Source organism: Loxodonta africana, chromosome Y (genome assembly GCF_030014295.1).
Source record: "Loxodonta africana isolate mLoxAfr1 chromosome Y, mLoxAfr1.hap2, whole genome shotgun sequence".
NCBI classification, from domain to species: Eukaryota; Metazoa; Chordata; class Mammalia; order Proboscidea; family Elephantidae; genus Loxodonta; species Loxodonta africana.
The window spans coordinates 22,920,790-23,064,968 of NC_087370.1; the positions used below are offsets into that span (position 1 = coordinate 22,920,790).

At 41.7% G+C, this 144,179-nt stretch overlaps 3 protein-coding genes across 7 annotated transcripts in view; all 3 read right to left on the minus strand.

Annotated features, from left to right (window-relative positions):
- Positions 1-533: 533 nt before the first annotated feature.
- Positions 534-69,426, minus strand: LOC135227241 (zinc finger protein 345-like). Of its 5 annotated transcripts, XR_010319860.1 has the most exons (9): positions 68,780-69,424; positions 65,911-66,157; positions 56,046-56,172; positions 54,943-55,090; positions 50,626-50,920; positions 31,197-31,442; positions 4,590-4,811; positions 1,668-1,773; positions 534-784 (listed from the first exon to the last, which is right to left on the minus strand). XR_010319860.1 is itself a non-coding variant. In XM_064278797.1 (7 exons), the coding sequence occupies exons 2-7, from the start codon at positions 65,911-65,913 to the stop codon at positions 4,800-4,802; spliced, it is 831 nt and encodes a 276-aa protein (XP_064134867.1). In that variant the 5' UTR covers positions 65,914-66,157; positions 68,780-69,424; the 3' UTR covers positions 3,576-4,799. The 5 variants fall into 5 exon arrangements, 4 of the variants coding, with proteins under 4 accessions (XP_064134867.1, XP_064134866.1, XP_064134865.1 ...); XM_064278797.1 differs by lacking the exons at positions 534-784; positions 1,668-1,773 and having other exon boundaries at positions 3,576-4,811; XM_064278796.1 differs by lacking the exons at positions 534-784; positions 1,668-1,773; positions 4,590-4,811 and adding an exon at positions 15,839-24,583 and having other exon boundaries at positions 68,780-69,426.
- An 8,519-nt stretch (positions 69,427-77,945) lies between these two features.
- On the minus strand, positions 77,946-103,892 carry LOC100668421 (zinc finger protein 345-like). The gene is given in 6 exon segments (XM_010602309.3): positions 77,946-83,093; positions 83,095-84,775; positions 85,449-85,602; positions 86,573-86,699; positions 101,570-101,816; positions 103,646-103,892. Coding segments are annotated over 5 exon segments (2,043 nt in total). The 5' UTR covers positions 101,573-101,816; positions 103,646-103,892; the 3' UTR covers positions 77,946-83,015.
- A 37,950-nt stretch (positions 103,893-141,842) lies between these two features.
- LOC135227244 (zinc finger protein 420-like) overlaps positions 141,843-144,179 on the minus strand; it is a 19,648-nt gene continuing 17,311 nt past the window's right edge. The window contains exon 7 of the mRNA XM_064278798.1: positions 141,843-144,071. Within this exon, the coding sequence (XP_064134868.1) occupies positions 141,950-144,071 (2,122 nt within the window). The 3' untranslated portion in view covers positions 141,843-141,949. The remainder of the gene's footprint in view (positions 144,072-144,179) is intronic.

The following is a 144,179-nucleotide window of genomic DNA, read 5'->3' on the forward strand; positions in this document are numbered from 1 at the left end:
CTCCAACCAGTTAAGACCAGTTGAGGCCCACGAAGCATGACCTGGAGCAAAAGCACCATTAAAAGGCTGGAAAAGCGCCATTAAAAGGCTGCACAACAAAACTGAGGCCAAACACTGAGAAGCCCGAGGTCGGGTACCGGCATCCGGCTCAGACATCTGCCCCCGTCCCGCTGTTCGTGTGCATATGATTCCCCACAAACTGCATGAATACGTGTAACTTCCTTATTTCGTCACCCCATAAACGTGCAGCGCACCCCTCAAGCAGGGAGCCTGACCTGAGGAAATGTTTCCCGGGTCCCCGCCTGCCGACTCGCAATAAACATTGCGTTAGATTTCCCAAACGCCGGAGTCTTGCTCACCGGCTCTCCCTGCCCCCGTCACGGCCCCCATTCTGCCCACTCACAGGACGTCACATCTGGCCGCAGCTGGACCGTAAAGACAAAGGAGAACCGGGGGGCGGCGGTGGGGGTGAAGCCCGGGACCCTGCATGTCTCCCCGCTGCCTGAGCAGCACAGGTGTGCGCGGCTCCCACCACCTCACCTGTCCACGCACCGACACACACAGGTCCCACCTCCGCGGCCTCCAGGAAGCAGCTGCTGCCACACCAACCTCACACCATAGCGCAAGGGTCACAACCTTGGCCGCCCACTTCCGCTTCCGGTTTTCGGGACTGGAGGTGCGTACGTGAGTGCTTCCGTGCAGGAACCCAGAGCGCTCCAAATCGGGACCGTGGGGTTCAGTGGCTACCCCTGGTAACTGGAATCTGTCCACCGCTGTCCTTCCTCTACAGAGAAAACCTGGGTTTTCTTAACTGTGTATATGAGCTGAAACGGGGATTTCCGTAATCAAAGTTACCCTTTGGCTCCTCACCTGCCAACACTCCAACATCCTAGACCTCACTTGCCAGGAAAACCACACCTGCAGGAGACATCACCTACCTGCAACCTCACCTGCCAGGGACCTCACCTGCCAAAGACAGCACCCACCAAGGCACTCGCCCTCTGGGCTCCCTGGGGCTTCCGCCCCGGCGGATGGTGCAATTGGTTTTCCTGTGATTGTCCCTGCTGTATTCACTGCCTGTGAGGTTTGGAGGTTGGCAACAGTGACTGTCCAGGTGGAGATGAACTTTAGAAATGATATTAAGTTGTTGGGTGGAGTATTTAATAAATGTCAATGAGGTCAAGACGGTTGAAGGTGTTTGTCTTAATTATCTAGTGATGTTATTACAGAAATATCACTAGTAGGCCACTAACAAATTTACTTTCTCAGTTTAGGAGGCTGGATGTCCAAATTCAAGGTGCTGGCTCTAGGCGAAGGCTTTCTCTCAGTCAGCTCTGTTGAGCTTCTGTTCCTAGGCTATCTTCATGTGCCTTGGTATCTCTCCTCTATTCACTCATCTCTGCTTTTCTGGCTCACTTGTTTAATCTCTTTTATATCGCAGAAGAGGTAGACTCAAGACACACCGTACACTAATCCTGCCCCATTAACATAAACACAGCCCATTTCCAAATGGGATTATAACTACAGGTATAGAGGTTAGGATTTACAACACGTATTTATCGGGAACATAATTCAACCCACAACATTCCACCCTTTGGCCCCCAAAATCCATGTCTTTGCCACATGCGAAACACATTCACCCCATCACATCACCCCAAAAGTCTTACATCAACTCTGAGCCCAAAATCTCATCTTTCGAATCATCTAAATCAAATATGGGTGAAACTGTAGGTGTATTCCATCCTGAGGCAAAATTCCTCTTCATCTGTGAACCTATAAAATCTAGACTACACATTGTTTCCAAAGTACAATGGTAGAACAGGCACAGGATTGACATTTCCATTACAAGGAGGAGAAATTAGAGAGAAATAAGGGATAAGAGGCACCAAGGAAGTCCAAAACCCATCACAACAAACTACCCTCAAGGCTCAAGGGCTTGAAAATAATCCTCTATTCTCTGAGACTATCTATGCAATGGCCGTGCCCCCCAGATTCTGGTTATTGGCTGCACTTGCTGGATTCTGTATGGAGGCCCCTGAGCCCTGGGCTTCAGGTGGACATTCTGGGCACACTGGGAGGGCAACACTGCTCCCTTGCCTTGCCGGTCCAGTTCCTACTCCATCTCAGTGGTAAACTCATCCCTTCCGCCCCGTTCTTCTGCACCTTAGGCATGTCAGCCTCACTCTCTCAGGTAAGGGCAGTGAACCTACCCTCTTGGCCAAGCTGAATAGCAGTCCCACACTCCAGAACTGAGTAGGTGAAGATCTGACTCTTTGAAAGCTAGGAGGCCATGGCTCCACCCTCTGACACCCTAAAGGCTATAGACCCCCCCTTGAAATCCCAAAAGCCATTGCCCCATCCTTTGAGACCAAGGCAACTCTGCTTTCTGTGTTCCCCCCAACAGTTCTGCCGATCTCTGGCTGCTGTGGGGATGGTTCTTCTCAATTCTTGGAGGACAGCAAATGTCACTCCTGTGGCCTGTTTCTTGCCTATGGAATTTAAAGAGGGAGACGGCATTCTTTCATTTCGCTATTTCTCTGTCCATCAGTCTAAGCTGCTGGGTTTTCTCCTGCGGTAGTTGGTTAGACCCACCAGGCACAGGCTTAATCTCTTTAACAAAAGATTGTTTAGCTATGTGTTGATGAACATTCTAGGACATGTATCCTTAGTTTGTAAAACAGAATTTTCCAAATCTGTAAGTTCTGTTTTCATGTTGCACAGTTCATTTTTAAGTCCATTTTGCATTTTACTATAAACAGCAAGGAGAAACCATTTGGCCCCTTTAAGATCTTGCTTAAAAATCTCATGAGCTAGATATCCAAGTTTATCACTCACGAGTTCCACCTTGCACCAAACATTTGAACATAATTCAGACAAGCTCTATCGCTGTATAAATAGCCTCACCCTTCCTCCATTCTCCAATCCCATGTTCATCATTTTCTTCGAAAGCCTCACCAGAAGCACAATGAACGTTCAAATTTCTAGCAACATTCTGTTGCTGGCACTATATGTATTCTGTAAGAGAACAGAGACTTTCTCTGTAGCTCTCCTCACATCCTTCTAAGCCCTCACCAGAACTGCCTTTGATGTCCATAATTCTACTATCAGTCTCTTCAAGGCAGTCTAGGTTTTTACTACTGCTGCTGTTGTTAGGTGCCGTCGAGTCTGTTCTCACGCATAGTGAATCTATGTACAACAGAAGGAAACCCTGCCCTGTCCTGTACCATCCTCACAGTCGTTGCTATGTTTGAGCCCCTTGCTGCAGCCACCGTGTCAATCCATCTTGTTGAGGGTCTTCCTCTTTTTCACTGAGCCTCTACTTTACCAAGCATGATGTAATTCTCCAGGGACTGGCCCCTCCTGATAACATTTCCAACGTATTTAAGATGCAGTCTCGCCATCCTTGCTTCTAAGAAGCATTCTGGGTATACGTCTTCCAAGATAGATTTGTTCGTGCTTCTGGCAGTCTATGGTATATTCAATATTCTTTGTCTTCTGTAGGATTTTCATAAGAATTCCTCAATCATTTTAATGTCGGGCCCGATACTGGCTGATGATGGAAGTTCTCTCTTTTATATATATATATATAAAATTCACTTTGTTGTTGTGTTGAGAATATACACAGGAAAACATACAATTCAACAGTTTCTACAAGTACCATTTACTGACATTGATTACATTCTTCGAGTTGTGCAACCATTCTCATTCTCCTTTTCTGAACTGTTCCTTCCCCCATTAACATAAATTCACTGCCCCCAAAGGTTCCGATCAAATCTTTTGAGTTGCTGTTGTCAATTTGATCCCAGATAGATAATGCTTATAAGAGCATAATGCTCAAGGCAGACCTTTTTTCACTAGTTAAACTAAACTATTGTTTAGTTTCAAGAAGACTTCAGGAATATTTTTGGTTTAAAGATTATCTCAGGTCAATGGTTTGAGGGCTCCAGGAAGTCTGGAGTCCAGGAGAATTTGACATGCTGTTCTAAATTTTCCCCCTTATCAAGATTCTTCTATGTAATCTTGGATCAAGGTGTTCAGTCATGGTAGCCGGGTATCATCTAGTTCTGGTCTTATGGCAAAGGAGGAAGTTGTTCATGGAGGCAATTACACACACATGTCCTCCTCCTATTTTTGACTCAACTTCTTCCCCTGCTACTCATGGCAAACAGAGACCATTAATGTGCCTTGGATGGTCGTTTGCAAGCTTTTAAGACCCCAGGAACTGTGCAACAAACTAGGAGTTAGAACACAAGAACTAAACATGTTATTAGATCAGTTAATGGGGATGTCCCATGAAACCATGATCCTAAACCTCCAAACCAAGAAACCAAATCCAATGAGTTTAAGCAGCTTCAGCTGCTATACTTTTTTCATTGTTGTAAATGTATCTATCACACAACTTTTGCTAATTCAACTTTTTAAAGGTGTACAACATATTGACAGTAATTGCAATAATCAGCTGTGCAACCATACCGTTAATCAATGTGATATTTCCATCACTGTTAACCTCCCTTTACCCTTTTCTCCCTCCCTCCTGCATCTAGTAACCACTAATAAACTTTGTTCTCTATACATTTCCCTTTTCTTACCTTTTATATTAGGTCATATAATATTTGTCCTTTTCTGAATGACTTATTGCACTCAGCATAATGTCTTCCATCTTCTTCCATATTCCAGCATGTATCAAGACTTCATTTCTCGTGGACCACATCTACCACGGCCTCCACCAGACTGAGTCCAGAAGGAGATGGTGCCCAGCTACCATCACCGACCACTCTGACAGGGATCACAATAGAGGGTCATGGACAGAGCTGGAGAAAAATGTAGAACAAAATTCTAACTCATAAAGAAAGACCAGACTTGCTGGCCTGACAGAGACTGGAGAAACCCTGAGAGTATGGCCCCCAACACCATTTCAGCTCAGTAATGAGGTCACTCCTGAGGTTCACCCTTCAGCCAGAGATTGAACAGGGCCATGGAACAAAACAAGACTAAAGGGGTGCACCAGCCCTGGGGTGGGTACTGGAAGGCAGGAGAGAACAGAAAAGCTGGTAATAGGGAAGCCAAGGTTAAGAAGAGAGTGTTTACATCATGTGGGGTTGTTAACCAATGCCATAAAACAATGTGTGTACTGTTTGATGAGAAACTAGTTTATTCGTAAACCTTCATCTAAAGTACAATTAAAAAAAAAAAAAAGATTTCAATCTCCTACTGGCTGTGTAATATTCCATTTTATGTATGTACCACATTTTGTTTATCCAGTCTTCTATTGGAGCTTTTAGACTGTTTCCACCTTTTGGCTATTGTGAATAACGTTGCAATGAACAGTGGTATTTTTTTTTTATACAAGTTTGTGTTTGAGTCTGCTTTCAAGTCTTTTGGGTATATACCTAAGAGTAGAATAGCTGGATCATATGGTAGTTCTATTTTCAGTTTTTTGAGGAACCACCACACTGTTTTCCACAATGGCTCTACCATTTTTCATTCCCACCAGCAGGGGGTAAGTATTCCAATTTCCCCACATTCTTGCCAGCACTTTTTTTTTTTTTAAATCTCAGGCATCCTAAAACAAACAAACAAAAAAATCCCTTACTGTTGAGTGGATTCCGACTCTTAGCGACCTACAGGACTGAGTAGAACTGCCCCATGGGGTTTCCAAGGAGTGGCTGGTGGATTTGAACTGCCAATCTTTTGGTTAGCAGTCAAACTCTTAACCACTACACCACCAGGGCTCCTCAGGCATCCAAGTGGGAATGGTTTCTCATTGTGGTTTCACTTACATATCTCTGATGGCCATGAGGGAGCTTTAACATATATAAGCATTTGCATATATGGTTTCATGAAACTTTTTTTTTTTTAACGAAATCTTTTGCATCTCTTAAGATGACTGGATTGTTTTGTATGCCTTTTGCTTTTTACTATTCATGTGCTCTACAAGACAAATTACAAACATGAAATTCTCAATGCTTCCTTGGGTTGAACACCACCCAGCCATGTTACCTGCTTTGCTTAATAAATTCCTGAATTCTTTTATTGTCATTTTCTTTTAGGTTTATGCATATACATACACACCTGATGAAGTTAATCAATGATTTTTGTCTTGCTCTTATATTTGTTAGTTTTCTTTTCAAAAATATTTTGTTTTAGGTGGAAGTTTACAGAGCAAGTTTCCCATTCAACACTTTGTACACAAAGGGTTACATGACATTGGTTCCAATTCTCACACTGTGTCACTACTCTACCCATTTTTGCCTGGTTGCCTTGTTTCCCTTCATCTGATTTTTCTACCCGTTCCTGCATTCTCATCTTCCCTTATGGGTCAGTGTTGCCCTTTTGGTACCATATTACTGATTGTTCTACAGAGCACATTCCTCCTGGGTGTTACTGTTTATTTTATAGGTTTTCTAGTGTTTGGCTGAAAGGTGGTCTCCAGGAGAGACTTCTTCCGTTCCATGTCAGAAGGGTGCTTAAGGCACACTCTTTGCTTTTATAGCCTTTAGATACCAGGATCAAAATGCTTTCAGAAAATCCACTGGAACATGTCTTTTTGTGTGCCTTCAAATCATCTTAAATAAAAGTAAGTCTCCTGACATCTCAAAATGACAATTTTGACAACACGTTCTCTGTGGGATGTAAGGCTGATGACTAATTTCTTCTCTTATACATTTTGTGTAGAAACTATTTTTGAAATCCTCACAGCTTACGTAAATTATACATAGTCCCACGCATTTTTTTATTAACTTTTATTAAGCTTCAAGTGAACGTTTACAAATCCAATCAGTCTCTCACATATAGGTTTACATACATCTTACTCCGTACTCCCACCTGCTCTCCCCCTATTGAGTCAGCCCTTTCAGTCTCTCCTTTCGTGACAATTTTGCCAGCTTCTCTCTCTCTCTATCCTCCCATCCCCACTCCAGACAAGAGCTGCCAACACACTCTGAAGTGTCCACCTGATATCATTAGCTCACTCTTCATCAGCATCTCTCTCCCACCCGCTGACCAGTCCCTTTCATGTCTGATGAGTTGTCTTCGGAGATGGTTCCTGTCCTGTGCCAACAGAACGTCTGGGGACCATGGCCGCCGGGATTCCTCTACTCTCAGTCAGACCATTAAGTATGGTCTTTTTATGAGAATTTGGGGTCTGCATCCCACTAATCTCCTGTTCCCTCAGGCATTCTCTGCTGTGCTCCCTGTCAGGGCAGTCATCGATTGTGGCCGGGCACCAACTAGTGCTTCTGGTCTCAGGGTGATGTAGGTCTCTGGTTCATGTGGCCCTTTCTGTCTCTTGGGCTCCTAGTTGTCGTGTGACCTTGGTGTTCTTCATTCTCCTTTGCTCCAGGTGGGTTGAGACCAATTGATGCATCTTAGATGGCCACTTGTTAGCCTTTAAGACCCCAGACACCACATTTCAAAGTGGGATGCAGAATGTTTTCATAATAGAATTATTTTGCCAATTGACATAGAAGTCCCCTCAAACCATTCTCCCCAGACCCCCGCCCCTGCTCCGCTGACCTTTGAAGCATTCATTTTATTCCAGAAACTTCTTTGCTTTTGGTCCAGTCCAATTGAGCTGACCTTCCATGTATTGAGTGTTGTCCTTCCCTTCACCCAGAGCAGTTCTTAAAAAAAAAAAATTCTTATCTACTGATTAATCAATAAAAAACCCTCTCCCACCCTCCCTCTCCCCTTTGTAACCACAAAAGTATGTGTTCTTCTCAGTTTTTACTATTTCTCCAGATCTTATAATAGTGGTCTTATACAATATTTGTCCTTTTGCCCCTGACTGATTTCGCTCAACATAATGCCTTCCAGGTTCCTCCATGTTATGAAATGTTTCACAGATTCGTCACTGTTCTTTATTGATGCGTAGTATTCCATTGTGTGAATATACCACAATGTATTTACCCATTCATCCGTTGATGGACACCTTGGTTGCTTCCAGCTTTTTGCTACTGTAAACAGAGCTGCAATAAACATAGGTGTGCATATATCTGTTTGTGTGAAGGCTCTTGTATCTCTAGGGTATATTCCGAGGAGTGGGATTTCTGGGTTGTATGGTAGTTCTATTTCTAACTGTTTAAGATAACGCCAGATAGATTTCCAAAGTGGTTGTACCATATTACATTCCCACCAGCAGTGAATAAGAGTTCCAATCTCTCCGCAGCCTCTCCAATACTTATTATTTTGTGTTTTTTGGATTAATGCCAGCCTTGTTGGTGTGAGATGGAATCTCATCGTAGTTTTAATTTGCATTTCTCTAATGGCTAATGATAGAGAGCATTTTCTCATGTATCTGTTGGCTGCCTGAATATCTTCTTTAGTGAAATGTGTTCATATCCTTTGCCCACTTCTTGATTGGGTTCTATGTCTTTTTGTGGTTGAGTTTTGACAGAATCATGTAGATTTTAGAGATCAGGTGCTGGTCGGAGATGTCATAGCTAAAAATTCTTTCCCAGTCTGTAGGTGGTCTTTTTACTCTTTTGGTGAAGTCTTTAGATGAGCATAGATGTTTGATTTTTAGGAGCTCCCAGTTATCGGGTTTCTCTTCATCATTTTTGGTAATGTTTTGTATTCTGTTCATGCCTTGTATTAGGGCTCCTAGGGTTGTCCCTATTTTTTCTTCCATGATCTTTATCGTTTTAGTCTTTATGTTTAGGTCTTTGATCCACTTGGAGTTAGTTTTTGTGCATGGTGTGAGGTACGGGTCCTGTTTCATTCTTTTGCAAATGGATATCCAGTTATGCCAGCACCATTTGTTAAAAAGACTATCTTTTCCCCAATTTACTGACACTGGTCCTTTGTCAAATATCAGGGGCTCATACGTGGATGGATTTATATCTGGGTTCTCAATTCTGTTCCATTGGTCTATGTGCCTGTTGTTGTACCAGTACCAGGCTCTTTTGACTACTGTGGCTGTATAATAGCTTCTGAAATCAGGTAGAGTGAGGCCTCCCACTTTCTTCTTCTTTTTCAGTAATGCTTTGCTTATCCGGGGCTTCTTTCCCTTCCATATGAAATTGGTGATTTGTTTCTCTATCCCCTTAAAATATGACACTGGAATTTGGATTGGAAGTGCGTTATATGTATAGATGGCTTTTGGTAGAATAGACATTTTTACTATGTTAAGTCTTCCTATCCACGAGCAAGGTATGTTTTTCCACTTAAGTATGTCCTTTTGAATTTCTTGTAGTAGAGCTTTGTAGTTTTCTTTGTACAGGTCTTTTACATCCTTGGTAAGATTTATTCCTAAGTATTTTATCTTCTCGGGGGCTACTGTGAATGGTATTGATTTGGTTATTTCCTCTTCGGTGTTCTTTTTCTTGATGTAGAGGAATCCAGGTGATTTTTGTATGTTTATTTTACAATTTGAGACTCTGCCAAACTCTGCTATTAGTTTCAGTAGTTTTCTGGAGGATTCCTTAGGGTTTTCCGTGTATACGATCATGTCATCTGCCAATAGTGATAGCTTTACTTCCTCCCTGCCAATCCGGATACCCTTTATTTCTTTGTCTAGCCTAACTGCCCTGGCTAGGACTTCAAGTACGATGTTGAATAAGAGCGGTGATAAAGGGCATCCTTGTCTGGTTCCCATTCTCAAGGGAAATGCTTTCAGGTTCTCTCCATTTAGAGTGATACTGGCTGTTGGCTTTGCATAGATGCCCTTTATTATGTTGAGGAATTTTCCTTCAATTCCTATTTTGGTAAGAGTTTTTATCATAAATGGGTGTTGGACTTTGTCAAATGCCTTTTCTGCATCGATTGATAAGATCATGTGGTTTTTATCTTTTGTTTCATTTATGTGATGGATTACATTAATGGTTTTTCTGATACTAAACCAGCCTTGAATACCTGGTATAAATGCACTTGATCATGGTGAATTATTTTTTTGATGTGTTCTTGGATTCTATTGGCTAGAATTTTGTTGAGGATTTTTGCATCTATGTTCATGAGGGATACAGGTTTATAATTTTCTTTTTTTGTAATGTCTTTACCTGGTTTTGGTATCAGGGAGAAGGTGGCTTCATAGAATGAGTTGGGTAGTATTCCGTCCTTTTCTATTCTTTGAAATGCCTTCAGTAGTAGTGGTGTTAACTCTTCTCTGAAAGTTTGGTAGAACTCTGCAGTGAAGCCGTCCAGGCCAGGGCTTTTTTTTTGTTGGAAGTTTTTTGATTACCGTTTCAATCTCTTTTTTTGTTATGGGTCTATTTAGTTGTTCTACTTCTGAATGTGTTAGTTTAGGTAGGTAGTGTTTTTCCAAGAATTCATCCATTTCTTCTAGGTGTGCAAATTTGTTAGAGTACAATTTTTCATAGTAATCTGAAATGATTCTTTTAATTTCAGTTGGATCTGTTGTGATGTGTCCCTTCTCGTTTCTTATTCGGGTTATTTGTTTCCTTTCCTGTATTTCTTCAGTCAGTCTAGCCAATGGTTTATCAATTTTGTTAATTTTTTCGAAGAACCAGCTTTTGGCTTTGTTAATTCTTTCAATTGTTTTTCTGATTCTTATTCGGGTTATTTGTTTCCTTTCCTGTATTTCTTCAGTCAGTCTAGCCAATGGTTTATCAATTTTGTTAATTTTTTCGAAGAACCAGCTTTTGGCTTTGTTAATTCTTTCAATTGTTTTTCTGTTCTCTAATTCATTTAGTTCAGCTCTCATTTTTATTATTTGTTTTCTTCTGGTGCCTGATGGATTCTTTGTTGCTCACTTTCTATTTGTTCAAGTTGTAGGGACAGGTCTCTGATTTTGGCTCTTTCTTCTTTTTGTATGTGTGCATTTATCGATATAAATTGGCCTCTGAGCACTGCTTTTGCTGTGTCCCAGAGGTTTTGATAGGTAGTATTTTCATCCTCGTTGCATTCTATGAATTTCCTTATTCCCTCCTTGATGTCTTTTATAACCCAGTCCTTTTTCAGGAGGGTATTGTTCATTTTCCAAGTATTTGATTTCTTTTCCCTAGTTTTTCTGTTAGTGATTTCTAGTTTTATTGCCTTGTGGTCTCAGAAGATGCTTTGTAATATTTCGATGTTTTGGATTCTGCAAAGGGTTGTTTTATGACCTAATATGTGGTCTATTCTAGAGAATGTTCCATGTGCGCTAGAAAAAAAAGTATACTTTGTAGCAGTTGGGTGGAGAGTTCTGTATAAGTCAATGAGGTCAAGTTGGTTGATTGTTGTAAGTGGTCTTCCGTGTCTCTATTGAGCTTCTTACTGGATGTCCTGTCCTTCTCCGATAGTGGTGTGTTGAAGTCTCCTACTATAATTGTGGAGGTGTCTATCTCACTTTTCAGTTCTGTTAAAATTTGATTTATGTATCTTGCAGCCCTGTCATTGGATGCATAAATATTTAATATGGTTATGTCTTCCTGATCAATTGTCCCTTTTATCATTATATAGTGTCCTTCTTTATCCTTTGTGGTGGATTTAAGTCTAAAGTCTATTTTGTCAGAAATTAATATTGCAACTCCTCTTTTTTTTTGCTTATTGTTTGCTTGATATATTTTTTTTCCATCCTTTGAGTTTTAGTTTGTTTGTGTCTCTAAGTCTAATGTGTGTCTCTTGCAGGCAGCATATAGATGGATCGTGTTTCTTTATCCAGTCTGTGACTCTTTGTCTCTTTATTGGTGCATTTAGTCCATTTACATTCAGTGTAATTATAGATAAATAAGTTTTTAGTGTTGTCATTTTGATGCCTTTTCATGTGTGTTGTTGGCAATTTCATTTTTCCACATACTTTTTTGTGCTGAGACGTTTTTCTTAGGAAATTGTGAGATCCTGATTTTCATAGTGTTTGACTTTATGTTAGTTGAGTCGTTACGTTTTTCTTGAGTTATGGAGTTGTTATACCTTTTTGTGGTTACCTTATTATTTACCCCTATTTTTCTAAGTAAAAACCTAACTTGTATCGTTTTATATCGCCTTGTATCACTCTCCATCTGGCAGTTCAATGCCTCCTGTATTTAGTCCCTCTTTTTGATTATTGTGATCTTTTACCTATTGACTTCCATGATTCCCTGTTATGTGTATTGTTATTTATTTTTTTTTAATTAATCTTAATTTGTTTGTTTTTGTGATTTCCCTATTTGAGTTGATATCAGGACATTCTGTTTTGTGACCTTGTATTGTGCTGGTATCTGATATTACTGGTTTTCTGACCAAACAATATCCTTTAGTATTTCTTGTAGCTTTGGTTTGGTTTTTGCAAATTCTCTAAGCTTGTGTTTATCTGTAAATATCTTAATTTCGCCTTCATATTTCAGAGAGAGTTTTGCTGGATATATGATCCTTGGCTGGTAGTTTTTCTCCTTCAGTGCTCTGTATATGTCATCCCATTCCCTTCTTGCCTGCATGGTTTCTGCTGAGTAGTCTGAACTTATTCTTATTGAGTCTCCCTTGAAGGAGACCTTTCTTTTCTCCCTGGCTGCTTTTAAAATTTTCTGTTTATCTTTGGTTTTGGCGAGTTTGATGATAATATGTCTTGGTGTTTTTCTTTTTGGATCAATCTTAAATGGGGTTCGATGAGCATCTTGGATAGATATCCTTTCGTCTTTCATGATGTCAGGGAAGTTTTGTGTCAGGAGTTCTTCAACTATTTTCTCTGTGTTTTCTGTCCCCTCTCCCTGTTCTGGGACTCGAATCACCCGCAAGTTATCCTTCTTGATAGAGTCCCACATGATTCTTAGGGTTTCTTCATTTTTTTTAATTCTTTTATCTGATTTTTTTTCAGCTATGTTGGTGTTGATTCCCTGGTCCTCCAGATGTCCCAGTCTGCATTCTAATTGCTCGAGTCTGCTCCTCTGACTTCCTATTGCGTTGTCTAATTCTGTAATTTTATTGTTAATCTTTTGGATTTCTACATGCTGTCTCTCTATGGATTCTTGCAACTTATTAATTTTTCCACTATGTTCTTGAATAATCTTTTTGAGTTCTTCAACAGTTTTATCAGTGTGTTCCTTGGCTTTTTCTGCAGTTTGCCTTATTTCGTTTGTGATGTCTTGAAGCATTCTGTAAATTAGTTTTTTATATTCTGTATCTGATAATTCCAGGATTGTATCTTCATTTGGGAAAGATTTTGATTCTTTTGTTTGGGGGGTTGGAGAAGCTGTCATGGTCTGCTTCTTTAAGTGGTTTGATATGGATTGTTTTCTCCGAGCCATCACTGGGAAACTAGTTTTTCCAGAAAATCCACTAAAAAAAAAATGCAGTCAGATCCCTATCAGAGTTCTCCCTCTGGCTCAGGCTATTCGGATGTTAATGAAGCCACCTGGGGAGGGTGGGGGAGGGATCAGAGAGATAGGAGAGTAGCACCGCAGAATATAGCCAGAGTTGCTTGTCTTGCTTGGAATGAGTATTATATCTGAGATTTCCGCGGGGGCGTCGCCTATGTGTGCTGCCTGTGTGGAGATTGCCCCCAGGGGGTCTGGCCCACTGGAGTCACGGTCAGATCCTCAGGTGCCAGCCTGGGGCGGTGCACTCCCAACTCCAAAATCAGTCGCTGCCTCCCGGGGACTCCCCGTCCCACGTACCGCGTCGGCGCACCGCCTCCGCGAACCGGCTGGGCTCCCCCCCAGGGTCAGCTCAGGCGAGCGGAGCAGCTCCCCGCGCCTACGCCGTGACCGCGTGTCCCAGCTGGGACGCAACTCTCCCCCCTCCAAGACCCGTCACTGTCTCCCAGGGCCTTCTCCCACCGGCTGCGTCTTCACGCCACACACGCGAACCAGCTGGGCCCCCCCGGGTCAGTTCAGGGGGCGGGGCTGCCCCCCGCGCTCACGCCCCGCCAAAATCCCGGCGGAACAGCTCCCCGGCTGGGACGCCACTCTCCCCGCTCCAAGACCAGTCACTGCCTCCCGGGGACGTCTCCCACCGGCTGCGCCGCCACGCCGCCGGTGCAAACTGGCTGGGCCCCCTCCCGGAATGAGTTCGGGGGCTAGGGCTAGGCCCCTTGTTTGTGCGGTCTGCTCCCCTGGGCTTTGCCCCAAATCGGGCGCCGAAGGTCACCTGACTGGTACGCTTGCTCCAGGCTCTGAAAACAATCGCTGCCTCTTCGTATTTGTTCGTTCTCCGTCTCTAAATCTGTGTTTGTTGTTCAGGGTTCGTAGATTGTTATGTATGTGATTGATTCCCTTGTTTTTCCGAGTCTTTGTTGCAAGAGGGATCCACGGTAGCGTCCACCTAGTCCGCCATCTTGGCCCCACCCCTCTGCATTTTTATTAGTATATAAAACCCGTTGCTGTTGAGTCGATTCCACCTCATAGTAACCCTGTAGGACAGAGCAGAGCTGCCACATAGGGTTTCCAAGAAATGGCTGGTGAATTTGAACTGCCAACATTTGGGTTAGCAGCCAAGTTCTTAACTACAGTGTCACCAGGGCTCCTTATTACTATACAGGCATTTTAAAATAATGCAAATATACCTAAGATGGAGAATGCTTGCCCAAGGTCAACGGGTATCGTGGGGCCTGGCCAGAACGGAGGGGTGGCCAGGTGGCCAAGATCACCCTCCTATTGTCTGGGCCCATGCCCAGAGCCTCCCAACTGTGACCTTCACAGAGCTGAGGGGACCACACACCGATGGGGACCTGGATGAGTGCTCTCCGGAGGCATCCACACTGGCAGCTCCCCAAGCAGCACATCGCATACCAGCCTCCAGGACCAGAGTTTCCAAGGAGCGCCTGGTGGATACGAACTGCTGACCTTTTGGTTAGCAGCTATATCACTTAATCAGAGTCTAGAAAAAAGGGTAGTTGGGGTGATAATAGAATGGTTCTTAAACGTGGTGGCCATACAGAAAGATATCTAATGATATCTTTCTCCTGCTTAGCATCTGTATTTCCATCTCACCCATCTAGAGTGCATTTCCCTCTCAGGGCATCAGCGACAGGGGAAAGCCTTCTCTGTCAGCTCTGGAGGATGGTCCTTGTCATCAGTTTTCCTCTGGTCTAGGAGATTCTCAGCACAGGATCCTTGGGTCCAAAGGACATGCTCTGTTCCTGGCACTGTTTTCTTGGTGGTATGACTTCCCTGTCTCTCTCTCACTTCTCTTTTTTACATCTCAAAAGAAATTGCCTCAAGACACAATATAGTCTTGTAGATCTCATCAATATAACTGCCCTAATCCATTTCATTAACATCATAGTGATAGTATTTACAACATAGAGGAAAATCACATCAGATGACAAAACGGTGGACAATCACACAATACTGGGAATCATGGCTGAGCCAAATTAATACACATATTTTTGGCGGACACAATTCAATCCATAACAATCAGGCCACCAGGCAGTCTGTCGGATCTTGCCTGTCCTCATTCATTAGCCTCAGCTTCAATCCAAGTCTAAGGAACCTTGTACGAAGGCTAAATTGCTTTCTGCATGGTGGTTCACCACCTCAGTCAGCAATTCTGAAACTACTTTATGTGTATTAAAAGATTCAGCAAATAACATATTGTGTATAATGACGGGCAACATTATTAACATTAGGGAAAGCAGTAACACATAAAGGAGGGGAAAAGGCTAAAATGAACCCTGTGGTGTTGGACGGGAATCAGAGATCTTGTGGTTTTTAAAATATACACGGATCCATATATAAATAGGTGTAAATACGTCTTTCTATATGCATACTCACACATATATTTTCCTAACTTTTTCCACATTCAGGGACCAGCAGCAACAAGCATGCCTCATGCTGATATTTCTAAATACAAGAATGTGTCGCTTAACATCCACGATTCGATTTGTGAAATAGGATGTTATGTGATTTGGACGTTGTGCAAACCCGTATTATATATGGGATATGTATTTATATATCTTTGCTACAAATATATCAATTTTTTTTTTTTTTTTTTACCCGCGGAAGCTGCTCTACCTCTGCGGTAGCACCCAAAGCCTCAAGGTTTGCAAACTTGCAGCTTACATTGGCTGCCTCTGGATGTACTGTGCTCTCCAAGTAGCCCTGGTGAGCCTGGTTGGAATTGGAAGCCTCGAGGGATGAAGCAAAGCAGAGTGGCTGCAGACCAGTGCCTACCCACAGACTCCAAGCTGTGGGATGGCTGGGCTATGCATGCACCAGCGGCAGCTGCAGGAGTTGCAGCTCAGGGGCTGCAACCCGTAGTGGTGGTAGCTGCAACTTGGGGACCACAAACTGCACGCCAGGTTGGGGGTTGTAGCTGAGCTGTGGGAGCCAATCCGTGGTTGCCACAGCACTGCAACCTCAAGGCTGGCCCCATCTCTTGACACCCTGCCAATCAAGCCCCTCATCCCTACCGCACAGATACAGATGTGGCTGGACACTGCCTGAACAGACATCATGCGGTGTATTATCTGGGTTTCTTTGAGAAGTCTGATTTCAGGGCTTGGGCAGGAAAAGGACAAGATATGCTTTGAACACTGACAGAAAGTAATGTCCAAATTATGAGGATATGACTCAAAAGTCCAGAAACCTTCCTAGGGGACCTCCTAATAACCCAACCCAAAGCAAGAAAAGACAAAAAAGGTAATATGGATTAGTCTATACTGTGCACTTTAAAATGGTTACTTTCATTCTGCATCCCACTTTGGTGAGAGGCATCTGGGGTCTTAAATGCTAGCAAGCAGCCATCTAAGATGCATCAATTGGTCTCAGCAGGAGAGCAGTGGGATGCAGACCTCAATTCTCATAAAAAGACCAGAGTTAATGGTCTGATACTAGAACAAAATACTAGAGGGACCCCGGATATCATGGTTCCAGGACCCTTTGTTAGACCAAGACTGCAACCATTCCCAAAGCCAACACTTCAGACAGGAATTGCACTAGACTGTAAGACAGAAAATTATACTGGTGAGGAGTGGGCTTCTTGGACCAAGTAGACACATGCGACTATGTGGGCAACTCCTGACTGGAGGGGAGATGAGAAGGCAGAGGGGGTCAGAAGCTGGCTGAATGGACACGAAAACAGACAGCAGAGGAAAGGAGTGTGCTGTCTCATTAGGGAGAGAGCAACTGGGAGTATGTAGCCAGGTGTATATAAGTTTTTGTATGAGAGGCTGACTTGATTTGTAAACTTTCACTTAAAAGCACAATAAAAATTTTATAAAATAAAGAGCCTCTCCTACGGGAGCTGCAGCCCCAAATCCATTGCCTGTTGGTGGCACAGTGTCCACCCCCTATTTGCTGTCATGGTTGAGATCCCGCATAATTCCTAGGGCTATGCAGGGGCGTGATCCACGCTCCACGTTTCCCTCTCCCCCGACTCGTCACACCCCACAATGGGAGCTCACATGTGCAATGCCTATGCAGGCAGCCTCTTGCCTCTCCAAATCACGGGTGTGGGGGACATACAAAGAGGGAATCCAGTGAAGTAAAAAGGGTTTGTAGTAACAAATGGGTGCTACTTCATGATGTGCAACCAAACATCATTATTACCGCATGATTAGGTTAAAGATGTTTTAGTGTGTCTGGAACAGCTTCTTTAAAGCTTTTTATGCACAGAAAGGTACAGTATATAGAATATAAATCAAACAGTGCTGCAACAATGAGCTCAAGCACAACAATGATTGTAAGGATGGCTCAGGACCGGGCAGTGTTTCATTCTGTTGTGCACAGGGTCATTATGAGTCAGAAGCGACTCGATGGCACCTAACGACAACAAGTCAAACATTTGACTGACTAACATTAGATGCGAACCATCCTAACTTTTCCAACTTACATACGAATTCTACTTAAAGACGGAATTAGGAACAGAATTTCATAATCCAGGCACTGCTTTACTGCTATGAACAATTTAGTAAATAAATAAAGAGGGGGAGAAGAGAAGGGAAAGCCATTTCTTAAAGAATTTCAATTAATAAGCAGAAAAGAAATGATTGGAACAGAAACTAGCATTTGGTAAACACAACAGTATTACTCATAGGTAATACTTATCAACAGATACTGAAATTAGTATTCCAAAGTTCAATGAAAAACAGAATATTTGCACAATCTCAAAGTATCGCCCTATGAGAAACTTATTAATTATGCAGGGTAAGATATTAACTTTACGATAGGAAAGTATGGGAGGAAATGTGTTATATATAAAAACAAAACAAAACACTCTTAAGCCAAATACAAGATGAGTGTATTTAACTGTATGTAAAATAGCATTAATAAAAACATTAAAAAACATAGAACCACATTTGTTCAAGGCTCTTTCACGCACCCTTATTTATTTGCAATAGACAAAGACTTCAAGAAGAGTAAAATTTAGTTTGAAATGAGAAAGTAACAAACACTGTTGAGGACAGCCCCTTGTTAAAATGAAACTGTCATTTCTCCCAAAAACCCAAAGTAGTTCTAATGACACCTTCTTCGAGGTGGTTTGCTTTCTTACTACTCACTGAGAAACTTTATTCTTTAATCACAGATGTTTGGAAGTTTGCTGTTTGAAATTATAGAACGATGAAACATGCAAATTTTGACAGAGTAGTCTCTCCACTGATTTCTTATTTAGAAGTATGAAAAAGAACTAAAGGCTTTCCCACATACCTTATATTCATAAGTTCTCTCCACTGTGAATTCTTACATGTGTAGTTAGGGCTGAAGCCTGACTAAAAGCTTTCTCACACTGCTTACATTCAAAAGGCCCCTCTCTGCTGTGAGTTCTTATATGCGCACTGAGGGCTGAGGCCTGACTAAAGGCTTTCCCACATTCCTTACATTCATAAGACTTCTCTCCACTGTGAGTTCTTTTATGTGCAGTGAGGGCTGAAGCCTGACTAAAGGCTTTCCCGCATTCCTTACACTCATAAGGCCTCTCTCCACTGTGAGTTCTTATATGTCGAGTGAGGTGTGAGAAAAACCTGAAGGCTTTTCCACATTCCTTACATTCATAAGGTCTCTCTCCACTGTGAATTTTTACATGTTGAGTGAGGTGTGAGGAACGAATAAAAGCCTTCTGACATTGCTTACATTCATAAGGCCTCTCTCCACTGTGAATTCTTACATGTGAAATGAGGTGTGAGAAACAACCAAAGGCCTTCCCACATTTCTTACATTCATAAGGCCTCTCTCCACTGTGAGTTCGCATATGGGTAGCGAGGGCAGAGGAATCAGTAAGGGCCGTCCCACATTGCTTACATTCATAAGGTCTCTCTCCACTGTGAATTCTTCTATGTTTAGTAAGGTGTGAACAATACCTAAAGGTCTTCCCACATTCCTTACATTCATAAGGCCTCTGCCCATTGTGAGTTTTTGTATGTGCACTGAGGTTTGAGGACTGACTAAAGGCTTTCCCACATTCCTTACAGTGATAAGGCTTCTCTCCACTGTGAGTTCTTAAGTGTATAGTGAGGGATAAGGGTTGAGTAAAGGCTTTCCCACATTCTTTACATTCATAAGGCATCTCTCCACTATGAGTTCTTATGTGATTAGTGAGATGTGAGGAAAATTGAAAGGCTTTCCCACACTGCTTACATTCATAGGGCCTCTCTCCACTGAATTCTTAGATGTTGAGTGAGGTGTGAGGAACGACTAAAGGCTTTCCCACATTCCTTACATTCATACGGCTTATCTGTGTTATGAAATTTTTTTGTAAAATGAGGGATGAAGGATAACTATAGGTTTTACGACATTCTTTACATTCGTGCATATGACCTCTAAGGTGTGTCAAAAAGGATGAGAAACTACAGAAATCTTTCCTAGACTGGTTACATTCACAGCGTTTCTCATCAGTGAGTGCTGTCATGGGATTCTTAAGGGTTGAAATACAATTGAAATCCTTCTCATATACCTTACATATATGGGGTTTCTTTCCATTAAGAGCTCTCATAGGAGTGGATAGGTGAGAGGGACAACTGCAGGCTTCTCCACATTTCCTACACAGACAGTTATTGCATCTAGCGTGAGATCTGGTATGATGCTTATGTCGTGGGTAATCCAGGAAGGTTTTCCCACACTTTATGCATTCAAAAGGATTTGCTTCTGAAGGGTTTCTATTCAGCACAGTAAGAGCTGGAATCCAGCAGAAGGTTTTCCCACACTGTTTGCCTTCATTACTTTCACAGAGGCTCTCTACTGTATGACTTCTGTTAAAAAAAGGCAACATGCTGTTGAAAGTACATTTGTTCCCATTTTACCATTACAAAACACAGTGAACATGCATGGTATTTCCACAACTTGTCTCATGTTTCAGAGGTTAAATCATCTAGTAGAAATACTACCATGACTGTCGTTGTTTTGAAGAAAAATAAGGCTTTCTGAAAACTGTGTCCAAATCAAATATTTCTCAAATAATATCTGAGTTACATTTCTGAAAATGTGTTGTTGCAATTCTCTGAAGACACAATTTCACAATATATACGTGAACAAGTATGTGTCACTTAATGTCTACAATAACAAAAGACGTTATGTGATCTGAATGTTGTGTGAACACCATATATACAGTATATATGTTTATAGATCTTCGATACACATTTATCAAAGTAACCTCCATGCAAGCTGCTCTGCTTCTTCATTAATAACCGGACACTCAGGGTTTGCAAACTTTCACCTGCAATTGGCTGCCTCTGGGTGTGTGGCACTGCATAGAGGCCCCAGAGAGCCTGGTCGGAATCAGAAGCCATGAGGAATGGAGAGAAGTGGCTGCAGCCCGGTATCTTCCGACAGGCACAGATACACAGGGTGGCTGGTCAGAAACCTAATGCAGGAGATTAGATTATTGGTAGGACTATGAAAGGTGATACATGCTGAAAGTGCCATGGTCGACCGCCATCTTTGAGTGGGGCATTGCTGTTTCCTACTCAGGTTAAAATCCCACAGGCAATAGATTTGATCATTATGCAACGGGCGCTCTGCCCTCGTTCATGTCAGCAACTGCTGAACTGTTATGAACCACGTCAGTCCTGTTATATATACATAAATATATACGTGTGTATACACATACATGGAAACTCTGGTGGCGTAGTGGTTAAGAGCTACAGCTGCTAACAAAAAAGTCGGCTGTGCAAATCCAGCAGGTGCTCCTTGGAAATCCTATGGAGCAGTTCTACTGTGTCCTATAGGTTCGCTAGGAATAGGAATTGACTCCATGGCTACGGATTTATACATATAAATATTCTCCTGAGGTATGGTTTTCTCTTGTTTGAATGACACTCAGCTCAAGTGTATCCCCTGATTTTCATGCTGATCCTTACTGCCATACGATTCGGAGGTTTCTCCTAACATGGAGGACCAGGTGTTATTCTTCATGAATTGCTCCATTATATGTTCACTGGATAAGTTTTCTCCATAGCTAAGGTTTTGAGAGACTGACCCAATAACTCACGTTGAGGTTCACAATATGAAACAAAGAGGAAAGGAATTATTAGGAGGAAAAAAAGGCTGCTGTGAACAAAGAAAGACTTAGCCCCATTTTCCTGCTTCAGCATTTTGGCAATAGTTAGAAACACATTTACTAGGAAATACTTCCATGAGCACTGAGAGCGACAGTAACATGAATAGGCGTAATTAGGAGATCTAAGTAGAAAGATATTGGGCACGATACACATATATCATTAAGAGGAAACGGGTTTCCCTGAACACAAGTCTGAGAGGATTGCTACAGTCAGAAAAGTAAGCTCAGGTATCTGAGAAATTGTGTCTTCAATCCAAAAGAGACTTTTCTAGCTGACTGATCCCAATGTAATTCCCTCAGTGCAGGGATGGTCTTTCAAAAACATCTGGCTTTCCTGGTACTTCCCAACACAGTGGCCCTGGATGAGTCCTCTCTCCACTGTCCTCAGATCTTTCCCTTGCTTCTCTAGGAAAACAAATGTGTATACCAAACACTGTGCTCATGGAGAAACATATATCATGAGAGAAGACAGTGAAAAGCAACGAACATTTCCTTGATACTGGGCCAACATTTTGCTCTTCAGGGTCTCTGGAGATGGACAGGTGTGAGTTTATGTGTATCAAAATAATCGTGTCCAACATGTAATCAACACAGTAAAACTCAGTGCAAGGTTCCAAACAACAAATCTCTCAGTGCCCCTAAGTGATCGCTGAAGCCAATGTTTACACAGTTCAAGAATCTCCGGGCTTTTAATCACAGGAGAACTGAAAGCTCACTTTAATACACAGACCTTTTATCTTCCTGGGGGAAGCTAGGAAATGTGAGCTCAATGGACCAAGAAGCCACTGCCTGTTTATTTACCGATTTATTCACATTCCTCAGCCCAAATACTGAAACAAAATCTGTAAGTAAAATACTTTTGTTCACTAAATAAATAATGATGCCCTTCTTACCTACTGAGGCCAGGTTTCTGAAGGTTCCTATCATCACATCTCTGTAGAGTTTCTGCTTAGCAACACCCAGGAAAGCCCACTCTTCCTGGGTAAAGACCACGGCCACATCCTCGATGACCACTGAGTCCTAAAACATCCCACACATTCTGGGTCAGCCAGGTACCATGTACTCCAATGTTTTTAAAAATAAAGGGTGAGGCTGACAGTCCTGGAAAACTGAGAATTTGTAGGGAGTAGATAAGGTTCTGTGTTCCACCAAGGTCTATTTTACGGTATAGGTTATCAGCCTCATCCCTTCACTAACTACATTCACTTCCTCACTGATTGCATCCTGTTCCACAGACTTCCAGTCACTGAAATAATTTCCCTACATGCTGACCGTGACCAATTGCGGTCTTATTCTGCTCTCTTTATTGCCTAGAACAGTAAGAAAACATAGCAAAAATTAAAGAAATGCTCTTATTAAGATCATCACTTCCTTGTGAACAATTACAGTGCCTTTCGTAAGACCCACCAGAACACTAAACAACACAAAGCATGGGGTGAAGGCAAGGTGAGGTATTAATAACTGGGAAACACTGCAGAAGGACAGTTTTTCCTTTTGCCCCTCATAGCCACGGAAGGACCGAGGGCCCACACAAACAAGTGGCAAACTAAGGCCCTGAGCTAGTCATATTTTCTTGAACTCTTGGAGATCAGGAGGTGATAGGTCTAATTGCTGAAAAAAGAATACCCATTTGGAGAGTTTTTACTGTCATTCACCTATTTTCAAAAACTCAGGTGTGCTGTCATCTTATCTATCCCTTTCACAGAGACACAGGCAAAGGTAACTAAAAAGAGCTCAGGTGAGACAGGAAAAATGAGAATCCAGATCTCCCCACAATTCCCAAATTTTGAGACCTGATGCAACTGTTCACCAATTATTAGTGACTGCCTCCTCAACAAACAAACCCATACACCCTCACAAAAACACACTTTAATGTTATAAGGTGACAGAGAGCACTACCTGTGCAGAAACAAGAACAGGACACCCTTGTGTTTGCTGACTAAGAGGTTACGGTTTCCACTTTGTAGTGACTGTAAAATATGAGGAAACCCTGGTGGCGTACTGGGTAAGTGCTACGGCTGCTAACCAAAAGGTTGACAGTTCAAATCCACCAGGCACTCCTTGGAAACCCTATGGGGCAGCTCCACTCTGACCTATAGGGTCGCTATGAATCGGAATCGACTCAACGGCAACAGGTTTGGTTTTTTCTTTTTTTGCACAACATGATAAACATAATCAATGTGACCAAGTTATATGTGTAAATGCCATTGAACTGGCAAATGTTGTTATATATAAATTCTACCACAAAAATAAATAATTTTGTAAGTAAGTTGAAGTGTAGAAGGTTTACCTATTAAATTGCCTGTGAAGCCTAGGAAACAGAGGCTGATACACCAGCCCTCTAGAGGCTCCACTCCAAAATTCTCTCACTTTCGCAGCCCCTGGAAGGCACACAACCATGACTACCCGATCTGTGAACACTGGAATCCCCTGGTCTCTTTAAGTCTAACCTCTATGACATAGCACCAACCTAAAGACTTCCCCATAGAGTGAGGAGAGAAATAGCTGCTAATCTATGCCTTGGGTGCTAAAATAGAGCAGCTTTAGAGTAAGAAAGACTTGTCTTGGAGGGGAAGTGATATATCAGCTGTGTATTTCATCTCTAATCAAGTCTGGTTAAGATGGGATCTTAACAAACTTTGAGCTACAGCCAAAATCCAAAAGCCTCTTCTACTGCAGTGGGCCAGATTATATATTTTAAAGTCAGCAAAAACCCTAACATTCATTATACAATAGACTGAGCACCTATGATTTGTAAAAGGTTTTGGAAAAAGTTTTCAACACCCTGGCTCAATTTTTTCTCATGACTTTTCTAAGCAGATACTATTTCAAACATGTCATAGCTGAGAAAAGTTAGAAACATTCATTTAATCACATGTTCAACGTTATCCACATGGAATATTGCTGAGCTAGGGACAGAATGCAGGTCAATTTGTCTTTGCAGCCTAAATTCCTGACAACTCCATTTCTGTTCACATGCATACGGTTTTTTTGTTATTCTGGCTATTATTCTCCAACAACACCATGGACGACCTAAAGCCCTGACGGATACTAAGGAGAGGAGACAAATGAAGCAACCCATTCAATTCACAAGACCTGGAGCTACTTCTCCTGGTAAAGTCCTGTGTCTCAGACGAAACTTCTTCCCTTCAGGCTCTTAATTTTGGCTACATTTACTTATTCAGTTAGATTTAGGTAATATTGACACAGAGCCTGCTTCATGTTGGCAAAGCAGATACAGCTGTGAATAAAACAGAAATTTCCAGATGAACATGGATCATAAGTTCTTTGAGCATGGACAATACTTACATATACATGTATTTGTACTATATATATATATATCAGGTAGCGGTAATATTGAACAGAAGATTAGCACAGTAAGGTGACAAGTGACAAGTAACGCAAGCATATTTATCTTTAGTAAGTTAGCACAGGTAGAAAATAATCATTTTAGAAAACATAAGCTAGTGAAACCTGGCTTGATAAGGGAAAAAAAAGACTGTACTTTCAATTCTAGAAACTCGGAAGCAGGCTAGGATGATTTTGCAAGCACTCATATATATTTCACATGCACATCAATTTCAACAAGTCCCAACTTAGAGAGAGAGGAGTCAAAGGGCTCCTTCACACCTATGAAAGGTAAGATACGTTGCTTATACCCAGAAAAGAAAAGATCACTAGCAATAGGCTAAGCATGTAAATTTGAGAAACTGGAAAAACAAAAGCAGCGCAAATTAATAGTATAAAGAAGCTAACATGAAAATAAAGACCATAGTAACGACATGAGACACAAATGAAGACCTCTGGTTTCTGGTTCAATATATAAGGAGCTTGGTAATCATCAGGAAACCCTGGTGGCATAGTGGTTAAGTGCTACGGCTGCTAACCAAAAGGTCGACAGTCGAATCCGCCAAGTGGTCCTTGGAAACTCTATAAGGCAGTTCTACTCTGTCCTATAGGGTCGCTATGAGACAGAATCGACTCAACGGCACTGGGTTTTTGCTTTTGGTGGTCGTCATCGCTCCCATCCTCAGAAGAAAAAGCCTGAACACACTGAACTCAGAATATTGAGATCTCAGGGCAAACTGCTGCCCCAAAACTGGAGGGACACATAAGCAGATGCAGAGTATCACACCAGGGCAAACACCTAGGAGCAGAAGCTACCTCTAGGATCAGTATCAGCGTAAGAGAACTTAAAATGCAATTGATGAATTGCTGGAAGCTCGATGTGGACAACTTCAGGGTTACAAATGCCAGGGAGGCCGAGTCTCAGGGGGACCCACAGAGTTTTTGTTTTACCTGCAGGTACCCCATCAGGTTCTTGGTGTGCCCGTCAGAGGAAAATCTCCTTGTGTTTCCTTCCAGTAGGGGAAATGTGAGAAACAGCCATTTCAGAACTTTCCCAGAGGACACTATTCTTCCTGACAAGGCCTCCCTCTAGAGAACCTATTTTACCAGAGTCTAACTGAACTGCAGTAGCGAAATACCCAACTCCACCCCCATCTAGGCTTCCTGTCTCTCTGAATTTGTGAGGAGCAAAGCAGAGAAGCACTTTTACGGTATTGCTCTGGGCAGGGGCTCACTAAAAGACTGAGCCTTAATCACTGCGCTATACTAGACTTCCCTGTTGGCCACCCCTTGCTACTATATCAATAATTGTTATAATTTAACATGCTATAATTAGCCTGCTGGGGTGCTAATAAATAAAGTCTACAATATGTAATAACACATGGGTAGTGTAACCAGAGAGAGGGAAACTGTAATCAAGAAACCAAAGGAAACACTACAAATGGAAAAAACACTGTAACAGAAATTAAGAGTGCCTTTAACAGGTTTAACAAATGACAGGACAAAGCCAAGGAAAGAATCAGTGAGCGTGATGATACAGCTACAGAAACAGTCAAAACGGAAACGCAGAGAGAAAAAAAGAATGAAAAAGATAGAACAGAATATCCAAGAACTGTGGGACAATTTCTCAAGGTGGGCCATCCACATACTGAAAATATCAGAAAGGAAAGACAGTAGAAATGAACAGAAGAAATAGTTGAGGTAATGAGGAATGACAAACTTATAAAGGTGATGATGCACACCAAACCAAAGATTCAGGAAGTCCAGGCAACACCAAGCAGGATAAATACCCAAAAAATTACATCTTGTGATATTAGATTCAAACTACACAAAATCAAAGAGAAAATACTGAAAGAAGCCAGAGTGGGGTAAGATCACCATCCTATTAAAGAGCAAGATTAAGAGTTACATCAGATTTGTCTTAAGAAAAAAAAACCATGTAAGCAAAGTGAAAGTATAACAAAATATTTAGTGTTGAGAGAAGAGAGAAAAAAAAATACAAACCTACGATTCTGCATCCAGCAAAATTATCCTTCAAAAAAGATACTGTATGAGACCACTATTTATAAAAACTCATGAAATAAGTTTACACACAGAGAGAAACAATTTTTGATGGTTGAGAGGGAGCAGAGGGTTAGAGAGGGAAAACACTAATAGATAGTAGGTAAGTATACGGAAACTCAGCGAAGAGTAAGACAGTGGGCAATACTGGTGGAGTCAGCACAATCTGACCAGGGCAAAGGCATAGAAGTGTCACAGAAATTTAAAAAGGGGGGCTGGGGAGGAGAAAAAATGGAAAATAACGAGTGCTGGCAAAGATTTAGAGAAACCGGGACCATCATCCATTGCTGGTGGGAATGCAAAATGGTACGGCCTCTGTGGTAAAGTTTGGCAGTTCCTCAAAAAGCTGACTATAGAACTATGATATGACCCAGCAATCCCACTCCTAGCCAGATACCCAAAAGAATGAAACGCAGAAAATCAAACACCAATCTGTACACTAATATTCACTGCAGCACTATTCACAAAAGCCAAAATACAGACACAAACTAAATGTCCATCAACAGATGACTAGATCAACAAAATACAGTATATCCATAAACGGAATACTGCTTAGTCATTAAGAGAAACAAAGCCCTGAGAGATGTTAGAATATGGACGAACTTTGCTGAGTGACATAAGTCAGTCACAAAAGGACAAATACGATGATCCCACTTCTATGAAGTAGGCAAATGTAAAATGACCAAACTCATTAGTGGTTACCAGGGATGGAAAAGGAGGAAGAGGGTTCATTGCGTAGGGGACATTTAGTTTCTGTGACTGTGGTGGAATAAGGTGGGAAAAGATCGTAATAGTTGCACACCAGATAAACGTAACCAACGTCACTGCAGCATTATTGCTCTCGTTGCCATCAAGTCGATGACAACTCTTGGTGACCCTGTGTGTCCACAGTAGAGCTGCTCCAGAGAGTTTTCAAGGCTACGATCTTTGGAAGCAGATTACCGAGCCTATCTTCCAAGGAGCCCGTAGTTGGGTTCAAACCGCCAACTTTTCAGCCAGCAGTCCAGTGCTTCACAGTTTTCACCACCCATTCAATTATACAAGATTGTTAAATTGCGAGATGTTTCCTTATATTTACATTACAATTAAAAAGTTTTTCAAAAAAGAGTGAAGGAGAAACAAGGTTTCGAAACAAAAATGGAGGGCACTGGCCGCCAGTAGAACTTCCTTACAAAAAATGGTAAAAGAAGTTCTTCAGAGAGAAGGACTATGATACGGAACAGAAACTGGGGTCTGCATAAGGACAAGAAAAGTATTAAACAATTAATAAATAAACGTAATATAAAACTTTTATCTTTCTTATTCTTAATTGATCTAAAAGTCAACAGTTCATTCAAAATCATAACAGTAAAAATATATTACACAATTACAGTTTTAGGGATCAGTGAAATGAATGACAGCAATGTTATCGGGACAGGAGGGAGGAAGTGAGAATACAGTTATAAGGTACTTGTATGACCCATGAAGTCCCATAGTGTTACCTGAAAGTGGATTGGGATAGTGGTAAATGTATATTGTAAATGCTAAAGGAAAAAGCAAAGAAGAAAAAAAGGAAGTATAATTGGTATATTAAGAAGGGAGAATACAGAATCATATCCAAAGCTCAATTAAAACCAAAGGAGGTAGAAAAAGACATGAAAGCAAGAAAGAAGACAAAGAGCAAGGGCAATGAACAGAAAACACTAACAAACATGACAAAGAGTCCTGGTGGCACTGTGGTTAAGTGCCAGGTTGCTAAAATGAAACAATGGCAGTTCAAACCCACCAGCCGCTCTCTGAAAGATGTGACAATCTGCTTCCAAAAAGACTGTTGTTGTTGTGTGCCGTCAAGTCATTTCAGACTCACAACGACCCTATACGGTTTCATAAACTTTAATATTTCAGGGAGCAGAGCGCCAGATCTTTTCTCCCATGGAGCCGCTGGTGGGTTTGAATCACTGACTTTCCATTGACCTTTCGGTTAGCAGTCAAGTGTTTAACCACTGCAATGCCAGGGCTCCTTTTCCATAAAGATGACTGGCTTGGAAGACCTAAGGGTTAGTTATACTCTATCCCATAGGGTCGCTATGAGTCGGAACTGACTCGACGACACACAACATTAAACACGAAGACATTAATCTAACTATACCAATAACCCCCTTAAACGTTGATGGTCTATGTATACCAATTAAAAGAGACTACACTGTCTAAAAGAAAGTCACTTAAAACTCAAGGTCACAGATTAAAAGTAAAAGAAACTCAAAAGAAAGATGATGCGGCTTTATTATGTAATTTCAAGACAGAGCAGATTCCAGAGTAACAAAAATGATCAAGAGGGCCTAACACAATAAAAGGGTCAATTTTCAACAGGACCTAAGAATGCTTAAAGTGTATATGCCTAATAACAGAGTGCCAAAACATGAGAGGCAAAAACCAATAGAACTGCAAGTAGAAATAAACGGATCTACTATTATAGTTGGAGGCTTCAACACCCCTCAATTAGTAACCGACAGGGCCAACAGACAAAAAACAAGAAAGGTCATCCTTGAACTAACAACACTATCAACTGTATCTAACTGACATTTACACAATACGGGTTAGGCAGCTTGGTTTAAGTTCTTTGCCAGCGAAAATGGGGAGAAAGCTATCCCTGCTAATTTCTGCTAAATAACTAGCCTGCAGAGCAGGCATTTTGACAAACTCGAAGATTGCCTTAGAGAATATGTATAGTATGTATGGTAGAGGGTCAGGAAAAAGAGGAAGACCGTCAACAAGATGGATTGCAGAGTGTCTGCAACAATGGAATCAGGCAAAGCGACAACTGTGAGGATGGCGCAGGACTGGGCAGCGTTTCCTTCTGTTGGACACAGGGTCGCTGTGAGTTGGAACTGACTCGACGGCACCAAACAACAACAACATATTGTTATGAAAAGATCACCAGGATAGTTTCTTCATCTTTTGTGTAACAAACTAGGGGAAATAAAAAATTTCTATTTCCATTCGCTTGCTTTTATGCAAACACTGGCAAGATGCTTCAGAAAGTAATAAAGCTGGTCATTTAAAGGAAGCTAAGGGAAGAGAGGAGTGGGCTGGATGAGGACAAGAGCAGAAATGAGTTTTTATAAAGAATACTTTTCAAGTCCACATTGAGTTTTGAACTTTGAAGATATTACTTATTGGAAAAACATTAATTCCAGTGAACTATATTATACTATTAAAAACATGATACAAGTCAAATGAGACATTAAGTGTTTTTACGGGAATTCACGTTCATAATAACAAAACCAAGTAAAATTTAATCATTTAGGACCCAACAGTTATTAAACGGTCTAATGCACTTGTTCAAACCACAAAAGTAGAAATTCGGGCCCTGTTTCTAAACACAGTAATCACGAAGATCGGGGTCTGCACATGCATTTTCTCTCAGTCTGGAGAGTGTTCCTAAAACAGCTAAAGCATTTAATACGTTAGGGGTTCTGGCACTTGTTAAAAGGAATAGAAGTCTTTAAGAACCTCCTCAAGATTTAAGTAAGCTTTAGAGTAATGCTACATCAGTTAAAGTATGCATTCTTCTGTGTTTGAGAAATTTGTATCCGTTAAATTGAAAAATTCTCAGTAGAAACACGAATGATATAGAAATTTCCTTCCAGTAGAAACTATAACCTAAGAATTTACTTTCAAGCTTCTCATCTACTGACCTTCTCTAGCAAAAGAGAACACTTTCAGATTCTAATTTAAGGCTATGGAGAACATCAATAATCATAAGGACTAAATACCAGCTCTAGTCACAGGTGGGAGGACAAGGACCTAGACTGGGGAGTCATGCTTTCCACACACCTGAAAGCCTCAAGACAAAAGCATTTCCCATTGGGGAAAAAATGGATTTGTAGTCCCCACACAAGATCCAGCTGGACACGCTGTCCCCAGTTCATGTCTCTGTGGTATCAGGAGAGCAGCACCACCACTACCCAGGACCCATAAACTGTCAGGGCCTTCCCCTAAGAACTTGCCCCCGCTTTTCTAACCCATAAAAGTGTGAGAGGGAGAGTCAAGAACACTGGTCAGAGAGATGAGACAAGGATGACTCTGGATGGCAAGGCTCAGCCTCCACAGCCAGAGCTGCTCTGTCTTCAGGCTCTGGTCAGGAGACTCTGTCATTCAACACAGAGCACCAAGGCCCAGGGTGGGGATGTTAATGCCCCACGGTGCCAGCTCTGAGAGTCACATAAGGAAGGTGACCCCAGACATCTAAATCCTGAAAAGCCACATGTATATAGAGGAAGAGCCCAGTGACAGAGGAGCAGGGCCTCAGGGTGCCTCCTAGGCCTCCGCCCCCTGGCCTCCTCTGCCACCTTTTCTCTTCACTGAGGAACCACAGTCCCGCAGCACACAGCTGCTCCCCCAACAATTCAGATCCAGCCTCACCCACTTATGCTAAGGATAACCCAGTTCTCCACAGAACTCACCATTTCCTTCTTCAGCTTCTGGAAGTCTAATGGAATGTCATCTCTGAGCCCAAGAAGTTCCTTCAGGAAGGGGAACGGGAGCTGAAGCAGAGCGCTGGGCAGTTTGGAGGCAGATGAATAATGTCTGGTCCACACACCAGTCGGAGCAGTTGAAATACCTTCTTGTGATTCATGGATGTGCAAGATGGTCACCCTAGGTCCTAACTGCCTGGGCTGGACTAGTTCTCTCTGCACCACACCTGAGACCTGAAATAGAAGAAGGAAACAGTGTTGAGGAAGCAAGGAGTGACAGGCAGGGAGTGACAGGCAATGCTCCACCCTGAGGGCCTTTACACTGAAGGCAGAACAGGCTCCAGCCCCCACAGGACACACCTGCATTCTTCAGGCAGCTCCATGGGCCTCTCCTTTCTGCAACAAGATCACAGATGGAGGAATTTACCTCTCCCAGAGCATGAGAAGTAAGTAGGTCTGGCCAGCCTGCAAAACTTGAACCTGATTTCCTCCAGGGAGTTAGGGGTCCAATGTTCAAGTTCTAAGTTTACCTGTGTAACTTTATCCCTTACAGATTAACACATGCACTGTTATTTGATACTGACATGAGTAACTTGTCAGGAAGAAGACATTTTTTATGTTTTGTCAAGGAACTCATCACGGCCCATTCTTTTTAAATTATATGCATTTAAAACCCCTCTATTGTGCTTAAAATTTTTTTTTCATTTAATTTACAGCATTGTAATATGTGATCGATATTTTTTGTGTTGCCCGTTGAGTCCGCCCTCCCCCACCCCATCGTTCTCAAACCATGAAGCACTAGTTCCTAAGCTTTTCAGAAATCTGGAAGGATTGCTTAACGTTTTGTCTTTCTACCTTATAATAAATCAACAAATATATCAGAAAATCATTTATTTCTCAGCTGCAATTTCCCGCTTCTGTTCCCATTTCTTTCCTCCTTGTTCCCACCCCAGCTGACTCCTATTCTTTCATTTCTTGGTCTCCCACTCAACGTTCTTTCTCTTGCATGATCTTTATACCAACGTCTCCCCTTTAAGCGTTATTCTTCCTTTTATCATTTTCTCTAATAAAACCAAAAACCAGACCCGTTGCCCTCGCGTTGATTCTGACTCACAGAGATATAATCTATAGGTCAGAGTAGAACTGCCCCATCGGGTTTCCAAGGAGCGTCTGATGGATTCCAACTGCTGAACTTTTGGTGAGCAGCCAAACGCTTAACCACTGCGCCACCACTGTTTCCTTTCTCTAATTTTAAGACACATCCTTGTTCTAGAAATTTACACACTCATTTCTCCAAACTGAAATGCTCCTTCCACCCCACCCATAGCACATGCTGTCAGCCCTTGACAACTATGCATGCTGACGGATAAAACGAATTTTCGGAATCTTCGGTAACTTTTTAAGCAGTCTACTATGACTCCCGGCTTAGGTGGTTTTATTCCAGGTCTCCGAGGTCCCTGCATGTCTCCCCGCTCCCTGAGCACCACAGGTCTGCGCGGCTCCCACCACCTCACCTGTCCACGCACCGACACACACAGGGCGATCCCGGCGCCCGGGAGGCCCGGGACCCTGCAAGTCTCCCCGCTCCCTGAGCACCACAGGTCTGCGCGGCTCCCACCACCTCACCTGTCCACGCACCGACGCACACAGGTCCCACCTCCGCGGCTTCCAGGAAGCAGGTGCTGCCACACCCACCTCTCACCGGAGCGAGACGGACACCCACCAAAGGGCATACTTCCACTTCCGGTTTCCGGGACGCCCGGTGCTCAGGAGAGGGATCCCGTGCGGGAACTCAGAACGCTCCAACTCGGGACCGCGGGGTTCAGTAGTTCCCTGTTGTGTTTGGGATGTCACCACAGTTGTCCTTAGATCCTCTATAGAGAAAAGCTTGGGTTTTCTTAAATGCGTACATGAGCTGTAACGCAGATTTCAGTAACCAGAGATACCCACGAAGAACAGAGAAAGATGTTGTTTGCATCTTTGGTCATTTGAAATTTTGCATATTTCTATAGAGAGATATTTCTTTGCTCATAAATATTTCCCCATCTTTAATATTGTTAAGTCTCTAAGTTTGGCTTCTCTTTCATGGTTTCATGCATATCAGGTATCCTTCCCTAGGAGCAGGATACAGACTGCACACCCAGTCTGATAATGTAGAAGTGCTGAGGACCCTGGAGACTGCAGTTTTCCAGGGTTAGAGGCAGGAAAGTCCATTCATTCAAAGGATCACAATTTTAAAGGTGAAGTACCTTTGAAAATAACAATCATAAACAGTTTTTAATTTTTTTCTCCTATATACACACATGTCATAGTACCTAATGTATACTAATCTTAAGTGTACAACCCAATGAATTTTTACATCTGGATATTCATTCATATAACCTCTGGGATGGAGGTACGGAAAATTTTCAGCATAAACGAAGACTTCCTCCCGCCCTTTTCCCATTTGATATGCACCCTAGGAGTCAGCACTGTTGTGACTTTCGTTGCCAGAGATAAGATTTATCCATTCTCCAACTTCATATAATAATATTCTATGAAGTATAATGTATCAAACGGCATCTACTCAACGTAGTAATGTCCATCAGATTTTTATCTATGTTGTTGCACATAGCAGTAATTAGTTATTTTTTGTCACTGTGCTTTATTCCAATAAATGAATATACCACAATTCTTCTTATTTTGTCATTCATTTTATTCTGCTGTTAAAGTTTGTATTATAACCCAGCATAAGGTCTATCTTGATGAATATTTCATAAGCACTTAGAAATAATGTGTCTTCACTATTGTTGGGTGGAGTGTTCCATAAATGTCAACTAGGTCAACACGGCTGACATTATTGTTCAGGTCTTCTCCATGCTTCTGACTTCATATCCTTGTGAAGGTGGAAGAAGGTTGGTAAGAACATAGTCTGGACAACTAAGAAATATGACGAGATGAAAATGTTTTGATATATTCACTGATTTAAAAAAAGAAGCCATAATTAAGGGACCCTCAAATGCTTGGAAAATGCTGCTTCCTATTCGTATTATAACCAGGGGCAAATCACATCCCCAGTACGTTGTTGAAGATGATGTTGGGCAAAACACACCATTAATATAATACGGAATTTCTCACTTTTAGGGCTTGGTTTCCATGGAGGGTTTTTTATCATTTTGATCAACATTACAGAAAAGGGGACATATTACATACTCATCATCCTTCTAACTTTTCCTATGATTAAGGGGAGGGAGGCAAGTTGGCCGTGAAGAGGGCACAAATACCATAATACACTATTACCTAGGGTTGTTATTGTCAAGAAAGCTGAATAATGCAGTGTCTCAAAGTTCAAACTAGAGAGTCTAAATTCCAGTTCTGCCATGTAGCGGCCATGATTTTTTTTTTTTTTTAATCAAATCACTTCACCTCCCTCAGCCTCAGTTTCCTCTTACATGAAATTTGAGCTATTACAGTACCTTCTCCGTAGGGTGTATGAGATTATCTACTCATGTTTGCCTTTCTTTCATCCCTTCCTCCTTCTTTTGGTAATGATATCCTGATATTCCTTTGGGGAGTTGCCTCTCCTTTAGTTTGGTCCAAATGGGTCAAATAAAGCTGACCTCACTTCCCATCTGTAAGGACAGGTAAGTGACTCATGCTTGGCAGTGAGTGAATACTGGCCACAGGGATTGATTCACCAGTTAGCATGTGACTGGCAGAGGCCAATCAGAGCCTATTCTGGGACTTCTGCTAAGGTAGTTGGGGGAAACACTCCAGGGTTGTTATCTTGATTGGATGTAAGCATGGAGTTGATGACATTCACCTCATAATAACATGAGGATAGTTTAAGGATGAAACAACTTAGAGGGAAATACAGCAGAGAGAAAATGTCTGAATGATATCATTGAGCTCTTGGATACAGCCACATCTTTAGCCAGCTGTCCCAAAGAATACCAAGCATACGAACCAAAAACAAAACAAAACTTTTTTACTTAACAATTTTTTATCTTTTTTTTTTTATTATTACTTGCAACAAAAATTTCTTCACTAATTTTGGGTTATTGGGATGATTAAATGAGATTAAAAACCCATTGTCATCGAGTGGATTCTGACTCATAGAGACCACATAGGACAGAGTAGAACTGCCCCATAGGATTCCCAAGGGGCAGCTGGTGGATTTGAACTGCCATCCTTTTGGTTAGCAGCCGTAGCTCTTAAATACTGCACCACCAGGGCTCCAAAATGAGATTAAACATTTAAAGTAGTTAACACCTGCAACAATGGACTCAAGTATAACAATGATTGTGAGGATGGTGCAGGACCTTGCAGTGTTTGATTCTGTTGTGCATGGGGTCACTATGAGTCGAAATCGACTTGATGGCACCTAACAACAACACAATGTCAAAGAGCATATAAAACAAAGAATTGGATTTCTCACTGTTAAGATAACAATTTTTTCTTTAACTACTAAGTTAAAAGGTTAATTTTAGTCTTTATGCAATCCACATTGAAGGCAAAAGTTTCACAAAACAAATTCCTGAATCAAAAACAAAGCCACATAATTATGAAAAAACTAAGGTTTTAACCGTTAAAATCTTTGCTTCAAATAACTTAAGTATTGATTCTTGGTAAACTCCTGACAACTTTGAAACTTTGTAGAAAGCCATAAAAGATTTGTTTCTGTTATCTGATATAAATTACATAAAATGTGTTGTCAAACCAAGAAAACTGCCCATTTTTTTGAACTGAAAATTTATATACCAATCATGTTTATCTAATATTAAACATGTATTGTGTCATAATTATATTATTTCCATTACTAACTTAGTCACTTTGTTTACTTTAAATCACGCATCATCAAAGCCAATGGTTTAAACTACAGAATCCACACCATTTATCTACAAAGTTTTTATTACCATTCAAATGTCTAGCTTAATCTAGTTTTGATATATCCTGACTATATAGTATCATGGAAACCCTGGTGGTATAGTGGGTAAGTGCTACGGCTGCTAACCAAAGGGTCGGCAGTTCGAATCCGCCAGGCGCTCCTTGGAAACTCTTTGGGGCAGTTCTACTCTGTCCTATAGGGTCGCTATGAGTCGGAATTGACTCGACGGCACTGGGTTTGGTTTTTGGTATAAAGTATCATGTCTCAAGATTATTATATCTGAAATACTTTGGAAATGAAAATAATCAGTATATTTAGAGATTGTTTTTTTCTTTAACTATATTTGGGTTTGTGTTACTGTTGTAATTTCAATCAGGTCGTTCACTTTTAAAAAATTATTATAAGTCATCCATGGTCATGTTTTAATTTGTCATCTGAAGAAATGCTCTACTTTACTAACTCACTGAAAATGCTTGACTAAAAATACTTCAACAAAAATGAACTATATCAGACTTACAAAAAGGATTATAATAATTCACTTACAAATACTATTGGACTAAATCAAGATTTCTGAAACTTTTTTAAAAACTGATGAAATTTCAAGGTATTACTGATCCAGAATCACAAGGAACTAAAATTAACTACGGAGTTCACACCTGGATACACCTGTTTCAATTGAAGAAAACTACTGTCCCTGCGTGAACAGTTAAACCAAATAAGGACTCAAACTGAAGTTCAAAAATCGCCAGGATAAAAACCAGACAAGATCTGGCATGGACAACTCATTCCAAGATCCAGGACCAGGCCTGTAAATCCTTTATTCCCAAACACCAGACTACACAAATAGAGATAGAATTCTTGGATTTGGCGTATTTCCTCTTTCTAGTATTTGCTATCCTTTCGTCTTACATGCCTTTGAGATTTGTGGACTAATAACTTTCCCTTGGGGAAAGAATGTTATGGACGTTATTGCTTTGTGCCTAGCCCTCATTGTTTTTGAAACAGCTGTGGGTAGCAGCCTAATCCACTTGGCATATCTGAATGGCAGCCCCACGTTCCAGAACCAAGGTGGTGGAGATTTAACTCTTTGAAACCTGGGAGGCTGTGGCTCTACCGTTTGCAGGGTATGGCTTCACCTTTTAAGACATAGGAGACTGTGGCTCTACCCTTTGAAACATAGAAGGCCCTAGCTTCACCCATTGAAACCGAGTCAGTCCTTCTCCCAGTGTTCCTTACAAGGGTTCTGATGCTCTCCAAGTGCTCCAGGTATGGTCCTTTTCTTTTCTTGGAGAACAACAAGTGTAGCTCCTTTGGCCTGTTTCCTGCCTGTAGAAGTTCAAGAAGCAGACAGCTTTCCTTCTTTTCGTCCTCTCTCTGCCCCCTGCAACCTAAGCTGATGGATTTTCTGCTGTGGTAGTTGGTTAGATCCATCAGTCACAGGTCTAAACTCTTTAACAAAAGATTGAGTCATCAAGACCTTTGTAAGAGTTTTAGGGAACATGTCCTTAGTATGTTCAACAGAATTTTCCAAATCTTCAAATTCTGTTTTCATAGTTCTTTTTTTTAAGTCCATCTCTGTTTTCTTGCATTTCACTTTAAGTGGCAAAAAGAAACAATGCGGCCCCTTTAAGACATTCCTTAGAAATCTCCTCTGTCATATACCCAAGTTCTTCACTTACAGATTCTCCCCTCCACCAAACATCTGAACATAATTCAGACAAGCTCTTTGCCACTGCATAAAAAGCACCACCCTTCCTCCATCGTCCAAACTCATGTTCATCATTGCCTGTTAAAGGATCACCAAAAGCACATTGAATGTCCACACGTTTAGGAACGTTCTGTTAATGGCACCATAGATAAGTCTCTAAGATGAAAGAGACTTTATGGCTCTGCTCACTTCTTTCTGAGCCCTCACCAGAACTGCCTTTGATGTCCACAATTCTACCAACCATCTCAAGGCAATCTAGGCTTTTACTGTTAGGCACCTTAAAACATTTCCAGCCTCCACTCACTACCCAGTTCCAAAGCCACTTTCACATCCTAGGTATTTTTTTTACAACAGCACCCCATGCTCCAATACCAATTTCTGTCTTAGTTAGCTAATGTCGCTGTAACGGAAACACCGCAAGCGGGTGGCTTTAACAAACAGAGATTTATCTTCTCACAGTTTAGGAGGCTAGATGTCCAAATTCAGAGTGCCGGATCTAGGGAAGGCTTTCTCTGTCAACCCTGGGGGAAAGTCCTTGTCTCTTCTCAGCTTCTGTTTCTCAGTTCTGCTATCATCTTCATAAGGTGTGGCATCTATCTTCCTCCATGTCTGGTTGCTTGCTTGGTTGCTTACTCAATCTGTTCTTTATCTATCTCAAAAGAAACTGACTTAAAACACACCCTACACTAATACTGCCCCATCAACATAACAAAGAAAACCCACTCCCAAATGGGATTATATCCACAGGTATAGGGGTTAGGATTTACAACCACTATTTGGGGAGTACAATTTAATCTATAACACGAAGTACGAAGCACTTTCAACCTCTGGGTCTCACCTCTCAGTTGTCTCCTTCTTCTATGGAGCTTCCTGGGTGTCTGTCAGTTCTACACCCACACGTCTCTTGGGTAGGGGTGTTTGCCTCCGTCCTGTACACCATAGTCGCTCCATGATGGACCCCTTCACCTTTAGCTCGTAGACAGTAAAAGTGGCGTGGAAGCAGCATCTGACGACTACTAACTCCGCAAGGGGGAAGGAGAGTCAAGATCAACAGCCCAAGGCTGATTCCTATGAGGCAGAGGTCAGACATGCCTCCTCTCTCCGCCATCTTTACCAATTCTGACACCAACTGTCTCTCTCAAAGCACTCTTTACTTCTCTTCTGGGTTTGATTATTCATTGCAATGGCCACACTGAACTCACAGAGAATATTCACAATTGTAACAGGTTACAATTCAGGTTCAAGAATGCTCAGGATACAGTTCTCCCATCTGGACAGCCTCTTCCCATCTGTGCCTGCAGGCATGCCTCTCTCTTGCTCTCTGCCTCTGCCCAAAGGCACCCAGTTTTCTCATTCCATGGGCTGGGAAGCCCACTGCGTGGTCTCTCCTGCCACCATCTCTCTGGCACCGCTTTTCTGCCACTGCTTCTTGCCATCTTCAGGATTACAGCTCGCTCTCTGTCTCCTGGGTCCAGGAGCTTCTCAGCACAGGGATCCTGGGTCCAAAGGACACTCTCTCCACTCTTGGCTGTTCTCCTTGGTAGTGGTGGTATCCTCTCTTCCCTGCCTCTGGGGTGGCTCATTTCATGCCTAGAGGGATGGGAAAACCGACCAATCCCTTCAGTGGGCTACGATTACCCTATCTACACAGTCCTGCCCAATCACCTGGGTGGGAGTTACACGACCATGCTGAGAAAGGCTACACAACGGCGATCCATCGTACCACAGGCCATCCCTGGCTTTTCTAGCCATGGTTCTTTCATACTTGGAGGAAAGCTTCTCCCTCCTAATCATTGTATCAGTCCAAAACAGTCATTAACAATAAGTCCTTTAATAGGGCAAAGAGTCCAAGAGGTGAGGTTACTCAGGCATCTACAATTCAGGTATCCACTTGCTCTGGTCAGGTTCCCCAATAGTTCATCTTGGCTTCACCCTTTCTGGTGCACGATAAAATTCAACTGAGAGATTATTCCCTTGCTCTGAGCCTCATGGGGTATCAGCATAACAAAACATTTAAGGGACTTTAGGTTCAGCCACTGTACTCAAGTCCAGCAGTACCTCCCCCTTAGTCCACATTTTCACACTTACAGCTTCTACAATTACAGTACAATCACAATTAACCCTGTGAACCATCAACACTCAGAAATGAATCATCCAAGTGTATCAACATCTTCTCCCATCCTCTCTTACCCAGACCCATCAGCGAAAGAGGAATCTATCCACTAGGGACCCTCCTACGTCCCCCTCATTTAATGTAACCACATCTATGAAAGTGTATAAACCACTTCATGCTTTTCTCTCCCCCCATTTTAGACGCCTAATGTTTAAATTACTCATCCCTATCAAATCAGTACTATGAGAAGACAAACATGTTCCTTGGTCTTAATCTTCTGTTCCAGTTGCAACTAAGAGCGTCTGCATCCATAAGCAAAGTCCAGCCCAGGGCAAGCCATCAAACTGCAGCAATCTACACCAGCTTGAGGTGTCAAACATCTTCCTCTTCATTCCATCGAGTTCCGGTCAGCTCATCCTTAGCCATCCAAGCTTGGTCACAATGGGTAGCAGCCTTAGGCTCAAGAGTTCACACACATCTCCCAACACTTCAGACAGCCCCTTCACAGTCTCATCCTTAGCCCTCTTGGTCTAGGTAAATAGGTTACACCTGAAAACTTCAAGAGTCCACCAACTCCCTTTACTTCTGACCAGCCAGCCCTTCCTCTCTCTCATCCCTAACCCCCATGGGCTAGGTCAACAGCTGCCAATGGAATATGTCCAAACTCATCGGTCTCTTTATTGCTGCACTTGCCCACCCCACTTCCACTCACTGAGTGGACCCAGGTGGTAACCACGAGCAAGCATAGTAAGCTGCCTTCTTGCTGGCTCTCTTTAACTTCCAGTCCTGGAAGGGGGCTCCTTCTGATGGACACTGCCTTTTCCAACCTGGATGCATCCAACAGCAAATTGCTTACTCGAAATTCAAAAAGCAAAATACTTTCTTTTTCCTTGCAAATCCATCCTTTAACAGGTTAAAATTCAGGTTCAGGAACACTAAAGATAGTTTTTCCATCAGGAACTCTTCTCAGCAGTGCTCGCGGGCACGCCTCTCCCTGGCCCTCTGACTCTGCCCAAAGGCACTCTGCTTTCTCACTCCATGGGCCAGGAAGCCCACTTCGTGCTCTCTCCTGCCACTGCTTCTCTGCCACCACTTCTTGCCGTTTTCAAGGTTACAGCTCTCTCTCTGTCTCCTGGATCCAGGAGCTTCTCAGTGGAAGGACCCCAGGTCCAAAGGACCTGTTCTCCGCTCCTGGCTGTTCTTCCTTGGTAGTAGTGGGATCCTCTCTTTCCTGCCTCTGGGGTGGCTTATTTCAAGCCCAGAGGGATGGCAAAACTGACCAATCTCTTTGGTGGGCTACAATTACCCTATATGCACAGTCCTGTTCTATCACTTGGGTGAGAGTTACAAGACCATTGCGAGAGAGGCCACACAAAAGCGACCCATCACACCGCAATGAACAAAGACATGAAGCGAGCCCTGCGGAAGCTTCTGTGCAATGAGTCTTCCCTCCAGTGATAGCACCAATGCCCTGGGCTGGGAAAGTCCGTCCAAGGGTGATGGAACAGAGCTCTTAATAGTGTGAACTCTTAGGTCACCCCTTCTGGGTTTAAATCTTGATGCAACCCTAATAGACAGTGACTTCGAGAAAAAAAAAATGCTCACCATCCCCGTGCCTCAGTTTCCTCAGCTGTGACAGAGTCTAGGACAACGTGTGCCTCATAAGGCTGATGTGAAGTTTTAAATGAACTAATATGAAAAAGCACCAGGGTAAGAAGTGCCACATGTCAAGGGCCAATTAAACGTTGGCTGTTGTTATGTTAGAGGGATGTGTATATAATATCCCTGAGTGTTTTCCCATATTATTAAGCTAGTTTTTCTCCACGTGCTCTGGCCTCCAATAGAGTTAATTAATGCCCTAGGATACACGTATGCATCGTAAGGTGTTTAGCAGCATTCTTGGCCTCTAAAACACCAGACGTTATTAGCCATGCCTCCCTCCTAGTTGTGATTATTAAAAATGTATCCAGATACTGACATATATTCTCTAAAGTGGCAAATGGCCCCCAACTGAGAATCACTGACATAAGAGGAGTGTCTTCAAAAGTAGAATAAGAATTTTTAAAAGACTAAAAGGAAGGAAATGGGGGCTATATCCATGTCCCATTTTGAAATCGTGGGAAATATGATCAGAGTTTGGCTCTGTGTTAAAATAGGGCTTCCGTAGCAGAGGTGGAAGGTTTGGGTGCACTGGAGATCCTGAGATGACACTCGACCCCCTTGGATTTCCAGAGGCCCCATGAGGGATAAAAGGCAGAGCCCAGAGTTCACAGATTGGAAACAGCCCCTGGGGTGGGAAATGGAGTGATGCTACCCAGTGTCCACTAAGGACAGCCTCCGCCAAGGAACAGATGAAGGGTTCACTGTGATGAAGAAGGTTCTGAGGGACTGCAAGGGGCTAAAAAAAAAAAGGCACAGCTAAACCAGCAGGAGAGGACCACGTGGTCTGGTCCAGGCCAAGAAGACATACATAGCGTGATCACACCTGATCGCAGCCTTTGATAGAGGCTGCCACTAGAAGGCCCAATGACAGTGCCCATAACCGACAGTTCAGGTAACTGTCCAGGGACCTCCATTTTCCAGTTGTTACCACTCTAATTAGCGTGAGGCAGTGAGCTGAGATCCGGAGGGCCCAGACTTGTAATATACAAAAATCTGCTCTCTTCCTCAGTGTGTGCAGCGGAATGTCCTTGCAAGGGACTGTCTGTTTTTGCACATTTTTAGTCAACTGTAATCACACAGTATGTAGCTTTTTTGGACTGGCCTCTTTCGCTTAGCAGTATGCATTTAAGATTTCTCCATGTCTTTTCCTAGCTTGATAGCTTATTTCTTTTTAATCCATGAATAGTATCCCACTGTATGGTTGTGGCACCATCTGTTTATCCATCGACCTACTAAGTGACATCTTGGTTGCTTTCAATTTTTGGTAAGTATGAATAAAGCTGCTATAAACATTTGTGTATAGGTTTTTATACAGATACACATCTTCACCCATGTGGGTAAACACCTAGGAGTGCTTACTGCTGGATCAGAATGGTACGCCTATGTTTAGAGTTGCAAGAAACTGCTAGACTGTCTTCCAAAGTGACACTCCCATGGAACACTACTTTCTACCTTTCAGTTTGGCAAAGATCACAGTTTAACACTATGCTGGCGATGGTATGGGGAAATGGGCATGTTTATAGATTATTGGTAGAGTTTAAATTGGTACATCTCCTACAGAATGCAATCTGGCTGTATCTATCAAAATTTGAAGCATACATTTAAAAATATATCTGTTGACCTAACAAAATTTCACTCCTAGGAATTTATTCGACAGATATTACTCAGATATGTGCAGGATGGCCAAGAATGTGGTTCGCAACACTGTCTACAGGAGCAAAAGGAAGGAAAAGTCTTTAGTAGAAAACTGAATAATAGTTTATGGTCCATGCATGCAATATAAAACATTAGCTGTGTGAGACAGAGAGTCCAACTGCTATGTGCTGTGTGACATGATTTCCAAGACATATTAAGTGAAAAAGACCAGAAAGATACAAACAATATGTGTGGTAATATACTATTTGTGTAAACATGTCATTTGTGTTTATATATACAAAAAATACCTCTGGAAAACACGTCATTTGTGTTTGTATATACAAAAAATATCACAAGGATTTCTCTGGGGAGGATGATTGAGATCAAGAGTGAGAAAGAGATATTTCGTTGTATACCCTGTACTATTTGAATATTTAATTTTTATCGGGGTATTTCCTTTTCCAAATATAAAAGACATTTAGAATCATAAAATACATGCAATATAAAAAAAACAAAAGTTTGCAATTCAGTTCTCTGTCCTAACCTGAAATTCTTTTTTTGTTTGTTTGTTTGTTTAACTTTACATATAACCCATTCGGCAATTTAATGTTTTTGAAGCGTACAATTTAGTAACCTCATCATGTTGTGCAACCATCACTATTACACGTTGTCAAGTTTTCCATCACCATAAAGAGAACAAGCTCGATGCCTGCCATAAGACTGAGTTGACTCAGCATTGCCTAGGGTCACAGGGAAGAGCCTGAGTGATGTAATCATCCTAGACCTTCCCCTAGGTGAGTCCCACTAACGGATAGAAGCTGCATGTGATTTTTTCTATTAATTTTACTGAATCCTTTATAATTAGCCTGCTCCTTGTATCTGAATCAACTAAGTCAGGAGTCAATACACTACACAGCTCCAGGCCAAATCTGCCCAAAAGCAGCTTCTTTAAGTACCATGTTCTTGGAACATGACCACAATAATTCAAGGACATACTGTGTACAGCTGCTTTCCAGCTACAACTGCAGAGTCAGGTGTTTGCAAAAGTGAACATACGGCCTGCAAAGCCTAAAACATTTACTATCTAGCCCTTTACAAAAATGTTTGCTGAACCCTGGTCTAAGTTACTCCCTGGAATGGATACTAGTTTCAAAATAGACTTTCTTATTAGAAAGGAATGAATACCCTACCCGTATCTGTAGCCGAAATACTGTCAAATCAGTTTAAATATGTGAAAGTGCTTACCCCAGATACATCCACCAAACGACTGGACATGAATGTGTACTGTGAAAACATTTTGTAAAAAATGAATTTTTCTTCCCCTTACCCTTCCATTTCTTCTTGAATCTGTCTGCAGGGTTTGAAACCGAAGTGAGGAGGAAGGGCAAGATGGCAACACAGATAATAGCACCCTCACAATCTACCACAACAATGACAAAGAAAACAAGTAAAAGCCTGTGAAACCAGTTATCTCGGAACTCTGGACACCAGCTGAAGGATTGGAGAACCTGGCTAAGCACCACATTAGGGGAGTTGAAGCAGGGACTGCAGGAAAGTGGGGATTTACGGTCCATTCATACCCTACTCACCACCCAGCTCAACGTGGCCATTTAAAGATGGCCACAGGAGGCAGCAGCTTTATTCACAACTACAACAAAGCCTTGGGCGGGAGCAAAATAGAGGACACATTCTGAGACAGGTGGAGGAGAGAGGAGGTGGGCAAAGCACGTACTGGAGCTAGGCAGACCTGAGAGAGGGGATCCGTGAACCCCAGGAAAATTCACCCAGAGTCAAGTGGTGCAGACTGGACTGGGGGACTTTATGGGCAGAGGGGCAGGAAAGATGGAGTGTGCACCCCTGGGGAAGGACACAAGGTAGATGTATCAGTGAAGGTGTAGGCAGTGGTGGGACAGCACCACAAATTTCTGTCAGGTGCCATCAAGTTGGTTCTGACTCATAGCGACCGCATATACGACAGAAGGAAACACTGCCCAGTCCTGTGCCATCCTCACAATCGTTGCTGTGTTTGAGTCCGTTATTACAGCTACTGTGTCCATCCATCTCACTGAGGGTCTTCCTCTTTTTCGCTGACCTCCCACTTTACCAAGCATGTCGTCCTTCTCCAGGAATTGATCCCTCCTGATAACTGCCCAAAGTATGCAGGATGAAGTCTTGCCATGCTTGGCTTTTTTTTTTTTTTGAACATTTTGTTGTTTAGGTAAATGAGCAAATTAGTTTGCCATTCTACAATTTATACACACCTTGTTTCGTGACACTGGCTGCAAACCCCTGAATGTCAGCACTCTCCCCACTTCCTCCCTGGGTTCTCTGTGTCCATTCAGCCAGCATTCCTGTTCTTACTTTCCTTCTGAACTTTACTTTTGGGCAAATGCTGCCCTTTAGGTCACTTATAGTTGATTGTTCTGAGGTGTACATTTCTCACTGGTTTTACTGTCCATTTTAGATGCCTACCTATTGTATGGCTATGATGTGGTCATAATACATATGATAAAGCAGTATTTGTGTACAAAAAGTCATTTGTGTTTGTACATGCATAGAATATTTCAAAGTAGAAAGAAAATAATGACAAGAATTACTCTGGAGGATGGTTGGGGTTACGAGTGAGAATGGGGAATTTTCTCAAGCTTGGAGTGATTTCAGTTCCAAATCTGAAGACTGTTTTAAGGGTCATAGTCTTGGGGGTTCTACCACTCTTTGTCAGACCAGTAAGTCTGGTCTTATGAGTTTGAGTTTTGTTCTTTATGTCTCTCCCACTCTGTCCATGACCTTATACTGGGAGCCTGCTCAGAGTAGTTGTAAATGGTAGCTGAGCAATATGTAGTTTTTCTAGTCTCAGGCTAGTGGAGACAGTGGTTCACATGAGTTTTTGGTTTTGTTCAATTTTCTTCGTTCTAGAAGGGAAGAGCCTTATTATATCTTACATGGCCGTTCACAAGCTTTTAAAATGTCAGTCTCTCCTCACCGAGGCAGAATGTACAATATCATCTATAAAATGATGACATGCCGAATGGCCTAGATGTCCCCCGAGACTACGGTCACTAGCCCTCAAGCCCAGTATCTCAGTCCCAGAAGGTGTATTGCTATGGCTAAATTTTCATGACTGTGTCCCCTATGTGCACTATTGCAGAACGCGTATATTTGCAGCAGGTACACATATATGTATGGAAACCCTGGTGGGGTAGTGGTTAAGTGCTACGGCTGCTAACCAAGAGGTCTGCGGTTCGAATCCACCATGCGCTCCTTGGAAACTCTATCAGGCAGTTCTACTCTGTCCTCTAGGGTCGCTATGAGTCAGAATCAACTTGACAGCAGTGGGTTTGGTTTTCTGTTTTACACTTGTATGTATTCGTGAGTGTACATCCATGTCACCTTCTACCTGTTCAGCTTACATATCTAGTATCTACTCAAGCATTAGTGTTTGTTATTGTACTTGTCACAAGGTTGTATATGTATTGGCATTTACCGTTGCTGCCTCTTACTCTTGCATACGTTTCAGTGTCTTTCTTTACCTTGAATATGTTGTGCTGACTTCCCCCATATCATACATTATTCTGCCTTCACCAAAGTTAGTACATGTCTACTGTCTAGTTAGTGGTCCCCCTGCCCCAAATCCTGGAAACCATCCTAAAACGTTTATTTCTGTGTGAAAACCTTTTCTTGACTTTTTATAACAGTGGTCTCATACATTATCTGTCCTTTTGTGATTGACTTATCTCACTCAGCAGAACGTCCTCCAGGTTCATCTATGTTATGAGGTGTTCTGCTGGTTCACCGTTACTCTTTAATGTTGCGTAGTATTTTTTTTTAGTATTCCATTGTGTGTATGCCACCGCCACAGTTTGTTGATCCATTCATCCACTGACAGTCACTTAAGCTTTTTCCAACTTTTCGCTATCGTAAATAAGGCTGCAATGAACATGGGTGTACACACGTCGATTTGTGTCATAGCTCTAATTTCCCTAGGATATATTCCTAGGGGTGAGATTGCTAGATGACATGATATTTCTAATCTCTAGCTTTTTGAGAAAGCACTATACTGTTTTCCACAGGGGTTGTACCATTTTAAGTTCCTACGCAAGTGTGTAGGAGTTTCAATCTCCCTACATCCTCTCCAACATTTACTACTGTGTTTTTTTTGAAGTGCTAGTTAAGCAATGCATACCTGTATACTCACACACATGTACTTCTAAGCTCTTTCCATTTTAAGAGCCCAGCAGCAGTAAGCTGATACCTAATGCCAGCTCTTTGTCTCTAAATATCATTCTCTAATAAAAGGAACTGGGGTTTCTTGGAGAAAAGTCTGCTGGCAGGACACAAGCAGGAAAAAGAAAACATGAGCTTCAAATACTGGCAGAAAATAATTTACAAGTTATAACAGGTACATGTCAAATAAATACACAAATCTACTTAAGGGAGCTCCTAATAACCAAATCTGGGATAATTTGGGCAAGAAAAGAAAAAAAAAGTAATATGGATTAGCCTATACAGGCAGTCCCCGGGTAACAAATGTCAGACTTATGAACCAATTCCCATAAATCTTATTATAAATTAGGACTCCTTCCTACAGAAACTCAACTTCTGCATCCCTTGCCTGTTTGGCAGCATGATGCCAGCTTGCTCTTGGTTGCTGGAGCTGTGCAAAGGCCAGGGCCTCTCACAATATCATGTATGATGCCTTTCAAGGACAGGGTCCATGCTCCGCGTGTCCCTCTCATCCCCCCGATCCACCCTGCAGTGGGTTTCACATGCACAGTGGCCACGCAGGTCTCTTTTGGCCTACCCAATTTGGGAGGAGGGTGTACCAAGAAGGAATCTGATGAAGTAGCAAAAGTTCCTAATGACAAATGGGTGCTACTTTGCGACACACATCGAAACATTACTATTATTAACGTATTATTATGTTTAAGATGTTTTCGCGCCTCTGGGTTTCTTTAATGATTTTTATGTATAGAAAGGTACACGATATACTACACGCCAAGACAAACTTTTGATTGACGTTATATATGAACCACGCCTAGCGGTTCCAATGTACGTAAGAATTCGACTTAAAGACATGCTTAGGAATGGAACTCATTCCTAATCTGGGGACTCCTGTACTGTTATGAACAGTATAACAAATAAGAAAAGGGGAGAAAAGGGAAAGCTATTACTTTCAGAATTCAAATTAAGCAACACGAAAAATGACTAGATCAGAAAATAACATTTGATGAACACCACAGTAATAGTAACCATAGATACTAATTATCAATGGATACCAAAATTAGTAGTCCAAAATGTAATCACAAACAGAATATCAACACAGTTTCAAAGTACTGCCCGAAGAGAAAGTTACTAATTACTAAGGGTAAAACAGTGAACTTCAACAATAGGAAAGACCGGAAGGAAACACGTTAAATACGAAAACACTCATAAACCAAATACAAGGTGAGTGCATTTAATCATATGCAAAATAACATTATTAAAAACATTACAAATATAAAATCATATTTCCTCAAGGCTATTCTCTGCAAACTTATTTGTGATAGCCAACAATTTACAGAAAGGTAAAATTTAGCTTTGACTGAGAAAGTAACAACGAAGAGGACAGTCCTGCATTACACTAAAACTGTCATTTCTCTCAAAGGCAAAAAGTAACTCTAATGGAACCTTCTATTGCTTTCCTACTCACAGAGAAGCTATGTTCTTTAATCGCAGACTTTCAGAAATTTGCTGTTTGAAATTACAGCAGTAAGGATGAAACACCTCACTTTTGACATACAGTAGTCTCTCCACTGTGAGTTCTTTTATGTGTAGTGAGAGCAGAGGCCTGACTAAATGCTTTCCCACACAGCTTACATTCATAAGGCCTCTCTCCGCTGTGAGTTCTTATATGTGTAGTGAGGGCTGAGGCCTGACTAAAAGCTTTGCCACACTGCTTACATTCATAAGGCCTCTCTCCACTGTGAATTCTTCTATGGGATACGAGGTGTGAGGAACGACTAAAGGCTTTCCCACATTCCTTACATTCATAAGGCCTCTCTCCACTGTGAGTTCGCATATGTGAAGTGAGGGACGAGGAATCACTAAAAGCTTTCCCACATTCCTTACATTTGTAAGGCCTCACTCCACTGTGAGTTCTTATATGTGAAGTGAGATTGGAGGCTTGACTAAAGGTTTTCCCACATTCCTTACATTCATAAGGTTTCTCTCCACTGTGAATTCGTATATGTTTAGTGAAGGCTGAGAAATCACTAAAGGCTTTCCCACATTCCTTACACTCATAAGGCCTCTCTCCACTATGAGTTCTTATGTGATTGCTGAGGTGTGAAGAACACCTAAAGGATTTCCCACATTCCTTACAACTGTAAGGCCTCACTCCACTGTGAGTCCTCATATGCGTAGTGAGGGATGAGGCCTGACTAAAGGCCTTCCCACATTCCTTACAGTTATAAGGCCTCACTCCACTGTGAGTTCTTTTATGCGTAGTGAGGGAGGAGGCCTGACTAAACGCTTTCCCACATTGCTTACATTCATAAGGCCTCACTCCACTGTGAGTTCTTATGTGTGTTGTGAGGTCTGAGGGCCAACTAAAGGCTTTCCCACATTGCTTACATTCATAAGGCCTCTGCCCATTGTGAGTCTTAATATGTGTAGTGAGGTGTGATGACTGACTAAATGCTTTCCCACATTCCTTACATTCATAAGGCCTCTCTCCACTGTGCGTTCTTTTATGCGTAGTGAGGTCTGAGGAACATCTAAAGGCTTTTCCACATTCCTTACATTTATAGGGTCTCTCTCCACTGTGAGTTCTTTTATGCGTAGTGAGGACTGAGGAACAACTAAAGGCTTTCCCACATTCCTGACATTGGTAAGGTTTCTCTCCACTGTGAGTTCTTACATGTTTTGTGAGGGATGAGGACTGACTAAAGGCTTTCCCACATTCCTTACATTCATATGGCCTTTCTCCACTGTGAGTTTTTATGTGTGAAATAAGATGTGAGGAACAACTAAATGCCTTCCCACATTCCCTACATTCATAAGGCTTCTCTCCACTGTGAGTTCTTATATGTGTAGTGAGAGATGAAGCATGTCTAAAGTCTTTCCCACATTCCTTACATTCATAAGGCCTTTCTCCACTGTGAGTTACTGTATGCTTAGTGAGATTGGAGGAACACCTAAAGGCTTTCCCACATTCCTTGCATACGTAAGGCTTATCTCCGTTAAGAAATTTTTCATGTAAAACGAGGCATGAAAGACTATAGGTTTTACAACATTCTTTACATTCACGTTTATGACCACTCACATGTGTCCAAAAGGATGAGAAACTACAGAGATCTTTCCCACATTTGTTACATTTGTACTGTTTCTTACCAGTGAGTGTTGTCACGGGATTCTTAAGGTTTGAGATACAAATGAAATCCTTCCCACATACCTTACATTTTTGAGGATTCTTTTCATTAAGAGTTCTCATAGGAGTGGTTAGGTGAGAAGGGCAGTTGCAGGCTTCTCCACATTCCTTACACTGACAGGTACAGCATCCACTGTGAGATCTACGATCATGGTTATATGACGAGAGATCCAAGAAGGCTTTTCCACACTCACAGCGTTCAGAAGCATTTACTGTTGGAAGATTTCTTTTTAGACCAGTAAGATTTGCAATCTGGGTGAAGGTCGTCAGACACTGATCGCCTTCATCCCTTTCGCAGAGGTTCTCCACTGTAACATTTCTGTAAAATACAGGCAATAAGCTGTTGGAAATAAATTTGTTCCAATTTCACCATTAATGAGTACAGTGAACCTTCATGGTTTTTGCCCTGAATGGTCTCAAGTTTCATAGGTTAAATCATCTAGCAGAAACACTACCATCACTGTAACTGCTTCTTTAAAATACGAGGTTTTCTGATAACTCTGTCAAAGTGAAATATGTCTAAATCACTCAATATCTGACTCACATTTACGAAAATGTTGTATGGTGAAAATTCTCTGAACGTACAATTTTACGATCAGGTTTATATGTATACAAAAACATATATACACATATGTACAGACACATATATGAGTATTAGTATAAATCAGGACTTTGAGCCAGGTGAAGACAGTTCTGCAATTGCCAAAGTAAATGAGGGCAGGATTCACATTCACAGCAACCAAATCTGATGCCCACTGGATTCCGACCCAGGTGGAAACAAACAGTGATGCCCCGTTCAAACATGGCGGCTGACCACACTGCTAATAATGTTTGTCACTCTCCACGGTCCTAATAATCCGATCTTCCCTATGGATCCCAAAGTTCCAAAGGCTGAAGGCTGGATTACTGGTGGGGCTGTGGACTGTGGAGGGCAACACACATACATAGAGGTGTGGTAGGCTCACATCTTGGAAGTGGGGAACTGCGGATTGTTTCCTACTTGGGTTGAAATTCAAGAGGTAACAGATCTGGTTGCCATGTAATGCGTAGGCTGCCATTCTTAATGTCGATGTCTTAGTCATCTAGTGCTTCTATAAGCGGGTAGCTTTAACAAAGGTAAATCTATTTTCTCAGGGTCTAGTAGGCCTCCAAAAAAAAAAAAAATTTTTTTTTTTTTTTAGTAGGCCAGAAGTCCAAATTCAGAGTGTCAGCTCCAAAGGAAGGCTTACCCTGTCGGCTCTGGAGGAAGGTCTTTCTCGTCAATCTTCCCCTGGACTAAGAGCTTCTCTGTGCAGGATCCCCAGGTCTAAATGACATGCTCTGTTCCCGGTGCTTCTTTCTTGGTGGTATGAGGTTCCTCAACTCTCTGCTTGCTTCCCTTTCCTTTTTATATTCCTTTCCCCAGGGAAATTCCCTTTACACTGGATCAGGGATGTGACCTGCTAAGGATGTTACAATCCCACCCTAATCCTCTTTAACATAAAATTACAATCACAAAATGGAGAACAACCACAGAACACTGGGAATCATGGCCTAACCAAGTTGATAAACATATTTTTGGGGGGACATAATTCAATCCACGACACTCGGCAACTACTGAACTCTGACGAACCAGTCTAAAGCCCTGGTTTATGTCATTGTTGTTGTTAGGTACTGTTGAGTAAGTTCTGACTCATAGCAATCCCATATATAACAGAACGAAACACTGCCTGGTCCTGCGCCATCCTCACAATCGTTATGCACGAACCCATCATTGCAACTAATGTCAATCCATCTTGTCAAGGTTCTTCCTCTATTTCGTTGACCCTCTACTTTACCAAACATGATGTCATTCTCCAGGATCTGGTCCCTCCTGGTAACATGTCCAAAGCATGTGAGATGAAGTCTCACCATCCTTGCTTCTAATGAGCATTCTGGCTGTACATCTTCCAAAACAGGTTTGTTCTTTTAGCAGTCCATGGTATATTCAATACTCTTTGCCAGCACCATAACTGAAAGACATCCGTTCTTATCTGGTCTTCATCATTCACCGTCCGGCTTTCACAGGAATATGAAGCAGTTGAAAACATCAAGACTTGGTTGGGGTACCTTAGTACTCAAGGTGACATCTTTGCTTTTTAACACTTTAAAGAGGTCCTTTGCAGCAGATTTCCCAATGTAATACATAATTTGATTTCTTGTCTGCTTCTTTCACGGGCATTGACTGTGGATCAATGTAAAATGAAATCCTTGACAACTTCAATCTTTTCTCTGTTTATCATAATGTTGCTTATCGGTCTGGTTGTGCAGATTTTTGTTTTTATGTTGAGGTGTAACCCAGACTGAAGGCTGTAGTCTTTGATCTTCATCAGTTGTTGCTTCAAGTCCTCCTTCCTTTCAGCTAGCAAGGTTGTGCCATCGGCATACTGCAGGTTGTTAATGACTCTTCCTCCCATGTTGATACCACATTCTTCTTCATACGGTCCAGATTCTTGGATTATTTGTTCAGCATGAGATTGAATAACTATGGTGAAAGGATACAAGCCTGATACACACCCTTCGTGATTTTAAACCACGTGGTATCCTGTTATTCCATTCCAAAGACTGCCTCCTAGTCTATGTACAGGTTTCTCATTAGCACAACTGTTACAGAATTTCCATTCTTTGCAATGGTGTCCATAATTTGTTGTGATCCACGCAGTCGAATTCCTTTGAATAGTCAGTAAAACACAGGTAAACATCCTTCAGGTATTCTCTGCTTTCAGCCAATATCCCTTGTTTCACATCCTCTTCTGAATCCAGCTTGAGTTTTGGAAAGTTCCCTGCTGATTTTATGCTGCAACCGTTTTTTAACGATCTTCAGCAAAATTTTACTTGCATGTGATACTAATGACATTGTTCGATAATTTCCACATTCAGTTGGATCACCTTTCTTGGGAATAGACCTAAATATGGACCTCTTTCAGTTGGTTTGCCATGTAGCCATCTTCTAAATTTCTTGGCATATATATATGCCTGAATACTTTCGGTGCTGTATCCAGTCATTGAAACACCTCATTTGGTATTCCATCAATTCCTGGAGCTTTGTTTTTCGCCAATGCCTTCAGTGTCCTAAATATTTTGCCAGTAGAATCCGTCAGTATTGTATCTCGAGGCTTGAATTTTTTCTTCAGTTCTTTCAGCTTGAGAAATACCAAGCACGCTCCTTCCTTTCGGTTCTAAATCTGGTCTTTGAACATTTCATTATAATACTCTGTCTTCTTGAACCACCCTTTGAAATCTTCTCTTCAGCATTTTTATCATTTCTTCCATTTGCTTAGCTACTCTACACTCAAGAGCAACTTGAGCAACTTTCAGAGTCTTTTCTGGCATCCATTTTGGTCTTTTCTTTCTTTTTAATGACCTCTTGCTTTCTTCACATATGATATCTTGATGTCATCCTACCACCTGTCTGGTCTTCAGTCATTAGTGTTGAAGGCATCAAATCTATTCTCAAGATGGTCACTAAATTCAGCTGCAATACATCTGAGGTCATATTTTGGTTCTCAAGGACTTGTTTCAATTTTCTTCAGCTTCAACTTGAACTTCCCATATGAGCAATTGATGATCTATTACACGGTTAGCCCCTGGCCTTGTTGTGAATATTGATATTGAGCTTCCCCATTGCCTCTTTCCAGAAACGTACCTGGTTTGATTATTCCATCTGCCAAGGTCCACTTGTACAGTCATCGTTTATGTTGTTCAAAAAAAGTATGTGGAATGCATATCACTGGTCTTGCAAAATCTTATCATGCCATCTCCAGTGTTGTGTCTACAACCAAGGCTGTATTTTCAAATGATCAATTCTTCTTTTTTTCCACTTTCGCATTCCAATCACCAATAATTAGCAATGCGTCCTGACTGCATGGAAACCCTGGTGGCATAGTGGTCAAGTGCTATGGCTGCTAACCAAGAGGTCGACAGTTCAATTCTGCCAGGCGCTCCTTGGAAACTCTATGGGGCAGTTCTACTCTATCCTATACGGTCGCTATGAGTAGGAATTGACTCGACAGCAGTGGGTGGGGTTCCTGACTATATATTTGATCGATTTCAGTCTGCAAAAGCTGGTAAAAATCTTCAATTTCTTCATCTTTTGCATTAGTGGTGGGTGTATAACTTTCAGTAATGATTATACTGACTAATCTCCTTTGAAGGAGTATGGATATTATCCTATCACTGACTGCACTGTACATACACAGATATATATACACATACGTGTGTGTGTGTGTGTGTGTGTGTGTGTGTGTGTGTGTGTGTTTTAACGTAAGGCACCTTAGGACTTTCTCCTGAGGCACTGCTTTCTATTCTTTAAATGACACTCACCTCAAATGTCTCCCCTGGTTTTTAGGCTCATTTTTATCGCCACGTGATTCGAAGACTTCTACCACAGAGGACCAGGTGTCATTCTTCATGAGTCGCATCATTATATGTTCACTGGATAACTCTTCTCCTTCAATAAAGTTTCGAGACACTGACCCAGTGATTCAATGTGAGGTTCACAATATGAAACAAAATGGAAAGCAATTAATAGAGACAAAAAGGCTGCTGTGAACGAAGACTTAGCCTCATTTCGCTGTTTCAACTCTTTGGAAATGGTTAAAAAGTAAATGACTAGGAAAGACTTCCATGAGGATAGGGTGATGGTGACATGAATGGATATAGTTAGGAAAGCTACGCAGAAACATGTTGGGCATAATACACATGTAACGTTAAAGAGGAAAAGGGTCTCCATGACTACAGGTGTGAGAGGACTGCTAACATCAGAAAAGCTCAGGTATCTGGGAAGTTGTATTCTCAACCCAAAAGAGACTTTTTCTAACTGACTGATTTAAATGTAATTCCCTCCACTCAGGGCTGGTCCTTCCAAAAATTCTGGATTTCCTGGTGCTTCCCGACACAGTGGCCCTCGTTGAGTCCTATCTCTACTGTCCTCTGGTCTCTCCCTTGAGTCTCTGGGAAAACAAACGTGTATAGCTGACGTGGCACTCATTGAGAAATGCACACCATGAGGGAGGACAGTGAAGAGCAATGAGCATTTCCTTGATGCTGAGCCAATACTTTGCTCTTCAGGGTCTCTGAAGATGGACAAGTATGAGTTTATTTGCATTTAAGTAATCATGTCATACTTATAGACTCAAATCACAAATCTCTCAGTGCCCCAAAGTGATCCCTGAAGCCAGTGCTTATACTATCAACAGTTAAGTAGCCTCAGGGATTTTAATCGCAAGAGACACGAAAGCTCACTTTAACACTTAGAGCTTTATGTTCATGGGGAAGACAAGATATGTGAGCTCCAAAGACCAAGGGACCAGGCCTATTTTAGTTAACAATTTATTCCCATTCCTCAGCCCAAATACTGGAGCAAAGTTGTTGAGTAAAAATACTTTTGATCACTGAAAGAAAAAAAAGAAAAACGCCATTCTTACCTACTGAGGCCAGATTCCTGAAGGTTTCCATCATTACATCTCTGTAGAGTTTCCTCTGAGTAAGATCTAGCAAAGCCCATTCTTCCTGGGTAAAGAGCACGGCCACGTCCTCAACGACCACTGAGTCCTAAAACATCCCACACATTCTGAATCGCCAAGGTACCATGTACTCCATTGTGTACAAGAACAAAAGGTAAGGCTGACAGTATAAGGGACTGAGAATTCATAGGGATTTAACACAAGGTTCTTTGTTCTACCAAGGTTTACTTTAGGATATAGCCATCAGCCTGTCTTTCACTAAATACATTCGCTTCCTCACTGATTGTATCCTGTCTTACGTACTTCCCACACTGAAATCATCTCTTTACTGCAATCAATTATAGTCTTGTTCCTTTCTCTTTATGGTCTAGGACAGTTAGAAAACAAAGCAGAAATTAGAGAAATGTTCCCATTCAGATCATCTCTTTCCTGTGAACAATTACACCTGCTTCCATAAGACCTACCAAAACACTCAAGGAAACAGAAAGCACAGGGCATATTATGCATGATGAAGTATTAACAGCTGGGAAACAGTGCAGAATAGCAGTTTTTCCTTTTGCCCCTCACAGCTAGGGAGAACCAAGGGTCTTAAACTGGCAACCAAAGGCCCGGAACTGGTTATATTTTCTTGAACTCTAGGACAGCAGGATGTGACAGGTGTACTGCTAATAAAAGAATATTCTTTTGGAGAAATGTAGAAGCACTTGCATGAATGGGCTCTGCTAATCTTCGTGCCCAGAAAAGGGAAGATACCTTGCCTACACCCAGAAAAGAAACAGTCATTAGGAGTATGAAAAACACGTAAATTTGGGAAACAGGCATAAGTAAATAGTATAAAGAAAGCAACAGGAAAAAACCAGCATAAGTGAATAGTATAAAGAAAGCAACAGGAAAATAAAGACCAAATTAATGACACAAAATTCTAATGAAGACCTCCAGTTTCTTGTTCGATACATAAGGAACTTGGAAGTCGTCATTCCCATCTTCAGAAGAAAAACTGTGAACCTCTAGGCTTCCTATCTCACAAAAGTGGGTGTAGGTAGAAGCTGAGGCGCACCTGTATGGTCAGGTCCCAAGGCACAGGCTCACTAAAACACTGAGACTTAATCACTACACTATCCTAGGCTTCCCTTTTGTTCTTACCTTACCGCTCCATCCATGGGGTTCTCATATAATAACGGGATTACCACAGAAAGAACTCCAAGTCTCAGACTTGATTTATGACAACTCCAGGAAACCCAAATACGACAGGGATGAAAAAAACAAGAATACCACAGCAAATGACAGCTACAGCAAAACTACAGCCTAATGCCTAGCCAAATAAAGATAAAACCACATACTAAGAGCCTTATTGATTCACCTCATTTCCTTCCACTTAGTACATAATCTCTGGCTTTCAACAAAAGACTGCCAGGCATCCTAAAGACAAGAACCCAGCTTGAAGAGACAGAGCAATCGTCAAAATCAGGCTAAGATGTGGCATAGATTTTGGGATTATCAGACCAAAAATTCTAAATCACTATAATTAACAGGCTAGTGGCCCTAATAAATAAAGTACAGAACATGTAACAACACATGGAAGATATAAGCAGAGAGATGAAAACTCTAAGAAAGAAACCAAAGGAAACGCTAACAATCAAAAGCATAGTAACAGAAATGAAGAATGTCTTTAACAAGTTCATCAAATGACAGGACAAAGCCAGGGAAAGAATCAGTGAGCCTGAAGATGTTAACAGAAATTCTCAAAACTGAAATGCAGAAAGAAAAAGGAAAAAAAAGATGGAACAGAATATCCAAGAATTGGGGGAAAATTACTAAAGGTAAGCCATGCACATATCGAGAATATCATAAATGAAAGACAGTAGGAATGAACAGAAAAAACAGTTGAGGTAATAATAAAAGAGAAATTGAGAAAACTAATGATGCACACCAAACCAAAGATTCCTGAAGTTCAGGGAACATCAAGCAGGATAAATACCAAAAAGCTACATCTAGTGATATCAGATTCGAACCAGACAAAATCAAAGAGAAAATACTGAACAAAGCCACAGAGGGAAAAAAAATCACATTCCTATGAAGAGCAGTTAAGAGTTAATATCAGACATGTCTTAAGAAACCACGCAGGCAAGGAGAGAGGGCAATGAAACATATAATGTTGAGAGAGAAAAAAGGCTACAGTTCTGAATTCATCAAAACGATCCTTCAAAAGGGAAGGAGAGAAAAATAGAAAATAACAAGTGTCGGCAAGGATGTGGGAAAGCTGGCACAATCATGCATCGCTGGTGGGAAGGCAAAATGATACAGCCACTGTGGAAAAGTATGGCAGTTCCTCAAAAATTTGACCATAGAACTACGACATGGCCCAGCAATCCCACACCAAGGCAAATACCCAAAAGAATTAAAAGTAGAAAATCAAACACAAATCTGTACACCAATATTCGCTGCAGCACTACTCACAATAACCAAAATATGGAAAAAACCTAAATGTATATCAACAGATGAATGGATCCAGAAAATATAGTACCTCCATGCAATGGAACGTTGCTTAGCTATAAAGAGAAATGAAGTCCTGATAGATGCTAGAACATGGATCATCTTTGAAAGCATTATGCTGAGTGAAATAAATCAGTCACAAAAGCACAAATAATGTGTGATCCCACTTCTAAGAAAGAGGCAAATATAAAGTGACCAAACTTATTAGTGGTTACCAGCGGTGGGAACGAGGAAGAAAAGGGGGTTCATTGCGTAGGGGGCACTGAGTTTCTGTTACTGGTGGTGGAATAAATTGGAAAAGACAGTGGTCATAGTTGCACAACAGATGAACATAATGTCATTACATTATCATTATTGTTCTTATGTCGCTGTCGAGTTGATTACGACTCATGGTGACCCCAACTGTACAAAGCATAAGCACTACCTAGTTTTCAAGGCTGTGATCCTTTGGAAGCAGGTCACTGGTCCGATTTTCCAAAGAACCTGCAGGTAGGTTCAAACCGCAAACCTGTTAGCAGTTGAATGCTGAACCTTTTCGCCACCCATTAAATTATACATGCACTAATTATTAAACTGGGAAGTATTTTCTTATATTATTACAATTAAAAAGATTTTTAAAAAAGAGTGACAGAATACATGAGACTAAATGGGCAGCTCCTGTTCAGAGGCAAGAAGAGAAGGCAAAAAGGGACAGGAATTGGCTGAATGGACACAGGACATCTGCGGTGGAAAGGAGGAGAGTGCTGTCACATTACAGGGAGAGCAAATAGGATCACATAACAATGTGTATATAAATTTCTGTATGAGAAACTAACTTGACCTATAAACTTTCACTTAAAGGACAGTAAAAAAGGAAAAAGTGACAGAGAAATACAGATGTTCCCAGACAAACAAATATGAAGGAAACTGGTCACCAACAGACCCTCCTTTAAAAAAAACAGTAAAAGAAGTTCTTCAGAGAGAAGGAAAAACATATGCATCAGAAACTTGGCTCTACGTAAGGCAACAGAGAGCATTAGAGAATGAATAAATATAGGTACCAAGACTTTTACCTTTCTTATTCTGAACTGATCTCAAAGTTAACAGTATGTTCAAAATAATAATAGCAAAAATATATTACATGATTATAATTCATGGATAACTGACACGAATGACACCAATGTTATAGAGACAGGAGGGAGGAATTGAGAACACAGTTACTAGGTGTTTGTACTACCCATGAAGTCACACAGTGTTACCTGAAAGTGGACTGGGATCGCGGCAAATGTATGTAACAAACTACAAAATAAGTAAGGACAAAAAAAGAACGACTGATATACCAGGAGGAGAGGATATGGAATCATATTTGAAGCTTAAGTAAAACCAGAAGAGGTAGAAAACGGCTGAAAGAAAACAAAGAACAAGGACAATGAAAAGAAAAAATGAACCAACATGATAAGAATCCCTGGCGGCATCGTGGTTAAGTGCTCCGCTGCCAAACTGAAAGCTTCGCAGTTCAAACCCAGCAGCCATTCTGAGGGAGAAAGATGTGGCAATCTGCCTCCAGAAGGATTACACCTTGGAAACCCTATGCAGCAGTTCTACTTTGTCCTGTAGGGTCGCTGTGAATCCAAATCGGCTTGATGGCACACAGCAACAACAAACATGAACACGTTAATCCAACTACATCAGTAATTCCTTTAAATGTCAATGGTCTAAATGCACAAATTAAGAGACTACACTGTCTACATGAGTGTCACTTAACATACAAAGACACAGATTAAAAGTAAAAGAAACTCAAAAGAAAAATGGAGTAACTACATGTAATTTCAGACAAAGCAGGTTCAACAGAAAAGAAAAGGATCAGGATAAAGAGGGGAGTTACACAATAAAAAGGTCAATTTTTCAAGAAGACATAATGATACCTAATGTGCATGCGCTTAGCAAAAAAACGTCACATATGTGAGGCGAAAAACAAGGAGAAAGAAACAAATCTACTAGTATAGTTGGAGACTTTCACACTCCTCAATTAGGAACTGACAGAGCCAACAGGCAAAAAATCAGAAGGCGCGTAGCTGAAGTGGAGCCCTAGGGCACAACGGCTCAGAGCTCAGCTGCTAATCAAAAGGCTGGCAGTATGAATCCATCGGCCGCTCCTTGGAAACCCTGTGGGGGCAGTTCTACTCTGTCCTACAGGATGGTTTTGAGTCAGAATCAACTCGAGGGCAATGGGTAAGTGTTGAACAAGCTACGCTATCAATCGACTGAATCTAATTGACATTGACAGAATATGTCATTCAAAACAACGTAACACACAGTGTTCTCCAGCTCACAGGGAGCATTCACCAAGGTAGACCACATTCGGCACCACAAAACATAGCTTAACAAATTTAAAGAACTAGAAATCATACAAAGTATGTGCTTAGACCACAATGGAATTAAATTAGACATCAATAAAAGAAAGATAGAAGGAAAATCCCAACGTACACAGAGATTAAACAACTCACTTCTAAATAACTCATGTGACAAAGAATCCCTAGACGCATTGCAAAATAGTTTTAAAAATTACGTGAAAATGAAAATACAGCTTACCAAAATCCACTGGATGCAGAGAAAGCCACACTGAGAGGGAAATTTATAGCACTAAATGCACATATCAGAAAAGAAAACAAGTCTAAGATCTGTAACCCAGGATTTCATCTTACGAAACAAGAAAAAGAAGACCCAATTAAGTCCAAAGTAAGCAGAAGAACAGAAATAATAAAAATGAGAGACGAAATCAATAACAATGAAAACAGGAAAACAATAGAGAGAGTCACCAAAAGCAATAACAGGTTCTCTGGGAAAAAATAAAGATAACTGGTAAGAGAGAAGACACAATGACTAATATCAGAAATGAAAGAGGGACCATCATCACAGACCCCGTAGACATTAAAAGGATAGGAATGGGATTATTACCAACAACTCCATGCCCACAAACTTGGTAAGCTAAATGAAATGGGCCAATTCCTCCTAAGAAACAATTTAACAAAACGTACACAAGAAGAGAGCATCTGAACAGAACTATAGCTATTAAATAATTAAATCTATAAGTAGAAACATCCCAAAACACAAAGTACCAGGCTCAGATAGGTTCTCAGATGAACTCTACCAAACATTTAATCAAGAAAGCATACCAAATTCTCTTTCAGGAAACAGAAACAGAGCAAATACTTCAAATTTTTACGAGGCCAGTATCACCCAGTAGCATCATCCTGTTGTATACAGGGTTGTTATGGCTCAGAACTGAATTGATGGCACCAAACAACAACAGTATAATTCAAACATCAAAACCAGAGAAAAATACTACACTATTAAAAGAAAAAAAAAAAAAACTGCACATCAGTATCTCTCATGAACACAGATGCAAAACTCCTCAACAAAAAATCAGGAAATTGAATCAACGTATAACAGGAATTACACACCATGGCCACATGGGATTTATTCTAGGTAGGCAATACTAGTTCAACATTAAAAAATCAGCTGATGTGACCCATCACGACAACAGGCTAAACAAGAACGTCAATATGTGCAGAGAAAGCACGTTACGAAATCCAACACCCGTTGAGAATAAAAGTGTTCAGCAAACCAGGAGAAGAAAGAAATGCCCTCAACTTGATAAAAAATACAAAAAACCGACAGTTAATATCCTAATTATTGGCCACAAACTAGATGCTTTCCTCCTAAGATGGGGAATAAGGCAAGGATGTTCCCCCTCACCACTCCTATTCGACATTGTCCTACAAGTCCTAGGAAATGGAATAAAACAAGAATAGTATACAGACTGTTAGAGACAAAATAACCTGTCTTTCTTTGCAGATGAAATGACTGTCAATATAGGAAATCCCAGAGAATCAAGAAAAACGCTCATGAAACTAATAATCGATCATACCAAAGCTGCAAGATGAAAGGCTAACACACAAAAGTCGACTGCTTTCCTATATGCCAGTAAGGACACTCTTAATTTGAAATTAAAAACAAAATAGCATTTACACTGATAACAACAACAAAAACTAAATACTATAAATACAACAAAAAATGCAAAAGAGCTCTATGAGGAAAGCTACAAAATTCTGATTAAAGAATTCAGAGGTGTAAATGAAAGCAGAGCTGTTCCACGGTCACGCGTGGGAAATCTCACTGTTGTTAAGATGCAAAGTCTTCCCAAAGTGATCTCTACGTTCAGTGCAGTCCCAATCAAAACTCCAGCGAGTCATTTTGTGAAAATCAACCAACTTTTTCTAACATTTCCATGAAAAGAGCAAAGGCTCAGAAATGCCGACACATTTCTGAAGAAGAACAAAGCTGGACGGCAGACACCACGCCACTTCAACACTAACCCTGAAGCTACAGTAATCAACACAGTGTGGTCTTGGTAAAAGAACCAAGAGATCAACGGAGCAGAAAAGAGAGCCCCAAAATACTCAGAAGTAGAATCATCTGATTGCTGAGTAAGAATTTACGGTAATTCAACAAAGAAAGGATAAGCTTTTCAATAAATGGTGCTGGAAAATATACACATCCATTAACCAAAAAATAAAAAAAAAAAAGGAAATCTAAAGAGAGGAGCTAAACTTTTTATTAGTATTAACTCAAAATGGATCAAAAACCTAAGTGTTAATGCAAAACTATAAAACTCCAAGAAGACAACATAGGAGAAAACCTAGGTGATGCTGAGTTTCGTGACGATTTTTTAGATATGACACTAAAAGCACAACCCGTGACAGAATAAAATGGATAAACTGGACTTCCTTACAATTAAAAACAAACCCCTGCACTCCAAGGAAAACACCAGGATGTGGAATAACAGAAAGTCTCCAGCCACCGCTGATGGGAATGCAACATGGTCCACCTAGTTTACCAGCCCCTTACAAATCTGAACATGCTCTTACCATAGGACCCTGCAACTCCACTCCTTGATGTTTTCCCATATGAGCTGATAACCTATGTCCACACAAAAACCCACACGTATGTATTCCTCACAGCTTTATTCATAATGGCCAAAAACTGGAGGCCACCAAGAGGTCCTTCAATAGGTGAACGGATAAGCAACGGTGGTGCGTCCATGTACTGAAACATTACTCAGCAATAAAAAGAAATGGGCTATCAAAAGTCATGTGAAGACATGGCGGAACCTTAAATGAATATTGCTAAGTAAAAGATACCACTCTAAAAAAGCTACATAATGTTTCAACTTTGTAACACTCTGGAAAAGGGAAAAGTATGTAAAGTAAAAGGACCCAGTAGTTGCCAGGATTCAAGGAGGAGGAAGGGATGAGGAAGTGGCCCATGAGAGGTTTCTAGGGAAGGGCAACTATTTTATATCGCAGTGGTGGAAACATGACACTACGCATCTGTCAAATACTATAAAGTGTGTAACACAAAGAATGTACCCTAATGTAAACTATAGGTTTTTGTTGATTAAAATGTAACAATATTGCTTGATAAATTAACGAATTTAGCACATTAATACCAGATCGAAGTTATCGAGAATTTCATTTTGTTTGAATCCACAATAAACACCCATGGAAGCATCAGTCAAGAAATAAACTTGTTTGCTTCCAACTATAGCCCTTTTGAATATATGCCAAATAAAACTTTATTTTTGCTTAAAAAAAAAGTCAAATGACACATTGCATGGAGCAAATCTGCTGCAAAAGACCTCTTTAAGGTGTTAAAAAGCAAAGGTGTCACCTTGAAGACTAAGGTGCGCCTGACCCCACGCCATGGTATTTTCAGTCACCTCACATGAATGCGAAAGCTGGACAATGATTAAGGAAGACCGAGGAAGAATTGATGCCTTTGAATTGTGGTGCTGGCAAAGAATATTGAATATACCACGGACTGCCAAACAAACGAACGAGCCTGTCTTGGAAGAAGTACAAACAGAATGCTCCTTAGAAGCAAGGATGGTGAGACTGCATCTCACATACTTTGGACATGTTGTCAGGAGGGATCAGTCCCTGGAGAAGGACCTCATGCTTGGTAAAGCAGAGGGTCAGCGAAAAAGAGGAAGACCCTCAACGAGACGGACTGACACAGTGGCTGCAACAATGGGCTCAAGCATAACAATGATTGTAAGAATGACGCAGGACTGGGCAGTGTTTCATTCTGTCGTACACAGGGTCACTATGAGTCAGAACCGACCTGACAGCACCTAACTACAACAATACAAGATGCTATAGTAGAGAAAACTGAAGTGGAGGACAAGAGGAAACAGGGGTCTACTATGGGAACTCTGTACTTTCCACTCAATTCTTCTATAAACCTAAAACTCCTCTAAAAAGAAAATCTATTTATTAGAAAACAAAAATGAATAAACAAAATCAGATAAGCTAAAACATATAAGACAGTCTTCTTTGTAATTGGGATATACAATTGAAAAACTCAAAGATTTCCCTACTCTAAGGGTTGGAGACTCAGCGATCCATGATATTATATTACATCACCTATAAATGGAAAGGTGATGAGTTCAGTGGAAAATTGAAAAGTAAAGCGTGATTCAGAGTGCTGGCAGTGCTGACAATCCCTGAAAAGAAACACCTGAGCTAAGACATGAGCACTATGAAGGAATTATCCAGGGGCTGTCTGAGAAGACATTTTTCCATAAAGGGGAAAAAGCCACAGAACAGGCCAGAAAGTGGGACAGTGTCTTGTATGTTTTAGGAACAGTCAAAAGCTAGCGTGACTGGGGAAGAATAAGATGCAGGAAAGAAAGAGTAATCTGGAGAGGTGACCGGGATCAGTAGGCCTATCATGTTATGGGGAACTTGCTGGCAACTGAAAAGAATCTGGTTTTTATTCTGAGAGAAATGTTGAGCAATTTTACACTTCTGAGTAGGGAGGAAACTCATGCAACTCTTAACCCTTTCAAAACCCCAATGCCTCAGTGCCTGGGCAGACAATCCTTAAAAGACATGGAACAAGGATGGCTCTGGAGGGCTGGGGATCAGCCTCCACAGCCAGAGCTACTCCAACTTCAGCTTCTGGTCAGAAGATTCTGTCATTCAAAAGAGAGCACCAAGGCCCAGGGTAGGGACGTTAACACCCCACAGTGTCAGCTCTGAGAGTCACATAAGGAAGGTGACCCCAGACATCTAAATCCTGAAAAGCCATATGTGTATAGAGAAAGGGCCCAGTGACAGTGGAGCAGGGCCTCAGGGTGCCTCCTAGGCCTCAGTCCCTTGGCCTCCTCTGCCACCTTTTTTCTTCATTGAGGAACCATAGTCCTGCAGCACACAGCTGCTCCCCCAACAGTTCAGATCCAGCCTCACCCACTTACGGTACAGACAACCCAGTTCTCCGTAGAACTCACCATGTCCTTTTCCAGTTTCTGAAAGTCTAAGGGAATGTCATCTCTGAGCCCAAGAAGCCACTTCAGGAAGAGGGACGGGAGTGGAAGCAGAGCACTGGGCAGTCTGGAGGCAGATTAATAATGTTTGGTCCACACACCAGTCGGAGCAGTTGAAATCCTTCCCTGTGACTGTCGGATGTGCAAGACGGACGCCTGAAGTTCCCAGCTGACTGGACTGGACTAGTTCTCCCTGCAGCACGCCTGAGACCTGAAATAGAAGGAAACAGTGTGGAGGAAGCAGGGAGTGACAGGCCTTTGGTCTCCTCCCAGGCTCAGGGCAATGCTCCACCCTGAGGGCCTTTACACTGAAGGCAGAGCAGGCTCCAGCCCCCACAGCACACACCTGCATTCTTCAGGCAGCTCCACAGGCCTCTCCTTTCTGCAACAAGATCACAGATGGAGGAATTTACCTCTCCCAGAGCATGAGGAGCAACCAGGCCTGGCCAGGCTGCAAAACTTGAATCTGATTTCCTGCAGGGACTCAGGCATACAATGCTGAAGTTACTGGTTCACCTACGTAACAGTCTCTTATAGATCAGTACATGCATCTTATTTGATATTAATGTGGGTGAATTGTCAGCAGAACATATTTTTCAAGTTTTCTCAATGAACTCACTGTAGGTCATTCATTTTTAATTATGTGCAGTTAAAACCCTTCTATTGCATTCTATCAAAAACGTTTCATTCACAGCATTGCAACGTGTGATGAGAAGTTTTCCTGTCGCTTTTGCAATTAGCATTTCTTTCTTCCCTTTCTGTATTTTTTCCCTTTCATTCTCAAACCATGACAGCACCAGACCCTTAACTTTTGAGAAATCTGGGAGGATTGTCTTTCAATCTTGTAATAAAACAATCAACAAATATATCAGAAGATCATTAAGTTTTCTCTATGGAGCCATCTCCTGCCCCAGTTCTCACTTCTTTCTACCCTGCTGTCGCTCTAAGTTGGCTGCCTTTAATTCTTGGTGTCCACGTCACTGTTCTCTATTACGTGTGAGGTTTACACCAGTGTCTCCCATTTAAGCCTTTTCTTTTATTATTTTCTCTAATAACTCACTGGCATCCAGTCCATTTCAACTCACAGCAACGCTACAGGACAAAGTAGAACCGTGCCCACAGGGTTTCCAAGGAGCAGCTGGTGGATTTGAACTGCCCACCTTTTGGTTAGCAGCCGAGTGTCCTGTGTCACCAGGGCTCCATTTTCTCTAATACCACTTTCTAATTTTAATTCACATCCTTATTTCTAAACTATTATTTCCAGGATAAACTAAGAGCTTGTTCAGTATGAGAATCTGAGCCCCACCCTAAAACTGCTGACTCAAAATCCACATTTTCAGAAGATCCGGAGGTTCCCATATTGACATTCAACTATGAGAAGCATCCACTGATCTATAGCCTGAAACTCAAGAAATGAGCACTCCATCAACGGAGGCCCTGTGAGCCATCCACACCTACATTACATCACTGCACTACTTCCTGACCCACAACCCATCTCCGAATCTAGGCCTCCTCACAGTCTTCCCTAACTCGTTCATAACAAGCTCCTGCCTGATGTCATTCAATCGCGGTCGTCACTTCCAAAATCTATTTCAAGGAACTGCTCAATGCTTGTCAGAGGCCTTCAAAAAGCCCAGAGTAGTCAGCGTGGTTCTAAACGGCCTGCTGCCATTGCCTGCTCCAATCTGTCTCACAGACCCCATCCCCGTCCCCACTTTGTTTCCCTGCTTCAATCATCTCTGACTTTCATCAAGGACTGGATGATACCGGGTTCTCTGCTGGCTCAGGGATTTACACAGAGATAATCACTAGTCGTATACTCTTGATCAACATCATTTAACGGAACTTTCTGTGAAGACAGCCATGTTCTGTTTCTGCACAGTCCCAAATGGTCGGCTCTAGGCCATGCGGCAACTTAGCACTGAACACATGATTAGTACAACTAAGGAACTGAACTTTTAGTTTTAATAAGTTTTAATTGCTCTACTGAAGTCACCTGAACCCTAAGGGACCAACACAGCAGAGAGGGTGCAAAAGCTGCCATCAGTACAAGGCAGAGCTTGACAGCTTTTTGTTTGCTTGAAGGCTGTCACATAGGGAAATACAGCCGGGAAAACCAGAGGTAACATTCAGCTCAATTCGCTTGAAGGTATGATGAAAGGTAATGTCAACTGAATCGGATTTACCTCCCTCTGAAAACCACAATGATATTCACACACAGACATGAGTGGGAGTAACTGAGGGGAGGAGGGGAGGACAGGGCGCTCTGAGGAGGTGACACTTCAAGTGAGACCTGAATTATAAGAAATACGTCATTGCTATGGTTAGGAAACTTTTCCTCTAATCATAAGAAATATCTAGTGCAAAGGCTGAAATGCACCGGAAATCTTATTTGCACGCATGTGCGTGTGTGTATGTCTGTGTGTGTGCATGGTTCTGCGTGCGTGGGTGTGTGTGTGTGTCTTAGGGCCGATGGCACACGATGTCGTAAAGTGTGGCCCAGTCTAACTCTCGGCTTAGGTGGTTTTATTCCAGGTTTCTGAGGCCCCTGCATGTCTCCCCGCTCCCTGAGCAGCACAGGTGTGCGCGGCTCCCACCACCTCACCTGTCCACGCACCGACACACACAGGGAGCGACCCCGGCGCCGAGGAGACCCGGGACCCTGCATGTCGCCCCGCTCCCTGAGCACCACAGGTGTGCGCGGCTCCCACCACCTCACCTGTCCACGCACCGACACACACAGGGAGCGACCCCGGCGCCGAGGAGACCCGGGACCCTGCATGTCGCCCCGCTCCCTGAGCACCACAGGTGTGCGCGGCTCCCACCACCTCACCTGTCCACGCACCGACAGACGCAGGTCCCACCTCCGCGGCCTCCACGAAGCAGCGGCTGCCGCGGGGCCGGGGGCGCGCAGGAAACAAGCGGACAAGCGGCGGCGGCTCCCCGGCTCCAGGGAGGCCCGAGGCTCTGGGAGCAGAGGGACCAGGAGGGCGCGGGGAGCTGGGGCGGCGCCCTCAGACCCGGGACACGACCTGCGCTCACCCCACGGCGGACCAGGTGGGCCACACCGACCTCACACCGGAGCGGGACGGACACCGAACAAGAGTGCACACTCCCGCTTCCGGTTTTCGGGACCCTTGGTGCTCAGGAGAGGGATTCCGTGTGGGAACGCCGAGCGTTGTAAGCGGACACCGTGGAGTTAAGTGGTTCCCCCTGTGTTTGGGATCGGCCCGTCGTTGTCCTTAGTTCCTCTACTTAGAAAACCTGGGTTACTTCCTCCACGGAGAAACGCCTGGGTTTTCTTAAAGGCGTATAGGACCTCAAACGCGGATTTTAGTAATCAAAAATACCCTTGGGGAGCAGAGAAAGTTGGCATTTGCCTTGTCAAAGTGGCATAATTGTTAAATAAGTTACGTGCAAAGTAAATGGTTTTAGAGGGGTCGCCGAGGAGCCTGTTCTGAATGGGCAGAGAGGAGCCGTCCTAGGGGGTCGAGGAGAGGCCGTCCTGAGGAGGCCGAGGGGAGCCTGTCCTGAGATGGCTCAGGAGAGCCTGTCCTGACCGGGTCAAGGGGAGCTCGTCCTGTGGGGGCCGAGAGGGGTCTGTCTTGAGGGACTCAGAGGAGCCACTCCTGAGAGGGCCAAAAGGAGCCTGCCTTGAGGGCGCTGAGAGGAGGCCTGCACTGAAGAAGTGAGACTTGAAGTGCATGCTTCGTGCTCCTGTTCCGGAGTTGTACCCTGTTCCTTCCTTAATAAACCACTTAACTGTAAATACAGTTCGTAAGTTCTGTGACACAGCACAGAATTGCCTGCCAAACCCAAAGAAGGTAGGAGGTTGACAGGTGTCAGAGGTGAAAGGTGTGAAAGGTGGCATGGTTCAACAGCTGGATAATGCAGAAATCTGCGGTAAATTTGACCTCCACCACATAGGAATTGGCTTTGTGCTGACTCATATTTGCAGTTATTTTTACAATATTAAAATATTATATATACCTCTAAAAAAATTTTTTTTTATTCAATATTAATTCATGATCTTATTTACTTTATATCTTGAATAATACTCCAGGGCTGAGAAAGCTCACAATTCTATTATAATAAGGAATTTTGTAATTAAAAAAAAAAAACAAAACCCACGGGGAATACAAACTGCCCTTTATGTTACACGGGTGAGGCTTTGGGACCTGTCTGTAATCATGGATTATCAGATGTGACAAGAAAATCACGAGCAGCTCCCTAATGGAGCAGGAGAGCAGAGGGATGCAGACCTCAAATTCTCATAAAAAGACCAGACTTAATGGTCTGACTGAGACTAGAAGGACCCTGGAGGACATGGTCCCCAGAGCTTGTATTAGCCCAAGACAGGAACCATTCCCAAAGCCAACTCTTCAGACAGGGATTGGACTGGACTATAAGGCAGAAAATGATACTGGTGAGGAGTGGGCTTCTTGGCTCAAGCAGACACATGAGAATATTTAGCTCCTGTCTGGAGGGGAGATGAGAAGGCAGAGGGGGAGAGAAGCTGGCTAAATGGACATGGAGGACACAGGGTGGGCAGAAGGAGTGTACTGTCTCATTACAGGGAGAACAACTAGAAGTACATAGCAAGGTGTATATAAATTTTTGTATGGGGGACTGACTTGTAAACTTTCACTTAAAGCACAATTAAAAAAATTATATTTCCCGGGGGAACTATTTTTATTAAAATATATTAAGCTGTTGTTAAAAAAAAAATCATGAGCAGCAAAATGCAAAATTGATAAATAGAACCTCATAAAAATTAAATACTTTAACTACTATTGTTCTTCAAACAACTTTATCAACAAAGTGAAAAGACAACCCACAGACTGGGAGAAAATTTTCAAGAACTGCCAGAAATTCAAGATGGATTCAGAAGAAAACATGGACCCAGGGATATCACCATTGATGTCAGATGGATCCTGGCTGAAAGCAGAGAATACCAGAAAATCTTTTACCTGTGTTTTATTGATTATGCAAAGGCATTCGACTGTGTGCATCATAACAAATTACAGATAATTTTGCAAAGAATGAGAATTCAAGAACACTTAATTCTGCTCATGAGGAACCTGTACATAGATCAGAAGGCAGTCATTCAAACAGAACGAGTGAATAGTATATGGTTTAAAGTCAGGAAAGGTATGCATCAGGGTTGTATCCTTTCATTATACTTATTCAGTCTGTATGCTAAACAAATAATTCAAGAAGCTGAACTATATGAAGGAAAATGCAGCATCAGGATTGGAGGAAGACTCATTAACAACCTGCATTATGCACATGACACAACCTTTCTTGCTGAAAGTGAAGAGGACTTGAAGCACTTACTGAGCAAGAGCAAAGACCACAGCCTGCAGTATAGATTACACCTCAACATAAAGAAAACAAAAATCCTCACAAGCAGACCAATAAGCAACATCACGATAAATGGAAAAAAGACTGAAGTTGTCAAGGATTTCATTTTACTTGGATCCACAATCAACACTCACGGAAGCGGTAGTCAAGAAATCAAATGAGGCATTGCATTGGGCAAATCTGCTGCAAGAGACCTCTTCAAAAAGTTGAAAAGCAAAGATGTCACCTTGAAGACTAAGGTGCACTTGACTCAAGCCATGGTGTTTTTAGTCACCTCATATGATTGTGAAAGCTTGAAAATGAATAAGGAAGACCAAAAAAGAATTGATTCCTCTCAATTATGGTGCTGATGAAGAATACTAAATATACCATGGACTGCCAGAAGAACAAGCAAATCTGTCTTGGAAGAAGTACAGCCAGAATGCTCATTAGGAGCAAAGGTGGTGAGACTTAGTCTCACATACTTTGGATATGTTATCAGAAGGGACCAGTACCTGGAGTAGACGTCATGCTTGGTACAGTAGAGGGTCAGCAAAAAAGAGGAAGACCCTCAGTGAGATGGATTGACACAGTGGCTGGAACAGTGGGCTCAAACATAACAATGATTATGAAGATATCACAAGACCAAGCAGTGTTTCTTTCTATTGTACATAGGGTCGCAATGAGCTGGAACCAACTCAACAGCACCTAACAACAAAAACAACTTGATTGAGTGCTGCTGTGCACACCCAACTCTATAGTTTGATGGATCAGACAACACCCACCCCACTCCATCAGTAAACTTTGGCTGGAAGGCGGTCAGCTCTCTGCAATGTGGGTTGGCAAGCCTAGCTCCACCAATAAGTGCCCAGAAGCACCCCACTCCACCAGGAAGCCTCCTGCACAAAGGCGTTTCGCTCTATCACTCCACTGGTCGGTCCAGCCACCAAAGAACTCAGGGAGTATGGGAAGGCAACTTCACAGAGCTCCCAACAGGAGACAGAACACCTGGTAACCAGAGATACAGCTTTCCCATCCCAGATCCTTCTTCCCTCTGTGTGGCATCCAACACTTTCCAATGGGCCACTGATGCTGGGGTCTGCCCTGCCCCCACCAGCAGGCCCATTCAGCACGTTTAAAATTTTTTTTTTGGCTTGTATTTTTGTAATTTTATTTTTGGGGGGGGGGCAAAATCATGGAAAACACAGACAAAACAATGGAAGAGATTGGGAAAATAATACAGGAACAAAATGTCAAAATAAATAACAATCATTCAAAAACAGCAATTAGAAATGAAAAGACAAACAGCAAGATTTCAGAAATGGACAGGGCAATAGAAGGTTTTAGGACAAATATGAAACAACAGAAGACAGGATCAGCAAAATTAAAGACAAATCTTTGGATACCAGTTTGAAGAAAAATCAGAGGAAAAAACAAAAATGAAGTAACTGTGAGAACAATATGGGATACAATCAAAAGCAAAAATATGCATGTGATCAGTATTCCAGAACAGCGGGAGAAATCAGACAACCTAAAACTAGCACATAAGACAGCATCAGCCAGACACCAACCTAGACAATGAACTCTCAAGGATAAAAGAAAACCTATTCCCTAATGGGATTTTAAACACAAGGATAGGGGTTAAGATTTACAACACATATGTTAAAAAAAAACCAAACTCGTCACCACTGAGTCAATTCCAACTCATAGTGACCCTACCTGACAGAGTATAACTGCCCCATAGGGTTTCCAAGGAGTGCCTAGTGGATTTGAACTGCCGACCTTTTTGGTTAGCAGACTGAGCTGTTCGCCATCGTACTACCTGGGCTCCAACACATATTTTGCAGGGGCACAATTCAATCCGTAACATTCCACCCCCAAACATTTGCCCCCCCAAATTCATGTCCATGCTACATGCATAATACATTGGCTGCATCACACCATTCCAAAAGTACTAAACCAACTCCCCTTCTGAGTCATCTAGATCAAATATGGCTGGAACTTTATGAGTATTCCATCCTCAGGGAACACTGTTTTTCTTCTGTGACTCTGTGAAATTTAGAATACAAATTATCTAATTCCAAAGTACTATGATAGAACAGGCACAAGGTAGACATTTTCATTACAAATGGAGAAATGGGAGGAAAAGAAGGGAAAATGGGCACAAAGCAAGTCCAAAATCCAGCAGAACAAATTTCATTCGTTCTCAAGGGTTGAAAATAACCCTTTGTTCTCTGAGGTCATCTGGGCATTAGCTCCACCCGACAAACTCTGGTTTTCAGCCATGGTCTCTGAATTCGGGGTGGTGATCCCTTGACCCTGGGTTTCAGGCCTGCCTTCCAAACCCACTGGGATGGCAACGATTCCACTTGACTTTAGGCAGCCCCATTCTGCTAGTTCATCTGAGTGGTGATCTCACCCCTTTGACGCCAGCCAACACCAGCTGCCCCCTCACCTTTCAGCAGCACTCCGATCCTCTGGGCATACCTGAATGCCAGCCCCATCTTCCAGACCTGAGTTAGTAGAGATCTAGTCTTTGAAATCTAGGAGGCCATGGCTCCACCCTTTGAAACCGAGTCAACCCTGCTTCTAGTGTTCCTACCAACAGTTGTGCTTGTCTCTGAGCTGCTCCAGGGATGGTGTTTTTCTTTACTTCAAGGACAACAGATGTACCTCTTTTGGCCTATCTCCTGACTGTAGAATTCCAAGACGCAGACAGCTATCCTTCTTTTAGTCCTGTCTCAGCCCCCTTCAGTCTAAAGTGATGGGTTTTCTGCTGTGGTATTTGGTTAGATCCATCAGTCACATGCTTAATCTCTTTAACAAAAGATTGAGTTACTGCGACATTGGTTGGAGTTTCAGCGTAGAAGTCCTTAGCATGTAAAGACAATTTTCCAAAGCTTTAAATTGTTTTCAATTTTCACAATTCATTTTTAAGTCCATCTATTTCCTCTCACTTTTTACTGTAAGCAGCAAGAAGAAACCATGTGGTCCCTTTAAGATCTTGCTTAAAAAATCTCCTCAGCCATATATCCAACTACATCACTTATTAAGTTCTGCCTTCCATCAAACATTTGGCCATAATTCAGACAGGCTCTTTGCAACTGCATAAAAAGCATCACCCCACCTACACTGTCCAGTCACATGCTCATAATTTCCTTTTAAAGTCTCTCCGGAAGCATACTTAATGTTTACATGTCTAGCAACAGTCTGTTGATGGCCTCGTATGTATTCTCTAATACGTTACAGACCTTTTCTCTGGCTCTCCTCACTACCTTCTGAGCCCTCAGCAGAATTGCCTTTGAGGTCAATACTTCTACCAACGGTCTCTTCGAGGCAATCTAGGCTTTCAGCATTAGGCACCTTAAAACTCTTCCGGCCTGCACCCATTACCGAATTAAAAAAAATACTCCCCACATTTTAGGTATATTTTAGAACACATTCCACCCTCTGGTACCAAATTCTGTCTTATTTATCTAATGTTGCTGTAACAGAAATACCACAAATAGGTGGCTTTAACAAACACAAATTTATTTTCCCACAGTTTAGGAAGCAAGAAGTCCAAATTGATGGCAGCAGCTCTAGGGAAGGCTTTCGTTCTCTGTGGACTCTGGAGGGAAGTCCTCGTCTCTTCTCAGCTTCTGATTTCGGATCCTTGGTGATCTTGATGTGGTGTGGCCATCTATCTTCCCCCATCTCTGCTTGCTTGCTCAATAGATATTTTTATATCTCAAAAGAGACTGACTTAAGATACGCCACACACAAATACTGACTCACTAATGTTACAAAGAAAACGCACTCCCGAGTGGGATTGTATCCACAGGTATAGGGGTTAGGATTTATGACACATATTTGGTGGTGATGGTGGTTGGGCGGGGGGGGGGGGAATCCAATTTAATCCATATCAGAAGGTATAAAGCATTTTCCACCTGTGGGTCTCAACTCTCAGTAGACTCCCTGTCCTATAGAGCCTGCCTGGGTGTCTATGTCAGTTCTACATCCACATATGCCGCTTAGGCAGGCCATTTGCCTCGGTCCTGAACACTCTGGTTGGTCCCATGAACTCCATCATCTACAGCTTGGGGAACAAATGCATGGGAGCCCTGCAGAAGCTTCTCCACCTTTAGACCAGAAGAACTAGATGGTGTCCAGCTACCACTACTGTCATGCATTGAATTGTGTCCCCCTAAAATGTGTGTATCAAATTTGGCTGGGCCATGATTCCCAGTATTGTGTGATTATCCACTCTTTTGTCATCGTATGTGATTTTCCTATGTGTCGTAAATCCTGCCTCTATGATTTTAATGAGGGGTAATGGGCTGCAGTTGGGTTGACAAGACAGGAATCAATCTACAGGATTGGACTGACTCTTGAGCTGGTTTCTTCTGGGATGTAACAGAGAGACACGAACAGAAACAATGGAACCTCATACCACCAAGAAAGTAGTGCCAGAAAGAGAGCTCATCCTTTGGACCTGAGGCTCCTGCACTGAGAACCTCCCAAACAAAAGGAAGACAGATAGATGACAAGGACCTTCCTCCAGAGCCGACAGAGAGAGAAAGCCTTCCCTTGGAACTGACACCCTTAATTTGAATTTCTAGCCTACTTTACTGTGAGGAAATAAAATGTCTCTTTGTTAAAGCCATCCATTTGAGGTATTTCTGTTATAGCAGCACTAGATAACTAGGTACTGACTGTTCTGACCAGGGATGCAATAGCTGGACCCACACTGAATGACAGAAAACTATAGAACGAAACTCAAATTTTAAAAAAAGACCAGACTTACTGGACCACTAGAGACTAGATGAATCCCTGAGACTACTGCCCTGAGATACTCTTTACACATGGAATTCAAAGCACTCCCAGAGGTCACCTTTCAGGCAAATGACAAATTGGCCCATAAAATAATCACTCGTGAGTACTGCCCTCAAGATAATCGTCTAGATGAAACCAAATGGTAAACATTTACCCTAGACCAAAGATTAGAAGGCAAGGAGGGACAGTGAACCTAGATTAATGGAAACATAACAACCAAAATGGAAATGATGAGAATGCTGATATATTGTGAAGAACATAACTGATGTCACTGAACAATATAAAACCAAACCAAATCCATAGCCGTTGAGTGGATTCCAACTCATAGTGACCCTACAGGACAAAGTAGAACTGCCCCATAAGGTTTCCAAGGTGCGCTTCAAGAATTTGAACTGCCGACCTTTTGGTCAGCAGCTGTAGCTCTTAACCACTACAGCACCACGGTTTCCAAAATATATATAGAAATTGATGTGTACTTTCACCAAAAATATTTTTAAAAATGCCGCACACACACAAAAGTATGTAAATACGTATGTGTGTACATACATAGGTATAAGGATGGCGCAATCTGTTGACTGTTTGTCTTATCTCGTGTTGCTATAACAGAAATACCACAAGTGGACAGCTTTAACAAATTTATTCTCTCATGGTCTAAGAGGTTGAAGTCCCAAATCCAGGGTGTCAGCTGCAGGGGGAAGATCTCTCTGTTGGCTCTGGGGGAAGGTCTTTGTTATTGATCTCCCCTGGGTCTAGGAGGTCTCAGGGCAGGGACCCTGGGTCCAAAGGACTGTCTCTCCTCCTGGTTCTTCATTCTCAATGTATGCCTCTCTGCTCCCTTCTCTCTTTTATATTTCGAAAGAGAATGACTCAAGATACAACCTAATCTAGCAGACTGAGTCCTGCCTCATTAAGATAACTGCCTCATTACCATCATAGAGGTAGGATTTACAACATAAATGAAAATCACATCAGGTGATTATTCTTAACATTGTTGTTGTTATCAGAAGATAAAGAGATGATTATCAATTGATTTGAAAGATTATGCAGGCTTTGTAAAAAAAAACGTAGAAAATGAAGTACCCTATTTTTGGTGATTGTATTTAAATACACTTTATTTATAGTTTATGTTTACAGAACATTGTGCATAAAGTACAGAGTCCCCATGAACCTGACCTACACCCACACAGTTTTTCTCTCATTAACATCTTGCATTCCTGTGGCGTGGGGCACATTTGTTGCAACTGACAAATCAACATCATTAACTAAACTCCGTACATGACATCAGGGTTCACTCTCTGTGCGCTACAGTTCTATGGGTTTTGACAAACGCCTGATGTCATGTTTCCACCATTACAGTATCGTATGGAATAGTTACACGGCCATAAAAATCCTCTGGGCTCCACCTATTCATTCTTCCTCCTTCTCCTTGAACTCCTGGCAACCAATGATCTTTGTGCTGCCTCTACAGTTTTGGTTTTTCCAGAATGTCACAGACTTGGAATCACACAGGATGTAGCTTGTTTTGGACTGGCCTCTTTCACCCAGCAGTATGCATTAAAGATTCCTCCATGTCTTTTCCTAGCTTGATAGCTTATTTCTTTTTATCACTGTATAATATTCCATTGTATGGACGCACCACGTTTACCCACCGACCTACTGAATGACATCTTGGTTGCTTCCAACTTTTTGTAAATTATGAATAAAACTGCTATAAACATTTGTGTGCCGATTTTTATATGGACGTATGTTTTTGACCCACTTGGGTAAATACCTAGGAGTGCTTATTGCTGGATCAGAATGGTAGGCCTATCTTTAGATTTCTAAGAAACTGCCAGACGGTCTTCCAAAGTGGCATTCCCATGCAATACTTTTTTTTTTTTTTTACTTCTAGTCTGGCAGAGACCAGGATTTGGTAATGCTCTGTTGGCATTACCAACAGCTACGTTTATATATTATCAGTAGAGTTTAAAATGGCACAGCTCCTACAGAACGCAATCTGGTAGCATCTATCAAACTTTGGAGTGTACACTTCAAAATTCATCCAGTGATCTAACAAAATTTCACTGCTAGGAACTGATTCTACAGTTACTACTCACACGTGTGCAGGAAGAGCAAGAATGTGGCTAGTAACATTGTCAATAGGAACGAAGAAAAGGAATCGTCTTCACTAGAGAACTGAATAATATGGTCCATTCGTAAAATACATATCATTTTAGCTGTTAGAGAAAGAGGGGCCAATCCTTACATGCTGTGCAGGTGATTTCTGATACATGTTAAGTGACAATACAAGAAGGCAAGGTACAAAAAATATGTACAGTAATCTACTATTGAGCAAAAGAAGTCATTTGTATTTGTATATGCATACAATATCTCTGGACACAAGAAAATGATCACAGGGACTCCTCTGAGGACGATGACTCAGCTCAAGAGTGAGAGAGACTTTTCATTGTACGCCCTGTACGATCTGAATATTTTTTCCTCTGTGTATTTTCTTTTCCAAATATAAAAGACAATAAGAATAATAAAATACATGAAATACAAGAAAACAAGGACAGTTAAGCTCTCTGCCTTACATTGTAATTGTTTTTTATTTTCAGTTAAAATATGTACACATATATACAAAAAACACATTTGACGAACGTTTTCTGTGTGCACAATTTAATGACATTAGTTACATGAATCATACTGTGCAACCATCAGCAATATCTGTTGTCAAATTTTCCATCACCATAAAGAGAAGAAACTCAACGCCTGCCATGAGTCTGAGGTGACTGGAACCCTCGGTATAGGGGCAGGTCAGGATGATGGTGAGTCTGACAGTCACATCAGCACTGGCCAGGGATATAGGGCAGAGCCTGAGAGACGTACTCATGCTAAACCGTCTACCAGGTGAGTCTCAAAGCAGACCGTAAGCTGCATGTGATTTGTGATATTAATTTTACCATGTCCTCTATAAGTAGCCTGCTTCCTGAATTTGAATCTGTTCTCTAAGTCAGGAGTCAACACACTACACAGCTCCAGGCCAAACCTGCCCAACAGCTGCTTTTGTACATACCATGTTCTTGGAACATGACCACAACGATTCAAGGACATACTGTCTACAGCTGCTTTCCAGCTACAACTGCAGAGTCAGGTGTTTCCAAATATGAATACACAGCCAGCAAAGTCGAAAATGTTTACTATCTAGCCCTTTACAAAAATGTTTGCTGAACCCTGCTCACAACACTGTCAGGAAAGGAATATGTCTAACAGAAGAACAACGAATTATCAGGCACACAGGGAACGAACAAGCAGAGACAGGAGAAACAGGCACACAGATATAAAACACCTGTGCTTCCCACAGTCATGAGGATAAAAGGCAGAAACTGCAAACAATAACAAATGACACCCTAGATTTGAAAGCAACCAGCCAGAAATTCTGTACTTACATACATGGTTACAAAATTAGAGAGGGTATATGAATTTAGTAGCATTGATTTATAATGAATGACACAGAGCATAACCAGTACTACACTAGGGGCCAAGGAAGAGTAGTACCAGGAGAGTACAGAGAAAGGGCAGTTGGGGAGATGATTAAAGGGTTCCTAGAAGTGGTGGACTTACAGAGAAGTCTTGATTAAAACTAAACAGAGAGGGAAATGTATTTTAGCCAGGTGAGGTGGAAATACAGATGATAAGCAACAGAAGGCAGACGTTGAGTTTGAAAACCAACATTCCACCGGCAGTAGTGAAGTGGCTAAAGGATACGAGTATGGCAAGATAAACTGTTTAGAGCCTACTGTAATGATTATAGGATGTTTGGGGCTTATGTCTGGGAAACTGATCTGTGCTGGAGATGTGGACACGTGGGAGTTGATTGGGTTGATGGTTGAAGCCAGGACTGTAGGTGGCTGTACCACCTTTTCAAAGAAGCTTAAACATGAAGATTGTGAAAAGAGCTGAAAATGGAAGACGGCTCAATTAAGTTGGAGAAATTGGATACTAAGGGCAAACAGGAGACAGGAGATATTGAAGGCACTGGAGAGAGAGTGAATTATTGACGGCGAGATGGGGCAGAAAAGAAGGGAAGGGACCCAGAGCTGATGGAGAGGGCCAAATTTTTCACTGACAGAGTGTGGAGGTGTGGATGGGCATGGGAGTGGAAACCTTTGTAAGCAGAGGCAAGAAATTGAGCAAGTCTCTGCCTGATTGCCTCTAAACATATTCACTTATTTATTCATTCATGCACTCATCAGGAATTATTTGAGTCCTTACTATGTACAGATATCATGTACACAGACATCAGTCTGGGTCAACGCATTTTCCATCTCTCACTGAAATTCCAACAATTGTGTAATACTGTAGTTAAAAGGCCAGTTTTAGGATAAGATGGAACTTAATGGCTTCAACTACCTATGCCAAGGAGACTAAAAAAAGTCCCACCTCACAGGGCAACTGCGTCAGGTGGAAATCATGGATTCCTGTCCTTGTTTAATTCTGACACCAGCCACCCATGCAGGATTCTCCTTCTTACTCTAGCCATCCAGGGCTAAGCCAGACCTCACAAGTTAAAAGGACATCGTCTTTCAGATAGCCCAAGAGGCAGGCACGAGCTGTGAGTCCGGGCGTCTAAATGACTCCTAACTTCTCACTGCTGGCCAGAAGTCTGGGGCTCCCCTCTAACCCCCTGAGAATATGAGCCACAAAACGAAGGGTCCCCAGGTCTCTTAATGTTGAGACTTCATTCGGTTTAGTAATTCACTGGAATGACTCAGAATTCACAAAAAGGCCAACCTGATAATAATGGCTTAAATATATAACCAAAAAGGACACAAATGAAGAGATGCATGGGGCAAGGTGTGGGAGGGTCCCAGTGCAGAGCTGCCATGTCCCCAGGACACTGTACCCTCCACATGGATGGCTGTTTCTCAACATCTGGGAAGCTCCCTTAACCCTCTGCCTTCTGTGCTTTCACAGGCCAGTCCGCCATGAAAGCTAAATGATGCCTCAAGAGGTTAACACCAGATCACCAGGTGTTCCCTCGGATCCTATCTGGCCTCACTCTTCAGACTCAGCTGCACTCTGACTCTCAGGAAACTCAAAGGCCAAAGTGCTTTCGGCGAGGAGGTGCACTGCCTCACAGCTACCAATTCTGAATCTGCTTTACGTATATTCTCAGATTCAGCAAACAATACAGTGTGGATAATGAAAGCCAGGAGTATCGCTATTAGAGAAAGGAGTAAACACATAAAGTAACAGAAAAGGCTAAAATGAACCCTGTGGTGTTGGACTGGAATCAGAGATATGTGTATAATCTCATGGTTTTAAAAATACATACAGATACTTACAGAAATATGTATAAATGTGTCTTTGCATGTGTACACTCACACACATATATTTACTACTTTTTCCCACTTTGAGGGCCTAGTAGCAGTAAGCATATCTAATGTCCAGACTTTTGTTTCTAGGTATCATTCTCTTATAAGAGAAGCCAGGCTTTCTTGGAGAAAAGTCTGATGCCAGGGCTCAGGGAGGAAAAGGACAAGATGATCACTGAACGCTGGCAGAAAGGAGTGCTGAAATTGTACTGGGGTCATGTCAAATAAATACATGAACCTAGTTAAGTGAGCTCCTAATAACCAAATCCGGGGTAATTTCAGCAAGGAAAAAAAAAAGTAATATGGATTAGCCTATACAAGTAGTTCCCAGGCTATGAACGTCTGATGTACATACAACCTGTAGTTATAAACCAATGCCCATAAAGCTTATTGTAAGTTAAGACCCCTTCCTACAGAAACACTGGCCCTGCGACACTTGCCTGCTAACAGTGCAGTGTCTGCTCACAGCTGGATCTCACTACTTGGAACCAGGTAGAGGCTGGTGCTTGTAGGGGTTTGCACGCACAATATCAATGTGAGTGGCTTTCTAGACTCCCAATGTCGGGGCTATGGAAGGCACACCAAGAGGGAATCCAGTGAAGCGGCAAGGATTTGTAGTAACAAATGGGCATGACTTTGCAACACATTATTATCAAAACATTATTATTATCATTTCTGTATCATTAACACTGCCTTAGTGTATCTGGAAGTGTTTAATGTTTTTTATGCAAAGAAACCTACACTATACTCTACATATGACGACAAACATTTCACTAACCTATGGTAGATACAGACGTGAACCGTACCTAGCTGTTCCAACTTAAGTACAAATTCAACTTACAGGCAGATTTAGGAATGGAACTTGTTACTACTTCAAGTGCTGCTTATATTGCTATAAAGAATTTAATAAATAAGGGAAAGAGAAAGCTATTTTTTTGCAGAATTCCAATTGATAAACACAGAGAAAATGAATGGAACAGAAAATACCATTTGGTAAACAACAGACTGATAATACTAATAAGTAATAATTATCAACGGATACTAAAATTAGTAGTCCAAAATATTATGAAAAACAGAATATTTACAGTCTGAAAGCACTGCCCTATGAGAAATTTGTAAAAAAGTTACCTTTACAATAGAAAACAATGGAAGGAAATGTGTTAAATAGGAAAAAAGAACACTTTTAAACCCAACACGAGTATTTTAATTCTATATGAAATAACAGCGATAAAATCATTACAAAATGTAAAACCACATTTGCTCAAGGCTATTTGCTACCGCTGTATCTGTAACAGCCTAAGACTTTCAGACGTCTTTAGCTTGGACTGAGAAACACACACTGATGACAGCCCCACAGTTACGCTGAAACTGTCATTTCTGCCAAAGGCACAAAGTAGCTCTAACGATGCCTTCTTTGACTTAGTATTGCTCGCTTATTCACTGAGAAACTTTGTTCTGTAATCGCAGACTTTTAGAAAGTTGCTATTTGAAATTATAGCAGTAAGGATGAAACATCCCACTTTTGACACAGAGTAATCTCTCCAATGTGAGTTCTTACATGTGAAGCAAGGTGTGAGGAACGACTGAAGACTTTCCTACATTCCTTACATTCATAACGCCTCCCTCCACTGTGAATTCTTCTATGTGTATTGAGGGCTGAGGACTGACTAAAAGTTTTCCCACATTCCTTACATTCATAAGGCCTCTCTCCAGTATGAGTTCGTATATGATGAGTGAGTGATGACGAACAACTAAAGGCTTTCCCACATTCCTTACATTCATAAGGCCTCTCTCCAGTGTGAGTCCTGATGTGTTCGGACAGACAATAAGCACGACTAAAGGTTTTCCCACATTCCTTACATTCATAAGGCCTCTCTCCACTGTGAATTCTTTCATGTGTACTAAGGTGTGAGGAACGCCTAAAAGCTTTCCCACATTGCTTACATTCATAAGCCCTCTCCCCACTGTGAATTCGTTTATGTGTGGCAAGGTTTGAAGGCTGCCTAAAGACTTTGCCACATTCTTTACATTCATAAGGCCTCTCTCCACTGTGAATTCTTCTATGTTTAGTGAGAGCTGAGGAATTACTAAAGGCTTTCCCACATTCCTTACACTCATAAGGCCTCTGTCCACTGTGAATTTTTAAATGGGTAGTGAGGTCTGAGGAACATTTAAAGGCTTTCCCACATTCTTCACATTTAAAAGGCCTCAACCCACTGTGACTTGTTATATGTTTACTGAGGGATGATGTCTGACTAAAGGCTTTACCACATTCCTTACATTTGTAAGGCCTCTGCCCATTGTGAGTTTTTATATGCGTAGTGAGGTGTGAGGAACACCTAAAGGCTTTCCCACATGCCTTGCATTCATAAGGCCTTTCGCCACTGTGAGTTCGCATATGTGTAGTGAGACTCGAGGTCTGACTAAAGGCTTTCCCACAATCCTTACATTCATAAGGCCTCTCTCCGCTGTGAGTTCTTAAATGTGTAGTGAGAGATGAGGAACGACTAAAGGCTTTCCCACACTCCTTGCATTCATAAGGCCTCTCTCCACTGTGAGTCCTTATATGATATGTGAGCGATGACGAACGACTGAAGGCTTTCCCACATTCCTTGCATTTATAAGGCCTCACTCCACTGTGAGTTCTTCTATGTTTAGTGAGGGATGAGGCCTCACGAAAAGCTTTCCCACATTCCTTACATTCATAAGGTCTCTCTCCACTGTGAGTTCTTATATGTGTAGTGAGGTATGAGGAACGACTAAAGGCTTTCCCACATTCCTTACATTCAGAAGACTTATTTCTCCTATGAAATTTTTTATGTAAAATGAGGGATACAGGACGACTATAGGTTTTACAACTGTCTCTGCATTCACGCTTATGACTTCTCACATGTGTCCAAAAGGATAAGGAACTAGAGAAATCTTTCCCACAGTGGTTACACTCATAGCTTTTCTCACCAGTCAGCACTGTCAGAGGATTCTTGAGGGCTGAGATACAAATGAAGTCCTTCCGACATACTTCACATTTTTGGGGTTTCTTCCCATTAAGAGTTCTCAAAGAAGCGGTTAGGTGAGAAGGGCAATTGCAGGCTTCTCCACACTGCTTACACTGACAGATATTGCATCCACTGTGAGATCTGGCATGATGATTATGTGATGAGTGACTCAGGAAAGCTTTTCCATGCTCACAGCTTTCAAAACGATTTGCTTCTGGAGGATTTCTTTTTAACACAGTAGGACTTGGAATCTGGCTGAAGGTTTTCCTACACGGATTGCCTTCATTGCTTTCACAGAGGTTCTCTGCTGTATGACTTCTGTTAAAAATAGGCAACATACTATTAGAAATAAATTCATTCCCATTTCACCATTTACAAAAACAGTAAACATGCATGGTTTTTACCCAGACTTGTTTCACGTTTCATAGGTTAAAATCATCTAGCAAGAACGCTACCATTTCTGTCGCTGTTTTTCTAAAATATGATGCTTTCTAACAATTGTGTAAACGTGAAATGTTTCAAACACTTGATATGTGATTGTTACTTGTGCAAACGTACTGTGAAAATTCTCTGAACATACAACTTTACACTTAGATTTACATATATATATATACTTACGTGTACGTATATAAATACATGTTAGTATACATCAGGGCTTTGAATTGGTTCATAACGGCTCAGTAATTGCCAATATAAATGAGGGCAGAGCATGCATTTCATGGCAACAAAATCTGTTGCATGTCCCATTTTGACCCAAATACGAAACACACAGCTGTGCCTCACTCGAAGATGGCGGCCAAGGTTGCCAGTCTGAATGTGTGTCACTCCCCAAATTCCTGCAATAATTCAATCTTCTGCATGGATCCTTAAAGTTTAGGAGCATGACACGGGGGTGCAGATCAGTGGCAGGACTATGGAGAGCGACCTGCATCCACAGCAGCATGGTTGGCATCCATCTCTGAGTGTTTACTCATGTTTGAATGACACTCACCTTAAATGTCTCTTCTGGTTTTTAAGCTGATCTTTACTGCCATGAGATTGGTCGTGGATTTCTCCTAACATGGAGGACCAGAGGTTATTCTCCATGAGTCGCACCACCGTATGTTCACTGGACAGCTTTTCTCCGTCATTAATGTTTTGAGAATCTGAACCAATAATTCAAGGTAACGTTCACAATATGAAACAAAAGCACAGAAATCATTAGGGGAAAAAAGCTGTTGTGAACAAAGAAAGAATTAGCCACATTTAGTCCTTTCAGCACTCTGGCAATGTTTAAAAGGCAATTTCCTAGAAAATACTTCCATGAGGATTGAGAGTCATGGTGACGTGAACAGGTATAATTAGGAGAGCTATGTAGAAAAATACTGGACACAATACACATGTAACATTAAAACAGGAAAAGGGTCTCCATGACCACAGGTGCGACAGGATTGCTAAAGTCAAAGAAGTAAGTTTGGTATCTGGGAAGTTATGCCCTCAACCCAAAAAGAGACTTTTTCTAGCTGAGTGATTCCAATATAATCCTTTCATGCAGGGCTGGTCTTTTAAAAAATTCTGGCTTTCCTGGTGCTTCCTCACTCATTGGCTCTGGATGAGTCTTCCCTTCACTGTTCTCAGCTCTCTGCCTTGCTTCTCTGGAAAAATAAATGTGTAGAGCTGACATGGTGCTTATGGAGAAACGCACATCATGAGGGAAGACAGCGAAGAGCAATGAACATTTCCTTGACACTGAGCCAATACTTTGCTCTTCAGGGTCTCTGAAGATGGACATGTATGAGTTTATTTACAGCAAAATAATTATGGTAAACTTGTAATCAACATAGTGAAATCTCTGCAAAGCCCAAACCGCAGATCTCTCAGTGTCCCAAAGTGAGTACTGAAGCCAGTGCTTACAACACTTAAAGAGACTTAGGGCTTTTAATCACAAGAGAAATAAAAACTAATTTTGATACACAGAGCTTTATGTTCATGGGGAACTCCAGAGACCAAGAGACTCTGCCTGTTTTATTTAACAATTTCTCATTCCTCAGCCCAAATACTGGAGAAAAGTAGATAAATGAAATACTTTTGTTCACTGAAGGACGACATTTAGAAAAAAAAAGATCCCATTCTTACCTACTGAGGCCAAGTTTCTGAAGGTTTCCATCATCACATCTCTGTACAGTTTCTTTTGAGCAGTATCCAGCAAAGCCCACTCTTCCTGGCAAAAGACCACGGCCACGTCCTCAACAACCACTGAGTCCTAAAACATTCCACACATTCTGCATCAGCAAGGTACCATGTACTCCACTGTGTACAAGAACAAAGGGTGAGGTTGACAGTCCTGGGGAAGTGAGAATTCTTAGGGATTTGACACAAGTTTCTCTGTTCAACCAAGGTCTAAAGAGTCATTGGCCTTGTCCCTTCTCTAACTACATTCACTTCCTCACTGATTACATTCCGTATCATGGATTTTCAACACACTAAAGTCACCTCTCCACAGTTTGAGTGTGACTAACCGTAGTCTTATTTCTCTCTTGTTATGGTCTAGAACAATTAGAAAACACAGCAGAAATTAGAGAAATGCTCTCTTTCAGATGATCACTTCCTTGTGAACAAACTCCTTCCCTAACACCCACCAGAACACTCAACAAAACAGAAAGCACGGGGTGAAAGCACGATGAGGTATTAGCAACTGAGAACCAGTGCAGAATGCCGCTTTTTCTTGTTGTTCCTCAGAGCCATTGGAGGACCAGGGACCAGCACAAACTGGCCACCCAACGCACCGAGCTGCTCCTATTTGCCTGAACTCTAGAAGATCATAAAGTCACACATCCGCCTGGTGAAAAAAGATTCTTTTGGAGAATTATTAACTTTTACATGTCAGTGACTTATTTTTCAAAAGCTAAGTTGTTTTATCACCTCCTCTGTCCTTTTCATAGAGACAGGCAATGGTAATAAAAGTTAAAAAGAGCTCAGGTGACACAGGAATGATTAGAATCCAGATCTCCTCACAATTCTGAAATGTCAAAACCTGATGCAACTGTACACCAATTATCAGTGACCGCTCTCCTCAACGAACTCACACACCGTCAAACAAACACAGTCTAATGAGACAAGAGAACAAAGAGAACTGTCTCTGCAGAAACAAGAACAGCATGTACTTTCGTTTGTTGACGGAATATACGTTATAACTCCCGTTTTGTAATGACGGCACAACGTGATAAACGTAATCAGTGTGACAAAGTTATACACGCAAACATTGTCGAGTTGGCAAATGTTTTGTTATATATAATTCTTACCACAAAGAAATTAATTTCGTAAGTAAGTAAAAGTACAGACGGTTTACCTGTTAAATTGCCCGTGAAGCCTAGGAAACAAAAAGGCTTACACACCAGCCTTCTACAGGGTACACTCCAGAACTCTCTCACATCTGCAGGCCCTGGAAGGCACACAACCACAACTACCTGAACACTGACCACTGGGGTCCCCTGGTCTGTAAGGTGACCTCTGTGAAATAGCACCAATCCACTGGCTTCCTCGTGGAGTGAGGAGAGAAAAGTCTGCTGAAGGACACTTCCGGTGCTAAAACAGAGCAGCTTTAGGGTAAGAAGTCTGCTCTTGTCAGGGAAGTGCTGAAGTGAGCTGTCTATGTTGTCTCTAACCAATCCTGGTATGATGAGGTCACAACAAACTTTGAGCTCGAGCCAAAATCCAAAAGTTGCCTCCACTGCAGTGGGCCAGGTTACGTGTATTTTAAAGTCATCAAAACTCCAAAGCTCATTATACAATATAGTAATGACAAACTGTTTCATGCACTGAGCAACTCTTAATTTAGGAAAGGTTTTGCAAAAAGTTTTCAACACACTAGCTCATTTTTATCTCACGGTTCCCCTAAGCAGCTATTATTTCAAACATGCCATAGTTGAGTAAAGTTAGAGACAATCAATTAATCACATGCTCAATGTTGCTTTCTTTTTTTTCAATGTTGCTGAGCCAAGGTCAGGAGGCAGGTCAGTCTGTCCTTGAAGCCTAAATTCCTGACAACTCCATTTCTATTCATGCGCATACAGTTTTGTTGTTATTCTGACTGTTATTCTCCATTGACACCATGGATGATCTACAGCCTTGCTGGATAATAGCCAGAGACAAAAGAAACATAATATTCAATTCACACAACCCACCGCCACATCTCCCAGGAAAGCCCTGTGTCTCAGACAAGACTTCTTCCCTTCAGGCTCTTAACTGCGGTTACCTTCATTTATGAAAACTGATTTAGGCCATGCTGAAACTGAGCCTACTTCATGTTGGAAAGCTGATACAGCAGTGAACAAAACAAAAATAACCAGAAGGACATGGGCTGTAAGTTCTTTGTGCGTAGTAAACACGTGCATGCACGTGTGTGTGTATATACATAAATACATGTATGCGTGTACATACGCACACACACACACAATTTCAAGTAGTTATATAACCGACAGAAAATGAAGCACGTTAAGGGGATAAACAGCAAGAAACACAAGCCTATTTACCTTTAGTAAATTAGCTCAGGGAGAAAAATAATCATTACAGAAAACATTTGCTAACGTAACCCAGCTTGGTAAGAGAAAAAAAGATCACACTTCAATTTTAAAAACCAGGAAGCCAACTAAGGTGATTCTGCGAACACTCTAACATTCACGTGCTTATCAACTTCAACAAGCCCCGATATAGAAGCAACGGAGTCAACGGGCTCCACTAACCTTCGTGCCAGGAAAGGGAAGATACACTGCTTGGATCCAGAAAAAAAAAAAGTCATTAGCAGTAAGAAAAACATATAATTTGGGGAACTGGAAAAACAAAAGTACCATAAATCAAGAGTACAAATAAAGTGGTGACAGAAGACACAAATGAAGACTTTCACTTTCTGGTTTGATATATAAGGAGCTCAGAAGTTGTCACTCCCATCCTCCCAAGAAAAAAATCTGAACATACTACTCAGAAAAATTGAGGCGACAGGGAAAATTGCTGCCCCAAAACTGGAGGGACACATAAGCAGCTACAGAGAATCATCAAACCCAAACCCAAACCCAGTGCCGTCGAGTCGATTCCGACTCATAGCGACCCTATAGGACAGAGTAGAACTGCCCCATAAAGTTTCCAAGGAGCACCTGGAGGATCTGAACTGCTGATCCTTTGGTTAGCAGCCATAGCACTTAATCGCTACGCCACCAGGGTTTCCCTGAGAATCACAGCAGAGCAAAAACGTAGGAGCAGAAACCACCTTTAGGATCAGTATCAGCTTAGGAAAACTTAAAATGCCACTCATGAACTGCCAGACAAACTTCAGGGTTAAAAATACCAGAGAGCCCAATCTTAAGGGGACCTCAGAGTGCTGTGAGCTTTACTTGCAAGAACCCTATCAGGTCCTTGGTGTGACCATCAGAGAAAAATCTGCTGTGAGTCCTTCCAGGAGGGGGAAGAGGAAAAACAGCCATTTCAAAACTTTCCCAGAGCCCCAGATAAATAAGGCATTACTGAAAAAGAACAAAGTGGGAGGCCTTACTCTACCCGATTTTAGAATCTGTTATACTGCCACAGTAGTCAAAACACTCTGGTACTTGTACAACAACAGATACATGGACCAATGGAACAGAATTGAGAATCCAGACATAAACCCATCCACATATGAGCAGCTGGTATTTGACAAAGGCCCCAAAACAGTTACATGGGGAAAAAACAGTCTTTTTAACAAATGGTGCTGACATAACTGGATATTCACCAGCAAAAAAATGAAACAAGACCCATACCTCACTCCATGCACAAAAACTAACTCAAAATGGATCAAATAACTAACTATAAAATCTAAAGTGATATAGATCATGGAATAAAAAATAGGGACAACGTTAGGAGCCCTAATACATGGCATAAACAGTATACAAAACATTATAAAGAATGTAGAAGAAAAACTAGATAACTGGGAGCTTCTAAAAATCAAACACCTATGCTCATCCAAAGACTTCACCAAAACAGTAAAAATACTACCTATAGACTGGGAAAAAGTTTTGTTATGACATTTCTGATCAGCGCCTAATCTCTAAAATCTACATCATACTGCAAAAACTCAACTGCAAAAAGACAAAAAACCCAATTAAAAAATGGGCAAAAGGTATGAATAGACGCTTCAGTAAAGAAGACATTCAGGAGCTAACAGATATATGAGGAAATGTTCATGATCATTAGCCATTAGAGAAATGCAGATCAAAACTACAATGAGATTTCATCTCACTCCAACAAGGCTGGCAGTAATCCAAAAAACACAAAATAATAAATGTTGGAGAGGCTGTGGACAGATTGGAACACTTATACACTGCTGGTGGGAATGTCAAATGCTACAACCACTTTGGAAATCGATTTGGCACTTCCTTAAAAAGCCAGAAACAGAACTACCATTCGATCCAGCAATCCCACTCCTTGGAATATATCCTAGAGAAATAAGAGCCTTTACACAAACATGGGTGCATACGCACCCGTGTTTACTGCAGCACTTTTTACAATAGCAAAAACATGGAAGCAACCAAGATGCCCAACAACAGATGAACGGATAAATAAATTATGGTATATTCACACAATGGAATACTACGCATCGATAAAGAACAGTAAGGAATCTGTGAAACATTTCGTAACGTGGAGGAACCTGGAAGGCATTATGCTGAGTGAAATTAGTTGCAAAAGGGCAAATATTGTATAAGACCACTATTATAAGAACTCGAGAAATAGTTTCAACTGAGAAGAAAACATTCTTTTGTGGTTACGAGAGGGGGGAGGGAGGGAGGGTGAGAGAGGAGCATTCATTAATTAGATAGTAGATAAGAACTTCTTTAGGTGAAGGGAAAGACAGCACACAATACAGGGGAGGTCAGCACAACTGGACTAAACCAAAAGCAAAGAAGTTTCCTGAATAAACTGAATGCTTCAAAGAACAGCATAGCAGGGGCAGGGGTCTGGGGACCATGGTTTCAGGGGACATCTAAGTCAACTGGCATAATAAAATCTATTAACAAAACATTCCGCATCCCACTTTGAAGAGTGGCGCCTGGGGTCTTAAACACTACCAAGCAGCCATCTAAGATGCATGAATTGGTCTCAACCCATCTGGATCAAAGGAGAATGAAGAACACCAAGGACACAAGGTGATTACAAGCCCAAGAAACAGAAAGGGCCACATGAACCAGAGACTACATCATTCTGAGACCAGAAGAACTAGATGGTGCCCGGCTACAAGTGATGACTGCCCTGACAGGGAACACAACAGAGAACCCTAAGGGAGCAGGAGAGCAGTGGGATGCAGACCCCAAATTCTCCTAAGACCAGACTTAATGGTCTGACTGAGACTACAGGGACCGCGGTGGTCATGGCCCCCAGACCTTCTGTTGGCCCAGGACAGGAACCATTCCCGAAGCCAACTCTTCAGACATGGATTGGACTGGACATGGGATGCTGGTGAGGAGTGAGCTTCTTGGATCAGATGGACACTTGAGACTATGTTGGCTTCTCCTGCCTGGAAGGGAGATGAAAGGGTGGAGGGGGTTAGAAGCTGGCAAAATGGACACAAAAATAGAGTGGAGGGAGAGAGCAGGCTGTCTCATTAGGGGGAGAGTAATTGGGAGGGTGTAGCAAGGTGTATATGGGTTTTTTGTGTGAGAGGCTGACTTAATTTGTAAACTTTCACTTAAAGCACAATAATAATTATTAAAAAAGAAAAAAAAACTTTCCCAGAGGACATTATTCTCCCTGACAAGGCCTGCCCTCAAGGGAACCTATTTTACCAGAGTCTAGCTGATCTGCAGCAGTGAAACACCCAACTCCAGCCCCATCTAGGCTCCCAGTCTCACCCAAGTGGGTGAGGGGAGAAGGAGAGGAGCACTTGTAGGGTCACTGCCCCGGGCACAGGCTCACTGAACAACTGAGACTTAATTACTGCACAATTCCAGGCTTCCCTTTGTCTACACCTTACCACTCCATCCACAGAGCTCTTATAGTATAACGGGGTTACAACAGAAAGAACTCCAACTGATTTAGGAAGTCTCCAGGAAACCCAAACAGGACAAGAAGGAAAAAACATGAATATCACAGCAACTGACAACTACAGCAAACCATAAACACAAACTAATATCTAGCCAGATAAAGAGAAAACCTTAAACTAAAGGCCGATTTATTTACCTCATTTCCTTTTACTTAGTACATAATCTCCAGCTTTCAACAAAATACTACTAGGCACCCTAAAGACAACAACACAATGTGAAGAGACAGGGCAAGTTTCAAAATCAGTCTAAGATTCAGCACAGACTTTGGAATAATCAGACTAAAATCCCAAATAACTGTAATTAACAGGCTACGGACGCTGTTAAGTAAAACTATCTAACACGTCACAATACATGAGTAATATAATAGAGAGATGACAGCTGTAACAAATAAAACCAGTAGGGAAAACTGAAGTGGGGGGACAGGAGGAAGTAGGGTTCTATGCAAACTCTGTACTTTCCACTAAATTCTTCTGTAAATTGCTCTAAAAAAGAAAACCTATTGATTAGAAAACAAAAATGAATAAACAGAAAATCAGATAAGCTAAAATACCTAAGACAACCTTCTATGCAATTGAGATATATAACTAAAGACTCAAAGACTTCCCTACTGTTAAGGGTTAGAGACTCATCAATCAACAATAAAAAGTTACATCATACAGACATGTAAAGATGATGAGCACAATGGAAAAATGAAAAGGAGAGCAGGATCCAGAGGTAAGCAGTACTGACAATGCAAGGAGCAGCACTCATGAGGCTGTTCAGAGTGGGCATCACTGAACAGAAACACCTGAGCCAACACAGGAGGACTATGAAGGAATTATCCAAGGAATGTTTGAGAAGTATTTTTCCAGGAACAGGAAGAAGCCAGGGCACAGGCCAGAAGGTGGGCAGGTGACTTGCATGTTTAGGAAGAGCCGAAGGCCGGTGTGACTGGAGCAGAGTGAGAAGCAGCAGGGTAATAGTAACCTGGAGAGGTGACTGGGGTCAGTGGGCTTATCACGTTCTGGGGAACTTGTTGGCAACTGAAAAGAACATGGCTTCTGAGTGAAACGCAGAGTGATTTTACAGTTCTGAGCAGGGGACGCAACTGATAGGACAGCTGTTAAATAAATGGTGTGTAGAGGACAAAGATGATAAGAGGAAGATATGTTAGAAGGTTACGGGCACGATCAGATAAGAAAAGATGACAGTTGAAACTGTGGTGGTGGCTGGAAAAGTGATGTGTGCCAGGGATGCTCCCAGACTTTCCAGGTACAGACAACAGGATTTCCTGACGCACTGTAGCTTGAAGTGTGAAAGAAATAGAGGACAAGGATGGATCCAAGATCTCTGCCTTGAAAGCTTGAAGGACTGTGTGACGGTTAAGGTTGTGTGTCAGTTTGGTTGGGTCATGAATCTCCGTGGTTTGGCAGTTCTGGTGTAGTTCGGCTGTTATTTAATGATGGAATTCTGCAGTTATGTAACGATACAATCAACTTCATAATAAGATACGGTATTAGTGGCCAGTCAGTTGAAAGGGAGTGGCCTTGGGAGTGTGACCTGCCTCCAGTATATCCATGGACGCTCCAGCAAGTCTCTCCCTCTGGGTCCTGAAATCTGGCTTCTCATCATTTGACCTCTGGTTCTCGGGACTGGAGATAGCAGCTTACCTGCCAATCCTGGGATTCATCGGTGTTACGGATGGAACTGTTTCCATGAAAAACGTCTGTCAACTTGGCTAGGCTGTGATTTCCAGTATTGTATAGATGTCCTCCATTTTGTGATTTGATGTGATTATCCTATGTGTTGTAAATCCTAAGCTCCTTGGTGGCACAGTGGTTAAGAGCTTGGCTGCTAACCAAAAGGTCAGCAGTTCGAATCCACCAGTCTCTCACTGGAAATCCCATGGGGTGGTTCTACTCTGTTCTACAGTCGCTGAGTCAGGATCGACTCTACAGCAACAGGGTTGATCAACTGATGATATTAATGAGGCAGGATTAGGGGCCGTTATGTTAATGACACACGACACAATCTACAGGGCTAGGTTGTATCTTCAGTCAGTCTCTTCTGAGATTTTATAAAAGAAGCCTATAGAGAGAGAAAGCCTTCCCCTGGAGCTAGCACCCTGAATTTGGGCTTCTAGCCTCCTAAACTGTGAGAGAATAAATTTCTGTTTGTTAATCTCATCCACTTGTGGTATTTCTGTTAAAGCAGTACTAGATACCTAATATAGTCAGCCTCTGCAGCTTGTAAGCCAGAAGCCTGCCATCTTACCTGCCGATCTTGGGATTCATTGATCTCCGCAGCCTGTGAGCCAGCGGACTGCTGTGTGACCCGCTAATCTTCAGTTCATCAGCCCTGCCGCTATGTCAGTCAGGAGAAGCCTCAGCCTGATGCCTCACCAAGGACTTAGGACTTGCCAGCCTCTACAACCAAGTGAGCCATTTCCTGAGAAAAGTCTCTCTCTCTATATCTACACATAAATACACGCTTCACTAATTTTGCTTCTCTAGAGAACCCAGCCTAAGGCATTTGGTACCAAGAGTGGTTCTAGGTTTGGCGAGTGGCATCTGCGGTCTTAAATGCTCACGAGAGGTCATTTAAGATACATCAATTGGTCTCATTGTACTTGCTGCAAAAGGGAAAGAAGAAAACCAAAGACACAAGGAAAATATTAGCCCAAAGGAGCAAAGGTCCACATGAACCACGGACTCCACTAGCCTGAGACCAGAAAACTAGATGGTGCCTGGCTACCACCAATGACTGCCCTGACAGGGAATACAACAAAAGAGTCCTGGACGGAGCTGGAGAAAAATGCAGAAAAAAACTCAAATTCATGTAAAAAGACCAGACTTAATGGTCTGACAAAGACTGGAGAAACCCCACAACTATGGCCCCTGGACTACCCATTAACCCAGAATTGAAACCATCCCCAAAGCCCTCTCTTCAGAAAAAGATTACACAAGACTGTAAAACAAAAAATAATACATGTGAGGAAAGTGCTTCCTAGTTCAATCAGATATATGAGACCAAATGTCCAGCTCCTGTCCAAATGCAAGATGAGAAGGCAGGAAGGGAAAGGAACTGCCTGAATGGACACGGAAGCCAGGGTGGAGAGGGAAAGTGTGCTGTCACATTGTGGGGATTGCAACTACCACCACAAAACAATATATGTATAAATTTTTGTATGAGAAATTAACTTGAGCTCTAAACTTTCACCTAAAGTGTGTGTGCACACACACGCACGCACACAGTGGTTCTAGAAAAACAAAATTTTATGGATGAGTTCCTTAATTGGTTCTCAAGTCTGGTTAGTCTTTAAAGATGACTTTGCCTCCAGTAGTAGAGAATACTGCTGCTACTCCAGGGTGTGACATAGTAACAGAAATATGCAAAATATCACCACCAACAGATCAAGCGTTCGTAACAGGCAAGGCTCTGGGTTATCACATACTTGAAATCTTTCAGAATTATAAAGAAGCTGGTTGGTGGGTCCTATTTCTCCTAGACAAAGTGGTGAAAGAAAGAGATGAGCTCAAGGCTTCAGCGTCACAGCTCCAGAGCTGTATAGCTGACCTCAAAGTTGCCAGTTTAGCCCTGATAAAAAAAGCCTTATTTCTTGTAGAAACAGCTGATATTGCCAAAAAGCAAACCCACAGCCTTACTGTAAGAGCAGCTGAATAACAATGCCCAGTAAACTTCCAACCTCAAATAACACCTGAAGTTGCAGTGAGAAATAAATGGGATCCTGAAAGTTGGGATGGAGACACATGGGCAGATAATCAGAAAAGTGGGGATAACGAACCCCTAACTTCCACAGACTCACTCCTGCCAACAGAAGCAGCCCTCTTCCTCCCAGCCAAGGAGGTAACTCCATGTTTGTCTCCTAAGCTATCCTTCCCAGTAAAACCATTATCCCCTTCACCTCCATCTACTGAAAATTAACCAAGCTATGTCTGAAGAGCCCTTGAGTCATCCCTTGGGGAGGCATTTGACTCTTTTCCTGCAGCACTGTCTGAGGCTGATGGATTACAACACATTGCCGAATGTTCTGAGAACACGTCCCCGCCACTCATTTTGGCTTGTAGACCTATAACTAGCCTCAAGTTCCAGCGAGCCCCAAAAGATGAAGTACAAAGTGAAACCCAGGAGGTATGCGACAATTTGAAAGAAGTGCTTGCCTTTTCTAACATGTACAAACAAAAACCTGGGGAATATGTGTGGGAATGGCTGTTAAGGGTGTGGGATAATGCCACAAGGAACCTAAAGTCAGATCAGTCTGAGTTTACTGACATGACCCCATGAAGCACAGATTCTTCATTCAGTGTTTCAACTCGAGAAAAGTTAGGAAAGGATCTGATAGTTTATTTGGTTGGGTTGTTGGAGTGCGGATTATGCAAAGGCCTTTTCAAAGTCAAGGTGAAGTATTAGACATGCCTTAGTATACTATAGAAAAAGGTAACCAAAGGCTTCGGGAAATTGGCATGTAGAGTGGATTTATCAGGTTAGACCTGCAGGCTCATACTGACAGTGTCTTGTTCTTAATGCAATAGACACGCACTCTGGATACGGATCTGCCTTCCCTGCACACAATGCTTCTGCCAAGGCTATCATCCGTGGACTTACAGAATGCCTTATCCACCATTATGGTATCCTACGCTGCATCACTTGGATCAAGGGACTCACTTCACAGCAAATGAAATGCAGCAATGGGCCCACGCTCATGGAATTCACTCGTCTTACCATGTTCCCCATCATCCTGAAGGAGCTGGCTTGATAGAATGATGGAATGGCCTTCTAAAGACACAATTACTGTGCCAGCTAGCTGCCCATACCTTGCAGAGTTGGGGCAGTGTTCTCCAGAAGACTGCCAATGCTTGAAGCCAGCATCCAATATATGGTGCTGTTTCTCCCACAGCCAGCAGTGTATCTTCTCACCATTCTTATTCAACCTGTATGCTTAGCAAATAATCCAAGATGCTAGAGTACATAAAGAATGAGGTATTACGATTAGAGAAGATTCGTTAATCACCTGCAATATGCAGATGACACAACTTTGCTCGCTGAAACAGAAGACGACTTGACGCACTGACTCATAAAGATCAAAGACTACAGCCCTCAGTACAGATTAAACCTCAACATAAAAAAAACAAATATTCTAACAATTGGGCCAATAAGCAACATCATAATAAACGAAGAAAATGTTGAAGGTGTGAAGAATTTCATTTTACAGGGATCCACAATCAACATCCATAGAATCAGCAGTGAATGGTGAAGGGTAAGACAGTACACAATACCGGGGAAGTCAGTGTAACTTGACCAAGGGAAAATCACAGAAGTGTCATAGACACATACAAACTCCCTGAGGGATCGAATTACTGGGCTGAGGGCGATGGTCTTGGGGACTCCTAGCTCAACTGGCATAACACGGTTTATAAAAAAAAGGTTTTACATCCTACTTTGGTGAGTAGTGTCTGGGGTCTTAAAAGCTTGTGAGTGGCCATCTAAGATACTCCACTGGTCCCACTCTTTCTCAAGCAAGGGAGAAAGAAGAAAACCAAAGACACAGGGAAAGTTTAGTTCAAAGGAATAATGGACCACAACTATCACAGCCTCCACCCAACTGAGGCCAGCACAACTAGATGGCGCCCCGCTACCACCACCGACGGCTCTGACAGGGATCACAACAGAGGATCCCCAACAGAGCTGGAGAAAAATGTAGAACAAAATTCTAACTCACAAAAAAAGACCAGACTTACTGGTCTGACAGAGACTGAGAGTGTGGCCCCCAAATACCCTTTTAATTCAGTACTGAAGTCACTCCTTAGGTTCATCCTTCAGCCTAAGATTAGACAGGCCCATAAAACAAACAATCATACACACAGCTAAACCATTTATACAGTACGAAATGGGCACACCAGCCCATGGGCACAGATGAGAAGGCAAGAGGGGACAGGAAAGCTGGAAGGATGGAAACGGGGAACCCAAGGTTGAGAAGGGAAGAGTGTTGTTATGTCAAGAAGTTGGCAGTCGATGTCACAAAACAATATGTGTATTAATTGTGAATAAGAAACTAATTGTAAATACTCAACTAAAGCACAACAATAAAATTTAAACTGAATATAATTAAAGTAAATGCAAAGATGACAAAAGCAGCAGCAGTCAAGAAATCAAATGACCAAAGAATATATACCAAAAAATTCCACATTTTCCTATTGTAAGATGGAAAACACAGACACCCATTATTCTATTTAACATTATCCTAAATGTTATAGACAGTGCATGCCAAAAAAGAACAAAAAAAGAAACGGTAAAGAAAAAAGAATGTTACAATGCTGCGGAGTACCCCATTTTATTTTACAGATTAAATAATTTTATAGGTAGAATCCCAGAAAATAGTATAGGTGATTATATGACTAAGAGAGTTTAAGAAATATTCAGATTACAAAATAAATACTACAGAAAGGTTTACTACAAATAACCAAAAAAAAAAAAAAAAAACCCAAACCTGTTGCCTTCGAGTCAATTCTGACTCACATAGACCCCATATGACAGACTACAACTGCCCCACAGGGTTTACAAGGAGCTGCTGGTGGATTTCAGCTGCTAACCTTCTGGTTAGCAGCCATAGCACTTAACCGCTGCACCACTGTGTTTCCAGTTACTAAAAATATTTCATTTACACATATGAGTAACCACCAGCAGTTGAAATATAGTTAAAAGATTACTCGTATTTTAGTAAAAATAAAAGGTATTTTAAAGGAGTGTAATTACAAAAATTAAAGACAATAATTAGAAAATTATAAAGCACTATTAAATGGCATTTGAATAGACTGAAACAATGACGAGGTACAAAATGCTTTTAGAAAACCTCCTGGTGAGCAGTTGAACTCTTCAGCATAACACCACCAGGGTTTCCAAATATCCGCACAGAAACAGACAAATAGACCAATGGAAAAATACAAGCAGCCCTGGAAAAGGACAGCAATTCCTATAAAGGTGATTCATGACATAGCAAGCAATTGCAGGACAGTGACAGGATGTACAGTTCAATATTTGGAGTCCCCGAGTGGTGCACAGGGTTAAGCACTCTGTGACTAACTGAAAGGTTGGTAGTTTGAATCAATCCACAGGGAGTTCTGAAGAAGGGTCTGGCAATCTACTTCCAAAAAGTTAGCCACTAAAGACCCTAGACAGTGCAGTTTTACTGTAAAACACATGGGAACATCATGACTCAGGACTGACTCTAGGGGAAATAGCTTTCTTTAAAAATCAACTAATTATCTAACTAGAATAATTAATTTATGCCTGTGTATTCCACATGTAAAAAAAAAAAATCAATTCCAGTTAGATTGGTTTTCAAAGTGAAAAAGTAAAATTATAATAGTTTCAAAAGCTATAAGTCAATGGTCTTATGACATTAAAAAAAAATTCTTAAGATGGAAGAGAAGAGATTCACAAGTTCAACTATATTAAAATTTACAACTATTCATCAAGGCATTGAAAAATTGAAAAGATAACTTACATACTAGGAGAAAAATTCCAAAAATCTGTAACAAATATCTAAGAAGTCATTGTCAGGTGTTGTCGAGTTGGTTCTGACTCACAGTGGCCCTACAGCACTGAGTAGAACTGTCCCATGGGGTTTCCAAGAAGCAGCTGGTGGATTTGAACTGCCAACCTTTTGGTTAGCAGCCGAGCTCTTAACCATGCCAGCAGGGCTCAAAAAGTCACAAAAACAGGAATTACCAGTGTGAAGATATGCACAGCCTTGTCAGTAGTGGAGTAGTGTAAGGTAATTACAAAATGATATCAAAGTAAGATACCATTTCACACTCTTTACAAGAGAAAAATTCATCAGACAAGCAGATGGAACAAATAAAATCCACACACATACTTTGTGGGAGGAAAAAATTGTAAAATGCATCAGTATTTCCTAATAAATTTGAACATGGTGATGCTCTACAATGGAAACCCTGGTGGCGTCGTGTTTAAGGGGTACGGCTGCTAACCGGAAGGCTGGCAGTTCGAATACGCCAGGCACTCCTTGGAAACCCTATGGGGCAGCTGTACCCTCTCCTATCGGGTCGCTATGAGTCGGAATTGACTCGATGGCAACAGGTTGGGGTTTTTTTTCTTTTTTTTGGTTTTATGGTCTACATCTCCGCCATTTGCCCTCACTGCAGAGTTACTGTGCAGGACCGTGTGGAGCCTGGAAAGAGAATGAACAGAACAGCAGCAACACTCACACAAATAAAAATCACACCCGAGCCACCCAAATCCCAGAAGCTCTGCAATGACTAGGTAGACTGTGGCCCGTTCATAGGCACGTGGGCAGACTACAGCTACAGGCACCAACTTACATGGAACTCAAAAGCATCTGGGAAAATGAGTCACTGAAGAACCAAAAGTAATAACTGAATTTAAAGAAAGCTCAAAAGAGGCAAAACTAAACAATATAGAGCTTACAGATTAAGACATGAGTGATATAAAGAACTAGCTGGTGCCAGGCTATAACCAAGGACTGCCCTGACAGGGAACACACCAGAGAATCCCTGAGGGAGCAGGAAAGCAGTGGGATGCAGGCCTCAAATTCTCATTAAAAAAACCAGACTTAATGGTCTGACTGAGACTGCAGGGATCCTGGAGGTCACGGTCCCCAGACCTTCTGTTAGCCCAAGACAGGAACCATTCCCAAAGCCAACTCTTCAGACAGGGATTGGACTAGACTATGGGATAGAAAACGATGCTGGTGAAGAAAAATGAGCTTCCTGGATCAAGCAGACACTTAAGACTATCTGGAGGGAGGATGAGAGGGCAGAGGGGGTCAGAAGCTGGCCGAATGGACACAAGATAGAGAGTGCAAGGAAGAACTGTGCTGTCTCATTAGAGGGAGAGCAATTAGGAGTATATAAACTTATATATGAGAGACTGGCTTTATTTGTAAACTTTCCCTTAAAAGCTTGGGTGATATAACTAATAAAACAGCAATCATATTGGTAATACTCACATACTTTTAAATACATATGATAAAAATCTCCCGGTAGGAGGAGATGATAAGGATAACCCAGTTCTCCATAGAACTCACCATTTCTTTCTCCAGCTTCTGGAAGTCTAAGGGAATGTCGTCTCTGAGCCCAAGAAGCCACTTCAGGAAGAGGGACAGGACTGGAAGCAGAGCACTGGGCAGTTTGGAGGCAGGTGAACAATGTCTGGTCCACACACCAACCAGAGCAGTTGAAATCCTTCCCTGTGTTCGATGGATGTGCAAGATGGTCGCGAGAGGTCCCCAGCTGCCTGGACTGGACTAGTTCTCCTTGCAGCACAACTGAGACCTGAAATGGAAGAAGGATGTAGAGGAAACAGTGTTGAGGAAACAGGGAGTGACAGGCCTTTGGCCTCCTCCCTGGCTCAGGGCAATGCTCCACCCCGAGGGTCTTTACACTGAAGGCAGAACAGGCTCCAGACCCCAGAGCAGACACCTGCATTCTTCAGGCAGCTCCATGGGCCTCTCCTTTCTGCAACAAGATCACAAATGGAGGAATTTACCTCTCCCGGAGCATGAGGAGCAACCAGGCCTGGCCAGGCTGCAAAACTTGAACCTGATTTCCTCCAGGGAGTCAGGGGTCCAATGCTGAAGTTGTGGGTTCACCTATGTAACTTTATCCCTTATAGATCAACACACGCATAACACAGGTAAATTATCAGGGAAGACCCTGGTGGCATAGTGGTTAAGAGTTACGGCTGCTAACCAAAAGGATGGCAGTTTGAGTCCACCAGACACTTTTTAGAAACCCTACGGGGCAGTTCTACTCTGTCCTATAGGGTCGTTATGAGTCAGAATCGGGTTTGGCTCTGTGGGTTTTTTTTTTAATTATCAGGAAGAACATATATTTCAAGTTTTGTCAATGATGTTATAACAGTTCATTCACTTTTAATTACGTGTAGCAATAACCCATTTATTACGCTTTAAAAATTTTTTTCATTTATACAATTCTGCAGTTGGCCCAACATATTCATGGGTTCCACATTCGTTAATTCAACCAACTGTGGATGAGAAATATTTGGGGGAAAAAAATTTTCAAAAACCAAAACTTGAACATACAGCATGTATAGTACTAAGCCGAATCCAGTGGAAGGAACTGATGTGAGGGTACCCCTTGGTGTAGCCTCCCACCCTTTCGCGGATCCTCAGTCTCTCTCCAGCACTAGGTGTTTGAGCATTGTTTGCTTTGTGTCTCATCATTATGCCCTAAACGATACAGTGTAACAACTATTTATACAGCATTTCTACTGTATTATGTATTATAAGTAATCGACAAATGATTTAAAGTATAAGGTAAGGCGTTTTTGAGTTACCTGCAAATACCACACCATTTTATATAAGGGACTTGAGCACCGCAGATTATGGTGTCTGCAGGGGGGGTCTTGTACTTATTAAACAACTTTTCATTTACACCACTGTGATATGAGATGGGTATTTTCCCTGTTACTTTTACAATTAACATTTCTTTCTTTCCCTTCAGCTTTTTTTTTTCTTTTTTTCCCTTCGTTCTCAAACCATGGCACCACCAGTCCCTAAGCTGTTGAGAAATCTCAGAGGATTCCTGAACATTCTGTGCTTTCAACCTCGTAACAAATCTACCAAGAAATAAATCAGAAAATCATTACGTTTTCTCTGAGGCGGTTCTCTCTCACCTCTGTTCCCATTTCTTTTCACCCTGCTCCCCTCCAGGCGGACTCCTATTGTTCCATTTCTTGGTCTGAGCGTCAACGTTCTCTCTCTGGCACGATCTTTACACCCGAGTCTTCCCTTTCAGCATTATCCTTCCTTTCATTAGTTTCTCTAACAGCCCTCCCTAATTTTAACTCACGATCTTCGTTAGGGACTTATTATTTCCAGCATAAACTAGCAGTTCGTTCAGCACGTAAAATCCCGAACCCCACCCCAGAATTGCTGAATCGAGATCCTAACAAGAACCCCGAAGACTCTGACGGAAACCCGATTGTAAAGACGCAGAAGAGAGAATAGGGGGGCGGGAGGCAGCGGTGGGGGCGGGGCACCGAGACGCCGGGAGCGACCGCAGCGCCCGGGAGGCCCGGGACCCTGCATCTCTCCCCGCTCCCTGAGCAGCACAGGTGTGCGCGGTGCCCACCACCTCACCTGTCTACGCGCCGATACACAGGTCCCACCTCCGCGGCCTCCAGGTAACAGCTGCTGCCACACCGACCTCACACCGGAGCGGGACGGGCACAGAACAAGGAGGCACACTTCCGCTTCCGGTTTCCGAGACGCTCGTACTCAGGAGAGTGATTCCGTGCGGGAACCCAGAGCACTGTAACTTGGGACCGTGGGGTTCAGTGGCTCCCCCTGTGTTTGGGATCTGCCCACGGTTTTCCTTTTTTACTTTTGTCTCATATATACACGTGTAATAAAGTGCATAAAGTGTGCGAATCTCAAGTGTACGACGCGATGCATTTTTACAGCTGGATATACGCTCATATAACTTCCTCTTAGGTCATATGAGGGAAATTTTCCAACACACGAGATTCCCTCCTGCATTTTTCCCGTTAATATGCACTCCAAGAGTCACCAGTGGTCTATTACCGCCAGAGAAACACTTGTCCATTTTCAACTTCATATAATAGGAATAAGCTGTATGAAATATATTGTATCTGACTTCATCGAGCCACCCTGAAGTCTGTCAGGTTTTATCCATGTTGTTGCACATAGAAAAAAATTTTTTTCTAGGTGTTATTTTATTCCAATGGATGAATACACAACAGTATTTCTTACTCATTTATACATTTTATTCTTTTGTTAAAGTTTGTATTATAACCGAGCATATGGCCTATTTTGCTGAATATTTATTTAATGCATACTTAGAAATAATGTGTCTTACGCTGTTGTTAGGAGCCCTGGTGCTGTAGTGGTTAAGATCTCTGCTGCTAAACAAAACATTGGCAGTTTGAATCCACCAGCTGCTCCTTAGAAACACTATAGGTTAGGTCTACTCTGTCCTACAGTTGCTACGAGTCAGAATAAATATGGCAGCTATATATATATATATATATATGTATATATGTATATGTATGTATATATATATAATTTAATGCTGTTGTTAGATGGAGTGTTGGTGTTTGTCAAGATGGTTAATGGTGTTTGTCTTAGTTACCTAATGCTGCTGTAACAGAAATACCACAAGTGGGTGGCTTTAACAAGCAGAAATTTATTTTTTTCAGGGTTTAGGAGACTAGAATTCCAAATTCAGGGTGCTGGCTCTAGGTGAAGGCTATCTCTCTCTGTGAAATCTGGGGGAAGGTCCTTGGCTTTTCTGATCTTCTGTTCCTGGGTGACCTTCATGTGCCTCTGCATGTTTCCTCCCCATTTCTGTTTCAAAATGTGTGTTAACTTGGCTAGTCCAGGATTCCCAGTATTGTGTGATGGTCCACTATTTTGTCATCTGAGGTGATTTTCCTATGTGTTGCAAATCCTACCTCTATGATGTTAATGAAGTGAGATTACCAGAGTTATGTTAATCAGGCAAGACTCAATCTACAAGGTTAGATTTTTTCTTAAATTTGAGTCAAAAATCAAGCCGCATGGCTTGAGGAAAAAAAAATTATAAAGGTTTATTTAATGTTACATATCACATGGAATATGTAGTCAAAATCAAGAGAAACACCTGACTCTTCGGGTCAAAATTTATATGTTAGCATTTCCTCTAATGTTTTTGCCTAATATTAGACAGCAAACACATGATATTATCCCATAATTTTATTATTTCTTTATTGCTAACTTGGTTGCAACTTTATTTTTTGAAGGTACCATCAAAGCCAATGGTTTGATTGGGACATTCACATGGTTTACCTATGAAGCCTTTTTATTACTATTCAGGTAATTCAGAAGTGCAGTTAATGTCCACATTTCTAGCAACATTCTGTTAATGGTGCCATATGTATTCTCTAAGATGATAGAGACTTTCTCTTTGGTTCCCCTCACTTCTTTCTGAGCCCTCACCAAAACTGACTGTAAGGTCCATACTTCTACCAAATGTTTTTTCAAGGCAATCTAGCCTTTTACTATTTAAAAAAAAAAAAAACAAAAAACCACTGCCATCGAGTCGATTTTGACTCTTAGCAACCCTACAGGACACAGTAGAACTGCCCTATATGGTTTCCAAGGAGCGCCTAGTGAATTTGAACTGCCAGCCTTTTGGTTAGCAGCCATAGCTCTTAACCGCTATGCCACCAGGGTTTCCCTCTTTACAGGCACCTTAAAACTCTTCCAGCCTCCACCCATTACACAATTCCAAAATTGCTTCCACATTTCAGATGTTTTTTAGAGCAGCAGCCTACTCTCCAGTACCAAATTCTGTCTCAGTTATCTCATGTTGCTGTAACAGAAAGACCTCAAGTGGGTGGATTTAACAAATAGAAATTTTATTTTCTCAGAGTTTAGGAGGCTAGAAGTTCAAATTCAGGGCACTGGCTCTAGGGGAAGCCTTTGTTTCTCTGTGGGCTCTGGGGGAAGGTCCATGTCTCTTCTCAGCTTGTATTTCTCAGTTTATTGGTGATTTTCATGTGCTGTGGCATCTGTCTTCCCCCATCTCTGCTTGCCTGCTTGGTTGCCTGCTCAATCTGCTCTTTTTAACTTAAGACACACCCTACACTAAATTTGCCTCATTACCACAGTAAAGAAAACCCACCCCCAAATGGGAGTATACCCACAGGTATAGAGGTTAGGATTCATAACATTATTATGGGGGGGCTACAATTCAATCCATAGCAAGAAGTATAAAGCATTTTCTACCTGTGGGTCTCACCTCTCAGTAGTCTCCTTGTTCTATGGAGCTTTCTGGGAGTCTGTCAATTCTACATCCACATGTGTCTTTTGGGCAGGGGCGTTTGCCTTGGCCCCGTACACCGTCATTGCTTACATAATGACCCCTTCATCTATACCCTGGGAAACAAAGACATGAAGGGAGCCCTGTGGAAACTTCTCTGCAGTGCATCTAGAACATAATTAGTCTGTGACAAATTCTTAGGCTACTATAAAGCCTATGGCTGCTTGGATTTTTAGGAACCACACCACATTCATAACTTTGGAATCAGGACTTTTGGATATTTTCCACATAAGCAAATGGCAGGATTGGATCTTAGGACTGGAAAACCTTGGTTGGGGAAGCACAAGCCAGATGGCAGCAACAGACTCTGGCAGACACAAGGCGTAAACAGAGTTGCCAAGTGGAGGTGGAAACACAGTGGTGACTGCTCCATGACTGTGCAAGTGCAGAGAGGGGAAGTACCACTGGATGCAGGAACCCAGACTTCAAGATGCGCTGTCCAACCAAGAAGAAACCAAGGGACATAGAGCTTGAGTCAGGGCAAAGTTAGAAGAAACCCATCTGGAGTGGCCATGGGGCCTCTGAGGGATGCCAGGAAAGAAAATAAGAACTGTGCCTGAGCCCCGAGCCCTGGGGAAAGGAGCCCAGCCGAGCTGAGGAAAGTCTGGGGGACAGGAGGTAAGGACCGTGGGAAATAAAGGCATGCCAACAGAAGAAGACTGAGCACCTGGGGACTCTGGACTTTTGAACCAAGTAAGGACCAAGCGGAAGCCCTGGGAAACCTCAGGAAAGGGCATGCACTCCATCTCCAGGGTCACCGCTGAGCCACAGGAAAGGAAAAAGTTTCCACAGGGGAGACCCAAGGGGAAAGGCCCAAGGTGAATAACTGGGGTGGGAGGTGGGGGGAGGACCCACTAAGGTATCTGGCTGGGCTGGAGGGCCCATTCTGGGAGTAGGGTGAAGGGGAGCAAGGGGCACAGGACACAGGGAGGCACTCACTCTTTCAATTTAGCACCCCAGAAGCATCATTGGCCTCACCCTAGTCCAAGCCCTGGGTGGGGCTGCTGAAAGGAAACCAGGGAGAATAGAGGGGGAACAGGTTTGCCTCTGGGCTGCATGGAACCCAGGGCACCTGAGGGAAAAGACACAGACTGAACCTCTGGGAAACCACAGAGGGCCTCAACGGGCATAGGCTCACCTGGGCTGCCTGGAGCTGCAGAGAGTGCGCACCTCAGCTCGTGGGCTTGGTATAATTCACTTGTGATGTGGACCCATGCAGTGACCAATCCGTGACACAGATGGGCACCTGCAGACCACCTGCACAGCTGACAGGACCACAGGCTCCCCATAGGCAGATGGAGCCCATGCAGAGGTGAGGGGAAGAGGAGAGGCCGGCATGCCTGGTCCTGCTGACCTAAGTGTCTCTATCCTGGGGAAGGGTGACTGGGAGGTGGAGAGGGGCCACGAGTGGCACCTGGTGGGGGTTCCTCCACATGGGAACATAAGATGGATGAAAGCAGTTGACTGTGGGCAAAAGTAGTCGCCATTCTTCTCCTCTCCCTGTGTCTGAACCACACTGTGTGCTATGTGAATTTGTGACTCCACCCACCAGACGGTGAATTCGCAAGGCTTGCTTGGAGTCCCTGAGTGGTAAAAACAGTTAACACGTTCTGCCGCTAATCAGTAAGGCTGGCATTTCCAGTCCACTCAGAGGCATCTCAGATGAAAGGCCAGCCTATCTACTTCCAAAAAACCAGCCGCTGAAAACCCAGTTCCACACAGTTCTACTGCGACACACATGGGGTTGCCGTGACTCAGATTTGACTTGATAGCCAACTGCTTTTTTGAGCGACTTGCTTTGGGCAAGAGGAAGGACTAGTGTGTGCAGATTCCCTACCAGACCTCAAGAAACGCTGCAAGCCTCCTCTCTCTCTGGGCACCCACCTCCACCACTGGAACAGCCTGGTCTGCTGGCTGAAGGAAGAGATACCTGGTGGAGCAGAGCCCAGACATGCCATCCAGGGCCATCCTGGACCAGCATGCATCCAAATAAGCCCGACCTTGTGAGAGAACCCAGCCTGGACGAGCAGGTGCCTCCAGGACCCCCAGCTGACAAAGATGCATGTGGGGGCCAGCCAAGACCAGAAACCTGCCCCGCTGATCCAGAAATAAGGGCTTCTTATTTTAAGTCCCTCAGTATTCACACAGCCATAGCAAATTCGTATAAGGAGTTTATCCAGTGGCACTTACTTGCACGTAAAGAGAACGAGAAATCCTGGATTTTCAATGGGAACTTTATATCAAATAGAACTGGCAGGGACTACAAAATTAACACACGTTTTTAACCCACTCGGGTAAATACCTAGGAGTACTGCCGCTAGATCAAAGTGGTAGGTCTGTGTTTAGGTTGGAAAACCTGCTGGCATAGTGCTTAAGTGCTATGGCTGCTAACCAAAGGGTTGGCAGTTCAAATCCACCAGACACTCCTTGAAAACTTTATGGGGGCAGTTCTACTCAGTCCTATAGGGTCGCTATGAGTCGGAATCGACTTGATGGCAACGGGTTTGGTTTTTTGGTTTTATGTTTAGATTTGTAAGAAATTGGCAAGCTGTCTTCCAAAGTGGCATTCCCGTGGAATTCTATTTTTTACCTTCCAAGTTTGCAAAGATCACTTTCTTAATACTGTTGGCAATGGTATGTGGATATAAAATAAAATAAAACCACTTTTATATATTATTGCTAGAGTTTAAATTGGCAAACTCGTACAGAATGTAATCTGGTAGCATCTACTAAAACTTGGACTGTATATTTTAAAATGCATCCATAGACCTAACAAAAGCAAGGTGCAAACAAAAGGTATGGTAATCTACTATTTGTGTAGAAAAAGTCATTTACCTTTGTATATATGCATAGAGTATCTGTGGATACACAAGAAAATGAGAAGGATTCCTCTGGTGAGGAAGTTTGAGGTCAAGGGTGAGAAAGAGACTTTGCATCATATACCCTGCATATATATTTTGTATCATAGGTATATACTGCCTTTTCCAAATGTAATACAATGAGAATAAGATAATACATGGAATTAAAAAAAAAAAAAATTCGACAATTCACAGTTCACATCTCTGTCCTACCCTGAAGTGTTTTTTTTTTTTTGGTAAATATATACATAACACAACATTTTCCAATTTAACACTTCTCATGTGCACAATTCAATAACATAAGCTGCACTCGTTCCTCATTTGCCGACATGGCTAAATTCCAAAGATCAGGTCATTGTGTGGAAATCGGCATTATGCAAAAATGGAGGATGACCACATCAGGTCACAAAATGGAGGATGACTGTATCATTATATGACTGGCAAATTATATCATTACATAACTGTTATTTACATCATTACATAATTGCCAAACCAGAGAATTATGGCCCAGCTAAGTTGACACATAACCTTAACCATCACACCCAGCGTTACTCTAACCTCGTATCTTGGTGGGGAGCTCCCTTAAGTCTCCAGATTCTGTGCTTGTATAGGCCAGTCCTTCATGTAAGCTAAATTATGCCTCAAGAGGTTAGCATCAGGCTACCAGATGGTCCCTCTAATCTTACATGCCTTCAACTTTCAAGAACCAGGTACAAAAGCCAAATTGCTTTCTGCAAGATGGTTCATCACTTCAATTAGCAATTCTGAAACTATGTATATGCTAAGATTCAGCAAATAATGTGTTATTGATTACGAGAGCCAGCAGTATTACTGTTAGAGAAAGGAGTAACATATAAAGTAATAAAAAAGGCAAAATGAAACTGGTCGTGTTGGACTGCAATCAGAGATATGGGTATGATCTTGTAATTTTTAAAATATACACAAATACATAGAGAAATAGGTATATGTGTCTTCGTATGTGTATACTGACACATATATATTTCCTACCTCTTTTCACTTTAAGGGCCAGTAGCAATAAGCATACCTAATATCCAGATCTTTGTTTCTAAATATCATTCTCTAATGAAAGGAGCCAGGCTTTCTGAGAGAAAATTCTGATTCCATGGCTCAGGCTGGAAAAGGACAAGAAGAGCCTTGAACGCTGGCAAAAAAGAAAATTCAAATTATGATGGGAACATGTCAAAAAGGATAGGAACCTACTTAAGACACCGCCTAATAACCAAATCTCAGACAATTTGAACAATAAAAGAAAAAAAAAGTAATATGGACTAGTCTATACTGGCAATCCGTAGGTTATGAAAGTTGGACATACATACAATCCGCAGTTAGAAACTAACCACTGTAAAGTGTATTACAAATTAAGACCTTCTCCTGCGGGAAATCAAAGCCCATGTCCTTTGTCCGCTGGTGATGCGGTGTCTGCCCACCACGTGCTCTTACTGCTCAGAGTCAGGCAGAGACAGGCACTCTGAGATGTAGAGTGTGGAGATACATAGGCAAAGGGTTCATGCTCTGTGATTCCTTCTCCCTGCACCCACCCAACCCCACAGTAGGGGTTCACGTGCAGTGCCCATGCGGGTGTGCCCCACTGGCCTCCCTAAATCAGGGGTAGCAGGGGCAAACCAAGAAGGAATCCAGTAAAATGGCAAAGGTTCATAACAACAAATGGGCAAGGCCTTCCAACCTGCATCAAAACCCAAATATTATTATTACTGTATTATCATGCTAAAGATGTTTTAGCGTACATGGAAAAGTTTCTTTAATGTTTTTTACACATAGAAAGGTACACTATATACTAAGACAAACATTTGACTAACTGATGTTAGATAGGAACCATACCTAACTGTTCTAACTTACACACAAATTAGATTTAAAGAGGAACAAAGAAATGGAACTCGTATCTAATTGTGGACGACCAGTAATATTCCAAACAATCTGATACAGGGGAGAGAAAGGAAAGCTTTTTTTTGTTTTTTTTTTCAGAATTTCACTAAATAAACAAAAGAAATGAATGGAACCAGAAACTACCATTTGGTAAACACCACAGTAATAATAAACATAGGTAATAATTTTCAGTGGACACTAAAATTAGTAGGCCAAACTATGATGAAAAATAGAATAATTCCACAGTCCCAAAGTATCACCCTATGATAAACATACTGTATTACAAAGTGTAAAATAGGAAACTTTACAATAGAAAAGAATGTAGGGAAATGAGTTAAATACAAAAAAAAAAAAAACAAAAAAACACACACACTCTTAAACCATATATAAGATGAGTGCATTTAATTCTATGCAAAATAACATTAATAAAAAAATTAAAAATATAAAACCACATTTGCTCAAGGCTATTCCCTGCAGCGCTACTTGTAATAGGTAAAGACGTTCAGAAAGGTAAAATTTAGCTTGCACTGAGAAAGTAACAAACACTGATGAGGACAGTGCCATAGTTACAATCAAACTATCACTTCTGCCAAAGGCACAAAGTAGCTCAATAAACCCGTTCTTTAAGTTGGTATTACTTTCTTACTCACAGAGAAACTTTGTTCTTTAATCATAGACTTTCAGAAATTTGCTGTTTGAAATTATAGCGCTAAGGGTGAAACATTCCACTTTTGACACAGAGTAGTCTCTCAAGTGTCAGCTCTTATATGTGAAGTGAGGTGTGAGGAAATAACAATTTCCCACATTCTGTCCATTCCTAAGGCCTCTCTCCAAAGTGAATTTTATGTTTAGTGAGGTGTAGGACTCCCCTAAAGATTATCCCATGTTCTTTACATGCATAAGGCATATCTCCACCGTGAGATCTAATATGTGTAGCCAGGGCTGAGGAATCACTAAAGGCTTTCCCACATTTCTTACATTCATAAGGCCTCTATTCACTGTGAATTCTTCTACGTTTAGTAAGGTTTGAAACTTGCCTAAAGACTTTTCCACATTCCTTACATTGATAAAGCATCTCTGCACTGGGAGTTCTTATATGATTGGTTAGGAATGAAGAACAACTGAAAGCTATCCCACATTCCTTATATTCATAAGGTCTCTCTCCACTGTGAGTTCTTATATGTATACTAAGGTGTGAGGAATCATTAAAGGCTTTCCCACATTCCTTACATTGATAAGGTTTCTCTTCACTGTGAGTTTTTCTATGTGTAGTGAGGGCTGAGGAATCTCTAAAGGCTTTCCCACATTCCTTACATTCATAGGGCATCTCTCCACTGGAGTTCATCTATGTGTAGTGAGGTTTGAGGTTGTCCTAAAGACTTTCCCACATCCTTTACATTCATGAGGCATCTCTTCACTGTGAGTTCTATGTGTAGTGAGGGCTGAGGAATCACTAAAGGCTTTCCCACGTCCCTTGCATTCATATGGTCTGTCTCAACTGTGAGTTCTTCTGTGTAGTAAGGTGTGAGGAATCACTAAAGGCCTTCCCACATTCCTTACATTTATAAGGCCTCTCTGCACTGTGGGGTCTCATATGATGAGTGACAGATGAGGAATGACTAAAGGCTTTCCCACATTCCTTACATTCGTAAGGCCTTTGCCTACTGTGAATTTTCATACAGTGAGAGAGATTTGAGAAACACCTAGGCTTTCCCACATTCCTTACATTCATAAGGCCTCTCCACACTGTGAGTTCTTATATGTGAAATGAGGTATGAGAAACGACTAAATGCCTTCCCACATTCCGTACATGTATAAGGTCTCTCTCCATCATGAGTTCTTATATGTTGAGTCAGGGATGAGTAAACACTAAAGGCTTTCCCACATTCCTTACATTCATAAGACTTACCTCTGTTATGAATTTTTGTAAGTAAAACAAGGGATGAAGAACCACTATACATTTTACAACATTCTTTATATTCAGGCTTATGATCTTTTACATGTGTCTGAAAGGATGAGAAACTAGAGAAATCTATCCCACATTCGTTACACTCACAGCATTTCCCACCAGTGAGTGTCGTCACAGGATTCTTAAGGGTTGAGATACAAATGAAGTCCTTCCCACATACCTTACATTTATGGGGTTCTTTCCATTAAGAGTTCTCATTGGAGTGGCTAGGTGAGAGGGACAGGTACAGGCTTCTCCACATTCCTTACACTGACAGGTATTGTACCACTGTGAGATCTGCCATGATGTTTATGTGATGGGTGCTCCATGAAGGCTTTTCCACACTCACAGTATTCAATAGGGTTTGCTTCTGGAGGATTTCTTTTTAGCGCAGTAAGATTTGGAATCCAGCTGAAGGCTTTCCCACAGAGACTGCCTTCGTTACTTTCATAGAAGTTCTCTACTATATGACTTCTGTTAAAAACAGGCAAGACGCTGTTGGAAATAAATTTGTTCCCATTTCACCATTACCAATCACAGTTAGTGATGTACACAGTTTTACCCTGATGTGTCTCATGTTGCATAGGTTAAATCATCTAGCAGAAATATTACCATTACTGTCACTGTTTCTCTAAAATACAAACCTTTCTGATAATTGTACCCAAGTGAAATGTTTCAAATACTCAATTTCTGACTCATATTTATGAAAATGTTATATTCTGGAAGTTCTCTGAACACATAATTTTACAACTATATTTATATCTATATAAATATACAATTATAAATGTAAATATACACACCCATATACACCCACACCATCTCCTCACTTACTGACATGGTTAAATTCCAAAGACCAGATCACTATGCAAATTCAGCTTGATGCCATAAACAAAGAATGGCCACATGAGATCAAGAAATGGAGGATGACCACATCATTAAATGACTGTAAAAATTACATCATTAAACAATTGCCAGATTACATCATTATGTAACTTCCCAATTACATCATTACACAACTACAAAACATGGAGAATCATGGCCCAGCCAAGTTAACACATAACCTTAATCGTCACAGCCAGCGTTAAACTTGCCTTGCACATTGGCGTTTGTTAATGCCAGATTGAAGTCATTAAAATGCACAAAATGGTTGAATAGATTTCTTATTACTGTCATAAATGTGAAATGTTGGATAAACAGGTAGTCAATAACTGAGGAAATGATGCATATAGCAGTAAACATCAGGCCTTTGAACCAGTTTGTAATGGTTCAGCAACTGCTGATGTAAATGAGCGTAGGATATACGTTGCATACCAACCAAATCTGTTGCTATGATCTCATCTACTGCATGGATACTGAAAGTTTCTGGAGCCTGATGCGGGAGACTGGACTATTGGCAGGACTGTGGAGAGTGACACACATCCAAAGCAGCGTACTTGGCCACCATCTTTGAGTGGGGCCCCATTGATTGTTTCCTACTTGGGTCAACATCCGACTAGCAACAGATTTGCTTGCTACACAACGCCTATGGTTCCCTTGTTTATGTCAGCAATTACTGAACCATTACGAACTTGGACGCCTTGATATACACACATAAATATATCTATGTGCATTTTCATGTCATGACACCTTAGGAATTTTTCTTCTTTGAAGGACACTCACCTCAAATGTCAACCCCGGTTTCTATGCTGAACTTTATTGTCATCTGATTTGGAGATTTCTCCTAATGTGAAGGCCCAGGTGTTATTCTTGAATCACACCATAGTATGTTCCCTGGATAACTTTTCTCCATCATTAAGGTTTCAAGAGTCTGACCCAATGATCCAAGTTGAGGGTCACAATATGAAATGCAAGGAAGAATTATTAGAGGAGAAAAGGCTGCTGGGAACAAAGGACTTAGCCACATCTTTTATTTTTTTTTTAATGGTGCTTTGGGTAAAAGTTTACAGCTCAAGTTAATCTCTACAGGGTCCCAAACCACAAATCTCTCAGTGCCCCAGTGTTACCCCTAAAGCCAGTGTTTACCTGTACAACACTTAAAGAGCTTAGAAGACACTGGATAAGCAAGGGAGGGCTTCCGAGCAAGAACCCAGAGTGCCATAACTCAGGACCATAGGTTCAGTGGTTCCCCCTAGTGTTTGGAATCTGCCCACGGCTGTTCTTATTTCCTCTACAGAGAAAACCCTGGGTCTTAAATGCATACATGAGCTGAAATGTGAATTTCAGTAATCAAAGATACCCCTGGTTAGTAGAAAAAGCCATTATTTGCTTGCCAAAGTGGCATAAGTGCTAAATAAGTAATCTGAAAAATAAATGGTTTGGGGGGCGCAGAGGGCCCCATCCTGAGGGGGCAGAGAGCAGCAGGTCCTGGGGGGGGCCGAGAGGAGACTGTCCTGAGGGGGATGAGAGGAGACTGTCCTGAGGGGGATGAGAGGAGCCTGTCCTGAGGGGTCTGTGAGGAGCCTGTCCTGAAGAGGCCAAGCAGAGCCTGTCCCATGAGCATCAAGCGGAGCTTGTCCTGAGGGGGCGGAGAGGAGCCCATCATGAAGGGGCCAAGACGAGTCTGACTTAAGGGGCTGAGAGGAGCTTGTCCTGAGAGGGCCAGACAGAGCCTGTCTCGAGGGCACAGAGAGGAGGCCTGCACAGCTGAAAGAGGTGTTCTACACTGGAAAAGAGAGACTTTAAGTATATACTTCGTGATCCTGATCCCAACTTGTACCTGATTACTTCCTTAACAAACCACTTAACTGTAAATACAGTTGGTCAGTTCTGTGAGACTGCAGAGAATTACCCGCCAAAACCAAAGCGGGTAGGAGACTAACAGGTGTCAAGAGGTGAGCGGTGTGAAAGATGGCACGGTACAACAGCTTGGATAACATGGAAATGTGGTATATATTTGACCTCCACCATGTAGGAATTGGCTTTGTGCTGATTCTTATATTTGAAGTCACTTTTACAATATTAAAATATTATTTATTTCTCTATTAAATATTATCCATAATCTTATTCACTTTGTATCTTGAATAATACTCCAGGGCTTAGGAAGCATCAGAATTCTATTATAGTAAGGAATTTTGTAATTAAAAAAAAAAAAACCCACCGAGAATACAAACTGTCCCTTATGCTATAGGGGTGAGACTTTGGGACTTGTCTGTAATCATGGACTATTAGACGGGACAACAAAGTCACGAGCATGAAAACACAAAGTAGATAAATCAGACCCCATAAAATTAAACATATTAACTACTTTTGTTCATCAAAAGACTTTATCAACAAAGTAAAAAGACAACCTACAGACTGAGAGAAAATTTTCAGGAACTTCCAGAAATTCAAGGCAGATTTAGAAGAGGACATGAAATCAGGGATATCATTGCTCATGTCAGATGGATCCCGGCTGAAAGCAGAGAATACCAGAAAGATGTTTACTTGTGTTTTATTGCTTATACAAAGGCATTCTCTGTGTGCATCATAAAAAATTACCTAACACCGCAAAGAATGAGAATTCCAGAGCACTTAATTGTGCTCTTGAGGAACCTGTACATAGATCAAGAGGCTGTCGTTCGAACAGAACAAGTGGATACTACATGGCTTACAGTCAGGAAAGGCGTGAGTCAGGGCTGTATCCTGTCACCATACTTATTCAATCTGTATGCTGAACAAATAATTCTAGAAGCTGGAGTATATGAACAGAAACACGGCACACAGAATCAGGACTGGAGGAAGACTCGTTAACAACCTGCAATGTGAAGCTGACACAACCTTGCTTGCTGAAAGTGAAGAGGACTTGAAGCACTTATATTAATGAAGATCAAATATCACAGCCTTCAGTATGGATTACACCTCAACTAAAGAATACAAAAATCCTCACAACTAGACCAATAAGCAACATCATGATAAACAGAGAAAAGATTGAAGTTGTGAAGGATTTCATTCTACTTGGATCCACAATCAACAGCCATGGAAGCAGCAGTCAAGAAAACAAACGATGCAATGCATTGGGCAAATCTGCTGCAAAGGACCTCTTTAAAGTGTTGAAAAGCAAAGATGTCACCTTGAAGACTAAGGTGCGCTTGACCCAAGCCATGGTGTTTTCATTTGCCTCATATGCATGTGAAAGCTGGACAATGACTAAGGAAGACTAAAGAATTGATGCCTTTGAATTATGGTGTTAGTGAAGAATATTAAATAGACCATGGACTGCCAAAAGAACAAAGCTGTCCTGGAAGAAGTTCTGATGACTTAGAATGCTCATTAGAAGCAAGGATAACAAGACTTTGTCTCATACTTTGGACATGTTATCAGGAGAGACCACCCCGTGGAGAAGACATCACGCTTGCGAGACCAAATAGGACCAAAAGAGGCCTTAAACAACAAGTTGTGTCAGTAAAATTTTCTAAAGAACGAATATTGTCCACCACACAGCATTGTTCATCCCCAATCAAAAGAACATCTTGTGATTAAAATTTAAGCTCAATGTCGTCTGCTTCCTCCTAATCTTTCCGCTTGCAGCTATTTTACAGATCAATCAGCTAAGACTAGAATCCTAGGCATGTGTGGTAAGAAATCAGGTTGACTACCAGATGACTCCATCCCATAATGAGTTCACTAGGAGCCAAAATCACCAGACAGACGAGCCCATTTCAGAAGCAAGAAGTCTGTCAAGCCACTTCTTTGCCAAATCCTAGCCTGACCCCTTTTGAATATGCATGTTAACTAACAAATACGTATGATTTTCCCTTTCCAGCATAGTATAAAAAGTTCCTCCAGCCCTTTGTTCACAGAGACAGTTTATTCAGAATGATCTCCTTGTCTCCTTACTTGCTACGAGTAATAAACTATGCCTTGCTTTAAATCCACTTGACTCTTAGTTACTCTGAATGAGAGTACAAGCAGCGAACCCACTGTGTTTGGTAACAAAAAAAAAACTCAAACTTCCTGGCAACTCAGATGGGACCCTAATTGGGGGTCCCTGAGTCAACTACCAGAGCGGACCAAACCTTCCCTGGATGGGCAAAGTGACCACCTGGATCTTTTTTGTTCAGCGCCCCTCGGGCTCACTGAGTTCTGGCTCTGAGAGTTTACTTTCAATTTAGCTAACAAGCAGGCACAGTTTCTCTGTGTTTGTCTATCTCTGCTAGATGTGCCCTGGTTCTGGGAGGTTGGCATAGACATCTCTGTTTAGGTTGGGAGACTGAAGCCCCACCATCCTGGTCTGGTTGGGGTTTTTAGGAGTGGATGCAGACATCTCCGTCACTGCCCAATTGGAAGATTGAAGTTCCTTCATCTGGTATTGGGGATAAGAGGTATCTGGAGGATTGAAGTGAGGACCCAGACATTTCTCATAAGAGGGGAGTGTCAGGCCTCACTAAGATCATCCTTGTTCCCCTTTCCTTCTCTGGGTTGTCTGGTCCAAGTGCTCTCTGTCCATTCATCTTATGTGTGATTTATGTTTGATGCATGGAAACTGATTGGTGGCAAGAAATTCAGGTTGAATCAGAACGTATCTATAGAGACTCCTGGGAATTTACTGATTGGACTGAAGTAAGATATGCACAGGGAAAGAAGATTTCAATTTAGACTGAGGTTTGGATCGCAATACAGGGAACGCCCCAGACGGAGCATTAAGATTTCAAAAAGAGATTCTCTCCCGGAGCAGGGAAAAATCTTGGCTGCAGTGGGAGAGATATATAAATTCCTATCAGACTAAAAATAAAAAGCTGATGGTATCAACTACCAATAAAAATAAAAAGCTAGGTTCTCAGGAACAGTTAACTGGCCTAAATGGGAAATCAGGAGAGCATACCAGGAGATTCACCCCTAGGGTACATTCTTAAACACTGGCAGTTCTTTTCTTATGATCAGTTAAAGAAAAGAAACTTATATTTTTCTGCAACACTGCCTGGCCTCAGCATACCCTCACTGATCAGGTCTCTTAATTTTTACATATTTTACAGATGGACTTATTTTGCAAGAGGGAGGAAAAATGAGATGAAATCCCCTATGTTCAAGCCTTGAAGGCCTTCTACCAGAATAAGGGACTATAAGCAAAATGCAAACTGACCTGTGTGGTTCTAGCTGCCAAAACTCAATCTAAAAAGCCTCCAATGGAATCTGGGGAACCACACCTTTTGGGAGATCCCCTCTTGAATCAAGGTCCAGTGCTGACCTTACCAATGCCTCCAGCTGAACCTCCAGCCTACCTCCCTACAAGCTCCTTTCCCCCACTATTTCTAATCCCATCCTCAACAGTCTACCTGCTCCCCCTTCCCTCGCTCCTCATTTAAGACCCACAGCCTCTTTGGTGATGGGTCCTACTGAGCTTCCCTCTACTCCTAAGGTCCACTGTCTTCACAATCTTTATTCTCCCCTCCCAGAGTCTAACCCTGAAGGAGGTGGTAGACTGACAGGACAGGATGGTTTGGGTACAGGTCCCCTTTTCAGTTTCAGAGTTAAGTGTGTGTAATCAGAAACTGGGTAACTTTTCAGAAAACCCAGAAAGATTCTGAGAGGAGTTTCTTAAGTTTAACGTTAACTTTGTTCTTAGCTGAAAAGATGAAATAGTAATTTTAAATACTTGCTGCACTACTGATGAGAAGAACAGAATACTCACAAAGGCAAGGAAACATGTTGACAGTTTTGTTCCCACTAACTCCAGGCATAATGTTCTCAGACCAAGGGACAAAGCAATCTCTGAATCAGACCCTCAATGGGATTACGAGGACTGACTAGATTGGGCAAGAATGAAACATTTTCTAACTTGTATGGTTGAAGGGATACAGAAATGCATTCACAAACCAGTTAATTACTCAAAGACCAAAAAAGTAACTCAAGGGAAAGATGAGAATCCTGTCACCTTTTTCAAATAGCCTGACAGAAAGCTTTAAAAGGTTTGCCAACATAGACCCAGAGGCACCAGAGTCTGCCCCTTATTGGGTTTTCATTTTGTAACCCAAACTACCCCAGATATTAGAAATAAACTTCAAAAGTTAGAGGCTGGCCCCCAGACCCCGCTGCCCAAATTAGTGGAAGAAGCCTTTAAGGTTTTTAATGACAGAGTTAAGGTGAAAGAAGATAAAAAGGCCCAGTTGTTGGCCGCAGTTATTCAGGGACCACCTCAAGGTAACCTCTGGGGACCAGGGCTGTCATAGGTAAGAAGCCAACTGGACAGGCCTTGGATTTGCCCTTCAGGGCTGCCAGCAAAGCTGGGGCCCCAGCAGTGTACATATCGCAAAAAGGAGGGACACTGGAAACAGGAAATGTCCAGACTGTCCTCAGCTGGGATGGTCTGGCCACTGCCCAAATCATGACCCCAAACTACAAATGTCACAGCTCTATGAGTGAGGAGGCCAGAGGACCATCCAGCTCCACATGAACAACAGCAGCCGATCTCCATCACCCCTGCAGAACCTTGGGTTACCTTCAACATGGCAGGTAGGAAAACTGAATTTTTACTTAATATGGGAGCTGCTTACTCTGTCTTAAACAAACCTGTTGGCAAACTCTCTAATTAAGACTGTGTGATAACTGGAGTCTCAGACCAAGAGGTTTACCTTCCCTTTATCTTGTGTGGTAGGTACATGTACTCTATCTCACTATTTCCTATATAAACCTGAGTGTCCAGTTCCTTCGTGTGGTAGGGATGTGTTAAACAATTACAGGCAACTGATTTTCTCTCCAGGGATCAGGTCACTGTAGAAATAGAAAAAGTCAAGAGGCAAGATTCCTAGCGCTCTTTGAGATGGGGGTTCTGCACAAAGGACACCTAATACCCCTCCATATATTTTAACCAAAGTGAACTCATTAGTTTGGAATGTAAACTAACCAGTAAGTGCCAACAATGCCGATTCTGTACGGGTTGAACTAAAACCTGGAGCTGCTCTCCTTTGACACAAACAATATCCACTTAAGGCAGAGGCAAGAGCTGGGATTAAGCCAGTATTAGAAAGTCTCCTCAGACAAAGACTTACTGAACCTTGCCAGCGCCCTTACAACACTCCCATTTTACCTGTTAAAAAGCCTAATGGAAAACAGTGCTTTGTACAATACCTAAGAGCAGTAAATGAGGCTGTAGTAATAATTAACCCACTGGTCCCCAACACATATGCTCTGCTTAATAAGGTACCCAAAGCTGCCACCTACTTTACTCCGCTAGATGAAAAATACGCTTTCTTTTGTGTACTCCTGCACCCTGACTCCCAAGATTTATTTGCTTTTGAATGTGATGACCCAGACACGAGGGAAGGAACACAGTTTAAGTAGACTGTTCTCCCTCAAGGCTTTGAAAATTCTCCCCACCTATTTGGTTTGACTTTACCTAAACATCTCAGAGACTTAGAACTAAAAGGGGGAATATTACTCCAATACATGAACAACCTATTGATAGCTAGCAAAGATCAAGACAGTTCAGACACCAATACAATTAAACCCTGAATCATTTGATAAATCGAGGTTATAGGGTTTCCCCTGAGAAGGCATAGGTTACTCTGAAAGAAGTGAAATATTTGGAGTTTCAGCTCTCTCTAGGCATACAACAATTGCTGCCTGAAAGGAAATTAGTCATAATTTCTCTTCAAGCCTCTACCACACAAAAAACAACTATGTAGATTCCTGGGCATGGCTGGATTTTGTAAGATCTAGATACCCAACTTTGGGCTAAAACAAAACCCTTATATGAGTCCCTAAAAGGAGAAGAAAGACAACCCTTAATAGACTTAAGAGTGCCAAACAACATTTGAAACCATCAAATTTAGAATTAGATAGTGCTCCCGCACTGGGTCTTCCAGACTTAACTAAACCTTTTAGTTTGTATGTTCATAAAAGACAAGGACAGGCCCTACAAATACTGACCCAACAAATCGGCCCTCTTACTAGATCAGTTGCCTATTTCTCTAAACAATTAGACCTGGTGACACACGGCTGGGTGGCCTTTTTGAGAACAGTCGCTACCACTACAATCCTGATTAAAAAGGCATGTAAATTTACTTTAGGACGACCTATGGAGGTGCGGACATCTCATCAGGTTCAGGCTGTTTTAAAAGTTTAAGGACAAAATTGGATTTCAGGAGACAAAATTACCCAGTACCAGGCCATATTATTAGATTCTCCCAAACTGACTCTAAAGGTTTGTCAAATTGTAAACCCTGCTACTCTCCTGCCTGCTGTAACCAAGAAACATAATGAGCTAGTCCATAACTGTACTGAAACAACTGACCGAGTCTAATGCAGCAGGTCCGATCTCAATGACAGCCCCTTAAATAAACACAGATGAAGACTGGTTCACTAATGAGGGTAGTTTTGTAAAAGAAGACATCCAAAGAACAAGATATGCCATAGTAAGTTTACATGACATTATAGAGACACAGCCTTAACCCCCTCAAATGTCCTTCTGGTTGAAGAAGGAGGAGTCTGTACAGTCTCCAACACCAGCTACTGTACCTATGTCAATACACAGGACAGGTAAAAATTAGAGCTAAACATCTACTTGATCAGGATAAGCGGTTTCCTAAGTTTAACCAGGAATCGAGAGCCCAAGACATATGACAAGTAGTAAAAAGTGTGCTTCCCTGTGTCACATGGTTCTTACCTCTCCTGGGACCCTTATTCGCTATTTTACTATTACTCCTCTTTAGTTCCAGTCTATTCAACTTGTTGGTCAAGTTCATTTCTTCCCAGAGTTCAAAAGTTCCACCTTCAGATGATGGTTGCTCAAGGATTTCAAACTATTCCACTCCGGGATCAAGAAACAAACACAGCTACCTTTTGAGATAAGAAAAAAAAAAAATGATAGTTTAACACAGGCAACATGAAAATTCCACACCTCTAACTTCGAGGCCTCTGTGTCTCTTATCAGCAAGAAGCAGTTTCAGAAAGAGACCTCCATCCCTAAACCCCTCAAGAATGAGAATTGTGAATTTCTCAGGGGGGAGTTGAGACCAGCTAGGAACAAAAGAGGACTTAAACAATTTGTGTCAGTTAAAATTTTCTTGACAAAGAAGAGTGTCAACCACAAAGGGTTGTTTATCCCCATTTAAAAGAACATCTTGTAGTTCAAGTTTAAGCACAATGTCGTTCCCTTCCCCCAATCTTTCCGATTGCAGCTGTTTTTCACATCAATCAGCTAAGACCAGAATCCCAGGCATGCGTGGTAAGAGACCAGGTTGATGGCCAGATGGCTCCACCATATAATCAGTATTGGCCAGGAACCGAAATCACAGGACATACATCGAGTGGTGTCCAAGCCCATTTCAGAAGCAAGAAGTCTGTCAGCCACTTCAATGCCAAATCCTAGCCTGACCCCTTTTGAATATGCATGTTAATTAATAAACATGTATGATTTCCCCTTCCCCGGTAGCATAAAAACTTCCTCCCACCCTTTGTTCAGAGACAGTGCTTGAGAGTGATCTCCCTCTCTCTTTACTTGCTGCGAGTAATGAACTATAATCCACTTGACTCTTAATTATTCTTAATGAGAGTACAAGAGGAAAACCCACTGTGTTCGATAACACTTGGTTGAGCAGAGGGTCAGTAAAAAAAGAGGAAGACTCTCAATGAAATGGATTGACACAGTGGTTGCAATAAGGGGCTCAAGCACAACAATGATTGTGAGGTTATCGTAGGACTGGGCAGAATTTCGTTGTACTGTACACAAGGTGGCTATGAATTGGAACTGACTCACAGCACCAAACAACAAAAACAACTTAATGACGGAGTACTGCTGTGCACACCCAACTTTATGGTTTGATAGATCTGACAACACCCAATTCATGATGGGTAGCTCAGCTCACATCTAACAGGGAGGACCATGAACAGCACTCATTCCCTACTAGGGTTCCAGAGGAAGCCAGACACTTCCTCAAAAGGAAGAGACTTCTCGGCAGAGGATGGCATGGTTTGCTCCTTGGTCCTAAAGATCTGTTGTGTGACCCACCTGCCAAAGTGCCCTGGAGCATCGCTATCTAATGGCCTAAGTTACAGAGTAGCTTGCCTGCAGGTAAGACCTGCTGCTGAACCTTCCTTTGTTTGGGCTCCACTCAAAACTGGTAGTCATTAGGGTTACTCAGATAATGGGTCAGCATAGCAGGCCCAAAAGATGTGTATGATGTCTCCAAAATCCCAAAAGGCCCACTAGTCTTGGTGCCTCTTTCTCAGTGGTAGGAGGGAACAGATGCAAAAATTTGTCCTTCACATTGGATAGGTCATATCACCATTATCCAGACCCTAGACTTATTGAAATTTCACTAAGGTAGCAGACCTATGGATTTTAGACCTACTTCCCTCATTCAGATGTACTTTCTATTCTATTTGCAAGTCTAGACAACTTCCTTCTGACCATGATGCCTTATGGCCAGTCCATGGCCTTCTGCCACCATCTACCCTACGTAGACATCATGAACACCTGGCTCTCCAAACTGCAAAAAATTATTTCAAATTCGATTATTTAATAGTGGTGTTTACACAGAATACAGATTTATATAAATGGACTGACTTCACATGGATAGAGGTAGAGATGACTTTAAATGTGATGAAGTAAAATTCTAAATCATACATTGTATTATCGTGGATAAGATTTCTTTTCAATGATGTAAATTCACACACTGAAGTATGAAAGGTCGCTTTCCATGAGTGAAGATGTTACTTCTGGGGATGAAGGGCTGGATTGTATGTTCTATATTATTTTATTATGTTCCCAATTGTTTTCTCTATTTCCCTAGCAAGAGCTTTCCTCCCTTAGGTTTGATTTTTGCTCCGTCTTGCCATTCTCACCTCTTTATCATTTATTATTTCACTGTGACAAAACTGTTTTGTTTGTCCTAGAATCTACATTTCTGGGTTTATGGAATTGGGGTGACCCACCCATGCCATCCATCCTTACGTGTCCTTTTCAGCCTTGAAGGAACTGGTTCCCTGGAGTTACCTTCAGGTCAAACAATACCCTAGTAATCAGCTTAGAGGACACAGTTTTGCCCTAGGTATTTGGTTGTTTTGGATAATTATCTATGTGCAGTCCGTTTCAGGAAGCAGACTCCAAGTCAGACTGGGAGCAATGTTTTAGGGTAATTAATTAATTATTCTTCAAGATTATTCTGTATGGAGACTACATCATCCTGAGACCAAAAGAACTAGATGGTGCCCAGCCACAACTGATGACTGCCCTGACAGGGAACACAACAGAGAACCCCTGAGGGAGCAGGAGAACAGTGGGATGCAGACCCCAAATTCTTATAAAAACACCAGACTTAATGGTCTGGCTGAGGCTAGAAGGACCCCAGCGGTCAGGGTCCCCAAACCTTCTGTTGACCCATGACAGGAACCATTCCCAAAGCCAACTCGTCAGACATGGATTGGACTGGACAATGGGTTGGAGAGAGGTGCTGATGAGGAGTGAACTACTTGCGCCATGTGGACACTTGAGACTATGTTGGCATCTCCTGTCTGGAGGGGAGATGGGAGGGTAGAGGGGGTTAGAAACTGGCAAAATGGTCACGAAAGGAGAGACTGGAAGGAGGGAACGGGCTGACTCATTAGGGGGAGAGTAAATGGGAGTATGTAGTAAGGTGTATATAAGTTTATATGTGAGAAACCTACTGGATTTGTAAACTTTCACTTAAAGCACAATAAAAATTATTAAAAAAAAATTATTCTGTATGAAAATCCTTCTTTCTGGTTTCTTCAGGGTCATGGTAGGAACTCTCAGGTCCTGAGAGCTTCATTTTGTGTTGCAGCTCAGCTACTTAATTGAAAATCATTGTAAGTTGTAAGAGACGGGTCTCTTGTTAGCAGAATGAACTAGATAAAGAAAGAACAAAACTAGGTTTTGCATGGCGTGTTACAAAGGAATCCCAGATTTTTTAAGCTGTAAAAACATGCGGGCACAAGTTAGAGCACCTTCACAGCGTCTAGGGCACTCAACACCAACAGAAAGACACTCGTTTTACAACAATCTGGAACATGAGATGGGCCACAGCTGACCACCAGCCACAAGAAAACTCTCACACAAGAGGGAAACTGTGAAACAAATTACTAACCAAGTTCCGCGGCAGACTACTTCCTACAAATTGTTTTGGACTCTGGGACACCGAAGTTTCAACCTAAAGGAATGGGATCCTTCACAAGTGAGCCTGGAGCTCCCCCTACCAGACACTGGTTTGGGCTTCATGTTCAAAAATGCTATATGCTGGATATACTAGAAGTAATTTGGAATTTCTGTGGGCACTTTGGCAATGTGAGTTCCAATCTGCTCTCTTTATCCTTCCAGTTTGGAAAAAGGAGTTCCCTTTTGTGTTGTCTCGTATTTCCCCATTGGGGAACTCTTGTTTGGTGCTCAGGTTTTGTCAGGGGCTCTCATACGCCTCCATCGAGACTCTGGCAAGTTAATGAGTTTGATCTAGAATCTGTTTTTCCATTGAATTCACTCAATCTTATCAAAGAATTGCTGTATACCTTTTAAGAGACTGGGTTCCCTACTTGCTTGGTTTTCTGTTATGTTGTTTGAGTATAAACCTGATTTTTTCTTTTTTTAATTGTGCTTTAGGTGAAAGTTTACAACTCAGGTTAATTTCTCATACAAAAATTTATACACATATTGTTATGTGGCCCTACTAGCAATCCCTATAATGTGACAGCACACTTCCCCTTTCCATTCCAGATTTCTTATGTCCATTCGATCAGCTCCTATTCCTTTGTCTTCTCAATCCACCTCCGGATAGGAGTTACTGATTTAGTGTCGCGTGTCTACTTGGACTAAGAAGCACACTCTTCACAAGTACTATATTATGGGTATAAAAACTAACTAATAGTCCAGTCTAATGTTTGTCTGCAGAGTTGTAAGCCTGACTTTTGAGGTGGTCTCACAGGCAACTGAGTTTACTGGTTTTTCTGTCTCGTTTTGTTCTGAGAACTTGACTCTGATCTAGCAGTAGTAATCAGAGTCATCTCTTGGTGCACTCAGTCCTATGCAGTTAATTTCAGTTCCATGCAATTTTGGATCAGTTGCAGTTTCTAAAGCCATCATCTTCTATACTGAAATCTTGATTCAGTCTAATGATATCAACTTTGGAAATATCACTGCCCTTTTCATAAGTCTAATATTGTCCATATTTTGTTGAAATATTTGGGCGTTTCCAGAGAGTAAGCAAAGTGAAAATTTATCAGTAGAAGACAAAACTTAAAATAGCCATAACTAACTTATAGTAATGATAACGATAAGTGAAACACCTGATGAGAATTAACTACACAAGTAATGCAAAGTTAAATAAAGTCAATGTTTTAAAATTTAGACAAAAATATCTCAAAACGTAATGATTAATCTTATTTTCGAAGAACTTCAGTTAAAACAAATAACAATCTTTAGATTTAATACCATATTATCAGGATATCAAGAATATAGCAACATTATCAAGTCTCTAAACATCTGAATAGCAAAAAAAATTCAAGGGCAAACGATTTGAATTCCCTAGTTAAAACCACAGTCTCTGATGATGCTTCAAAAGAAATAAAGTTGTGAACAAGCTGCCAATTAAAGAAATAATAAAAATAAGATATATTATTATGTGCTTGCTGCCTAACATGAGGCACACCGACACATAAATTTTTAACCCAAAGAAACTTTGGCATTTCTGATTTGAAAACACAATTCAAGAAACTCATAATACACTAAGTAGAATTTTTAAACTTTGTTATACATCTCTAAAAACCCTGGTGGCGTAGTGGTTAAGTGTTATGGCTGCTAACCAAAGGGTCGGCAGTTCAAATCCGCCAGGCACTCCTTGGGAACTCTATGGGGCAGTTCTACCCTGTTCTGTACTGTCGCTATGAGTCGGAAATCGACTCGACAGCACTGGGTTTGGTTTTTTTATTATACATTTCTAATACTACAATCTTTTAAATGGAAAAAAATTAATACATTTATTTGTAGACCCAAATATATCCTTTGTGGCATAAAGCAAAATATATTAAATTATAATGAATATCTATCAACTCCATTTAATATCAGTTATGGTTCATCAAAGCCTTTCCTTCCCTCCATAACCCCAGGTGTTTCTCAGCTTTTATTATTCCAGAACAGCTGTTTTAGACTTGTTTTTCCAAATCATCCATTAAAATTAATACCCCAGATATACTGTGTGTCAGTCCATGCACTTATTGTCTTTAAATGGCCACAATTCTGTGTAATATCCAGGGAATTTATGGTCCCCCAAACCCTATTATTGTTTCAAACTTCCATTGCTTCGGAGTAATTCTGGCCTTATTTACTCTTCAGTCAGTTAGACCAGAGGTTCTCAGACTTTATTGCACAAGAAATCACATGTGGACCTCGTTCAAATGCAGATTCTGATTCTGTAGTTAGATCTGGGGTGGGGCCCTTGAATCTGCATCTCTGATAGCACGTGCTGGTGCTACTGGTCCAAGGACCACACTTGGAATCGTGAGGCATTACATGGCAAGTAGAATCATAACCATCTAATTATTTTATTAATGGGGGAGACATTTTCCTCATGGTGCCAAAATACATGGTGCACAAATGTTTTCTTTATGGGTAAGCTGACATCCGTACATGACACCAATGAGTAGCAAGCAAGGTGGACCTCCAGACCACACCATGGTCGCTCACCTGCACATTCTTTATCAATGTGAAGATGAAGAACTTAGTGGAGACGGACCCTTACAAGAGATAGGAAAAATGCGCCTCCACAAGTATATTTCTCTCTCTCTTTTTCCCCCTGGATTAATCTGCTCACTGTAAAATATTTGTAAGGGCTTCCAGGCTGGGATTAGCAGGATGTACATGGGACAATTTTTTACCTTCCTTGCAGTAAATCAGAAAGTGCTGCCGGGAGGGAAGGGCATTTGAAATTAACAAAGACAAGAAAGATTTAAGAATTCGAATGAAGAGTGGGTTTCAGGCATTAAGTTCGCTAAGGAGAGATGAGACCCACTGGAGGCAGCAAGGTAAACTAGCTGGGAAGGTAGGAAGTAACAGTACAAGTAGCTATGCCACATCCTTTACTTGGAGATGAGTCTCATGAACCACTAAGTCCTCACATATCCAGAAAAAAGAAAAAGACCTTTAGTTTCTAAATCCGATCCCTTATGACTTGTTTGCGATTTCCTTCCATCTTTATATAACTACTGTGAATAGTGCTGTTAAGGAACATTGGTGTACAAGTCTCTGATCGTCTGCTTTCAAGTCTTTTGGGTATATACCTAGGAGTGGAATTGCTGGATCATATAGAAGATGAATTTATAGGTTTCTGGGGAACTGCCATTTTTCCACGCCAGCTGAACCATTTTACCATCACACCACCAATGGGGAAAGGTTCCAATTTCCCACATTCTCACCAACATTATTATTATCTTAGTCATCCTAGTGGGAGTAAAATTGTATCTCATTGTGGTTTTGATTTGTATCACTCAGATAACTATGAAGATTTCTTAAAATATGTAAAAGCATCATCCTACTCAGTTTCTCAGAACTATTTTCATATGGTATCATTTGCATCTACTGGGATGATTCTACTGTATTCGTATGCTTTTTTTCCGCCCTACTCATGAGCTCTGTGAGACAAATACATTACAAACACGAAATGCTCAATGCTCCCTTGGTTCGAAAAAAGCACTGAGCATTGGCCGTGTTACTTGCTTTGCTTGAAAAATTCATGTATATTTTTTATTGCTATTTTGCTTTAGGTTTTCCCAGATATGCAATTAATGAGATTAATCACTGGTTTTTCTCTTGCTGTTGTCTTCCTGTTGCAATTATTGCAATGTTGTCTTTTATAGTTTTTTGATATCGTGATCAAAATACCCTTGAAAATTCACAGATAAATGTCTTCTTTTTGAGTGTGTGCAAATCATTTTTCATCAAACCAAATAACTTTTCTGAGATTTGAAAATTTGGCAACATGGTCCCTGTGGGATGTAAGTTCAGTTGATGGCTAATTCCTTCTCTATCATACATATTGATGAATCAAGTGTGTGGAAACTCATGACTTATGGAACTTATAAACAGATGCATGCATTTTATTACTATACAGGCATTTAAAAATAACATGAATATACTTGAGTTGAGGAAGGTTTCTTGATCAGATGTCAAGGATTTTGAACCGAAGATGTTTGCTTTGGGTGCAAAATTGGGTTGAGAGTCTAGGTCTTCCAGCTAATCGTGGCAGCACAAAATTGATACACAGAAGTGAAGGGATAGTTAAGAAAATATATTATCAATATACTGGGTTCAACCTAAAGGCATTTCTGTAATGTCTGTTCGTCGTTAACATACTGGTGCTTCTGCCTCTCTCCTACCAGACACTTCCTTGATGGGGAACCAGGAAACCACAGGATTTCCAGTATTTCTCCCCCTGGGGCCTTCTTAGAAGAGGCCATTCTTTGGGGATCTTCTTGTTCACATACCTAACCACTGTGCCTGGGAACCCACTTATCCTCCTGGTTATCTTCTTAGATTGTTATCTCCACATGAATGTGTACTTCTCCAACCTGTCCTTTCTGACATTTGTTTCACCCCCACTGTCTTAGTCACCTAGTGCTGCTGTAAAAGAAATAACACAAGTCAATGAATTTAACACAGAGAAATTTATTTTCTCACAGTCTAGGAGGCTACAAGTCCAGATTCAGGGTATTAGCTGCAGGGGAAAGCTTTCTCTCTCTGTCGGCTCTGGAGGAAGGTCCTTGTTATCAATCTTCCCTTGGTCTGGACATTCTCAGCAGAAGAACCTCTGGTCCAAAGGACATACTCTGTTCGTGGCACTGCTGTCTTGGTGGTATGAGGTCACTGTCTGCTTCTTTGTTTTATATCCCAAAGAGATTGGCTCAAGACACAATCCAATCTTGTACATTGAGTCCTACCTCATTAACATAATTACCGCCTATGACACCTCATTAACCTTATAGAGTAGGTTTTACAACACATAGGAAAATCCCATCAGATGACAAATGGTGGACAATCACACTATAATGGGAATCATGACCTAGCCAAATTGATACACATTATTTTTGGGAAGACACCATTCAATCCATGACATTCCACCCTTTCACCCCCAAAAATTCACATCCTTGCCACATGTAAAACAAAATTTAGGTCCCTGCACGGCCCCCACCCCTGCTCCATCGCCCCCAATCCGTGCTGAAAACGTTATTTCTCCCCTCCACTCCTGCTGGATCTACCCTCCTGTACTATAGCTGAGTGACCAACCCTCACCCAAGGTGGTGAGAAGTATACCCACAGGCAAGCAAACAATGAAACATACCCAGCCTCCCTGCCCAGAAATAAACAAAACAGAGAAGCAAGATGAAACAATGAAATCTACGACTGATAAATGAAGAGAATAATTCCTGAATGTTGCAGACACAGCAGACGATATCAAAACATATTAAAAAAAAAAAAAAAAAGGATGGCTCTAGAAAGGGAACCAAAATAAAACATCAGACGACTTTCTGATAGAAGGCACAGAGCTACCTGATGGGGAATTCAGAACTCCAATATTCAGGTTTTTCCAACAGATGAAAGAAAATGCAGACAAAAATAAGGAAAAAATAGACAAAATCATGGAAAAGACAAAATAATTAAAGAAATCAGGAAGATAACACAGAAACAAAATGTCAAAATAAACAACTGGAAATCTTTCAAAAACAGCATTTAGAAACCCAAAAGATAAACAGCAAGATTTAAGAAATGGACAGTGCAATAGAAGGTTTTAGGAGAAATGTGGAACAACGGAAGACAGGATGACCAAAATTGAACACAAATCTTTGGGTACCAGTTTGAGGAAAAATCAGAGAAAAGAATGAAGAAAAATGAAGAAACCTTGAGAACTATGTGGGATACAATCAAAAGCAAAAATCTGCATGGGATCTGAGTTCCAGAACAGGGGGAGAAATCATACAACAATCTGAATCTTGCGGGTAAGACAGCATCAGCCAGATAGTAACCTACACAATGAAGTCTCAAGGATAAAAGAAAACCTATTCTCTAATGGGATTTTAACCACAGCTATAGGGATGCTGTGAGTCAGAATTGACTTGATGCCAATGGGTTTTGTTTTCCATAGGGGTTAGGATTTACAACACATATTTTTTAAAAAAAAAAAAACCAAATCTGTTGCCATCGGGTCAATTCTGACTAATAGTGACCTTACAGGACAGAGTAGAACGGCCCTATTGGGTTTCAAGCAACGGCCAGTGATTTCGAACTGCCGACCTTTTTGATTAGCAGTCTAAGCACGGTGCCACCAGGGCTCCAGCATATATTTTGCAGGGACACAATTCAATCCACAACATTCCACCCTCTGGCCCCCCAAAACTCATGTCCATGCCATATCCAAAACACATTCACCCCATCACCCCATCCCAAAAGTATTAAATCAGCTCCAATACCAAAATCTCATCTTCTGAATCATCTAAACCAAATATCGGTGGGACCTCAGGTGTACTCCATCCTGAGACAAAATTCCTTTTGACCTGTGACTCTGTGAAATCTAGAATACAAATGATCTAATTCCAAAGTGCTACAGTGGAACAGGCACAAGGTAGATATTTTCATTACAAATATGAGAAATTGGAGGAAAAGAAGGGATATCGGGCACCAAATGAGAACAAAACCCAGCAGAACAAATTTTATTCATTCTCGTAGCTTGAAAATAATCCTCTGTTCTTTGAGATCATCTGGGCATTAGCTCCACCCTACAGACTCTGAGTGTTGGCCATGCTCTCTGAATTCAGGGTGGTGGCCCGAATTGGGTTGTGTCTTGAGCCAATTTCTTTTGGGAAACAAAAGATAGAAGTGAGCAGAGAGACAAAGGAACCTCAAAGCATCAAGAAAGCAGTGCCAGGAGAAGAGCATGTCTTTTGTACCTGGGGTTCCTGCACAGAGAAGCTCCTAGTCTAGGGAAAGATTGATGAGAAGGACCTTCCTCCAGAGCCGACAGAGAGAGAAAGCCTTCCCCTGCAGCTGACGCCCTGAATTTGGACTGCTAGCCTACTTTACTGCGAGAAAATTAATTTTTCTTGGTTAAAGGCATCCACTTGTGGTATTTCTGTTACAGCAGCACTAGACAACTAAGTACTGACCATTCTGACCAGGGACGCAATAGCTGGTCCCGCAGTGAATGCGAGAAAACTATAGAATAAAACTCAAATCTTTAAAAAAGGCCAGACTTGACTGAATCTCCGAGACTCTTGCCCTGAGATATTCTTTAAATACGGAACTCAAACCACTGCCAGAGGTCACCTTTCAGGCAAATGACAGATTGGCCCATAAAATAAATAGTATCACCGGTGAGTACTGTCCTCCTCAAGATAAACGGATGAAACCAAATGGTAAACATTTACCCTAGACCAAAGATGAGAAGGCAAGGAGAGACAGGGAAGGCAGATTAACGGAAACATAACAACCAAAATGGAAATGACGAGAACACTGATGTATTGTGAAGAACATAACCAATGTCACTGAACAATACTCATGAAACCAAACCAAGCACATTGCCACTGAGTCGATTCCGACTAATAGCGACCCTAGAGGACAGAGTAAAACTGCCCCATACGGTTTCCAAGGAGTGCCTTGTGGATTCAAACTGCTGACCTTTTGGTTAGCAGCCGTAGCTCTTAACCACTACACATCCAGGGTAAACAAACAATATGTACAGAAATTGATAAGAACCTAATTTCCTATGTAAATTTTCACTAAAAATATTAAAAATAAAATAGTATAAAAGAAAAAAACAATAACACACACAAAAAGTATGTAAATATGTACGTAGTTATGTATGTACATGGAGTCCCTGGGTGGTGCAATCTGTTGACCGCTTGTCTTATCTAGTGCTGCTGTAACAGAAATACCACAAATGGATACCTTTAACAAACAAAAATTTATTCTCTTACAGCCTAGGAGGTCAGAAGTCCAAATTCAGGGTGTCAGGTGCAGGGAAGGCTCTCTGTAGATTCTAGGGCAAGGTCTGTGTTATTGATCTCCCCTTGGTCTAGGAGCTCCTCTGTGCAGGGACCCTGGGTCCAAATGATGGGCTCCCCTCCAGGTTCTTCATCCTTGGTGGTATGTCTCTCTGTGGTCTTCTCTCTTTTAAATCTCAAAAGGGAATGATTAAAGGTACAACCTAATCTGGTAGATTGGGTTCTGCCTCACTAACGTAAGTGCCACAAATCCTACCTCATTAACATCACAGAGGTAGGATTTACAACATATAGGAAAAACCACAGCTGACTATTCTTATTATCTTATTGTCATATGAGAGATTATCAATTGATTTGAAAGACTGTGCAGGTTTTGTTATAAAAATTTAAAACAAAATGAAATACCCTCTTTTGTTGACTGTATTTAAACAGTGTATTTTTTTATACAGAAGTTTATGTTTATGGAATATTGTGCATAGAGTCCCCATGCACCCCACCTACACCCACACAGTGTTTCTCTCACTATTAACATCTTGCATCCCTGTGGTGTGGGGCACTATTGCTGCAACTGCCAAATCAATGTTGATACATCATCATTAACTAAACTCTATACATCAGGGCTCACTCCTTGTGTTGTACAGTTCTATGGGTTTTAACAAAAGCCTAATTTCATGTTTCCATTGCAATAGCATATGGAATAGTTATACTACCGTAAAAATCCTCTGGGCTCCACCTATTCATTCCTGCTCCCTCTCTCTGAACTCCTGGCAACCAATGATCTTTGTGCTGCCTCGAAGTCTTGGGCTTTCCAGACTGTCACATACGTGGAATCACATAGTATGTAGCTTCTGGGGACTGGCCTTTTTCACTTGTTGTTGTTAGGTGTCATCGAGTCTGTTCTGACGCATGGTAACCCTATGCACAACAGAACAAAGCACTGCCTGGTCCTCCGCCATTTTTATAATTGTTGCTATGCTGAACCCGTTGTTGTAGCCACTGTGTCAACCCATCCTGTTGAGGGTCTTTGTCTTTTTCACTGACCCTCTACTTCACCAAGCATGATGTCCTTCTCCAGGGACTGATCCCACCTGATAACATGTCCAAGGTATGTGAGACACAGTCTTGCCATCCTTGCTTTTAAGGGGCATTCTGGTTGTACTTCTTCCAAGACAGATTTGTTCATTCTTTTGGCAGTCCATGGTATATTCAATATTCTTCGCCAACACCACAATTCAAAGGCATCAATTTTTCTTTGGTCTTCCTTATTCATTGTCCGGCTTTCACATGCATATGAGGAGACTGAAAACACCAATGGCTTGGGCCAGGCGCACCTTAGTCCTCAAGATGGTATCTTTGCTTTTTAATACTTTAAAGAGGTCTTTTGCAGCAGATTTGCCCCCAGGCAATGCATCTTTTGATTTCTTGACTGTTGCTTCCATGGGTGTTAATTGTGGATCCAAGTAAAATGAAATCCTTGACAACTTCAATCTTTTCTCCATTTATCACGATATTGCTCATTGGTCCAGTTGTGAGGATTTTTGTTTTATGTTGAGGTGCAATCCATACTGAAGGCTGTGGTCTTTGATCTTCATTAGTTAAGTGCTTCAAGTCCTCTTCACTTTCAGCAAGCAAGGTTGTGTCATCCGCATATCACAGGTTGTTTAGGAGTTTTCCTCCAATCCTGAAGCCCTATTCTTCATACACTCCAGCTTCTCGGATTATTTGCTCAGCATGCAGATTGAATAGGTGTGGTGAAAGGATACAACCCTGATGCACACCTTTCCTGACTTTAGACTGTGCAGTATCCCCTTGTTCTTTTTGAACGACTGCCTCTCGATCCAGGCTTTTTTCACGTAGCAGTATGCATTTAAGGTTCCTCCACGTCTTTTCCTAGCTTGGTAGCTTATTTCTTTTTATCACTGAATAATATTCCATTTTATGGATGGACCACCATCTGTTTACCCACCGACCTACCGACTACCTTGGCTGCTTCCAGTTTTTTGTTATTATGAATAAAACTACTATAAATATTTGTGTGCAGATTTTTATATGGACATACATATGTGACACACTTGGGTAAATATCATCCAGTGCTGCTGTTGGATCAGAATAGCAGGCGTATGTTTATATTCCTAAGAAACTGCCAGACTGAATTCCAAAGTGGCATTCCCATGCAATACTATTTTTTTTACTACTAGTTTGGCAAAGATCAGAGTTCGGTAATACTCTGTTGGCAATGGTACGGGGAAACAGCCACGTTTATATATTACTAGTAGAATAATAATAGCACAAAATAGCACAGCTCCTACAGAATGCAATCTGGTAGCACCTATCAAAATTTGAAAGGTACACTTTAAAATTCATCCAGTGACCTAACAAAATTTCACTGCTAGGAACTGATTCTACAGTTATTACTCACACATGTACAGGAAGGGCAAGAATGTGGCTAGCGACATTGTCAACAGAAGCGAAAAAAGAAATCATCTTTACTAGAGAGTTGAATAATACATGATGGTCCATCTATAAAATATATACCATTAGCTGTTAGAGAGAGAGAGAGGCCAATTCCTACGTGCTATGCAGGTGATTTCTGAGATATATTGACAATAGAAGAAAGCAAGGGACAAAAAATATGTAGTTATCTACTCTGAGCAAAAAAGTCATTTGTATTTGTATATGCATACAATATCTCTGGACACACAAGAAAATGATCACAGGGATTCCTCTGGGCAGGATGATTAAGGTCAAGAGTGAGAGACTTTTCATTGTACCCCCTGTACAATTTGAATATATTTTTTATCATGGGTACGTATTTCTTTTTCTAAACATAAAAGACACAATAAAAATGATAATATACATGGAGTTAAAAAAAAAAGGACAGTTCACAGATCAGTTCTCTGCCTTACGCTGTAATTCAGTTTTTTTCTGGTAAAAATACGTATGTGTGTGTATGTGTATATATATATATACACACATATACGGAAACCCTGGTGGCATAGTGGTCAAGTGCTATGGCTGCTAACCAAAGGGTCAGCAGTTTGAATCCACCAGGCGCTCCTTGGAAACTCTACGCGGCAGTTCTACTCTGTCTATAGGGTCGGTATAAGTCGGAATCGACTTGACGGCACTGGGTTGGGGTTATGTATACATACATAAAACACATTAGGAAAATCGACTCGATGGCAGTGGGTTGGGGTGTTTTAAAACACATTAGTTTAACTTTTTTGTGTACAATTTAATGACATCAGTAATATTAATCATACTTTGCAACCGTCACTAATATCTGTTATCAAAGCTTCCATCACCATAAACAGAAGAAACTCAATGCCTGCCATGAGTCTGAGTTGACTGGAACCTACTTTTTTTTTTTTTTTTTAATGAGGTAGGTTGGTATAGGGGAAGGTCAGGATGATGGAGAATCTGACGGTCACATCAGCATTAGCCAGGGACGCAGGGAAGAGCCTGAAAGACGTACTCATGCTGAACCTTCTACTAGTGAGCCCCACTAGCAGAAAAGAAGCTGCATGTGTTCTATTAATTTTACTGTGTCCTCTATAATTTGCCTGCTTCCTGAATCTGAATCTGTTCTCTAACTCAGGAGTCAACATACCACATAACTCCAGGCCAAATCTGCCCAACAGCTGCTTTTGTAAATACCTTGCTCTCGGAACATGGTCACGATCACTCACAGACATACTGTCTACAGATGCTTTGGAGTTACAACTGCAGAGTTAGGTGTCTGCAAAGGTGAATATATGGCGTGCAAAGCCTAATATGTTTACTATCTAGCCCTTAGCAAAAACGTATGCTGAACCCTGCTCAAAACACTATCTCAAATGGGATATAATGTCTACCACAGAACGACAACAAATTGTCAGGCACACAGAATAACGCACCCACAAGACAAACAGACACAGACATAAAACTCCTAGGCTTCCCATGGTCATGAAGAAAAAAAAGGCAGAAACGGGAAACAATAACAAATGACGTTGTAGATCTGAAAGCAACCAGCTAGAAATTCTATACTTAAACATTTAGTTACAAAATGAGAGGGGGTAGATGGGTTTAATAACACTGATTTATAACGAGACAGCATTATCGGTGCTGTACTAGGTGCCAAGGAAAACTACCAGGATAGTACAGAAAAAGGGCAGTTGAGGTGGTGATAGAAGGTTCCTAGAAGTTGTAGCCTTACAGACAAGTCTTGATGTAAAATTAAAGAAACAGAGAAAGAAGTGCATTTTAGACAGCTAAGGTGGAAATTTAGGTGATAATCAGGAAAGGGATGTAATTAGACGCTGAGCTTGAAAACCAACACTCCACTGGCAGCAGTCAAGTGGCTAAAGGATATGAGTATGACAAGATAAACCATTTCGAGCCTACCATAATGATTACAGGATGTTTGGGGCTTAAGTCCAGGAAAGTGATCTGTGCTGCAGATGTGGACATGTGGGAGTTGGTTGGGTTGGTGGTTGAAGCCAAGAACTTGGGTAGCTGTACCATCATTTCAAAGAAGGTTAAACATGAAGACCATGAAAAGAGCAGAAAATAGCCAGAAGAGGACTCAATTAGGTTGGAGAAATCTGACACTAAGCGCAAACAGGAGACAGGAGATACTGAAAATGCCAGAGACAGAGTAAATGATTGATGGTATGTTGGATCAGAAAAGAAGGGAAAGGACCCAGAGCTGATGAAGACAGCCGAATTTTTCACTGACAGAGTGTGGAGGTATGGATGGGTGTGGGAGCAGAAACTTTTGTAAAGAGAGGCAGGAAACTGAAAAACTCTGCCTGATTGCCTCTAAATGTATTCACTTATTTTCTCATTCACTCATTAAAAATTATTTATTGAGTCCTTACTATGTACAGACATCAGGTGCACAGACATCATCAGCCTTGGTCACCCCATTTTCCAACCCTCGCTAAAATTCCAACAGTTATGTAATACAGTTGTTTAGACATCAGTTTTAACATCAGCTGGAACTTAATGGCTTAAACTATCTATGCCAAGGAGACTAAAAAACGCCACCTCACAGGCCAATTGTGTCATGTGGAAATTGCAGATTCCTGTCCTTGTTTAGTTCTGACTCTAGCCACTCACACAGGATTCTCCCTCTGACTCTAGCCATCCAGAGCTAGGCCAGATCCCACAAGTTCAAAGGACAATGTCCTTCAGATGGCCAAAGAGGCAGACGCCAACTGCAAGTTTAGAAGACTAAATGACTCCTAACTTCTTATCTGCTGACTGAAAGTCTGGGGGTCCCCTTTAACCTCCTGAAAAGATGAGCCACAAGACCAAGGGTCCCCAGGTCTCTTTGTTGAGACTTCACTCATTTTAGTAGTTCACTGGAATGACTCACAGAATTCACAAAAAAGCCATCATTACAATAATGGCTTAAATAAAACCAAAAAGGACACAAATGAAAAGATGCATGGGGTGAGGTCTGGGAGGGTCCCAGTGCCGAAGTGCCATGTCTCCAGGATGTATTACCCTCCATATGGATGGCTGTTTCTCACCATCTGCCAAGCTCCCCTTAGCCTCCAACTTCTACGCTTTGACAGGCCAGTCCTGCATGAAAGCTAAATTATACCTCAAGATGTTAACATCAGACAACCAGGTGTTCCCCCTGATCCAACCTGCTCTCACTCTTCAGCCTCAGCTGCAGTCCAACTCACAGGAACCTGGAACAAAGGCCAAATTGCTGTCTGCAATGTGGTTCACCACCTGACAGTTAGCAGTTCTGAAACTGCTTTATATATATGCTCAGATTCAATAAATGTTGTAGTGTGGATAACAAGAGCCAAGGGTATTATTATTAGAGAAAGCAGGAACATATAAACTAAGGGAAAAGGCTAAAATGAACCCTGTGCTGATGGGCTGGAATCAGAAATATGGGTATGATCTCATAGTTTTTAAAACATACAGATACTTACAGAAATAGGTATAAATATGTGCCTTTGCATGTATAAACTCACACACATATATTTCTTATCTCTTTCCAGTTTGGGAAACCCTGGTGGCATAGTGGTTAAGTGCTATGGCTGCTAACCAAAGGGTTGGCAGTTCGACTCTGCCACGTGCTCCTTGGAAACTCTATGGGGCAGTTCTACTCTGTACTATAGGGTCACTATGAATCAGAATCGACTCGATGGCACTGGGTTTGGCTTTTTGGTTTCCAGTTTGAGGGTCTGGTACCAATATACATATATAATTCCCAAATCTTTGTTTCTAAAAATCATTTTCTAATAAAAGGAACCAGGCTTTCTTGGAGAAAAATCTGATGTCAGGGCTCAGACATGAAAGGGACAAGATGATCCCTGATCACTGGCAGAAAGGAATGTTCAAACAATACTGAGAGCATGTCAAATGAATACAGAAACCTACTTAAGGCAGTTCCTAATAACCAAGTCTGGGACAATATGAGCAAGAAAAGAAAAAAAAGAAGTAATATGGATGAGCCTATATGGGCCATTCCTGGCTTATGAATGTACAACCTGTAGTTACAAACCAATGCCTGTAAAACGTATTACAAATTAAGACCCCCTTCCTGCAGAAATTCAAGCCCAGCATCCCCTGACCACTGACAGTGCAGTGTTCGCACACAGCTCACTCTGACTGCTTGGAGCTGGGCAGAGGCCAATGCCCCCTCCAATGTCGTCGTGGAGCTGCGCATGTACAAGGTCCATGATCCACGCTTCCCTGTCCCCTCCACCCACCCTCCTGAAATGTGGTGTCTTGTATGCACAGTGCCCATGTCGTTAGCTTTCTGGATTCCAAAGTCGGGAGTATGGGAGGCACACCAAGGCGGAATCTAATGAAGCAGCAAAGATTATAATAACAAAGGGGTGCTACTTTGCAACAGGTATCAAAACTTTCATTTCTGTATCATTATGTTAGTGCTGTCTTAATATATCTGCAAGCGTTTAATGATTTTTATGCATAGAAACCTACACTATATAGTATATATTAGGACAAACGTTTCACCAACCTATGTTAGATATGAACCATACCTATCTGTTACAACTTGCGTACAAATGCAATGTAAAGATAGATTTAGGAATGGAACTTGTTACTAATTCACGGGCCGCCTGTACTGTTACAAATAATTTAATAAATAACTAAAGGGAAGAGAAAGGAAAGGGAAACTATTTCTGGCAGAATTCCAATTGATGAACATAGAGGAAATGAATGGGACAGAAAATGTTCAGTAAACAGCACACTGATAATAATACTAAGTAAAAATGATCAATGGATACTAAAATTAGTAGCCCAAAATATGATGAAAAACAGAATATTTACACAGTCTGAAAGTACTGCCCTATGAGAAACTTAATAATTACAAAGGGTAAAAAAGTTACTTTTACGATAGGAACAAATGGAAGGAAAAGCATTAAATAGGAAAACGGAACACTCTTAAACCAAACACAAGTGTTTCTAATTGTATGCAATGTTAACATTGATAAAATCATTAAAAAAATATAAAATCACATTTGTTCAAGGCTATTCACTACAGCCTTATTTGTAATAGCTTAAAGCTCTCAGAAAGGTAAAATTTAGCTTGAACTGAGAAAGAAACAAACACTGATGAGGACAGCCTCACTTACAATGAAACTGTCATTTCTCCCAAAGGGACAAAGTAGCTCTAATGACGCCTTCTTTGAGTTAGCATTGCTCTCTTACTCGCTGAGAAACTTCGTTCTGTAATCGTAGACTTTTGGAAATCTGCCATTTGAAGTTACAGCAGTAAGGATGAAACATACCACTTCTGACATAGAGTAATCTCTCCAATGTGAGTTTTTATATGTGAAGTGAGATGTGAGAAACTACTAAAGACTTTCCTACACTCCTCACATTCATAAGGCCTTGCTCCACTGTGAATTCTTCTATGTGTATTGAGATGTGGGTATCGTCTGAAGACTTTCCCATATTCCTTACATTCATAAGGTCTGTCTCCAATGAGTTCTTATATGATGAGTAAGGGCTGAAGACTGACTGAAGACCTTCCCACATTCCTTACATTCATAAGGCTTCTCTCCAGTGTGAGTTCTTATATGATGAGTGAGGCCTGAGGACCGACTAAAGGCTTTCCCACATTGCTTACATTCGTAAGGCCTCTCTCCAGTGTGAGTTCTTATATGATGAGTCAGGGATGAGGACTGACTAAAGGCTTTCCCACACTGCTTACATTCATAAGGCCTCTCTCCAGTGTGAGTTCTTATATGATAAATGAGGGATAAGGAACGACAAAAGGCTTTCCCACATTCCTTACATTCATAAGGCCTCTCTCCAGTGTGAGTCCTTATGTGTTCAGAGAGGCAAGAGGAAGTACTAAAGGTTTTCCCACATTCCTTACATTCATAGGGTCGCTCTCCACTGTGAATTCTTCTATGTGTGTTGAGGGCTGAGGACTGACTAAAGGCTTTCCCACATTCCTTACATTCATAAGGCCTCTCTCCAGTATGAGTTCGTATATGAAGAGTGAGGGATGTGGAACAACTAAGGGCTTTCCCACATTCCTTACATTCATAAGGCCTCTCTCCAGTGTGACTCCTTATGTGGTCAGAGAGGCGAACAGAACTACTAAAGGTTTTCCCACATTCCTTACATTCATAAGGTCTCTCTCCACTGTGAATTCTACTATGTCTAGTAAGATGTGAGGCTCGCTGAAAGACTTTCCCACATTCCTTACATTCATAAGGCCTCTCTCCAGTGTGACTTCTTATATGATGAATGAGGGATGACGAACAAGTATAGGCTTTCCCACATTCCTTACATTCATAAGGCCTCTCTCCAGAGTGACTTCTTATATGATGAATGAGGGATGAGGAACAACTATAGGCTTTCCCACATTCCTTACATTCATAAGGTCTCTCCCCATTGTGAATTCTTCTATGTGTAGTGAGGTGTGAAGGGTGCCTAAAGATTTTGCCACGTTCTTTACAATCATAAGGCATTTCTCCACTGTGAATTCTTCTATGTTTATTGAGAGCTGAGGAATTATTATAGGCTTTCCCACATTCCTCACATTTATAAGGCCTTTGCCCACTGTGAATTTTCACATGTTGAGAGAGATGTGAGGAACACCTAAAGGCTTTTCCACATTCTTTACATTTATAAGGCCTCACTCCACTGTGAGTTCTTGTATGTTGACTAAGGGATGAGCTCTGACTAAAAGCTTTCCCACATTCCTTACATTCATAAGGCCTCTCTCCACTGTGAGTTCTTTTATGCCTAGTGAGGTGTGAGAAACGACTAAAGGTTTTCCCACATTCATTACATTCATAAGGCCTCTCTCCACTGTGAGTTCTTTTATGCATAGTGAGGTGTGAGAAACGACTAAAGGCTTTTCCACATTCCTTACATTCATAAGGCCTCTCTCCACTGTGAATTCTTTTATGCATAGTGAGGTGTGACAAACGACTAAAGGCTTTCCCACATTCTGTACATTCATAAGGCCTCTCTCCACTGTGAGTTCTTATATGTTGAGTCAGGGATGAGGCAACACTAAAGGCTTTCCCACATTCCTTACATTCGTAAGACTTATCTCTGTTATGAATTTTCATATGTAAAACGAGGGATAAAGAATCACTATACATTTTACAACATTCTTTACATTCATGCTTATGACGTTTTACATGTGTCCGAAAGGATGAGAAACTAGGGAAATCTACCCCACATTCGTTACATTCATAGCATTTCTCACCAGTGAGCGTCATCATAGGATTCTTAAGGGTTAAGATACAAATGAAGTCCTTCCCACATACCTTACATTTACGGGGTTTCTTTCCATTAAGAGTTCTCATAGGAGTGGTTAACTGAGACGAACTAGTACAGGCTTCTGCACATTCCTTACACTGACAGGTATTGTATCCAGTGTGAGATCTGCCATGGTGTTTATATGATGGGTGCTCCATGAAGGCTTTTCCACACTCACAGCATTCAATAGGATTTGGTTCTCCAAGATGTCTTTTTAGCACAGTAAGACATGGAATCCCTCTGACGGTTTTCCAACATTGATTGTCTTCGTTACTTTCACAGAGGTTCTCTACTGTAAGACTTCTGTAAAAAACAGGCAAGATGCTGTTGGAAATAAATTTCTTCCCATTTCACCACTACCAAATACAGTGAACGTGTGTGGTTTTTGCCCTGATGTGTCTCCTGTTTCAT

Coding starts and splice junctions, on each gene's coding strand:
- LOC135227241 (XM_064278794.1), bottom strand. Junction 55,091..56,045: donor CAGGAATCTGGCCTCAGTAG/GTAAGAATGGCG, acceptor TCACTGGGTCAG/TGTCTCGAAACTTTATTGAA. Junction 50,921..54,942: donor AACCAGGGGAGACATTTGAG/GTGAGTGTCATT, acceptor TGTATTTTACAG/AAATGTTACAGTGGAGAACC.